The following is a 135,990-nucleotide window of genomic DNA, read 5'->3' as shown; positions in this document are numbered from 1 at the left end:
CCAAATACATTATTAAAACCTTCTAAATCCTAAATGTCTGTGTTTTCAAGAAGCAGCCATTATTTCAACCAGCAAAAAGCTGCTGATTCATAATAAAGTTTAAGGTCTGGCAGGGCAAATCCACCTCTTTCCTTTGCATCTGTTAATATTTTAAATTTTATTCTAGGCTTCTTGCCCTGCCAGATAAATCTAGAGATATCTCTCTGCCACTTCTTGAAACAGTCCATTTTGTCCAAAATTTGCAATATTTGAAACAGAAACAACATTCTAGGCAATACATTCATTTTTATAGCAGCAATACGGCCTAGCAGTGAAAGCTTCAAATTTGACCAGATTTCTAAGTCTTTTTTCACTTCAGTCCAACATTTTTCATAATTGTCTTTAAATAGATTCCCATTTTTAGCTGTCATGTTAATCCCCAGGTATTTCACTTTCTTAACCACTATTAAACCTGTCTCATTCTGAAACCTCTCTCTCTCCATTACAGTTAAATTTTTCTCTAAGACCTTTGTTTTTAACTTATTCAGTTTAAATCCTGCAACCTGACCAAATTCTTGAATCAGTTCCAAAACCCTTCTAGTACTAGATTCTGGCTCCTGTAACGTCAATACTAAGTCATCTGCAAATGCTCTCAACTTGTACTGTTTAGCTCCGACTTGTATACCTTTAACCAACTGGTCCCTTCTAATCATATTCAGCAGAACCTCCAGGACCGATATAAAAAGCAATGGGGAGATTGGGCAACCTTGTCGTGTCCCTTTTTCTATCTTAAATTCTTCCGTCACCACATTATTTACAATTAATTTAGCCTTTTGTTCTGAATAAATTGCACTTATACCGTTTTCAAAACCTTGCCCTACCCCCATCCCCTGTAGGTTCTTCTTCATAAAACTCCAAAAAATGTTGTCAAAAGCTTTCTCCGCGTCCACAAATATCAAAACTGCCTTAGTATTTATGTTCACTTGTAATTTTTCTAAAATATTGATTATATTTCTCACATTATCAGATAGATGTCTACCCGGGAGAAAGCCTGCCTGGTCTTTATGTATCTCTTCCACTAGCACTCTTTTTAGTCTTTTAGCCAAAATGTCTGCAAAAATTTTGTAATCCACATTGAGCAGTGATATGGGCCGGTAGTTCTTAAGCTGGGTCTTTTCAGTCTCTATTTTCGGTACAAGTGTAATATACGCTTCTTTCCACGACTCTGGTGTCCTTTTCCCACCCATTATTTCATTTCAGACTTCTTTTAAAGGTTGTACTAGCCATTCTTTTAAAGATCTGTAGTATCTAGAAGTCAGTCCATCCGGTCCTGGAGATTTACCTAGTTGCATATTCTGAATGGCACCTTCTACCTCCTGTTCAGTTTTTTTATAGTTCAACATTAATTTATTTTCTTGAGAGATTTTTAAAAATCCATTTGTTCTCAAAAATCGGTCTACGTCAATTTCTTTCTGTGGCCCTTGTGTATATAGTTTTTTAAAGTACCTCTGGAAACAGTTTCTAATCTCAGCTGGGTTCTGTATATTCCTTCCTTCCACTTCTAAATTTGTAACAGTATTTAATTTTTGTCTTTTTTTCATTTGCCAAACCAATAATTTCCCACATTTATTAGCCGACTCAAATGTCTTTTGTCTCATTTGTTTAATTTTCCATTCTATCTCCTGATTCATCATTTTCATATATTGTACTTGATATAACTTTATTTCTCTCAATATCTCTTGTGATTTTGGTTTTGCTCTCAATTTCTTTTCACTTTCCTTTATTTTCTCCAATATTTTATCCTTCTTTTCATTTTGGATTCTCTTCTTTAACGCATTCTGTTGTATCAAGAACCCTCTCATAACAGCTTTGCTTGCGTCCCAGATTACTCTTTTTTCAACATTGGTGTTCATATTTATCTCAAAATAGTCTCTCAAGGTTTTTTGGGCCTTCTTAGTCACTTCTTCATCTCTAAATTCATCCTCCATCTGAAGGAACTGGTTGGTGTTAGTTTCATTTCCATCTTAGCAGGATTGTGGTCGGAGCAGGTTTTTGGGCAGATTTCCACTTTTCTTATCTTTGGTGCCATTCCTCTAGTTACCCATATTTGGTCAATTCTTGTCCATGTCAGTTTGGCTTCAGAGAAGAAGGTTCCCTCACTAGCCAAGGGATTCTTTGTTCTCCAAATATCGACTAAGTCCAAGTTGTCTGTCATCTCAAAAAAGGTTTTCGGTAGTCCACCATCCTTAGTGACTACCTGTTTTTCTGCCTTGTCCATATGTGTAGATACCACTCCGTTCATATCTCCCATCAAAATCACATTATAATCCAAATAGTCCATCAAGGTCTCATGCAGCTTTTTAAAGAATTCAGATTTCCCCTCATTTGGTGCATAAACTCCTACTATTAGAAATTTCTCTCCTTGTATTTGAATTTCAATTGCCACAAATCTTCCTTGGTCATCTTTAAAGATAAATTTCGGTAATAGTCTCTCCTTTGCATAAATCACTACTCCTCTTTTTTTAACTTTATCCGAAGAGATAAATTCCTGGCCCAGTCTTTTATTAATCAATACTTTCCTGTGTAGCCTTGTTACATGTGTTTCCTGTAAACAAATCAAATCCAATAGTTCCTTTTTTAGTAAATGAAACACAGATTTCCTTTTCTGAGGGGAGTTCAAACCGTTACAATTCCAGCTTAGTAGTTGCAGAGCCATGATGTAGTTACTTTACTTCTGGAGTCTCCTTCTTTGGAGGTCTTTAAGCAGAGGCTTGACAACCATATGCCAGGAGTGCTCTGATGGTGTTTCCTGCTTGGCAGGGGGTTGGACTCGATGGCCCTTGTGGTCTCTTCCAACTCTATGATTCTATGACTCATCTTGATTATCAGAGATCTCTTCTGTTAGCAGTCTTTACTTCCCCTCCTTCCTTGAAATATGTGCATTCGCTTCCTCCTAATTGTTTCTTTTGAAGTTCTTGCAGCTAGTGGCGCGGATCAGAGACAGCGTCCAGGAGCGCCGAGATCCCACAGGAGGGCATTCTGCCTAGTGCCCCCATCCCCATGAATTCGGGGGTGGTATAGGGCACAGCAGGCAAGGGCAGCCCCCCCAATCCTGGGGGGGTAGGGAGGCTATTTACTCCCATCACAGCCTCCAAATTACCTTGTGTGGGTCAGAGAGATGTTATTGTCAGCCATCTTCTGATGCGCCCCTAGTGGCCCCTAATCTACTCCCTCATCTAAGGGGAAGGCAAGAGAGGAGGAATCATGGAAGGTCATGCCATCATCCTCTGAAGCCACCACACACTCACCCCAAATTCCGTATTGGCCCGAATATAAGCCACACCTTTAAAATTCAAGAGGGGGAAAAAAGGGAAAAAGACAATACCCAGATATAAGCCGCTCCCTTAAAATTCCGCAGGCACTCACACCCGTTCCGTTTTACCGTATGTCCGTTTCAGCAGCAATATCGTAAAAGCCAATTTTTGTAAGGTCAGGAATTTAAGGTGCACTTTAACTTTTCACAGTCAAATTTTTTGGGGGGAGAGTGAGGCTTATATTCAGGTAATTATGGTAATTATGATGTTTTTATCTTTTGCTCTGTATTCTTTTGTTTATTGATACTTTCCCCCCCCTTTCCTTCTTTTTTCACATTTTAAATGGTTAACTGCCTTGAGTGCACAGTTTCTGCACTAAGTATATATGATTCAACTGGTAGATGGTGTCTTGCCGCCCCTAAACTCAGGTCCCAATCCATATTCAGCTGTAGATTCTAGGGCCGTGGTTTCCAACGTGGGGCAATTTGATTTTTAAGAGGGGCAATTCAAAAATGAATTATTAATGGTGAATGGCCTTTTAGGCTTCCTCCACGTGAATAGGAGATCACTTTTTGAATACTGTAATAAGAATTACTTATATGTCAAAGGGGGTGGGGCATCAGGATTTTAGAGATGCTTAGGTGGGGCATGGCAAAAAGAAAAAGAAATTGTTGGGAACCACTAGGGTGAGCAGGTGTCATATATCAGAGTGGCCAACATTTTGACTCTTGGCAGCCATTTTTAGCTGCTCCTTGTGGAAGAAGCTCCTTGTGGAAGAGAGAACAAGCAAAGCTGCATTTGCCAAGATTCTCTCTCCTCTGCAGCTATTACAGGTATGTAGCAGGAGTCCTGCTCTCCTTTGTTCCTTGGGCAACTAGACATCTCAAACATAGGAATAAAAAGCATGTGGCTTTTGTATGTGGATTTCACACCTCCCTCAATACAACCGAAAGCACCCGTGGAGAGAAGCTCCAAGGTTTCAGCAATACCTGCAAAAAAAGAAAGAACTGGTTGAACTTGTTGCAGATCTTCATCATCCTGTAATTCAGAGGTGGGAAACCTCAAGCCAGAAAGACAAATGGAATCCTCCAAAGCTCCCTGTCTGACGATTGGGACCGTCGTCACAACACTGCCCCTTTTCAAATTATTTGTATTCATTTTCCAAATGATTACAAAGCAAACCAGATTAATTTAATTTAATGCAGTTTCTTAAAAACAGGTCTCCCGCTCCGGTTCCAAGCATGTGATCATCATCATTTCCTCACATAGCTGCATCATTTCGTATTTAGAGTCCTGTTGACATCCTTCACTGCCCCTTTCCAGGACACATCCTGGTTTCTACTCCAGCTGATCATTATACGAACTGATAATTGGCGCTTGAGTTTGCATTCTCCCTCTTCCCTCCTTGACCTTTTCCCTCATTTTTTTTAATTTTTTTTTAGTTTGTAAGCCTATGGGCAAGGACTGTCATGTTTTAATTGAACAGCAGGGTAAAGGTAAAGGGACCCCTGACCGTTAGGTCCAGTCATGGCTGACTCTGGGGTTGTGGCGCTCATCTTGCTTTACTGGCTGAGGGAGCCAGCGTACAGCTTCCGGGTCATGTGGCCAGCATGACTAAGCCTCTTCTGGGAAACAAGAGCACATGGAAACGCCGTTTACCTTCCCGCTGGAGTGGTTCCTATTTATCTACTTGCACTTTGACGTGCTTTCGAACTGCTAGGTTGGCAGAAGCAGGGACTGAGCAACGGGAGCTCACCTCGTCGCGGGGATTCGAACTGCCGACCTTCCGATCGGCAAGTCCTAGGCTCTATGGCTTAACCCACAGTGCCACCTGCGTCCAAATAAATAAAGCAAATAAAAACAACCCACCTCACAAGCTCTGCTTAATACCTTCCTGGAGTTTTTGCCTGGCTGGAACATGTCGAGGTCCGAAAATGCTTCTTGGTTCACAGAGAGGGGTACATGTGTGCAGAAACTAGAACAAAGAAAAAATGTGTGGTTCTTGCTCCTGACCCTGCAGACTACTGGCAGGTGGCCCCTTCCGGTTGCCCAGACGAGAATGCAGCCTTCGCTCTGGAAAAGGTTCCTCACTCCCTGCTCTAAGCCATATTTTCCCTCTAGCAAGTGAAGCAGAAACAGACATTCATAGAGACACTCCTGACATTCCTGAATACATGCGATGTTACCACTAGGGTATGGTTTTACTAAATAAACAGTCTACTTAGTACTTTTTGTTTAGAGCTTTTAAAATCTGCCCCACAGTTCCTTTTTTTGCCCCATCTGGCAGAAGCACGCCCACGGCATCAAGTCAGTGGACTAAAGGCCCACAGGGAAGGCAAGAAGCCATGGAAATGCTGCAGATTATTCCGTAAGGGGTACTCAACAGATGCAGTGCAACCGGGAAGCTGGGAGTGAATCCTGTGGCCTGTAACATCTGCTGTCTGCACAAAAAACACACCCCCTGCTCATCCAGAGAAATGTCGGATCAGCAGCTTCTCTATAGAGAGTCAGTGACACCCAGTGGCTGCTTTGGTTGAAGCTCTCTGTATTTATATCTGACACCCTCAATTATATTGGATAAGAACATGGCAGAGAGAATCTCTCCTGCTGGTGAGATCAGGCTCAGCCTCACCATTAGCTACAGCAACAACCCCCAATCTGACCCCCCTTCCATTATACAACTCCCACTAGCCATAGCCAGCATGGTCCACGGTCAGGGATGATGGGAACTGTAGTCCAACAAACACCTAGAACTCCGGGTTGGGTTAAGTCTGAGCTGGAGTGATAGCGGCTGCCTCAGCTTGCTGTTTTCAGGTGCCGTTAAAGGTTACTTCATATATTATGACGTTGTTGCTCTTTAATCACAGGGAGGCGGGAAAGTATCGGAATGATCTGCCCAATGGCTTTGGCTAGCCTTGGCTGGTGTTGCCCGTGGCAACCCATTTGACTTTGTAGGCCCAGGCTTAAGCATAATAAGCAAATAGTTCCCCCAGGAAAGGGCAGGCCCAATACATTTTGGCACCTGAGGCAAAGCACAAAATGGTTCTCTCCCCACCCCCTCCAAAATCAGGGAAGAAGGGGCGAGTGAAGATTTACTTTAGGAACAAGGAAGGAAAACAGGTCTCCCTTAGGAACAGGGGTGGGTGGGCGCATCAAATCAACCTTGTCCAATGGTTGAGATTTAAATCAAAAGCTGTTGCATTGGAGGGGAGGGGGTCCGCTTTGAATCATGCCTGATGGGTGCAGAGCCTAGGAAACCCCCAGAGGGCAGCCGCTACCTAAGGGTGGGAGAAGACCAGCTGCACCTCCTATCGGCCAAGGAGCTATGATAGAGGTGACTTGGGGGGCTGCCCCCCAAATCCAGCCTCTGTAGCCTCTCCAGCTTCAAATCCAGCCTCTGAGCATGCCACAGCTTTTGCTGCTGTCGTGCCACTGGCGGCAGAAGCAGGCGATGCATTCCTTGAAGACTGCTTCTGCTGCCCCTGTGGATCCTGCTGCCTGAGGCGGTCGGTCACCTCACCTTGTCTCACCGTAGGCTGGTCCTGCCTGGGCAGCTGCTGGCTCCCCAGCACCCAAGCAAGGGCCACAGGTATACTGATGCCTGCCCTACCCTGCAGTGCTGGGTAGCTGGGTGGGCTTAGGACCAACCCATCATTTTCATTTCCCACAACACTACAAAGAACATTCTTCTCCTTGATACTAGGAGACTAGGAGATGTTATGAGACAAGCACAGATTTACTGCAACACAAGCAGCTGTCAAAGATGAAGGCTAGCTGGATAGGAGACACAAAACAAACTTTATAGCACACACAACTCTGCTCTCTGGCATTTTCCAGTACCTATCACTGAGGTGACCGCCTCACACATGATGTAACTATATCCCTTCCACTGATTCTCTCCTGTCAAGGCCCTCTGCCCTGGCATTCATGCCATCTCCACAAATGCAGGTTTGGGAGCAGGCATTTACTGAGGTAACATCGAGTTCTGTCCATATTCTCATCCTTTCTATGCCAAGATAAAGCTAAAATAGTTAACTAATCTGCATTAAGTGGTTTTAAGAGTATGATCTTATGGAGTGCCTTCAAGTGCAGCGGCAATTCCAATCTGTACAAGTGATTGTGGGACCATAATCCATTAGTAATGCCAAGTACTGGTACCTCTTTTGAAAACTAGACGGATCCAGCCAGTTTCTGAACCTGAAAAAGCATAATCAAGTGAAGTTCTGAATGTGCAGACCATGTTTTGTCGTTCTATCTTATTGTTCTAGGGAAATATTAAGTTTCACAGGGGGTACACAAGTCAGGGAGCCGAGTGAAAACAAGTGAGCAGGCTGTGCTCATATTCAAACTTTAAATGAAAACCCCTATCTACAACATGCATGCCAACATTCATGGCTGCCTTGAAGGTCAAGGGGCATGTCTCATTGCCACTAACAAATAACTGAGCAATCAGCGCTCAGCCAACAGATGAGGTTTTGTGAACAACCACCTACCGGTAGTCATTTTAGTGAAACACAAAGGAACAATCACGGTGTTGTTCAAGAGAGTACAGTTAGTTGACTTATCCCACCTGCCCAATCTGTCTGATGTCGGCAGCATATATGTGTCTGCAGTAGTTTCAGCAACTCAATTTTATACCACTAATGGGAACATAGTTAAGGTTTGGAGGCTTAATTATCATCTGGAACCACAGTAACAGCTGAGAGCTCGACTGAAGTCATGAAACAGGCGAGTGCATTGGAATGAAGAAACTCAGGCACCACTAGGTGTGAGTCAGGATGCAGGGAAGCACAATCACATATCCCTGAAGGAAACTGCCCAAAGCTGCTTTTCACACTGGCCAGCTTACGCCTGACAGAAACCTCAAATCAGCCCTCAGTGCTTAACCAGAAGTAAATTCTCTCTCTACAGCTAAGAATAATCCTCGGATAGTGCCACATTCTCTCTGTGTTCTTTCCCGCATCCGATTGCTGGTGCCAGATTGTTTCTGTGGAAGAAAAAAATCTCTCCGAACTGCTGTTTCCGTTTCTGATTGCCTTCTCCGCCTGCTGTTGATGCCACACTGGCTGTTCACAAAGGGAATCCCTTGAGACCTAACTCTTGGTGACTGAATGTGCCCACGCTTAATCCTTTCACAAACCTGTCACTCACTGCTGGATTATCCGTGCCCAAGGGAAATCCTTTCAAAGGCCCTGCCTGTTGCTTGATTGCCTTCAAGGAAAACCCTATCAAACCTCCTGCCTGGTACCAGGTTGGGCCCCAAAGAAGCCCTCTCAAACCTGAAATTGGGCATCCTGCTGTCAAAAGAGAAAATCCACTGCTTATCTTGTTTAGCACTGACCTCTCACTGGAGGCTTAAGCCTGTACAAAAAGAAGTGTTGGGGTCAGCTCTTTGCTGCCACAGGGTGAGTTTTGGACTAACCTCTTTGGGATTCTGCAACCTGTATTAATTATGTAAACAATAGCAGATCAGTCTCTCAGAATGCTATGATTCTGCATACTGTAATACCAATTTATTTGCTTCTGCAGTGTGATACAGATACACACAGCCCTGTAGAATACTATGTAAACCAGGGACAAGCAGAAGGCAGATTTCTAGATTATTTGCAAGGGTTTTTGACTCCTGCATATTTAACAACGGCAAAAACAAAGTAACTTCCTTTGTCTCCAAATTGGCCCGCTTTGAATTCCTGGTTCATAGTAACCCAGATGTAAACATGTACTTAAACATGCTGTTAATTCTCCAGTGTATGGCATAGGGGGCAGACAAACTAGTTGGTTTCACTCCCTAAACCACCACTTTGCATCTAGCTCCAGCAGGACATCAGGTTCTAGTAAAAATCAACTGTAGATCCTGCACACCTCGAAGTTGCGTATGCCTGCAGCTTCTGCTTCTGTAAGATCCAATAAGACTTGAGATTGATGTCCTGGGGAACTCTGGAACTGTTAACCTAGTAAGGACACAGGGAGTTGTCTGTTTGGTAAAGCTTTTACTCGGCTGGTCAATGCATCAAAATAACTAGCAAATTGTGTTGACTTTACATCATTACCATAGCCTGCGAGCCAGGCATTTACATGTCTATAGGTGCATGTACGAGACCTTGCTTATCACTAAGAATTTGGGAAACTGAAGCAGCCATTAGTTGTACTAGATCCGTCTATTTTATTTATGCAAATGTGCTCACTCTACATGGCACTTCAGAGTACATGAAGAAGGAAGAATAGGGAAGAGGGAAGAGGAAGTGCTCCAAGTATCTTAAGCGTCTAATACTTTCTCCACATTTGAGCATTATTTAGCCGTTAATCTGCTGTTCCCCTATTCAAATTAATAGCTCACATCTGCATGTACCCGTATGTGAATTTGTATACGAGTACCTTTGATCTTTCCTGTTCATATTGGTGGTTTGTCCTTGCCTTCAAAATTGTTGCTTCTATCAAGGAAGTGCTGTCAGGGAATGTGCACAAGTAGCTGCACCAGCACCTTGCGTTTTTCCTGTCCAGGAAGTGTGCAAAAGCACATGGTCAGGCAATTGTAAATTCTCAGCAGTTTTCTTGTTTTGTGCAAATCTGAGGGACCACAATAAAAAAAAGGCTGCATATCTCTGGTTCAGAAGTGTGTTGGAAAAAGGAAATGAAAATGATTGTAAATTCTCCATGCACACTTTTCAGATTGCTGCTTAATATCTTGTGTACTGTAGAAGTTTTTTATGTGGTTTGCTAATGCAGTTTTCTGGTTTTGTGCAAATCTGAGGGATCAAAGGAAAAACCTATGCCGCTCACAGTATCTCCCAGGAAATAAAAAATGAATTCCAACTTGCCAGAAGTCATTTTGCAGAATTTTCCAAAAGACCCACAGAAACAGTTTAATTACAAAATAATGTTTGTGTTAGGGACGTGGGTGGCGCTGTGGGTAAAACCTCAGTGCCTAGGACTTGCCGATCATAAGGTCAGCGGTTCGAATCCCCGCGGCGGGGTGAGCTCCCGTCGTTCGGTCCCGGCTCCTGCCAACCTAGCAGTTCGAAAGCACCCCTAAGTGCAAGTAGATAAATAGGGACCGCTTTATAGCGGGAAGGTAATGGCGTTCCATGTGCGGCGCTGGTGCTGGCTCGCCAGAGCAGCTTCGTCACGCTGGCCACATGACCCGGAAGTGTTTTCGGACAGCGCCGGCTCCCGGCCTCTTGAGCGAGATGAGCACGCAACCCTAGTCGGTCACGACTGGCCTTCGGGCAGGGGTACCTTTAATGTTCGTGTATCAGAGACCTAATGTTTTAACTTTGCTACCTTATTTTTGCAACCCAAATATATCGCTTATGTCATTTTAGTTTTCTGTAATGGGGGAGTTTTGATACTGAAACGGCACTGTTTTATTTAGCTTTGTATTACATTGTTGGCATTCCTTTGATTTTCTTGTTTGTTTTTGCATTTAATTTTTGAGATGAAAGAAAAAAGCTGGATAGGGAGTTTAAGAAAATTAAAGGAACCCATGTAATAGTTTCACTCTGGAACAGAATTATATATTTGGACCACTGGCGCCTTCTAGTTAGTCTGCAACACGATCTGGCAGTGCTCACATCCTGTTAATAGCCATTCTATGCTTGTGCGTGCTCGTGCTGCTTTATACCAAGTCAAACCGTTGCTCTATCTAGCTCAGTATTGTCTACACTGACTGGCAGCAGTCCTCCCGGGTTTCAGATAATTAGTCTTTCCCAGCCCCGCCTGGAGATGACGGGGATCAAACCTGCGACCTTTTGCATGCTCTGCCAGTTAATGTCCCTTCCCTGCACCAGGGGCTAAGCGTACTATTGTACCCAGGGCTCCGTGCATTCCGCAACAGCAGAGTCCAGTCAAGGGAGACGGGAGTTGGGGCACCTTTTGCGGCTTTGTTGTTTGCATACGAAGCGAGTTTTCTGGCTGCAAAGCGTTCAGTAAGCAGCCGGTGAAATGTCACAAGCCAGTAACACAGGGACCCTGCATAGTGCGTTGGGGTTCCTTTGTGCTCCTCCTAGTGATTAGCAGGTTCAGAATGGAGAGAAACGCATTCCTTTAATTCGCCTAATTTACACTGCTTTCAGAATTCAGCCGGGGAAGAATTCCAATTCGCTCGGTGCAGAATCGGCGGAGATTAAGCGCGCTGTGTACGTTTGTGTGAATGAGGCTGGGAGTGCAAAGCTCCGTCTCTGCGCGAGAAAGGACCGCTAATGGATAGGGGAGCATCGGAGGGCATGCACGCGCGCACCATCCATGGCCGCCCTGCCCTGCCTTGTGTTCTGACTTGCTTTTGCAAGCGCGATCTGCAAAAAACAGCGCACGCGGCAGCACCCCACCTCCGGGGAGGTGGGGGGTGGCCCGTTAGTCTCCCCCCACTTTCCAGAACGGCCTCACAGCGAGGCAAGCCCTCGATTAGCACGGATTAATCACTCCCCCGCTCTTTCTCCTCCTCTCCCTCCCCCAGGCGGGAGTGGCCATTCAGCCAACCTGCCGCCTGACTAACTCACTTTAATTCACTGCCTGCTCTCGCTCGCCTCCAAATCGATACAGAGGCTCGCTTGATCCCAGCCGCGCTCGCAGCCTGAGCCGAGCACACTTGGCGCTTGCCAGACTGCAGCAGCGGCCGCGCGGCTCTCCCAGCTTTTGCCCGGGACTTTTTTCCTCACCTCCCCTTTCTATTTTAAAGGAAAGCATTCGCGATCCACCGAGGCGGAGAGAAGGCGAAAGCCGACCGGCAGCCCCAGCCTGCACAAGCCGAGCAAAGTCTCGCTTCCCTAGGAGAGGGGTGGGTCGGGGGTGCTTGCATTTTACGCACACACACACAATCACCCTCCAGGCAACTGGGTGGCAGGATCACTCTCCTCCTCTTCCTGGACTTGGAAACCTCGAGCTGCCTCCGGTCTGAGGGATCCGCTTTTTGACCTTCGCAGAGAGAGAGAGAGAGAGGCTGCCGGGGTTGCATCGCGGGGGATGCCGTTGCGGGGCTCGGGGCCTGCAGGGCTCCGGGCCGAGGGTTGCTCGTCCCTTATGCCGGCGAGGAAGCTGCTGTCGGGGGAAGGAGCGCGGCGGAGAGGCAGGGCGAGCCCAGCGGCGCAGCGCGCTCCGGGGATCGGGCTGCGCTAAAGCGGCCGGGCGGGCGGGCGCGGGACCCCGGGAGCTGGAGCTCGGAGGAGCAGCAGCAGGCGTAGGAGGGACAACTTGGGTCTCCGAGCCACGGCGATGGCCACGGCGGCGCCCTCTGGCAGGAGTCCGCCTGTGGAGTTGCCGTGATGTTTGGCGGGGCTGCCGGGAGAGGCGGGCGGCGGCGGCACAGCGGCGGCCGGGATCCGGTTCCCGGAGTGTGAGCGGCGGAGCTCGCTCGGAATCCACGCGCGGAACTTGCCGGGCGTTCATTGGCTCCGGGAGGTTGCTGTTCTCCCACGGATCTCGCGCTCCAACCCGGCGGATCGGCGGACCGGATCGGATCGGGCTTCTTCAGGGAACCATCCCCTCCTGTGTCCCAGGGCTTCCAAGAACGGCACTAGGTAAAATAATAATAATAATAGTAATAGTAACGATTCTTCAGACAAGGTCCTTAGTAAATGAGATTTATTTTTATTTTTCTAAAAAAGAAAAGCTCTCGGATTTATTTGGAAAGTGCCCAGAAGCTTTGCTCAGGCAGGCAGGCAGGCAGGCAGACTGACTGACAAATCAAATCCCCTATACTGTACTGCGGTGATGGGTTCATTGTGAACCGTATGGTGGAAGTCTGGATATTGGGCATATATGGCATTCACACGTGATTGCTAGTAACTCCAGGCGATTTTTGTGACTGTGTGAAACTCAAGATACTTCTGAGTGTTGGCAGGCACGGGAATGTGATTTTCAGCTTTCAGCTGTGAAAGGGGGAGGGAACTCTGTGTATGTCCTCCCCCTTTCACAAAATTAAATTAGGATTGTTCATAGCCACCAGATTTTGAAGATTAAATCTGCTATTTGGAATCAAATGATATGTGACTTGGGAATTCTGTGGTTTAACTTTTTTTTGAAGAAGAAGCAGACCGAGGATGGGTGGTGTGGATTGCCCCTGCTCCATAACTAAAAGAGCTTAGAGCCCCCATTAGGTCTGTTTCAGAGACCAGAGCAAGATTGGTTCTCCCACCTTATGTTGGCTTTTCAAAACATAAAGACCCAGGAGTTCCAGTGCACCGAATTCACACATAGTTTGACCCTAATATTACTATCTAGGCAGGCAGCTCCCTTTCTTTCTCTTCCTCTGTTTCTCTCACTCAAACACATGCGTAACACATGATAAGCTGTGCAGGGAAGGGTAGGCTGTGTCGGAATGTAGGAAACCACCTTGTACAGAGCAAGACCATTGGCCAGTATTGTCTACACTGACTGGCAGCAGCTGTCCAGGATTTCAGACCTGGGTCTCTTCCCTGGAAATGTTGGGGATTAAACCCAAAACCTTCTGGATGCAAAGCAGATGCTCTATCACTGAGCCTCCTTACGATGCTCAAGCTGCTTCCAAGTGGTTTTTGGCTGCTTATGGAGGAATTGAGAAGGCAAAGTTGCCTTGCCTCTCATTCACTTGACCGCTTGAGCTTGTGGCCAGCAGGGTTCTCCGTCTACGGTTATGAATTCCTCCTCGTCAAACTGGACAGGTGACCGTTTCCATGCCATGTGCTGGGCTGATCTCCCTTTCCACGCTTCCTTCACAGCTGCTCAAAACCCTGCAGTTGTGATCAAAGTCCCATGTTCAGCAAGGGACAAAGGGTGCAAAGAATTGAGTGAAAGCGTTCCAGCGAGAGAGGAGTGCATGGACAGACAGACAGACACTTCCAGCTTTTGAAAGCGGTTGTGGTTCGGCGAATGGAAGGGTGCAGAACCTCTTTTCCGGCTTTTAGGATGTAGCTGCTTTGTCTCCATTAGATGACCTTTGAACTTTGCCATTTGCCCCAGGTTAGATCAAATACCTCTGGCATGGAGAAAGAAGCCCTTTAACCAGGCCAACGTACAAGGCAGGAAGACCAGAGGCGTGTGAACGCACGAGAATTGGGGAAGGGGCTCTTAGATACAGACAGAGAGAAATGTAGTATGTTTGGCTTGAGACATTGCTGCTATGTTGAAACCTTCCTTCTCAAGGGCCATCTCCTTGAAATTGCTAAAGCTTCACCATCCATGACCCTGCTTGCAATTGTGAAAAGCTCTTCCCAAACAGGTGTGTCTCGTGTCGAACTCGCTCAGTTATTGGGGCTGTGTGTCTTGTCACTGGATAGACACATTCCACTCCGGGAACGGAGAGGTGTCTCTTCCAGGACTGCATGATAAGCTGCTAAGTGAGGACCCAGCCCATAATTTTCTGAGCACCTCCCTAAGGGAGAACACCTATCCTATCCCATGGGTAGGCAAACTAAGGCCTGGGGGCCGGATCTGGTCCAATCGCCTTCTAAATCCGGCCTGTGGACGGTCCAGGAATCAGCATGTTTTTACATGAGTAGACTGTGTCCTTTTATTTAAAACGCACTCTGGGTTATTTGTGGGGCCTGCCTGGTGTTTTTACATTAGTAGAATGTGTGCTCTTATTTAAAATGCATCTCTGGGTTATTTGTGGGGCATAGGAATTCGGTTATTTTATTTTATTTTTTCAAAATATAGTCCGGCTTCCCACAAGGTCTGAGGGACAGTGGACCGGCCTCCTGCTGAAAAAGTTTGCTGACCGCTGACCTATCCTAAGGGAAGGAGAGGAGAAGCTACAGTGTCTTCAAATAGGTCAATTTCAGGTGGGGGTTTAGCAGGAGGTATGTCTGAAGGACAGGTGCAGCAGTGCCTTAATGGTGAACTCTGATTTCCCAAGAGTTGCCCTAGCCTAGAGCCTTCTATTTGCCGTGGGAATCAGCCACCCAAGGGTGAGTTTCCTCTACCCATTCAGTTGTATTGCCAAGTGGGATTCATCTTGCAGTTAGGGCCATCGCTGAGCAAACGGTGGTTAATTAATTAATTCATTAATTTTGTAGCGTTCGTACCCCACTCGTCAGCCAAAAAAGGGCTCCCGGGGTGGCTTATATACAATAAATTAAAACAAGAGAGTCCCTTGCCCTGAGGGCTTGCAGTCTTAAAAAGAAAACATGACTCATAAGGGGAAAGGGAAGGGGAAGGAAGTTGGGGGAAATTGCCAGTCCTTAACAACAGTTCTTATAAAATCAGAGTTCAGGGGTAGGAGGTGATGGATGAAGCTGGTCTTGATGGAATGAGCCCTATTTCCTGTCTCTCCTGCTGAGACCGGCTGATGGAAAAGATAGGAAGCTCAGTTTGTGATGGAGTTGGTTGCGTGAGTCGGAGCCGACATAGTCGGGGTCTCTCGTTTCCCACATGGAGAGGCACCTGCCAGGTAAGAACAAGGTTATCAGGAGTGGGGGATTGCAATTAAAATACTCCTCTGAGCAGCATCTGTTGAAGGAAACCCATTTGGCCATCCCTGCAGGGATGGAGAAACAGTGGCTCTTACATTGTCAGACTGGATGATATCCATGGGTCCAGTGTTAGAAATTCAGATATATAAGCTAGGTGGCAAATGGCTCCTTGAAGCAGGGCTACAGTCGCTAAAATGGAATGTCTTGTTGCCATTTCAGGGCCAGGCGGCTCAAAAGTCGTATTTTTCAATATGGCTTTTTGGTTCCTGAATCCATTCTGACGGTTCAGATAAAATATCACAGATAAATTCTATAGGATGTGTTGTTGGTGTGTGAAAACAGGCAAGATCCAAGGATCCCCAGGCATGCGCCTCCAGATGATGGAGACTTCAGGTGTCATCCTGGCGCCCGGGGAATCTTCACCTGGTCACAGGTTGCCGATTGCCATGTGCAAAATGCGCCTGGCAAATTTCAAACACTGGTCCCTTTCAAACCTGTGATCCTGTGTATATGAGAATTGAATCTATAAGAGGAAACCAGCCAGACCAGTTCCTTTTGTTAGCCGGCCAGTTAAATCCTGCCATTTACATTAGAAAGAGGCTGCCCTGTTGCCATAGAGACAAATAGGGGTAACCCTCCTCACCTGGCTGGAAGGAACATCACCTCTTAATGTAGAAGAACAATTGCCAGAATGTTGTGCACTGAATTTGGCTGGTGCTGGAAGCTGGAGAGACACAGACACGTCTGCTCTGGGGTAGACCAAAAGCTGTGACTTCAGGCTTCTTTGAAAATCTAATGGGGGAACCGGATCTGTTCGGGTGCGAATGCTTCGAACCCCTCCATTCTCTGCTCAGGTTCTATATACAGTAGTAACTTGGTTCCCGAACGACTTAGTCGATGAACAAATCGGCTCCCAAACGCCGCAAACCCGGAAGTAAGTGTTCCAGTTTGTGAACGTTTTTCAGAAGCCAGTGTCTGTTTTGGCCGTTGGCATTGTTTCCGGGGCCAATCAGAAGCCGTGCCTTGGTTTGCGAACGTTTTGGAAGTCGAACGGACTTCCAGAATGGATTGAGTTCGAGAACCTAGGTACCACTGTATGTGTAAATAAAAGCATATATCCCAAAGACAACACAGTTTCCACTGACCTTCAGGCCAAGCAAGCTGAACCCTGGGTCAGCGTGGGCATCCTCAGAGTCTCTCGCCATTTAGAGACTTGGATACACACAACAATATGTTGTTGGATTGCATTTCCCACCGTTACTGACCATCGGCCATGGCTGATGGGTGTTGGGGTCCAATAACATTGGGGGGGCATAGGTTCCCCATCCCTGCTGCCCAGGAAGGATTGGATTTGCCTCCAGAATACTTAACCCGTGGTAGATGTACTCTTGAATTGCTTTCTAAAAGTCTCAACCTGATCTGCAGATGTGCACGTTAACCCAAATAACTTTGCCAATAAAAGTGGTTGATTCTAACTTGCCCTGAGCAAACCGCACATTAATAGGGATCAACTCTAAAGGTCGGGCTGTGGTTTCAAATGTGAAAAAAGACCCCAAAATAGAAGTCACGTTAAAAGTATCAATTGAGTTTCCCTCCCTGTTCGTTGCCCGTAATAAAATCTTCCCCTCACTTCCCACCCCCGTTCATTAAGTGTGAGTGATGCCTCTTTAATAAATTAGGACAGGCTACTTGATTCGCTGTCATATGGCAGTATGAAGGCATGAAGTGAGTGGCAGCAACTCAGATTCATCAGTGACAAGCAATACGTGATGGGTGTGTGTTTGAAATGGAGTGGCATATTCCCCCCCCCCCCCGCATTTCCAGCCCGTGAGAAGCAGTACACCTTGGGATGTAGTGGTGTCCCACACATTCTTAACCTAACAAGTATGAAAAATATACCTGCAACATACAACACAGAGATATATGTCAGAAGTGCTCTGATGGTGTTTCCTGCTTGGCAGGGGGTTGGACTCGATAGCCCTTGTGGTCTCTTCCAACTCTATGATTCTATGATAAAAAGGACATATAAAAACCTGTGTGGTGTGCATTGCGTTAGCCAAATGACGTCCATTTTGGGCGCAACTTCTCAATTTAACCTGCTTATCTTTCCTTAACCTAGACAGCATCTTAAAAAGCAGAGATATCACCTTGCCAACAAAGGTCCGTATAGTTAAAGCAATGGTTTTCCCAGTAGTGATGTATGGAAGTGAGAGCTGGACCATAAAGAAGGCTGATCGCCAAAGAATTGATGCTTTTGAATTATGGTGCTGGAGGAGACTCTGGAGAGTCCCATGGACTGCAAGAAGAACAAACCTATCCTTTCTGAAGGAAATTAGCCCTGAGTGCTCACTGGAAGGACAGATCTTGAAGCTGAGGCTCCAATACTTTGGCCACCTCATGAGAAGACTCTCTGGAAAAGACCCTGGTGTTGGGAAAGATGGAGGGCACAAGGAGAAGGGGACGGCAGAGGACGAGGTGGTTGAACAGTGTTCTCGAACCTACCAGCATGAGTTTGACCAAACTGCGGGAGGCAGTGGAAGACAAGAGTGCCTGGTGTGCTCTGGTCCATGGGGTCACGAAGAGTCGGACACGACTAAACAAACAACAATCTTTCCTTAGGGCTGGGCATAGGAGCCAACTCTTAGGGACTGTGGGGGCTTCGGCCCCCACAATAAAATATTTGAGGGGGCTGGGCTCCCACAAAGTTGATGGGCATTCAAATGGTGTGTGTGTTTGATTATGTGGGGCAGGGCTTACCTGGGACCCCACAATATTTTGGCACCCCTGGAACTGGGGAACGTGTGTGCCCCTTCCAGTGTTGCTGAGCTACAGCTCCCATCAGCCTTAGCAAGTGTAGCCAGTGGGCAGGGATAATGGGAGTTGTGGTTCTCCAATATGGTTGGGGAGGTTCATCACACCTGCCTTAGGTTGAGCAATGCAGACAATCCGATATTGGATTCAAAGAACTTAAAATACATGATGCTCTGTATCTTAGATCAAGCTGCTCCGTCCTGTCTGACAGCCGCCCAGATAAGTTCCTGGCATCTGAAGACTGATGGCTCCAATCAGATTTGTTTATCTCAGAAGCCAGGAGGAACCTTTTTTTATCTCGAGGGACACATTCCCTAGTGGTCAACCTTGCATGCCAGCAGTTGGCAGGGTGGGACAGAGCTAAAAGCAGGTGTGCAAATAGTTGTGACTCTCACCTCTCGTACAGTAGGCGACATTCCATCCGTGTAAAAATTCAGAGTTTCCCACACCTACTCTAATCTTTCCATCAAACATACAGGCAGGCGAGAGGGATTATCACATATTCCAGTCAGGCAGAAGCACGCGAGGAGGGCACTGAGCAAAGACCAGGGAGGTTGTGTGACCTAGTTAAAGCCTCAAGGGCCTAATAAAGAGGCTTGCAGCACCACATTTGACTCCCAGGCTTAAGATTCCTCACCCCTGGCAGAAAACACTTTTTGCAAAATTGTAAAGGTTAACCCAAAGGCTTCTTGGATTTCTAAATCGCATGATTTCATGACGCTGTTTCCATCTCTATCAGCAGAGGCTGTTTCTTTCTCTCTGTAAAGCAGCCTAATTCTTGCTAGCTGTAACTTTTTCCTCCTTGCCAAAGACCCTTTCCTTACGACGCACTTTAGACACCGCGTGTATTGGGTCAGTGGTGGGCAGACTTCATGCTCGCAGGGTCTACTTTGTTTACTGGACCCCCAAAATCCAAAGCAGACAATTAAAGAATTTGGATTCTGGGTATTTTGGTCCGAGTTGCAGAACTGAATGGAGCTTACCGTCTTCCCTACACTGTTGCTTACACCAAGGTCTCTTCATCTCAGCAATATAACTAGGATGTGGGGAAAGGAATCGTTTGTTGTTGTTGTTGCCATGGTTAAACCATTGGTGGTCAGAAACGGATCAGCGGCAAATCACCCAGAAATCAGCTAATAGACAGGTGCATCTTCTACCCCTTTCCCCATGTTACGTAAATTGGGTGCTTTGTAACTTCTAACTGCCCTGTCCTGCCTTTTAAAAAAAAATTCAGCATCTAAGTTATGACAAAATATTAAAAACAGTGAATGATATCCAATGTAGAATAGACACATGGGCATCAGTGACCAAAACTCTATTTATTTCAATGGGTCTGCTCCGAATAAGATAGCCTTGGTTATCACTCGACCTGCCCTGTTCCTGATGTTTTCTTACACGCCTTGAATATTTTTTTCTTCTTTTAGGAATATTCCTGGGTTTTTGGTTTGGGAATTCATAAATTCATACTTGATTGTGCACTGTCTTCTTAGGATATTCTTTAGGTGAGAAGAGGTTGGAAACTGGATTAAATAAGTAGGTGGTGCATCCGTGTTGCCTCTGTTTCACTCCTGTTTGTGTTGATCACCTGTCTTTACCTGCCTGCAGCATGTGAAGGCAGCTACCATTAGCCCAGTATTGATTAGTCTATACCTGTCCTCCTGTGTTGCGGTCCAACTAGGGCTAGGTCTGGGCACGAGAAGCATATTGGCTCAACTAGATGAGAGCCTAGAGCCTGTGACAGCTATTTTATTGCTTGCTACTTAATGTTGTGGCACTACTTAATACGTTGCTCTTAAAAACCAGTTAAACCTGGAAGAGGCATAAATTCTGCACAGAGCGATCTATACTAATACTGCTTTTCGTTAGGGCTCCTCGCAACTTTATCAATGGATATATATATACAAGCGGCAGGGAGGATCAAACACAGCGAAGAGGGGAGACTAAGCGAAGGGAACATGCACACAGGCTTGCATGTTTCTGCACACACACACACACGCACAAAAGTGCTGCGTGTGGAGGAAAAATATCTCATTTCAAGCAGCCTGAAAGTGTTCTGGTCTCTGCCTTCCATGCCTCATTTGGGATTTTTTTCTCCGCAGATCTGTTATCTGCATTGATTCCGACTCCTGATTGTTTGCCGTGTTATTTTCTGCTCTTGTCTCTAATCTGCGTAGTTTCTTTTGTTGCGTTTTGCTTGTCTTCGCTGGAACTTGCATCTCTCCACATCTGCAGTCGTGAATGCCATTAGCTGTCTTCTCAAGTGCATCTCTGAACGAATCCCTGATTCCCCTGTCAAAACCATCCTTGCCGTTGCTGCCCTTTGTAACTTAAGAGTCTTCAGAGCTTACACAGCGTAGCAACTAACAACCTGATCCTATTGTTTGCTCGGGATTGAATCTCAACCTCTTTCATAGAGCTTATTCCCAAATAACTGAGCATGGATTCATACTGCACAAGACTGTTCAAATCTCACCTCTGCTATGAGCTCAGAAGGTGGTCTTAAGCTACCCGTTATCTCTGGGCCACAGCGTTACTCCCCCACACTTTTAAAATGAGGATAATAATATTCACCTGAATTGCAGTATGGATTAATGAGATGCAAAGTGTTTTGATTGCTGTCCAAATGGTAAGTCCAATACCTATGTATCTTTTTGAAAGCTGCTATTATTGTTGTTTATTAAATTTATTGCCTCCCCTTCACCAGCAGGACCCAGAGCGGGTTACAACAATTGAAAATTCAGAATTAAAAACAATTAGAAACGCATGGCATGTACAAGAATACTAAAATCCGCCTCTCCGTTGAAGTGTTTGTTTATAATGTCTCAAAACTGTTTCCCCCGTGTTGCTCAAATGCAGTGCTAAGAAATTGACAGTGAAAACCACATCAAAATAATCTTATAAATACAGTTTATACCCTGGTAACCAGAAAGGAATGTCGCTATCCACTTCTATAACTATAGGCCTAAACAGGGACAGAAGACAAAGTGAATCACTTTTAAACCTCTCCCTCTAAAATAAATGGGACTTGTTAAAAATATTTCAATTTATCTGTATCACATTCCTAATTTGTACCTAGATCCAGAGGCTTGGGTAGATAAAATCTTTCACTGATTAATCTTCTTACACTGCTGAGGTTGTATCAGAGTACACCCGCTGCAATTAACAAAGCCAAGTCAGTCATGCCCAGTGTTCCAATCAAGAGAAGTAATAGTACCACTCTATTCATCCTTAAGGGACGCGGGTGGCGCTGTGGGTTAAACCACAGAGCCTAGGACTTGCCGGTCAGAAGGTCGGCGGTTTGAATCCCCGTGATGGGGTGAGCTCCCGTTGCTCGGTCCCTGCTCCTGCCAACCTAGCAGTTCAAAAGCACGTCAAAGTGCAAGTAGATAAATAGGTACTGCTCCTGCAGGAAGGTACCGTATTTTTCGCTCTATAACACGCACCCGACCATAACACGCACATAGTTTTTAGAGGAGGAAAAGAAGAAAAATATTCTAAACGAAACAGTGGATGTATGATTTTTGTGCTTCATGCTGTGGCCACAGACATGTGATCTGACAGTGAGTTTGGGGTAGCCCAATGCAAAAATCCTGAGGATCCATGTGGATCCATGCTTTGTAACCATGTTTTTGCACCACTGCGGCCCCAGACAACAGTGGGTGCGTGATTTTTTGGGTGCAATCTGTAGCCATGGACATGCTATGTGATCTGATGGTGAATTTGGGGTGACCCAGTGCAAAAATCCTGAGGATCTATGTGGATCCGTGCTTTGTAACCAGGCTCTCTGTCCCTCTCTTCTCCCCACTCAGTGGCTCTTCTCCCGCTTTGCTGTTTCAAAGCGAGCAAAGCGAGCCATGGAGGAGAGAAGGAAGGGGAACCATGGATCCTCTGCTCACGACTGCAGCAGATCTCCCCCTCCCCCACCACCCGTAGGCATTCTCTCCATAACACGCACAGACATTTCCCCTTACTTTCTAGGAGGGAAAAAATGAGTGTTATGGAGCAAAAAATACGGTAAATGGTGTTTCTGTGCGCTGCTCTGGTTCGCCAGAAACAGCTTAGTCATGCTGGCCACATGACCCGGAAGCTGTACGCCGGCTCCCTCTGCCAATAAAGCGAGATGAGTGCCGCAACCCCAGAGTTGGCCACGACTGGACCTAGTGGTCAGGGGTCCCTTTACCTTTATTCATCCTTGGTCAGACCACACCTGGAGTGTTGTGTCCAGTTCCAGGTGCCACAGATTCAGAACAATATTGACAAGCAGGAACATGTGCAGAGGAAGGCGACCAAGGTGATCAGAGGTCTGGCAACCATGCCTTATGAGGAATGGTTGAAGGAGCTGGCTATATTTAGCTGAGAGGAGATATGATAGCCATCTTCAAATATTAGAAGAGCTGTCACATGGAAGATGGAGCAAGCCTGCTTTTTCCTGCTCTGGAGGGTAGGACTCGAACCAGCGGCTTCAACTTACAAGAAAGGAGATTCTGACTAACCATCAGAAAGAACTTTCTGAAAGTAAGAGCTGTTCGGCAGTGCAACAGACTCCCTTGGGGTGGTTGTCGACGCTCCTTCTTTGAGGTTTTTAAGCAGAGCTTGGATGGCCATCTGTCACGCATGCTTTAGCTGGGATTCCTGCATTAGAGGGGGTTGCGCTAGATGATCCTTGGAGGTCCCTCCAAACTTTACTACCCTCGGGAAGTCTAGCATTAGATACATGGACGCGGGTGGCGCTGTGGTCTAAACCACTGAGCCTCTTGGGCTTGCCGATCAGAAGGTCGGCGGTTCAAATCTCCACAACGGGGGGAGCTCCCATTGCTCGGTCCCTGCTCCTGTCAACCTAGCAGTTCAACAGCACACCAGTGCAAATAGATAAATAGGTACCATTGTGGTGGGAAGGTAAACAGCGTTATCGTGCGCTCTAGTTTCTGTCAGAGTGTTCTGTTGTGCCAAAAGTGGTTTAGTCCTGCTGGCCACATGACCCGGAAAGCTGTCTGTGGTCAAACGCTGGCTCCCTCGGCCTAAAAGTGAGATGAGCGCCACAACCCCATAAAGTGGTACCTCGGGTTAAGAACTTAATTCGTTCCGGAGGTCCGTTCTTAATCTGAAACTGTTCTTAACCTGAGGTACCACTTTAGCTAATGGGGCCTCCCACTGCTGCCACGCCGCCGGAGCAGGATTTCTGTTCTCATCCTGAAGCAAAGTTCTTAACCCGAGGTACTATTTCTAGGTTAGCGGAATCTGTAACCTGAAGCGTTTGTAACCCGAGGTATCACTGTAGTCACTTTTGACTGGACTTAACCGTCCAGGGGTCCTTTACCTTACCTTAACCTTTTAGATACATGGGGCATTTAAGCCTTCATGAGGTTTCCTTAATCACAGTGACCCTTACTTTAGGTTGGACAAACCCGATTCTGTGCTATAGTGAGCCTCCCAGAACTGCTGGAATAGAGATGGTCAGTTTTCGACCAGATTGTTGGTGGTGTGGCTGCATCCCAGAACCCAGAGGCTGGGGTCAGTTCATAGGAACATAGGAAAGGAGGTTTGCTGTATACAAAGTCAGATTTTTCTTTTTTTAAAAAAAGGGGGGGCCTGGAAATTTTCTAAATAAATAAATTATGAGTTGGAAGGCACCCCAAGTATTGTCTAGTCACACAGGGGTCTGCAACCTTTAAGACAAAAAGAGCCACTTGGACCCGTTTCCGAAGAAAAAAAAACTGGGAGCCGCAAAACTCTTCATTATAAAAATAACTTTTTTTGGTCACTTTTTTATTATTTTTTTGTTTGACCCCTCAGAATTACTCCTCCTCATAGAAATAAACGTTAAATTAACAAGTTCCTTTTTTTTGTGTGTGTGTTCTTCACTCCCCTTCAAAACAGTGACCAGCGTACATGCCCCTTACAATGTAGCGGGCGGGCGGGCGGGAAGGTGACGTCGGGACGGTGTGTGCCTAACGCACACACCGCCCCCATGCGACCTCACAGCCAGTACAGCGCCCGCCACAGTGGGGAGTGTCGGGGCGCACAATGCGCCTCCTCCCCTCGCTAGTATCCGCCCCGGAGCCATGGCAAAGGTGTAAAAGAGCCACATGCGGCTCCGGAGCCGTGAGTTGCAGACCCCCGGTCTAGTACAACCCCCTACAATGCATACAAACCCTCCTCAATCACACCTCTCCATGGACCACACCCCTTACTGACACTGCCTGTGTTCCTATGGAAGACCCAGTATGGTCTACTCTGACTGGCAGCTGCTCTCAGGGTATTCAGAGAGGAGCTTTTCCCAGCTCTGCCTGGAGGCAGCACCTGGAATCGAATCTGGGGCCTTCTGCAGGCAAGGCAGTTGTTCTGCCACTGTTTTAAGCGATAGACTCTCCTTCCATCCCAGCTTGTTCTCCCACTTTGCCTCTCCTTCCCTCCCTTCTCAGATGCTCCCCAGCGCCAGGAAGCCTTCTTAGCCTTCGCCTCCTCCTGCTGATGCCTCTCTGGCCCAGGGGGTCTCTTGGCTCAGCGGGAGCACTGCAAGCCTTGGAATTTTAAAGGCAACCTTAGCAGCCGGCTTAATAAGCCTTGCTATTCCAAGCCCTACCCACACCGTGCCTGCAAGAGGCTGAGGCACAGAAAACACAATGAAAACATAATGCCTGTGGTGGTTGTGGGAACGCGGGCTTAACTTGCATCTGCATTTCAAAAGCCATTCCGCTCAATAAGGAGGCAGGCCCCACATTTCGGCGGCGCACAACTGGAATGATTTCGTGCGCAGAGCAAGCCATTATGTTGTTTTCTCTCCTCCCAAATGCTAACCAGCTTCGGTTTGCAGGAGCGTTTTTCAGACTTTACTTTCCTGGAGCCGTTTCTCATCTAGATATCTGCTAAGCAACCCCTGTAGAATACCAGTGCGTTGCAAAGGATTCTGGGATGTAGAATCTAGAGCAGGGCCTTTCATTCTGAGGGCTGCATTTCCTTCTGCGGGTGGGGAACCTCAGGCGCAGGAGCCAAGTGCGGCCCTCCAGGACCTTTTAACTGGCCCTCGGAACTCTCTGCAGGCCACACCCCTCCTGGGCACCCCAAGTGTATTTTCCTTGGCTGGAATGTGGCCTCAAACTCCCATAATGCCTCCTGCTTGTCTAGGTGGAGGATAAGGAAGGAGCTACAGAAACTTTCCTGTCCGCAGCACAAAGGAAAAATTCACATTCATTCTTTCACCTGCCACTGGCCTGTGGCCCTCAGAACATTGCTCAGAAGGTTATATGGCCCTTGGGTTGGAAAAAAGTTCCTTACTATTGAAATTTCCCAATAGTACTTAGTGCAGGCAACTCCTCACTCGCGTGTGACTGCACACATGCACAGCAATGGGAGGTAAATAATTCAGACCTGGGAATGGCGGGAGAGAGCTGGAAAGTCCGCATGGCTCACGAGGAGACCCTCCCAGAGGACGTCAGTGAGCCAAAATTCCAAAAATTTAAAAAGCTTCAAAAACCCAACAACTTATGGACTCTAAAACAGCATGTGGGATTTCTCGCTGTTGCTGCGCTGCTCCACTTGACAGCTGTTTGGCAGGAAGCTGCCTTGTAGAGGGCTCAGGCTCACTGTTCCCTGCCCTTTCTGGTGATCTGGAGGCAAAGGTATTGTATATAAGAAAAGAAAAGGAAGTGTTTAGAGGTTGTCCCCCACTTAAGTTCATTTTGCATATGCGCACGGGGGCCTGGAACGTAAGTTGCTTGTAATCCAAATTTTTTTCTTTGCCCTGTTGGGACCGTCAGCTCCTAGCAAACTAATATATATTTTTGGCACATTTTCTTCTTTTTTTAATAAGAAGAGAGAAGCTTAGTACTTACGTAACCTTTTCCCCGAAGTGCTCAAAGTACAGTACCAGTATCCCAAAATGTTATAGATTCTGGCTTGGAAAGCACTTTCATTCAGGTACATTCAGAACAGCTTGAATGAAACACCCCTGTTCCGTTTCCAGGGCTAGAGTACGATAGCCATACGATCCCGTGGGAACTAAGAGGAGATTGATTTGCTTTGTGCAGTTGAGGGGCTCTTTGGTGCAGAGATACAGAAGGCTTGACATCCTTATCGAAAGCTGCATAATGCACAGTACGTCAGGGATGGGCAGAGTGCATGGCCGTGATGGCTCAGGAGCCCTTAAAAGGTTTTGACTAACGTGTGCATCTTCTTTGCAGGATGGTGCCTCCCCCACCCATTAACAAGCCCCACGTCTGCCTCTCTACCACCCTCATCATGAGCAGCATGGTCCTGATGGACGCCTACCTGGTGGAGCAGAACCAGGGCTCCCGGAAACTGGGCATTTGCATCATGGTCTCCGTCGGGGACATCTGCTTCCTGGTTGTGCTCAGATATGTGGCCGTCTGGGTCGGGGCCGAGGTGAGGACCGCCAAGCGAGGCTACGCCATGATCCTCTGGTTCCTGTACGTCTTTGTGCTGGAGATCAAGGTCTACTTCATCTACCAGAACTACAAGGCGGACCGCAAAAGCCTGGACCTCATGGCGCGCAAAGCTCTGACCCTCCTGCTCTCCATCTGCATCCCGGCCCTGTACGTTCTACTGGTGGCCACAGAGCACATGGAATACGTCAGGACGTTCAAGAAGAAGGAGGACCTTCGCAACCGGCTCTTCTGGGTCATTGTGGACATGTTGGACGTGCTAGACATCCAGGCCAACCTTTGGGAGCCCCAGAAGAAAGGGCTTCCCATCTGGGCTGAAGGCCTGATGTTCTTCTACTGCTACATCCTCCTGCTGGTCCTGCCTTGCGTCTCGCTGTGCGAAATCAGCATGCAAGGGATCAGCATCGTGCCTCACCGCATGATGCTCTACCCGATGCTGAGCATGCTCACCATCAACATCGCCACCATCTTCATCAGGGGCAGCAACATGGTGTTTTTCAGGGACATCCGGGTCTCCGGCATCTTCATGGGCAAGAACGTGCTGGCCATCGCCCTCAAGGTCTGCATGTTTGCGCAGTACAGGAAGCACCTGCGCCACGCGCCGGCAGGATCTGGCGCCGCGGCGGCAGACCCCCAGCACAACACCATGGCCCAGGGGCAGCCTGCCATACACCTGCTGAAACCCCAAAACCAGACTCCCTGTCCCGAAGGGCTGGCCCAGGAGAACACATGACACGCCGGGCGTCTCCCCACACCAGGCGGCAAGTAACACCTGTCTGTGGTCACTAGGGTCACCTGCAAAGATGAACAATGCCGGCTGGGCCCTGCAGAGCCAGTGCTGGTCCCTCCAGAAAGTCCGCAAGAGACCTCTTCCCTCCCTTGCACAGGCCGTGTCCTGGAATTGCCCTGGGCTGAGGTGGGGTCACTTCTAGAGTGGCGCAGAACGGATCCCAACCCTGACGCCAAGGTGCAAGCTAGCAGGCTGCAGAGACTGGAGAGCGGCAGCCTTGGGGATGATAAGATCTGCTCAATGGATAGCAGGCAGCAGCAAGCAATTCGACTCCCTCATTTGCCTTTTGTGTACTCATTCATATCTGTCACCCAAGTTGCTTTGGAAGGTAGCCAGTTGGATTGCCTGGGGGCAGGCCTTGAGAAAACTGGTAAAATGCCTTTTCCGCATCTGTTTGACATATACAACGCTGGTGACCTACCTTTCTGCTATGGGCCAAAGGCACTTGCTCTACTACCTGCCTGCTCACATTCCTTGGGAGTGCCTGGGGTGGGGAGGACATTTTTGGGGCAGCGTTTCCCCAAACTGAATCCTTCCAGATGTTTTGGGCCACGACTCCCGTCAGCCTCAGTCACCACAGCTCATGGGAATTGTAGTACAAAACATCTGGAGAGGTGACAGGTTGAGGAAGTCTAGCATAGGGTTTCCATCGACAATTGTCCTCCCCCAGTGGGAACATGCTGGATCATGGCCATTTATTTTCTTTCTTTCCCCAAATGAAAACGTTTTCAATAAAACAAAAGGCCAAGCCCTGAGGTTTTGTAGTCTCTCTCTCTCTCTCTCTCTCTCTCTCTCTCTCTCTCTCTCTCTCTTTTGCCAGCCTTCTTTTTCCCCCAGCAGTTTGGAAAATATTTGGGTCTGGTGTTCTCCAGGAGGGCGAGAAAGACAAAAACAAGTTTTGACTGCAGGAATCAAACTAAGGACTAAGGGGCATGCAATAGCTTCCAAATTTGTTACCCCAGGGATTGTGTTACTGCTCTGTTCTGAATCCTTTTAAAACGAAACTAAACAAAACCCTCACCTAATGCGTGGTTTGAAATTATTGTTTGAAAATTCTATGTTCATCCATCCAGGGACTGGGGCAGAAAATTTATTCTTATTGAATCAAGGAGCAGGTGCAGGCTTTTCTTTTCAAACAATATTCTAAGCCTGACAATGTTCTTGTAACTTGATAGAGACAGCTGTGGATACGGCTGATCTCGTGAGAATGAAAAAAGACAGAACGAACGAGGCGGTTCCTTCTATTTTTTTTCAGCTGCGGGAGTGTTCAGGGTTTGGATATTTTCTTCTTAAAAATATATATCTATGCACCGTTTGATTATATTCCAAGTTTAATTTATTATTTTTCATCCATCTTCCAGTTCTGTGGCTTGCAGCCAGATGCTGTACATGTTTACTTGTGAGGCAATGCTGATCAAGTTCCAAGGGGTTTACTCGCAAGTAAGCATTGGCTATTGTGACAACAGGGTGCTGGACTAGATGGGTTATTAGCCAGAACCAGCAGACTCTGCTTACGTTGGACTTATGTTGGAATCCAGCTCCCATCAGTCCAAGCTCAACACATCTAATGGCTGGGGATGATGGGAGTTAGAATCCATCAACATCTAAATGGCAACAGTTTCCCCAACCCTAAGCATAGCTGTTTAATGATAATAATAATAATAATAATAATAATAATAATAATAATAATAATAATAATAATATTTATACCCTGCCCTCCCCAGCCAGAGCCCGGCCAGAGCCAGGCTCAGGGCGGCTAACACCAATAAAATAAAATCACAGTAAAAACATAATAGGGGGGAAAGAGAGGGAGGGGGGGACCAATTTAAAGTACAGCCTCATTTTAAAATAGCTGATAAATCAAGACCATGAGGGAAACATAAGGGTCAGAGCAAGTCCAAACCAAAGGCCAGGCGGAACAGCTCTGTCTTGCAGGCCCTCTGGAAAGATGTCAAGTCCCGCAGAGCGTTCCACCACGTCGGGGCCAGTGCTGAAAAGGCCCTGGCCCTAGTTGAAACCAAGCTAACCTCCTTGAGGCTTGGGACCACCAAAGTGCTGTTATTTGTGGACCTTAAGGTCCGCCGCAGGGCATACCAGGAGAGGCGGTCCCATAGGTATATGGGTCCTAGGCCGCATAGGGCTTTAAAGGTCAAAACCAGCACCTTTGCATCCTGCCCAATGAATACATCCATGTAAATCAAAACCATTAAACCAACAACTGGTTTTTGTTTCCATATGCTTGCAACACAAATCTGGCGATAGCAGCCAACAAACGCTCTCACCTTAGGCGGCCATAGGGACTGCCATTCCCCTTACATGCTCTGGCTGATGTTCCATCGTCTTGTCTCTGACTCAAGTGATTGAACCAATAACTTATATTCTTAATTTTGTCTGAACCTCCAAATTCGAAAGGCGTTGGAGATACAGGAAGCTGGGCAAGCCCCTCTAAAGGAGCAGGTTATCTTATCTTTGCTAATTGAAGTCAGCAGGGATTCCTAAACTTGGTTTATCTTCTAGCCACAGGTCTGGTCTTGAGCAAATGCTCCCTGTTCTCACATTCAGGCTATCAGCTTGGATTATGAGAGACTAAAACTCAAAAATAAAAATAAAATGAAATGAAAGAGTGGGTGAACCAAAAGATCACGCAGGACTATATCTTTCTCTTCTCTTTTTCTCATGATATTTCCTCTGCAGATTAGTGGCTTATCTTTAGAAGAGTAAGCGCAATAATTTTGAAATGGTAACAGTGTCTTGTTAGAATCATTTAAGTTGCCGTTAGAAATGTGGAGGTTTGCATTACGCATAGCTGTCAACATTTCCCCTTTTTTAAGGGAAATTCCCTTATTCCGAATAGGATTCCTCGCAAGAAAAGGGAAAAGTTGACAGCTATGGCATTACGGTTGGCAGGCGTGTGTGTGTTGCAGCCGGATCCTATGCATGGTTCTCCAAAAAGCAACTCCCACTGAATTCAATGGAGTTTCCTCCTATATAAAGTACGTAGAAGGTCGCAGTCAGGAAGGTTTGGAACCTAGGAAGTATAATCACTGGAATATAGCAGATTTCTGCCCTCCTTTTTAAAATTAGTTTTGTTTTATTTTTGCATAATTTTTTAATTAAAGCTTTTTTATTGCAATATATATATATATATATATATATATATATATATATATATATATATATATATATATATATTTGCTTTCGTAGATTTTCACGGGTACAGGAATGCAGGTTTTGGTGTCTTCGGGTGTCTTCCCGTGTAAGAGTCGGGGTGTCTGTGCGACGTTTCGACGAGGTCTCACTCGTCATCTTCAGGCTGGTGCTTTCGGCTTCTTGTTACTGGAACAGAGCAGAGTCTGGTGTTTGAGTTCCTATAAATACTGTTGAGGGGTGTGGTGTATAGCCTCCAACGTTCTAGGCAGAGAGGAAGTTCCTAGATTAGTGTGCCTTTTCTTCTTTTGTTCCTTAATTACTTGAGGGATATCTTGGGTAATTTCATGAGTGATATTCTGAATATCACTGGGTGGGTCATTAACTATAGTGGCACCTCCGGATGCTGCACCCCCCTGCAATCCCTACACAGATCTGGCTGGCACAAGGCACAAAACCACAGCTCGCCCCTATACACGAAGCCAAGCCAGAGCACAACTAAATGCAGCACAGCCATCTTCTCAGAAAAACTCTTCACAAGCTCAAGAGGTCAAGACACGAAAGCTTTAGCAACTAATCTACACTTAATGACCCACCCAGGGGTATTCAGAATATCACTCATGAAATCACTCAAGATATCCCTCAAGTAATTAAGGAACAAAAGAAGAAAAGGCACACTAATCTAGGAACTTCCTCTCTGCCCAGAACGTTGGAGGCTATACACCACACCCCTCAACAGTATTTATAGGAACTCAAACACCAGACTCTGCTCTGTTCCAGTAACAAGAAGCCGAAAGCACCAGCCTGAAGATGACGAGTGAGACCTCGTCGAAACGTCGCACAGACACCCCGACTCTTACACGGGAAGACACCCGAAGACACCAAAACCTGCATATATATATATATATATACACACACCCTAATCTTATATGAAAACAAGAAAACAAAAGCAGAAAAAAGAGAGAGGCGAGCATGGATGGGGAAGAAAAGGAATAAAGAAAAGAAAAAGGCCTTCCAATTGTCTCTCTGTCAGATAAAAAGGATTATTCAAAACATTTGCTCCACCATAATATCCCAGTTTTATTATTTTTAAAACAATTCTCATAAAGTAAATCGAGCGGCAAACCTTTTCCAGCATGAGGGCCGCAATCCCTTCCAGGCAGTCTTCTGAGGGCCACATGCCTGTGGTGGGTGGAGCCAGGGGCACAAGTGGGTGGGGCAACACATGCAAATGTCACCTCTGTGCAGTAGCCTATTTTCTGCACATGCTCATAACCCACCAAGAGGCCTTGTCAGAGATCAAGGCCACATTCCAGCCCAGGAAGAGTACTCAAGGAGGGGGGAAAGCAGGCCCAGCAGAGGGAATGACCTGGGGAGGGGGCCAAGGGCTAGACAGAGAAGCCTGGGGTGGAGCTAAATTTGGCCCTGGGTTCTCCAACAACACAATGATTGCTTTTCAATATGTCTTACAAGGAGTTAGGGGTAGGAAGTGCAGGATAAGATGCCTGCTTTGGCATCAAGTGGTATATTGATTATTAATCTTGAAAGACCTACACTGGCTCCCAGTACGTTTCCAAGCACAATTCAAAGTGTTGGTGCTGACGTTTAAAGCCCTAAACGTCCTTGGTCCTGCATACTTGAAGAAGCGTCTCCACCCCATCGTTCTACCCGGACACTGAGGTCCAGTGCCGAGGGCCTTCTCGGTAGTGGCGCCTGCCCTGTGGAACGCCCTCCCACCAGATGTCAAAGAGAAGAACAACTACCAGACTTTTAGATGACATCTAAGCAGCCCTGTTTAGGGAAGCTTTTAACATTTGATACATTACTGTATTTTAATATTTTGTTGGAAGCCGTCCAAAGTGGCTGGGGAAGTCAGATGGGTGGGGTATAAATAATACATTATTATTATTATTATTTATTAATAGTGTTGACAACTTAGAACCAATAGTCCTGCTGCAGTCCAACATCTTGACACCATTCCATGTGTATCCATAAGTCCATACAAGGGGACTTCTTGTTGGTTCCTGCCTGTGAAAGGTGGTATTCTTACGTGCTGCCTGTTCTTTCAGACTCTCGGTCCAATGTCAACTTTCCATCACCATCAGCCCTCGTTTGGGAGATAAACCTTGAAAGCGTGTGCCTAAAAGTGCATCCTAAACGCCTCCAAAAACAGAAAGCAATTAAACGAGAACATCAAACGTCTGCAGTGTTTGTGCAGTCAGATGTCATGGCTTCAGAACCAAATTAATGGTTTGGAGGGTATGACTCATGCCTTGGAATAATTAGCTGTATGCCAGGGCATTGAAATACCTGCTGCTGGACCCTGCCTGGGAATTCTGAAAGCCTCTGGAGAGATGGAAAAGCCCAGCGGAAAGAGAGGCGAGCCTTAAAAGGGGCGATGCAACCCTTCTGTGCGGAAAGCATTCCAGAAACCTTCCCTAAACCTGATGCATTTTGCATATAAAAATGCCACTTTTAAAAATCGGGGCAATCTTCCTTCCAGATTTGCTACACAAGATATTCTCTCCTTGAGAGAAGGCGTGTGCTTTTTTTTTTTTTTAATAAATCTGTCTTCTAAATTTGAAATGCACCGCGCGTAGCAAATGAAGACCTGATGCTGCCATATATAAAACCAAGCCGTTTGTCCATCTATCGCAACACTCTCTAGTCTGGGGATGGTGGAGATTTTTGCTCAGTCTGCATATTTTAAAGTTGAAGTGACCTAGTTCACGCCTCCCAGACTAATACGCAGATTTGGATCATAATTACCTTTCAGATTTTGCACTTCTCTGGATTTTTCAATACAGCTCTCAGCTCAAAAAGGTACCCGAATGCATTGAAAATCATATTTTAAGTCATTTAGCCAGCCCCTATCTGCCTATGTCTTTGCAACCGTTCTAGCAGGTGGCATTAGCAGTCTTTGGTTAAGTGTGTGGAACTTAACAGTGAGGAGGACAGGGACAAAACTAGACCCAAGCCACATTTACACCATTCATTTAAAGCAGTGTTTCCCAACCGGTGTTCCGCGGCACACTAGTGTGCCGCGAGACGTTGCCTGGTGTGCCATGGGAGGGAGGCGGGCGAATCGGGCAGCGAGAGGCGGGGCGGCGGCGGCGAGGAGAGGCTGCCCAGCGCGGGGCTCTCGCCGTCTGCCTGCCTGGCTGCCTGCGTGGCGCTGACATCACGGGGCTGTAACATGCCCCACATAGGCACACGCGGGGCGGCGAGCTCCCTCCCTCCCACATCCCATCGCCGCTCGCTTCGGCCGGCCTACTGGGCTGTCGCAGGCGGAAGGCCTGCGCATGCGCGAGGTTTTCGCGCCTTCGGGATTCCCTTCACGCCTTCCTCCTCCCGGGTCCTTGAGAGCGCGGGAAGCGGCAGCGCGAGACCGGCGTTGAGCCTGGTAGGTATTGCGTTTGCCAAGGCAGTCATTTGGGAAATGAAAACTTGCAAAGCAAGCAACCAGTTCAATCTGAAGTACGTGTATGCTTAATATCCTGTATCTGAAACCTGTTCTGTCCCCCCCCCCCACACTTGGTGCCATTTTCATCTACACATGCAGCAGAGTAAGTTGACCCAGAATAGTACCAATTCAGATGGCAGATGGGAGAATGACAGTGCTGAATGCTTTCCCATGTAGAACAGTCCCTGCAAATAAAAACCTAGCATATTTGGAAGAGGGATGCTAGCCTAACCATTACCTTCTATGCTGTTACTATTTTCAAAAATTTTTTTATATAAGTAAAAAGTGACCTTTCCCCATCTGGCATGGTGGTGTGCCTCGAGATTTTTTTCATGAAACAAGTGTGCCTTTGCCCAAAAAAGGTTGGGAAACACTGATTTAAAGCACAATGAATCTAAACAGGCATGGTTTCCCCTCAAGAATCCTGGGAGCTGTAGTTTGTTAGGGGCGCTGGGACTTGCGGTACGCTGGTTTGACATCAATTGACAGGAAGTGCCTACAGAGGGTGGTGAATACAGCACTAGATATTATGGGCTGTCCCATTAATCCACTGGATGACATTGCAGAAGAACGTTGCCTCAGGTGAGGAAAATTCTCAGGGATGATTCACACCCTGGCTGGCACTTTCTTGATCTCCTGTCCTCAGGCAAAAGATAAAGAAGCATGATTAGTCACACCAACAGGGTAAAGAACAGCTTCTATCCGTGGGCTGTTAGGCTGCTGAATGAAAATATAACAACAGGGCAACCGACTTTCGGGTTTGGTGGGTGTGCGTCAGTAAACGAGGGGAATTAAGACTAAGAGAGCTGAGTGAGGGGTGCTCGTGTAATCTGACTGTATACAAGTTGTACAAGTGACAATAAAGAATTTCAATTTCAAATTGGGAGTTATAGGGACAGAACTACCTAAATTGTATAGGAATTTATTTATGTATGCTACTACAGCAGCAAGAATGCTCTTCTCCCCAAAATGGAAAGAGCAGCAAAGGGAGAACGGGTACAAAAACTTATGGAATATGCAGAAACGGCCAAACTTACCGGAAGAAGTAAGAAATCAAGGTAACAAACTTTTTATAAAGGAATGGAAATGGTTTATTGAATATTTACAGATAAATTGCAAACAGATAAAAGCATTGGCAAGATTATTGTAATAACCTGCAGTTTCACAAAAGTATATATTTGAAGTAGATAATTAAACGAGTGAATTAAATGAATTTGGATATGCAGAAGATCTTAAGAAATGAATTTAAGGAACCACAGAAAGCAGGACATCAAACTTTGAAATGTTAAAATGATTGTAAAATTAATGAAATGTATAAACTTGAAAAGTATAAATAATTTATTTATTTTTTAAAGAGAATTGTTAGCAGACCCGTTACCTTCACAGAGCTACAATTTCCAGAGTTCCCTGTGAAGAGGAATTGCCTGTTAAACCACTCTGGAAATTGCTGCTCTGGGAGGGGAATAGGGGTCTCCTAACAACTCTCAGCCATGACTATTTGGAGTGGAACCATAGTGCTTTAAATGTATGTTGCGAATGTGGATTTAGTTTGGCTGGCTCTGGCTCCCCCTACTGTTGACCTCCCTACCTTCCACCCTATCAGGCCTCATGGACTCTACTCTCCATTTCATCTGTTATGTACAGTACTGAGCTTTCACGCAGGTATGTGGCAACAGCACTATTGTCAGGAGGTTCTGCACCACTGGGACCATCTGCTCCTGATGGGCAGGCCCTCAGGGAGAGGTCCTTTCCAGCTCTGCTATGTAGCGTTCTTTCTTAACTGAAGACCGGGCCTGTGGTCGTACAAAACACATGTTCTGCCACATAATCTATGGACCATGGGTTGGGTGGATTTTCATACATGGTGCTTTCCTGGTGGGCTTTCTGAAGGTGTCTCGTTGGTCACAGTGAGAACATCATGCTGGGCTTGATGCCAACCAGATGAGCGGTAGACCTTCCCTAGTTCAGCTCCTCCAGAGACTAGCATAGTGGTTGCTGCCAAACTGAACGCAGTATTTGGCACAAGAGTGTTAATAGCCACTCCTGCACTGTCAGGGATTCTGTCCTCCCGCCAGCCGGGCTGGGAGTGGGACCCCCGCCGCTCCATCTAATGAGCTTGCCTGCCTGAGCTAGCTGGTCTGGTAAACACAGAAACTTTAATCAATTCTCTTGTAAATGAACTTCCCTCCACAGTAATATTTACATTTGCAAGCAAACACTTTTCGCCGTTCAGATTCATTAAGTGTACCATCCCGGCCGGTTGGGGACTCGCATCTTTTCCAAACTTTTCCCACGTTATCACCGAAGACAAAACACTTTTTTAAAAAAGAAGAAGAAGAAGAAGAGAGGAAGCCATTTTATATACCGTATTTTTTGCTCTATAAGACTCACTTTTTCCCTCCTAAAAAGTAAGGGGAAATGTGTGTGCCTCTCATAGAGCAAATGCAGGCTGCACAGCTATCCCAGAAGCCAGAACAGCAAGAGGGATTGCTGCTTTCACTGCACAGTGATCCCTCTTGCTGTTCTGGCTTCTGAGATTCAGAATATTTTTTTCTTGTTTTCCTCCTCCAAAAACTAGGTGCGTCTTGTGGTCTGGTGCGTCTTATAGAGCAAAAAATACGATAATAACTTATTTGTCCCTGCAGCCCAATAGAGCCTACTCTGATCGGCAGCAGCTCTCCAGGGTCTCGCAGCTGGAGAATGCAATAACCTACCAGAAAGAGAGCAGGAGGGGGGTTGGCTGTCTTGGAAAGAAGAAGCTGAGCCATGTATCAATAGTTCCTTGAACACCTAGATAGACACAGGTACGGGTCGTAGTCAGCTTCACGTTAAGAGCAGTTTCAGGTTAAGTACAGACCTCCGGAACGAATTAAGTACTTAACCTGAGGTACCACTGTATACTGGAACCAAATCATTTGGGTCTTTGAAGAGGATAACTAGCACCTAGGATTGTGCCTGGGAGCCAGGAATAACAGCCGTCATGGGAGAGACACATATACATACAATCTGGCTCCAGCCATTGCCTTAATTGCTGTATGTTCTGAACTGTTCTCAACGGCAGCCCCACACAGAGAGCATTGTAGTAATCTAGCCTTGATGTACCCAGGACACATTTTACCATGTCCAGAGCTGACCACATTAGGAACAGAGATAGCTCATGTGCCAGTTTTAGCCAGACAAAGGTACTTGACCTCGTTATAATTTGATTCCCCTTAACTCGACTGCTGTCTACTTGATGGCTGGACCCCGATGAGGGGGTCCATTCCCACATCAAGCTATATATAAGATGTTGCAGCCATCAAGTGATGAGTGTGCATTCACAAACAATCCCTTGATGATGGGGCCACGGAATGTGCAAGTTGAGTCCACTGGAAAGTGTTGTGGTTGGCAAAAGGAAAATTCTGCCTGCTGCAGCTGATTCACACATGCAAATCACCAGCTGATATTCCATCTCTCAGAGGCTTGACATACCTGTGTGAATTAGCCCAAATAGGCAGCCAGAGGGAGATGCCCGTTCACTGAAGCTTTGATTAAATGTGTATGAGACTCACATCATCAAAAGCAACCTTAATGCCAGTATGGGAGCCCAACCTTCAATAAGGTCGAAATCCTTGGGTTTAAGCCAGCATCAGTGCAGCTGAGGACAATGGAACGAAAACAGCTTATATGCAAGCCCTGACGCAGCTCGAGAGAGCTGTGGATCAAGCTGTTCATAAAGTAATCAGCACGCTCAAGTTAAATCGATAGCCGATACATGCCAAACCCCATTGTGGGAGCTGCTCTCCATGAGTCAGGACCGACCCAAGACATTTTGGCACCTGTAAAGGTAAAGGGACCCCTGACCGTTAGGTCCAGTTGTGGCCGACTCTGGGGTTGCGGCACTCATCTCGCTTTACTGGCCGAGGGAGCCGGCGTACAGCTTCCGGGTCATGTGGCCAGCATGACTAAGCCGCTTCTGGCGAACCAGAGCAGCACACGGAAAGGCCGTTTACCTTCCCGCCAGAGCGGTACCTATTTATCTACTTGCACTTTGACATGCTTTCGAATTGCTAGGTTGGCAGGAGCAGGGACCGAGCAACAGGAGCTCACCCTGTCACGGGGTTTCGAACCACCAACCTTCTGATCGGCAAGCCCTAGGCTCTGTGGTTTAACCCACAGCACCACCCGCGTCCCTGTTTTGGTACCTGAAGCGAACTGCAAAATGGTGCTCCCTTCACCAGGGAAGAAGGGGTGAAGGAACAAGGAATGAAGGAGAAAATCAGATCAAACCTACTTGCTGGTTGAAGTGGGAATTCAAGGCCATCATACTGGAGGGTGGATCGACTCACTCTGAATCAAGTGCAGAGCCCAGGAAACTCCAGAGGGCAGCCCCTGCCATTTCCTCCCAGGGTGGGAGGAGACCAGCAGAGCCTCCTATTTGCCAAGAGGCTAGTGTAGAGGCAGCATTGGGTGGGGGGGGCTGCTGAGGAGGCGACAGATCCGGCCTCCGAGGAACACACTGCAACCATCGCTACCACTGCTGCTGCAGCAGTGGGTGAGGCATTCCTGGGAGGCTGGATTTGCTGCTCCCATGGATTCTTCTGCCCAAAGCAGTCGCCACACCTTGCCTCATGTGTGGGCCGGCACTGCCATAAGTACAAATGGACCAAACTGGCAGCTGAAAATTACTCAGAACACCAGCCACAGGATAGTATCCTCCACCACACCTGAGAGCAGCAGACTATCTTCACATCGCAAGCCATATGGCACTCTCTGACACCCCCCACTTCCAGCATCTGTCTAATGGTAGAGCCGGCCTTGAATATTCTTTCCCTAAGATGAGGCGAAGTGTCCCAGGAAGGGTTGCAAGCTTTAACTGATAGATTCCTTAAGTTAAGGCCTCATCTGAATAATTGGTGTGGGGAAAACCTTCCATAAATTTCTGCGCAAGTTAAGGGCTTCGCTTGTTTGTTTGCCTTGATTCTGGTGCCTTTCAGTGACAGGGAGGGGAAATATTAAAGGTGGCTGTTTCTCCTCACAGCAAGCGGTAGCTTTTGTTAATTAAATTGTATGTTGCCTGGCGCCTCATTCAGTACTGCGAAAAAGGCAGTATTTGGCAATGTGCACATTTTATTAAAATTTAATGGACAAATTAATCAAGCGATCAGTTCAAAGACAGATGATTAAAAATCTGTTAAATCGGCTGACAGCCCTGTTCCCCCGTCCTTTCCTAGGAGAGCTTTGGTCCCATCCATATGCGGAACAAAAACCAGTCATAATATTGGATTAGCTGTCATCGCTTCTCTCAAGGAACCTCCTGGGAGCTGTAGTTTTGTGAGAGTGCTGAGAATTTTCTGTTAGTGTTCCCCAGTCAACACACTGAATGGATTTGCAGGATGTCAGTGGTGGGAGAACTGGGCAAATCGTGCTTCCGTTTCTGTTATGGATGGATGCAAGTAGTCCATCTTATACTGACACCTGCTAATAATCTATTGCAGAACTGTGCCACCTACAACCATAAGAAGAGATCTTCTGAATCGGACCAAAGGCCTATGTGGTCCAGAATCCTCTTTCTACAATGCCCAACGGAAAGACCACAAGCGGGGGCTGATTGCAAGAGCACTCGCTCCATTTGTGATTCCCAACAACTGGTATTCAGAAGCACGACTGCTTCTGGCTGTAGAGACAGATCACAGCCATCATAACTAGCAGCCATTGGTAGCCCTACTACCCTCCATGCCATCCAAGTTGCTTACCAACTCTATATCCTGCAGGAGTGGACGTTGTTGTTTAATTATGTGCTGTGCGAAGAAGTACTTTCTCTGGTCTGCCACGAATTCTCCAATGCCAGGGGCAGGAGCCAGGAGCAGGTTAGTAGTAACTCCAATAGTGCCAGTGAAGTTAACGCTTTATTGAAAGAAACAAAACAGCTCAGCCCTAGTGAACACAGCAACTTCCCAGCAGGTCTTGCCCCAACGAGGCAGTAGTGAGAACTGAAGGTCCCTGCCTTCCTAAGTCTCCTTCCTAAGCAATCTGAGGCTCCTTTGTCTTGCTTGTCTTTGCTCCACCCTCTTCATACCTCTTTGGGTTCTGGGAGACCAGGGAGGAGGGGAGCTGGTTGCCACAGGAGGGGGAGACCCCCTGGCTTCTTCGTCAGCCTGACTCATTGCTGCCTCTTGACCCCCCTCTTCTCCAGCCTCTGCTTCTGCCTCCAATTGTGGACTTCTCTCTGCCACAGACTCTTCCTGCTCACTAAACCCTGTTGCCTCTCCAGCTTCCGACCTCTCCTCCTCCCAGTCTTCTCTCTCTGACCATTCATTGTCATCTCACTACTACTCTCTAGGCTCTGAGCCTTCTTCCCTGGGGTTCCCCAGCTGCTGCCTCCCACCACTCCTCTGCATCCAGCCAATCCATGACATCCACCACCTTTGGATGGCCCCGGGTTCTAGTATCACAACAGGGGGAGAAAAATTTATCCCGATCCACGATCTTCAAATCATGCATAATTGTATGCACCTCTATCATGACTCTTCTTGTGCTTGTGTTTTTCAGTACTAAAAAGCCCCAAAAGTTTACTTCCTGAGCCCCACAAATTGTTCCTCCTTATAGATCTAAATCTGTGATTCACCTGCCCCCACCCCCTTCTTCCACCATGCAGTCTCTGTTTCCCCAGTCGAGAGCCACATACTCCCAGGGCAGACTTCAACCTTCCCAGATCTACTCAGTGTGTTGTTTGCCTTTTACTAGGACCCTGAGTCCCACTAACCAGAGCCAAGTGCAAAAATAGTGGTGGGTACTGGTTTGGGACAAAAATATTCTTAGAAGGTGTGCCTCTGAGCACATGCTCAGCCCAGGAATTTGTTTCAGTACCAAAACTGAGCTTGCAGTCCCCTCACACAAAAAGCCATGCCTAGTTTCCCCCTCTAGCTTTCTTTACTAGAGACAGTTTGTATTTTCTGGTCTCTCCCTTTTAAATTGCTGCCTTTCCGGGTGCTTGGTTAAAAGTCTTATTGTGAATGTCATTCATTGGCATTTAGCTACCACCCCTCCCAGGGTGTCTAGGGCAGGGGTCGGCAAGGTTCACCTTGCCTGGGCTGGTTCACTCCAGCGGAGATCCCTCCATGGACCAGATCACACGCGTGGCTGAGATTTCCGGCACCTGCATCTGCACAGACACGATTTCTGGTGTCTGCATTGGCACGATTTTCAACGTCTGAGCAGAAGCAGATGCGATTTCCGGCACGGCAGAAGTGAGTCCCCATGCCGCGCTGCGCCAGTTTAGTGCAGCGGGCAGGGACTCGCCGAGTGGGTGGCTTGGTTTGGGGGTGGCTCATGGGTCGGTTAAATGACCCCCATGGGCTGCTTGTGGCCCATGGGCCTTAGGTTGCGTATCCCTGGTCTAGGGTCTCCATTTCTAAGTGAGGGACATATGCATCTTTTCTCATGTAAATGTAAACACAGGACTCAGATTTGCAGGGCTCACTGGCAGAGCATCTCCTCTGTATGCAGAAGCTCCCGGGTTCTTTGATCCCTAGCAGCGTCTTCAGGTCATGCTGGGAACGCCCCCTGTTCGAAAACCTGGCGACCCGCTGCCAGTCAGTGTAGGCAATACTAAGCTAGATGGGCCATTGGTCCAGCTCAGGATAAGGCAAGTTCCTATCGGCACACAGCACAGTACGATGCTCATCCTTCCATTTCACACTGCAGCTGCAGCTGCTGGGGTCTGTTTGCAATCTCTCGTAGGCATTTGCAGGCTTTTCAAAAGCATAACTTTAACCAAAAGAACAAACTCTCACCCACCTGGCTTTTAAATCTGTGGAGGGCAGCTGATGGCAGAGCAAATGAACAGAGAGCATTCAGCAAAGCACAGATAGCGAGACTCGGTTTGGGCGCTGGGCTGCTTATAAGTGTTTGTGTGTATCTATTTTTGTCTGCAAAACATTGGGAGGTGGAGAAGCTCTGCTCTCCATCTACTCAGTATCTTTTTCTGGATTATGTTTCCTCTCTTCTCTCTCTGCGTCTGCTGCCTCCCAGCCGCCTTTTTGCCACTGGAACTGCACCAGCTCTTTTGAAACCCCTCTGCGCCCACCGCCATAATTGGCTCTTTTCCAGGGAACAGGGCAAGAAGCTGCCTGCGCACACGAGTCAGCCGACAAGGGAAAGGATTTATGGAGTGCTCTCCCTCCTGCATGGCCTGGGTTAATGCATGGTGCTAAATTACTGCAGACACTCAGTGCTCCCGGTTCCCTTTAATGACTGTCTGCGCACAGGCGTGGCAGCGGTCGCGCCAAGTAGCATAAGCCCCTCCATCAATAGACGGTTCCCAGGCTCTGCAGAGCCCTGGCCTAGTCACCAGGCAGCTGCCTAACCCACTTCCCTATCCCTTGAGAACAGGCCTTCAATCAGCAGGCAGCACACACAGGGGAGCTGCAAATTTAACCATGCAAATTTAGCCAGCTAAGAAGTCTTGCCATTTTAATTCTGGAGCTAAGGAAGGCTGGGTCTGGTTAATACCCATATCCTAGGTTATGGCAGAAAGAGTTGGCTGCAAACTTAACAATATCCTGAAGGCAGCTGATTTTGGATAGCATGGCTGTCAGGAGCAGGTCAGCAGTAAGACATCCAGTGTCAGAGAAGTTAACTCTTTAAGAAACCAAAACAGTGCAGGCCTAGTGATCACAGCAAATCTTCCCAGTAGGTCTTCCCCAAAGAGGCAATTGCAAGGATGAAGGTCCCTGCTTTCCCACCGCTCTTTAAGACTCTTCCCTCCTGAGTCCTCCCCTAGCAACTTGAGACTCCTTCTCTTGTCTCTCTTTCCTTGGCCCTCTTCGTTCCTCTCTATGTTCTGGAAGACCAAGCTTGAGAGCTGATCTTGTTTGGATGGAGGCACCGTGCCACATTGAGCCTTCTGCTTGTCTGAATGTTGCACCTTCGGTCTGCTTATTGGTCTTAAAATGCATCCATGCCGATTCTTGTGATCTGAAGGCAATCTCAACACCTGTCTTTTCTTTGCCTGCCAAAGCCATTCCTGTCCCATGGGGCTGAGGGATGGGGAGCCAGTGTCCAGGTGTCGATGGACTCTTTTGTAAACATCCTATCACAACTGCAACTCACACCAGAACTCCAACCATCAGGACCAAGGGGCAAGGGCCATGGGAGCTGTAGTTTAACATCACCTGGACAGCCAATGCCTTCCCCAGCCCTGTTTTTAGCAGCTCAAGAGAAGGAATCAAAATTCCCTAGCAGCAGCCCCACCATTGATAGAGAGAAGGCAAGAGAGGGCGAAGATGCTGACGAAATTGGGCATTCCAGCAAGTGTCTAAGTGCATATCTCTTCAGACATTACAGCACAGAGGCATGAAAAGCTGAAATGCATGTCCAGGCAGAGGCAGACAATTGTTCTTTCAGAGGTCCAAAGGCCATGTGAAAGAGGCTTAATCCAGTAGATTCTTCTTATTTTATTATGAGACAACAGCTCCCAAATCAGCAAGTCCTCAGCCTCTGCCATCGAGAAGACTGAAAGGGTGGAGACACCGCAGGGAATGGTTGATGACTGGCAAGAAGAAGAAGAAGAGGAGGAGGAGGAGTTTGGATTTGATACCCCACTTTTTCACTACCTGAAAGAGTCTCAAAGCGGCTAACAATCCCCTTTCCCTTCCTCCCCCACAACAAACACTCTGTGAGGTGAGTGGGGCTGAGAGACTTCAGAGAAGTGTGACTGGCCCAAGGTCACCCAGCAGCTGCAGGTGGAGGAGCGGAGACGCGAACCCGGTTCATCAGATTACGAGTCCACCGCTCTTAACCACTACACCACGCTGAGATGACTTCCTCAGACACAGAGCTGCTTCTTGTGTCTGTGTCTAGACAGATAAGTCCGAGATACAACTGTGCCTTAGGGCAAACACAAAGCACTTGTCTCCTGCCTGGGAAACCCTTTTGGGGCCGTGTCCTCGGCAGCCACAGATGTTCTAATTCTCGAGCGCAGCCTTAACTGAGCCGCTTGCACTTAAAACATCACACACAATGACCCCAGGGTGGTTTGACTGCGGTTTGATGAACTTTGCTAGTAGTATACACTGGCCTGCCTTGATAGCAGGTGACCTTTTGGGCATTGCAGCTTCTTTGCAAGATTCTAGGATTAGCAGTGGTTGCTTCAAACATTCTTCTCTTTAATAAAAAGATCAGAGAGAGAGAGAGAGAGAGAGGCAGAAGAGAGAAAAAACACACCCACTCATTGCAAGGGCCATTGTCTGCAGTCTCAGATGCGTCTTGAGGCGCCATGCACGCCTCGGCTGCCTTGTCTCCCACCCCCAAGAGCTAATCAACACCACTTCTGGAGCTAAGGAAGCAAATTAAGCCTGCTAAATCAGGACTGCTAATTTGCAAGGTTTCTTGCCGGAGGCTGCAAAGGAAGGGTCAAGAGTAGCCAAGAAAGAGTGTCAGAACACCCACAAATTCTCACGCTGATTCTGCAGGAGCCGGTTTGCACGAAGGCAATTCCAGGAATGAAATACCATACATGGAGGGGGGGCGGCATCAGGCCCCCACAAATCCGAACCCCACCTGAACGTTCGGCATCACAAAGATGCTAACGGACTGAGCTGAGACCCGGCGAGTGGTCAGTTCAAAGCTCACCTTTGGGAGGAAGTCATAGTGCCCTTCCAGACTGGTGTGTTTTTTCTTATGCCGGTGTATTTTGCAACATGTTGTTGATGCAGTAGCAGCGCATCAGTGGCGGTTTTACAATGGGTTGCACATCGCTCTGCTTTATTAGGTGTTAAGGCAAGATTGCCACCTGGTGAGGCATTCTTGCTCTGTAGTGCAACAAAGAGGGTCAAAAGCCCCTCACCAGGTCATTTGCTGTATGAAACGTTTCAGAATTTCAACAGGCAGATGTGGGATATGAGCCAATCGGAACGAAGCAATAGGACTGCCCTAAAACAGTTGCAGGCACAAACAGCGTTGAAAACGGAATCGGGACTGTTCTTTCATATGTGATGGACCTGTAAAAGGGTAAAAGAGTATTGGGAAATAATTCATAATGAATTGAAAAAAATGTTTGAAAGTACTTTAAAAAAAGAAATACAGAGTCCTTTTTGTTGGGGATGATGCAGATGGAAATTCCCAGGTGTCAGAAAAGGTTATTTATGTATGCCACTACTGCGGCCCGTGTTTTATTAGCCCAAAAATGGAAAACGAGCAAGGTCCCAACTAAAGAAGAATGGCAACTTAAACTGGTGGAATATGTGCAGCTTGTGGACCTAACATAGAATAAGAGAACAGGAACAACATTTGTTTGAAGAAGATTGGAAAATGTTTCTTGAATATATGGGTGAGGGGAATTGTGTACACTTGAAAATGCTGGCAGCATTAAGATAAATTCAACAGTGTAAACGAGTTTTGATGGATGTAATAATGGAATACTGAATGGTTTAGTTTATGTAAAATATGCAGGGATTTATGATATGCAAAATGAACCATGGAAAGAGAAGAAGGGAAGTCATTGACATTTTAAGGTTGTTTAAATGAATATTTAAAAGTGTAAAGCAGAGAATCAAATAAAAATTATATATAAAAAACCATGAAAATAAAAAATGAAAATGGATTCAGGATCCCTTGATGCATTTAAAGCACACAGTCTGCCCCAAAGAATCCTGGAAACCAGATTTCACCCATCACAGCGCTACAATTCCCAGCACCCTGGAGGAGCCTGCAGGATCAGGCCAATGGCCCATTTAGGGCAGCATCCTGAAGTTAGCAAGATGCAGTTCCCAGGATTCTTTCAGAGTAAATCGTGCTTTACACGTATTCTGTGCAAGCAGCCCAAGACCCTGGAATTCAGATCACGGAGCCCTAGCCTTCAGTGACTCCTTGCCTATAATCTGCAGGCTGCTGGATTAGCTGCCCTGTGTGTCAGCATTAGGAACAGGGTAAGTCCAGCAAGGCTGGCATGGGGGTTAATATGGTAGCGGGACACAGCCGTAGGGAGCTCAGTTGCATCTGTCTCACACAGGATACTTTTCTAGCTATCGCAATGCAAACTTCTGTTTTGTTCCGGGAAAGCGAAGTGGTCCCCTAGGACCTCTGCAGTAATGCCATGCTAGAAGCCCCAGGTCTGCTGTAGGCTGTGCAGTGGCTCATCCAAGATGAGAGAACAGCGACTCACAATTGCCTTGAACAGAACCTTGATTAAATAGGAATGAGAATTCAAGTAGATCCACTTCTGCTGAAGTACACAGATAGGCGAAAGCCTCAAGGACTCTTTTGTTCCCTTGAAAAAACAAATAAATCTGTATGTATATCCACGCATCTACCTACTGCTCATTCAGTATGAATATTTGGACTTTCCCCCTCTTTGTAGAAAATCCAGGCTCACAGAACGGCACCCTCTGGGACCCGGCTGGTGTTATCTTGTATGGCTTCGCAAGCAAACATGCCTGCACAACAGTATTTCCTTTGAAGCTGAACTGCCTGGAATAGGATGCTCTGTAAGCCCGACTGCAGTTCAAAGCTCATGCTGAAGCCCAGGGGCTTATCCCACATGACCAAAAACTTGCCCTCTGCTGTGCCATGAGTACATGACATGCTGCAGCTGGCTGGGCAATGAAGCAGTTGGTTGACTGCTCTGTGGCACAGCCAGACTGATTGCAGGTGATGAAAATTAGCCTGCCCATGTGGACGAGATCAGACAAGTGCTTTGCCATGTGGCAGCGTAGTTTTCGACTATGCTAACTGAGCTGTGAAATGTCCCTTCGAACCGACACAGTTACATGCTCCTGCTATTGTATTGGCTGTCCCCAACCCTGATGTGAAACGATGCCTTCGGGTGCTGCGAGTCCCTTCCAGGGTAGTTGCTCTCTCTTCCTCAATGACCATGGCCTTCTTTCCATGCGCTGTGGGCCACAGCTAAACCATACACACATGCTAGCATCCAATGTATTTCCCCAGTGTTATGTACTGAAGTTCTCACCCTGGGCCAGTAGGGGGATACTGTAGATAGTTTTTACTCAGGTCCACATATGCAAATAAGGGATCGAAAGTGACGTTCAGTGATTGGATAGTTACAGAAAGTTGTTACAGTTACGTTGTACTGGAGCTCTATATAAGCAGGCTGACTGAACCCTTCAGTTCAGTTCTGTTCTGGCCTGTGAATAAATAAGAGCTGTTTGAAGAATCGCTGTGTCGTCTGATATGTTCACCCACAACTTAACACCCGGCATGTTTAATATGCTCTTATCCCGCGCATCAGCTCATACACAGGCGGCGCCAACAAATGCCAGCCTGTAAGGCTTTTCTGCCAGCATGCAACAAGGGGAGGGCATATGGCAAGGGCACGGAAATCACGCCCATGGGGGAATACTGTTTCTACTGCATGAGAACAACTAGGCTCAAAATTCCAGCCTCTCCCATCCCCAGCTCACAGCTCTGAAAAGTGCCCATCACTTGGTGGAACATCTGTCTAGCATGCAGAAGGCCTCAAGTTCAATCCCACCACCACCACCACCACCCAGCAATGGGTTGGTTGGACACAGAAGAAGAAGAAGAAGAGTTTGGATTTGATATCCCGCTTTATCACTACCCAAAGGAGTCTCAAAGCGGCTAACATTCTCCTTTCCCTTCCTCCCCCTCAACAAACACTCTGTGAGGTGGTGAGGCTGAGAGACTTCAGAGAAGCGTGACTGGCCCAAGGTCACCCAGCAGCTGCATGTGGAGGAGCGGAGACACGAACCCGGTTCCCCAGATTATGAGACTGCTGCTCTTAACCACTACACCACACTGGCTCTCTACACCACACTGTGGGAGTCACGAGCTGGGGGAACCCCAAAGGAAGGCGGCTCAGAGCCTGCGGATTGGCGGTGGGACGATGACGAGCGATCAGAGGAAGAAAATTGGGAGAAGGTGGTGTTGGAAGTTGCCTTGTGGATTTTCAAGGGGATATTGACTGAGACCTTTCATGGACATCATAGGTGGCATTGCCCATTGCTGCCATTTTGGTGATTCCCACCCTAGAGACTATGATTCGAGAAAGGCAGCAGAGCTCTTCTGCAAGCACCCTGCCTGCTGCAACCAAGAAAACGCCCTGTAATCTCTTTTGAGCAACTGTCCCTTAACCTCTGGCCTTAAGCCAAGTCTTCTGGATTTAGTGTTCTCTATAGAGACTAGAAAATATTTTCTATCACTCAACACATCCATAATTCAGATCACTGGCACCGTCGCTATGCCAGCCATTAACTCAAGTCTCCAGCAAGATTATTGTTCTTTTTTTTTTACAAACCCTGAAGGGGGGGGGAAAGGGCCAAAGCTTGGAAATACAGCTTGCAGTGCTCTTCCTGTGTGATTTCCTGGTGAAGAAGCTATGTTCATTTGCTCATCAATTTACTTAAATTTACTTTTCAGATTGTCTGTCTGTTAGCATTCGATGCCAAGGTGCAAAGGACAGTCTGCACCTTTATTAATTTCTGCATTTGCAAATTTAAAATGGTCCCTTTTGAACACAGGATAAGAGTCAGTCCACCTAGCCACTACTGCTTGCACTGACTGGCAGCAGCTCTCCAGGGTTTCAGGCAGGGGACATTCCAAGCTCTGCCCGGAAATGCCGGGAATTGAAGTTGGATTGTCTGCATGCAAAGCAGATGTTCTGTCACTGAGCTGCAGAACATCCCCCGTTGCCTGGTGTTTAAGGCCAAGCCGGGAAGAAAGTTCTTCCATCTCTAAAATCAGGCTGGCTGAAAACCAAACAAATGCCAGTCACATTCCTGGCTGCAGCCCAAACTCAAAAGGCAGGCAGAAAAGTGTAACTCATTTCTCCATCTTAGCCAGAAGACAGATGCAAACAACCTCTCCTTATTGCTCCTGCACTAGGACTGTTTTGAGTACTGAACCCAGAGTTCCTGTGCCTCTCTTCCCCAACATTAATTTCCCCTTCTTTGCTGGTTCATCATATTTATACACAAGGCTGCAGCATCTGAGCACAACTTCTGTGTGAGACTGAGCCCCCGCTCCAATGCCACAGAGACATCACCTTTCAAAATGTTTCTCCAAGGTTGTACAGATTCAGCTGTGTGTTGCAACATGACAAGATCAACTGGCAACACCCCTGCTTATTTTACTGATCACGTTCAGTCTTTTCAGGTGGATTCTAGCATTTTGATTCAGACTGTAGTTGTAGCTGTTTAATAGCTCTCTGTTTCCATGTAATGCTCGACCACGGTTTAAAATTAACTATGGTTTTATGTGAAGAGAATTCCAGCAGTGTAGCTCTCTTCCTTACTAGAGACTAGAACAGTAAAGAATGTGTGTGTTTCAAGTTTCTAGCCCTTTGGACAGGGCTATATGCAGCCACAATATCTTAAAGGCCAGTAGGTTTTTATTGGTTTGCTGTTTTTCCTTCCTTCCTTCCTTCCTTCCTTCCTTCCTTCCTTCCTTCCTTCCTTCCTTCCTTTGTGAGAATAAAGCATGGGTTCACACTTAACATGTAGCCAACCTCTGACTTGTTTCCGCCCCACTATCAGGTCGAAATCAGAAGTGCAGCAGAAGCGAAGTGGGGAATTTTGAGGCGCATGCTGCTCGTTAATGATAAACCATTTGTTGTTGTTTAGTCGTTTAGTCATGTCTGACTCTTCGTGACCCCATGGACCAGAGCACGCCAGGCACTCCTGTCTTCCACTGCCTCCTGCAGTTTGGTCAAACTCATGCTGGTAGCTTCGAGAACACTATCCAACCATCTCATCCTCTGTCGTCCCCTTCTCCTAGTGCCCTCAATCTTTCCCAACACCAGGGTCTTTTCCAGGGAGTCTTCTCTTCTCATGAGGTGGCCAAAGTATTGGAGCCTCAGCTTCAGGATCTGTCCTTCCAGTGAGCAGTTAACTTTAACTATGTATGATGAGGCAACTCATAACACACACAACCAACCAATAAAAATTGGGAATCTGCCCCTAGTTTCCCTTTCCTGCTGATATCCCAGGACTTCCTAGCCTCCCATAACTCCTGGACCACAACCTCTTTAGTTACGGGTTTCCATGGAGATGCAAGCTGGCCTGCGAGAGTGCCGGGTCTTTTTTATACAGCCATCTGTTCCGAGATGATGGAGATCTCTGCCTTCTCCTAACTGAATCTGACCTGCATCAGAAGCAGCAGTGTATTAGTACGGATGACACGGGGTCTTGGAGGAATCCCCCTCCATTAGCTGCCAACGCACAGGGAGGGCGTTCATCATCGCTCACAACGAGAGAGCCGGGAAGGAGGAGTGCCAGAAACGGCAGCAGCAGGTGCAAAGGGCCCAGCCACACGAGACTCATTCATCTTGCCAATTAGCTGCCCCCCCCAACACAAACACACACTAACACACTCTCGCACGCACACAAATTCCCGGTTCCTGAGCAGAATGCAAAGCATCGCCCTTGCCTTCCCAGGGCAGCTACTCATTAAACACTGACAAAGCAACGGGAAAGCTGATTAGCTAATGAGGAATCCCATCCCTGCTAATCACAGCCCTGTCAATCAACACTCCCAGGGACCAGCCTAGCCCTGCAATTGCTGCCAAGGTTGCGTTCTTTTCCAAGGGTGGGGGGAGAAAGCAACAGCAAACTGTTCCCTTCAGTTTACAGCGGGGAAGGCGACCCCCCCCCACTCCACCCCCTGTGCACTGTGTGTGTACACAATGTCTGTGTTTGGTTAATAATTAGTTAATGAAATTGCTGTTTATTAATCACCCCAGCTGGTGCATTTGCAAATGAAGGAGGACAAGTCTTTCGGGAAGGGAAACGCAAAAGGAGCTTTCCTGCAGGAAACGCAAACAGCCTGGGCCTGAGAAAGTTTTGGGGCATGGAGGAACCAGAGAAAGCCTGTAGCCTAGTCACAGGCTGCTGCCTGTTCTGCCTTTGGGGAAATGACCCCCAAACTTTGTCAGGCTCCTGTCCCCTTGGTTCTGTAAGCTCACACACACACCAGTGCCCCTTACCCTATTTGTTGTTGTTTAGTCGTTTAGTCGTGTCCGACTCTTCATGACCCCATGGACCAAAGCATGTCATGCACTCCTGTCTTCCACTGCCCCCCGCAGTTTGATCAGACTCATGCTGGTAGCTTCAAGAACACTGTCCAACCATCTCGTCCTCTGTCGTCCCCTTCTCCTTGTGCCCTCCATCTTTCCCAACATCAGGGTCTTTTCCAAGGAGTCTTCTCTTCTCATGAGGTGGCCAAAGTATTGGAGCCTCAGCTTCAGGATCTGTCCTTCCAGTGAGCAGTCAGGGCTGATTTCCTTCAGAATGGAAAGGTTTGATCTTCTTGCAGTCCATGGGACTCTCAAGAGTCTCCTCCAGCACCAGAATTCAAAAGCATCAATTCTTCGGCGATCGGCCTTCTTTAGAGAGTTACTGTGATGTTAACCTGCACTAGAAATTGAGACAGCAAGGACCCCTCCTAAACCAGTGGGAGGAGTGTGGCATAATGATTAAAGAATGTAGCACTAGGACCTGGGAGAGCAGGTCCCCAATCCACCATGAAGACTCACCTTGGGCCAGTCAGCATCTCTTAGCCTGACCCGCCTCACAGGGTTGTTGTGAGGATGCAATGGAGAGGAGAGGAGAACCACAGACACCACCTTGAGATCCTTGGAAGATAAAGGTGGCATATAAATGTCATAAATGAATAAACAAACTGAGGTTGAACACTTTTCAGTTTAGTTAATAATTCAAAATTATTAACTAATTAACATAATTCAAAAGCATCAATTCCCTTATCCTATAGAAAGCAGTATTCAGAACAGCGGTTTGCACGACCCGCTAAGGAAGATAACAGCACAGTAAAAACAGTAACAATGAATGGCACATAGATTCGGAATCCAATTTAAACGACTCAGTTTAATTAATTCAGCGAAAAGGATGAACTTGATCCAGCGATAGCAGCTTTCCAAACACTGATAGTCATTTACACTTCCAGCATCCTCCTGCAGCTCCCTTGCCTCTTAACACCCCCTAAGGCAGGGGTCTGCAACCTTTAAGACAAAAAGAGCCACTTGGACCCGTTTTCGAAGGAAAAAAACAACTGGGAGCCGCAAAACCATTGCGACATTTAAAACAAATATATCTCCGGAGCCGTGATCTGACAGCGGGCGGGAAAGTGACGTCGGGACGGTGCGTGACCGCCCCCATGCGACGTCACAGCCAGTACAGCGCCCGCCACAGTGGGGAGTGTCGGGGCGCACAATGCGCCTCTTCCCCTCACTAGTATCCGCCCCGGAGCCGCAGCAAAGGTGTAAAAGAGCCACATGCGGCTCCGGAGCCGCGGGTTGCAGACCCCTGCCCTAAGGAATCTCTCACACAGGGAAGGGTGTGTACAGCCTGCTTTGGAAACCACTGCTTGAGGCCAAAGCGAGAATAAGGTGGCTTCAATGGTTTCTGGTATGCATTGGGAGCTGGTGGCATGGAGGCCAACAGTAGGGGGAGCCAGAGCCAAAGGCAGGCAGAACCGGCGAATTCTATTTTTGTCCCCATTCTCTTCCCTGTCGAGTTCTAGGAGGGCAACAGTTGGCAGGCAGTGGCACCCCTGAACTGGGCAGAAGTCAGAAAGCAGGCAGGTGAGGGCAGGCTAAAGACCCAATGAGGTGCGTGGTCACAGAACTCAGGGCCAACGTAATTCTGGGCTACAAATAACCATGCCTCCAGCCTTCACAATGCACTACGTAGTGTGTGTTCAAATTCCAGTAACTTTCAAATTCCAGAAATGTGGGGTGATAAAAAGTTGTAACATGACTCTGGAATTCACAATGCATTTTGGTTAAATTGATGTAATTCAGTTGTGATTGTTAAGTAAAATGTGGGTAAAATTGTGAGAAATCATTACAAAGAATTGTCAAGTACTTGTAGCACTGTTATCAGTGCTTTTTTGGGGTACTCAAGAGTACGCACTACCAACACTTTTTTCTCTAGAAGGAAAGCACTGATGATGATGATGATGATTAATATAGCATTACCTGACATTTCCAGAGGGTAAAATTAAAATTCTTTGTTTTCCCAAAAGCAGCTTATGTGCTTCTTCATCAAATGTAGACTTGCCAAGCTAAACGTTGCCTGACCCCCCCCCCAAAAAAAATAGCAGATTTGAAATTCTCACACCCCAAAACATGCTTTCAAGGCCGTTCACTGAAGAGAAAATCAAGTTTCATCCTCTAAAATGGCACACTCTAAAAGGCCCCTCTTCCTTATGTCCAGACAGATGTTGCCACTGGATGTGGCTCTTTCGCGACATAAATAAATCAAGACCTGTGGCAAGGCCTCGAAACGGGTTGACGCAACCAAGCGGTGATGAAAGCCGGCCGTGGCTTGGCGGAATTTCAAACGGAATCTGTCATGAGCGGAAAACCGTGCCTCCTCGGCTCCACGTAGGAACTTGCAGGCTCGGCGCAGCAACGTGAACTGTCACGGAATAGTGTTGGAACACAGTTATGCCTTGGCAAGCAGATGAGCCACCTCAACGCTTTCGCTGTGCACTTGGAGCTCTCTGTCATCTCTCTGCAGGGTCTGTGGAAAGAACAGGTGGAAGAAAACTACCTCTTTGGGGAGTTCTTGCATCCCTAACTCTTACCAGCTGGGTTCTTAACAAACTGGTGGAGCAGAGCCAAAGCGGTGTTTTGCAATTGTGCTCTCAATCTCTCTCTCTCTCTCTCTCTCTCTCTCTCTCTCTCTCTCTCTCTCTCGGGGCGTTATCATGAATCTTACAGCAAGGGCAGCTTTTTTCTAAAAAATGCATTGTCTCTCAAGCCACGGTTATGAAAGAGCTTCCATTTAAATTAAGAACAACTACATCCAAGGCCTGCGTTTGCATCCTGAGAGAGCGAGAAATAACTTTAACGCTCAATAACTAAGCGGGAGGCAAGTCGGTAGAGGGCTCAGTTTACTTTTGAAATCAAAAGTTGTGATTTCATACACTACCTTCATCTCTTTCAGAAACATTGCAAAATCCCAGAATTTCTGGTACAGGATTATGTGAATGGAATTACAGGGTATGAGTGACAAAAGAACGAAACAGGCTTCCGAATTAGCTGACCATTTCTTTGGTATCAGCAAAAATGCCAATTTTCAAATACTGGAGGAAAAGAACTCCCATTTCTTTGCCTGAGTTTGGGATAGAGTAGTACTGAATAGGTTTGCATAGTATAACCTAAAATAGTGTAGTCTAACTTACAACAAGATGTATTGAGAACAAATTTGTTGAAAAATTGGGAAATTTCCTTTTCTTTTGGAATGAAAAATGTGGGGTTGTGAGACCATATTCATTAGCCATGACCGTTAATTAAATAGGACTAACACTGGGTGCAACCCATAGTTTCTTACGTAACCATACACATACCACCATCTGTTTATATCAGTTATTTTAAATATAGTCTACTTCGTTTTTACTTTACATTTAGAGCTCCACTGTGTTTTTTTCTAGGCTTGTCCATGGCTGCTGGTGGCTATAGTGAAGTAGACAATAGATAATATTGAGCTACGTTGTGGCAGGAGTACTAAAGGGAAAATAAAAATAAATAATAGATCAGAGCAAATCTATGGAAGAAACTGAAAAGACCCCCCCCACCTTAAAAATAGTGTATTTGATATGGTTTTTAATGCTTAATTCACCCACTGTGAAAATAAGACTACTTGCTGTACATTTTGGGGAAATGTCTGTTGAATCTGTTTGTAAGACCATTCTTTATGATGTTTTTCTTTTTTCTTTAATCAACTTTTAAGCACACAACTTATAAACGATATGCATTGCCCATAACTTTGCATAGCTACTCATACAAATTGGGGAATGTCTCCCATCTCATCATAGACTTAACACCCTTTCCACAATAGCATAATACTTTGGAATTTTAATGGACTTTGTAATTCAATTTTTATACCGATAAAAAGCCCACCCTTTCTCCTGATATTCCCAAATCCCTTTTTGGTCTAGTTGTTAAACTCCATTTACTGTATGTAACACTCCCACACGCTTACCCCTATCCCTGCAGCATAGTTGTTAACTGAATCACATTCAGCTGTTTCCATAATTCCCCGATTATACTTAATCTATTGAAGCCCGCACCTGCGCTGGATTTGAAATTTGGTTTTTACATGCACATGAAGTTGTATTGTTTTTACATATGGAATACGGCTAGAATTGCTGGGGTTTTTACTGTGAAAATCGCTTTGAGGTGTTTTGTAGGAAGCGAGCCATAAAATGCAATTAAGTAAGCCAACTCTGCTATTCTACAATTCTACAATTCTATGGGTAAGTGTAGGGAGACAGCTAAGCTCCCCCTGGGATTGCAGAGTTTCAGGAAAGCACACTGTGACTTCTGCCATTGCCCAGAGGACCGAGGGCCATTTGGAGTCTGTACTGTCTGGCTCCCAGGAGCAACACACTGTGGGAAGGGGAAGTCCAACATGGCCCCATGTGTCATGGACTGGTTGGAGGCCGAGGAGTGGAGGAACCCCCAAGACAAGATGGTTCAGAGCCCAGGGAGTGGTTGTGGGATGGAAATGAGTTGTCAGAGGGAGGAGAAGGGAGCAGAATGAGAGGAGGAGCCAGAAGCTGAGATTATAATACGTTATACGTAGGGCTGCCTCTGAAGACGGTTCGGAAACTTCAGCTAGTGCAGAATTCAGCCACCAGGTTGCTCACTGGAGCAAGACCTTTTGAGCATATTACACTGATCCTGGTCCGGCTGCACTGGCTACCAATTGGTTTCTGGGCCCAATTTAAAGGGCTGGTTTTAACCTATAAATCCTTAAACGGCTCACGACCGCAATACCTCAAGGACCGCCTCTTTCCATATGAACCTACCCGGACCCTGAGATCATCTTCTGAGGCCTTCTTTGTGTGCCTCCTCCTTGAGATCTGGAGGGTGGCAACATGAGAACGGGGCCTTCTCTACAGTGGCTCCCCGTCTGTGGAATGCTCTCCCCAGGGAAATTCGCCTGGCCCCTTCATTATACACCTATAGGCGCCAGGCAAAAATGTTCCTTTTTAACCAGGCCTTTGGTTGATCTGATTTTAAAATGTGGTTTCTTAAAATGTGTTTTTTTTGGGGGGAGGGCTTTTGGCTTGTTTTTATTTTGATTATGTATTTTGTGGTTTCATATATTTGCTTTTATTCTGTGAACCACCCCGAGACCTCCGGGTATATGGCGGTATATAATTTCAATAAATAAAATAAAAATAAAAAAGATGGCAGGGTTTGGAGAGCAGGAAGAGCTGTGACAGAGAGAGGTCCAGAAAAAGAGGGGAGCCAAGAGGCAAAGATCAGGAAGGCTGATGAAGAAGCCAGGGGGCTCCCCCTCCTGCTGTGTCCAGCTCCCCTCCCTCCTGGTCTCCCAGAACCCAAAAAGGCATGAACAAGGAGGAGCAAAGACAGACAAGGCGCATAAGTCTCAGGTTGCAAGGGAAGGACCTGAAGGAAGAGGAGACTGAGAGAACTGTAGGAAGGTGGGAATCTTCAGTCCTCACAACTGTCTAATTGGGGCAAGACCAACTGGGAAGAGTTGCTGCACTCACTAGACCTGAGCTAATTTGTTTCTTTGAATAGTTAACTTCGCTGACGCCTTGTGAGTTATTGCTGACTGCTCCTGACACAATCAGGGCCTTCTCAGTGATGGCTCCGACCTGGTGGAATGCTCTGTCCCATGACACCAGGGCCCTGCAGGATTTAACCTCCTTCCGCAGGGCCTGTAAGACAGAGCTATTCCGCCTGGCTTTCAATCTGAATTTAGCCTGATCTTTTATTCCCCTTCCTTCCCTCTCCCTCCCCTTTTTATGAAGATTACCCGCTCTGGGATCCCACAGCTAATTCTCCCCTGGCCTCCTTGCTGGCCCCAATAGGACTAATTTAGCCAGCTAGCTCTGGTGATCATCTAATGTTTATTGGATGGATTTCACCCTAAATTGATTTTAGAACTTTGAAATTATTGTTATTCACGCTTTTATTCTGTTTTTTGTTGTATCACAATTAAGTGTTTTAAATTTGTTATTAGCCACCCTGAGCCCAGTTTTCTGAACCGGGAAGGGCCGGGTATAAATAAAAAAATATTATTATTATTTATTATCCATAGGCCAGAGGAGGAGTTCCTGCTGCAAGGAGCTTGCTTCTCCTCTCTTGGAGGAACACACAAGCCCTGTTTGTGTCTGTGAGGTGGAGAAAAGACAGGACCAGCAACGGCGAGACGAGGTTTCTGAAAGAGCTGGAGGGTCCTGAAGATCTAAAGCCAACTTGCAGGGTGCCTTTTGCAAAGAAATGAGCAAACCTCGCTTCTCCTCTGGGACTGTTGCCTGTGGGAGATCCCGCTGAAGCCAAGAGTTCAACTCCCAATATATTGAGTTGGCATGAAGTACAAGAGGCACTGCCAGACTTGGAAAGAATGGCAAGACTATTATGGGGACTGTCAGAGCTCGGCCAGAAGAGTCAAGCTTGAGTCCCTGCATATAATTCACTATTACTGCCCTCTTCCATGCAAAACACAGCAGGTAGCGATGTAGCGCATCTCTCTCTTCCCAACCGCCCCATTTCCCCCCAGGCAGAGGGCTGGTTACTTCTCATTGCTTTTTACGATTCCCAATAGCTATTTTAATCTTTTATGATTTCCACTAATTTGAGAAAGTAGCTTTCTTCCCCGTATTTGGGTCATTCATTTCCACGAGTACGTACCGAGACAACTCGCATTACTTCAGTACACTCTGCCCACTATATAAAATTCCTCATTAACTTTGTAAATATATTCAGAAAGGGAATTTTACGGCGGGGGGTTGGAAATGGAAATGAACTGACCTTTCATCTCTGCTTTCCTTATAAGGGCACATTTACGACTGCTTTTGTGTGTGTGCAGATTGAGAATACCAGCGGCTTTAGGTAACTTGTTCCTGTAAGTCCATAGGAATGAGGGGTCTTCAACCTGTACTAATTCACAAGGTACCAGGGTATATGGCCGCCGGGACCATATAACACCAGTCCTGAAAGACCTACATTGGCTCCCAGTACGTTTCCGAGCACAATTCAAAGTGTTGGGTGTTGACCTTTAAAGCCCTAAATGACCTCGGCCCAGTAGACCTGAAGGAGCGTCTCCACCCCCAACATTCTGCCCGGACACTGAGATCCAGCTCTGAGGGCCTTCTGGCGGTTCTGTGGAACACCCTTCCATCAGATGTCAAGGAAATAAACAATTATCTGACTTTTAAAAGACATCTGAAGGCAGTCCTGTTTTGTTGCCGTTTAGTCGTGTCCGACTCTTTGTGACCCCATGGACCAGAGCACGCCAGGCACTCCTGTCTTCCACTGCCTCCCACAGTTTGGTCAGACTCGTGTTTGTAGCTTCGAGAACACTGTCCAACCATCTCGTCCTCTGTCGTCCCCTTCTCCTTGTGCCCTGTTTAGGGAAGTTTTTAATGTTTGATGTTTTATCGTGTTTTTAATATTCTGTTGGGAGTCGCCCAGAGTGGCTGGGGAAACCCAGCCAGATGGGTGGGGTATAATACATACATACATACATACATACATACATACATACCAGCCTGTGAAGTCCCCAAATGATTGGTATAGGGACCTGTGCTTTTTAACTTGTTCATAAACAGCGGCAACTGATAGCCCCCAGACCTGGTGGGGTGGCCCGTATCCAAGGAGGCAATGTAAGAAGGACCAAGGTTGTCACATGGGGGGCAAGTTGTCCTGGTTTTCTTCCCATCCTCCTCCCTTGCAAAGGTGCAGACACACAAAAGCACTGCCAGTTACACAGGTACTGTCGGATTTCAAGCCTTATCATAGAAACTGGCCACTCTCCAAGCACCCGGCTTGATCTCCTTGTTGACCTCCCTGTCTGCATTCTCCGGCAGGATACAGGCTAGGTCACGATCGGCGATCCTCCTCAAGCGTGAGAAGAACACACCACTCTTCCCTGCTCCCTGCTTCCCCTAGGGAGGGGAAAGAGATAGACATAAATGTATTTACATGCCTTTATTTCTGTCCTTGCAGCATTACAGAGAAACACGTCTGCTCTCTTCAAACACCAACAGCAGAGAGAACAAACTCCACCTCCTGTACTTCCTGTACAGGTCAAATGACACTCTGAGCTAACATCCGGTGCTCAGCACAGTGAGTAGACTGCCCCTTTGTTCTCACGGTACAGTCCCAAACATTCCCATAATGTTTTGCTTTCCAGCCAGCTGCTGCTCGCTGCCGCATTGCTCCTTTTCCGTAACAGGTACTTGGTGCCTAACTAAACTGAAAGGCTTTCAACCTCAGTTTGTTTATTCATTTATGACATTTATATGCCACCTTTATCTTCCAAGGATCTCAAGGTGGTGTCCGTCGTTCTCCTCTCCTCTCCATTGCATCCTCACAACACCCCTGTGAGGCGGGTCAGGCTAAGAGATGCTGACTGGCCCAAGGTGAGTCTTCATGGTGGAGCAGGGACCTGCTCTCCCAGGTCCTAGTGCTACATTCTTTAATCATTATGCCACACTCCTCCCACTGGTTTAGGAGGGGGTCCTTGCTGTCTCAATTTCTAGTGCGGGTTAACATCACACTAACTCTCTAAAGAAGGCTGATCGCCGAAGAATTGATGCTTTTGAATTCTGGTGTTGGAGGAGACTCTGGAGAGTCCCATGGACTGCAAGAAGATCAAACCTCTCCATTCTGAAGAAAATCAGCCCTGAGTGCTCACTGGAAGGACAGATCATGAAGCTGAGGCTCCAGTACTTTGGCCACCTCATGAGAAGAGAAGACTCCCTGGAAAAGACCCTGATGTTGGGAAAGATGGAGGGCACAAGGAGAAGGGGACGACAGAGGACGAGATGGCTGGACAGTGTTCTCGAAGCTGCCAGCATGAGTTTGACCAAACTGCAGGAGGCGGTGGAAGACAGGAGTGCCTGGCATGCTCCGGTCCATGGGGTCATGAAGAGTCGGACATGACTAAATGACTAAACAACAATTCCTCTCTGGCACACAACCGCAGGAAGAATGCATGGTTCCGATTTACTTAAGGCAGAATGATTGACAGGGAGGGCTACCAGGGTCCGACCCCCCCCCCATTATAAACCTTATCTTGCTTTCCCCTTTCTCTCCCGTGGCTTCTGACAGAGAAAAATGGGGAGAGAAATGAGTAGAAGAATCCACTGCCCTACTGAAGCCATTTCTGTGGGAAAGAGTTGCTGGAGACAGGGGTAGGACCTAAGGAGTGGAAATGAGCAAAAGTATCTAGGAAGCCTCTCAGCCAGTGGAAAATCTATTGATGACTGTGGATGACAAGAGAAAGACTAGGCCATGGCTTTGGAGGGCTCAGAATCTTGCCCCACTTTGCCTAATAGAGGAGACGCCACCGTCCATAAATCATCTTAAGAATTAGGGATGAGCTGCAGGGTGGCCAAGTTTGCTGAAGATACTAAATTGTTCAGTGTCATCAAAACAAAAAGACATGGCAAAGGGCTCCAAACCAGCAAATGTAAAATAATGAATGTGGGCACAAAAGAATCTTAATTTCACAGGGTCTCAAGTGGCAGTGACCGACCAGTAATGAGACCTTGGGGTTGTAGTGCTCAATGAAGATGTTTAGCCCAGTGGGCAGCTGCTGTGAAAAAAGCAAATTCCATGCCTGGGAACATTATTAAAGGAATTTTAAAAGAAACTTAAGTCTTAATACAAATCTATAATGCACCTGCATTCAGAGTACTGTGTAGAGTCATAATTATTTTTAAACATTTCTGGTAGCCTCATGAGGACATTGTAGAGTTGGAAAAGGTCCAGAGCTGGCAATCAGAATGATCAAGGGGAAGTTGCAAGTCTCCTAGGAGGAAAGGTTTGGGGCTTTTCAGTGAAAAGGCAAGGAAGAAAGGATGTGGTAGCTTATAAAATTATGCATAGCATGGAGAAAATAAGAGAAAATATTTTCTCCCTCTCTCCTAACACTAGAACTCGTGGACACCCAATGAAGTGAAATGATGGAAGATTAGGAAAGATAAAAGAATTTACTTCTTCATGCAGTGCATAAACTAGACCTGAAGGAGCATTTCCACCCCATTGCTCAGCCATGAGGTCCAGCTCCGAGGCCTTTCTAGCGGTTCCCTCACTGCGAGAAGTGAAGTTACAGGGAACCAGGCAGAGGGCCTTCTCAGCAGTGGCACCTGCCCTGTGGAACGCCCTTGCATCAGATGTCAAGGAAATAAACAAGTATCTGACTTTAGAACACATCTGAAGGCAGCCCTGTTTAGGGAAGTTTTTAATGTTTTATATTCTGTTGGGAGTCGCCCAGAGTGGCTGGGAAAACCCAGCCAGATGGGCAGAATAATAATAATAATCATCGTTATCAACTATGGAACTCACTCTTGCAGGAGGCAATAACGACCACCAAAGTTGGATGACTTTAAAAAAGGATTAGACAAATTCAAGGAAGACAAGGCTGTTGAGGGTGACTAGCCACAATAAAATATAGCAATCTCCACTGCCAGAGGCAGTTACTGGGAACTGAAGATGGGCAGAGTGCTGCAGTGCTCATGCAGACCTCTGAAAGAACTAAACCAGTCATCTCAACCTTCTGCCCTCCAGATGTTTTGGACTACAATTCCCATCATCCCTGACCACTGGTCCTGTATGCTAGGGATCATGGGAGTTGTAGGCCAAACCATCTGGAGGGCCGAAGGTTAGGGGTGACAGAACTAGACGGTTCAGCCAGCTCCCCTTACATTTTCTCAGTCAGTCGGAATGAGGGCTCTTCAACCTGTGCTAATTTGCAGGATGCTAGCCTAGAACGCGGTAAACATTACTACTGGAAAAGAACCAGGCGAAGCTGTTGCCCAAGCAAGCGAGATCCGCACTTAACATGCCTCAGGTGTTTCAGCTCAAGGAATGTAATTCACACTGGGAAGAGGGAAGGCACTGCGAGGAAAAGGTCAGGCGCTTGATCACGGCACCAAAACACTCCTGCAATATAGCGAAGCCTTTATTTTGCTGGAGAGGATTAATCCATCTCTTAAGAGGGCAGGTGTCTTACCTGACCCTTTGGAAGGGCGTTCCAATCCCGTCTCACTTCAGAGGGCAACTGGGTTCCACCTGAGAGCCACGCGGTTCTGCTCCCCACAGGCGAGAAAGAAGATGAGCAATCCTCTCCGCTTCCTCCAGAATCCCAAATGCCCATTTGCTTCCCAAGCGCAAGAGACCATGTCTCTTTTCCCTGGCACTACTTTCCAGGGCTCTGAGCCGTGAGTCCATTTCTCTTTCTCTCTGCGCATCCTCCGGGTTGTTTTCTGGGAATCTAGGACCCCTTCCCTTTTCAAGCTGCAGCCCTGCTCTGTTCATTTACAGTGTGTACAGCGCAGGTTTACAGCACCGTCAGCCAACACAACACTGTTTACGTCAATCCATCCACGCACATAAAGCGAGGAATTTAAACCTTAAGATGAACTGCACTGCATTCCTTCCTCTTCCCATCATCACTGCAAGCGATCAGAATCAATAACACCATGAAGAGGAGTTGCTGCACTTTGCCAGTGTTATTTGCCTATTAAAAGACTCGGCGGTAATCAGTATTGCATTGCTAATTATTTAAAACTGGTTCCATAAACAAGCTTCACAAGTGCAACTGTGCTTCTCGGCAACTTTGCCGTTGCCCTAAAAACCTGGGTAAAAAGCAGCAGAGTTGGTGCAATGCACGTGGTTTTAAGAGCATGTACAAGGATGCCATAAATGTAATGCTAAAGTTCTTTTCTTTGCTGTGACTGTATTGTATAATAGAAATTTATTTTAAAAAGCCTTTTTATTATTATTTGTTAAATTTCTGTACCACCTTTCATCCGAGGATCGCAGGGGGGTTTACAATTAAAAACACAAAAATGTGTAACATAGTAATAAGACAAACACACCCACACACAGTTTAAAAGGTCATAGATTGTTTAATTAGCCAAAGGCCTGCCGGCACCAGGTGAGTCTCCCCGGGGAAAGCATTCTAAAAATAGGCAGCCACCGCAGAAAAGACCAATGCTTGTTTTGCTGCCTTCCGGACCTCTCATGGAGGAGGCACACAAAAAAGGGCCTCAGATAATGATTGCAGGGTCTGGGTCGATTCATATGGAGAGAGGACGTCAGGCCAGGGCTGGTGTTATATGCTCAAACCGCCTTGCTCCGGTGAGCAACCTGGCTGCTGAATTCTGCACCAGCTGAAGTTTCTGAACCATCTTCAGAGGCAGTCCCATGTACAACACATTGCAGAAATCTTGGCTGATTGATGAGGCCAGAGATTAATTCCTTTCTGTTCTGCAGTGCCAGGGAAACTGGCAACCGGAACAGAATTTTCTTTCTGGTGGGGGAACAGGAGGATCCAATTCACTGAAGCTGCTCCTTCTCGGGCCAATGGATAGAGACAGGCTTGTTCTCTCCTTCCTATGTTGTTCTTTCTTGAAGTCTCTCAATTTCTTGGTTCCCGGGTTGGTGGCAGAGCCCAGTGTCCTCCTCAGTCCCAGGGCAAGAGATTTTACAGGTCTCTTTGGATTCTGTGACCGCACTGGGAAAGTATACCATTGGATATCAGCTATGGAATTCAACTTCTTGCTAGAAAAATCAATAAATCCCAGCTTTCATTATAATAATAATTTATTATTTATACCCCACCCATCTGGCTGGGTTTCCCCAGCCACTCTGGGCGGCTTCCAACGGAATATTAAAATACAATAACCTATTAAACATTAAAAGCTTCCCTAAACAGGGCTGCCTTCAGATGTCTTCTAAAAATCTGGTAGTTGTTTTTCTTTGACATCTGGTGGGAGGGTGTTCCACAGGGAGGGCGCCACTACCGAGAAGGCCCGCTGCCTGGTTCCCTGTAACTTGGCTTCTCACAGCGAGGGAACTGTCAGAAGGCCCTCAGAGCTGGACCTCAGTGTCCGGGCAGAACAATGGGGGTGGAGATGCTCCTTCAGGTATACTGGGCCGAGGCCGTTTAGGGCTTTCATTAACCCCCCCCCCCCAACTTCTAAGTCACAAAGGATGGAGCGAAGAGTATTGGGGCAAAGACTGATAAATTCACAGAAGACACATTCAGAGACAATATGCCACTGAACAACAATTGCTGGAGAGCAAGAGCAGGATGAGAATTGCATGCCCTGCTTGAGGGTTCCCTAGGAGCAGAATGCTGCACTGGATAGACCTTCTCATCTCACGCCAGCAGGACTGCTGCTCTCAGGTGCTAAACCAGAGGGCTATAAGATGGATTTTTAGTAGGAAGGTTTTGAGATGCCCAGCATACCTCTTTGGTCCTTGCACCTCTGGATGAGAAGATTAAAGTAAGTTTTTTTTTTTAAAAAAAGCAGTCTAATTTCATATAAAGGTAGCATCAAACAGCAGCTGCAAAATGCACAAAGACACAGATGCAAAGTGCTAAATTTGAGAAGCGTGCTCCTTATGTCATAGCACAGCCCCTGCAAAATTCTACTGTCCATCCATAAAAAGTGACTTTTCCTCCCCACTTCCAAGAATACAGAGCAGTTGTAGTTGGCTCAGAAGCAGAGAGAGAGAGAGAGAGAGAAAAAGGCAAGAACTAAAGGTCTGACAAGATCTGGAAGGCAAGATAAAAACCGGAAAGTGATCTGCTTATCTGGAATGAAGCCACGATGGCAATTATTACTAGCTGAAAATATCAGGCCATACTGAGAGAAACAGAGAAAAGAGGCGGGGGTGGGGGGCAAGAGCAAATTAGGCGGAAATGGTGAGAAAATGTCTTTGCCCTAGCAAAATAAGAAGTTCTGCAAATAAAATCTCACTTGATGCTCAAAGAGGAAGAAGTTTGATTTTATAAAATTAGTAACTTTACTTCAAAAATTTGTTCAGTGAAATGTTGCTATAAAACACCTTAGCAGTTAGTAATCCAAAGCAGATCTGTCAAAATGACATACACACTCATTGCCACCAGTAATGAGATGGCAATTAGTTTCTTTGTACAGAATCTCAAGAAACTGCCCAGATTTCAGTTCAATGTTAGAAGCATGCACATTCACAGCAAAACAAACAAACAAACAAACAAACAAACAAACAAACAAACAAACAAAAAACAACAACCCAATTCTGGTTGTTTTGGTAGAATTTGAGAGTAAACAATTAAATGACTGAAATTGCAGGTGGGCTAGTGCAGGTCGTACACAAATTGGTGATTTTGTTGGTGCCCAGACATCTTAACACACTTGGTATTCTGATTCCAATTATTAAAATGATTTAATTTTATCTGAGTAAGTTGATGAAAGAGGTTTCTAGTAATATGGAGAGGTGGCCATTACTTAAAATTTAGCGTTTGGGGGTAAGGTTAATAAATGAAAGATGAATATATTGCCACAGGTAATATATGTACTTTGTGGTATTTCATTATATATTCCCCAAGCATATCTTCGGAAATTTATTGGGCTAATTGGGAACTTGATTTGGGATAATTCTCCACCACATTTTTTACTTAAAGAGACTTCAACTGTCAGCATTTGAAGATGGTTTTAATTTTTCAGATATGGAAAATATTATGGAAAATTCTGGCCTGCGTAATACCAGCACATGAAGCTAAGGCACGCTGCTTTCTGGGAAACTCTCTTAAGCTTCCACAGCAATCTGCAAAGAAAACAGCTGGGAATACAACCAAGCAGCACTAATAAGTAGCAAGAGAAGCAGGTGGATGGAAAATGGGGAGCCTCCAAGTCTGCACAGGCTGCGTAGTGGAAGAAATGAGGAGTGGGGAGTCCTGGGAAATATGTTGGGGGGGGGGAGGTGCTCCTTGACTCTTTGCCAAGCTTGAGGCTTGCCCCTGGAAGGAGGGAGAGAATTTTTTGCAATAATTTGCAATCCATTTCCCATTGAAGGCGGTGAACGCTTCTCAGGCTGGGAATGTCACCAATTAATTTTGCTCAAATTCTTGCTTGTTCAGAGGACTGGAATGCCCCTAGCATTAGGGGCAGAGAAAACTTGGGATTGTTGACCTCGCTGGCCAGAGTCGATAGTTGATTTGCAGCAGGAGATTTGCACCTGTAAAATGGCGTGTCACAAATATAGCCAGATATTACACATCCTTCCTAAAAGGCAGTCTCCTTTTGTCCTTGGCGGCATTCCTTTTCCTCTTCTTGCTCAGGAAGCCCTCCAGCTTCCCACTCCTCTTCAGCTCTTTGTACTTCTCAGCCAGTTCCAATTTCCGCTTATCAGCTGCAAAGCACAAAAGGGAAAGTGGCCTTAATTCAAGCCAGCCATGTTCATAATGTCACTAGCAATTCCCATCAATATCTCAAGCCCCCTCTTCCACTCCCAGTCCTCTCCCATCTTTCAATAGAGTTCCGTGATTTTTTTAAAAAAAGAATCCACATTGATGACTGCACACCCTCTCAGTAAAAGTCACCATCCACTCCCTTTGCTTTGCATTATTCCCCAGTGCAACTGGTAACCAGATCCAATGAACATAGCAGGTGAGAACACCATTCAAAGTGGCAGTGCTGACCATCTCCAATATGCAAACCAAGCAGAGGAGAGGAACATGACAGACTGTCTTTATAGGGTAAACAGGGTCAGGGCAAGACTATCAGGTGCTCAAGGTCACACAGAGTTTGGGTTAAACCAGGATAAACCCAGTAGCGCAGCTACGACTCTGATCAGTTTGTTTAACTGACTCCCATCGAGCCCTGTCTTAAAAGGATTTCTTCCTTCTGTTCAAGAGTCACACCACTGCAGACACCGCTGTGAACCAAGTGGTGTAGCGTGGGTTGCCAGGGCCCAGGGCCGTGGAGGGAATGGGTGGGAGGCTGGGAGACATGCTCATTCAACTGCCTAGCAGTGCCCCTGTCACCCAGGAGATCGCAGCCACAGAGATAAGAAGAGTTGTTCCATTGCATGGAGAGGTCACTTCCTGGTTCGCAGGGAGAAACCGTTTCTGCCTAGCGACAGAAGCACGCAGCTGTATTGAGGCAGCACCAGGTGTTGACATTTTGCGCCCAAGCCAATCGCCCCTGTGCCCCCGCCAGCTACGCCACTGCGTCAGCAACAGGTCCCCTATTTGACAGCCTGATGGAAAGTCAAGGCTCGAAACGTGCATCTTCTGTCGACGGGCCAACACTTACACTTCTTTAGATAGAAGGGCTTCTTTCCTTGCTGGGCCAGCTCCCTCTGCTGCCTCTTCAAGGCCAGCTCCTTTTCTCTCTCCTTCTGTTGCTTCCTCTGTGTCTCCTCCTGCTGAGTCTAAGAAGCAAAGGTGGGCAAGTTGCAAACATGCCACGGCTGGCCAGGGTCAACGTTTCTCCTCTCCCCAATCTCATGGGCCTCACTGGAGCTTTCTGCTGAATGGCGGCTCCAGGCTTTGGGCCTGCCTGCGGCGTCTCCAAAGGAAACCAGAGCTGCTCCTAATTCCCCACGGCCCCAACTCACCATTTGCTTGAGGAGCTGCTGCAACTTGGTTTGCTGCTCCACATTTCGGCTTTTCTTCAGGTGCTTCTGAACTACCTGAGGGGGGAAGAGGGGAGTGCGCTGAAAGGGAAGTCGCCTTTCAACCCAGGACTCTGAGGTAAAAAGGGCTTCAGCACAGGCCTTTTCTCCTTCTAGGCAGGTTGCACTCGATGTGAGTAGCTGCAGCCATTACCTCTTTCTCCTTCTTCCTGATGTCGTTCAAAAAGCCGTACGTCTTTTCAAAGATTTCTGGCTTATATTCCCCAGAGAGGTCATCAAAGCGAGGATCTCGAGGTACCTGGGGAGGAGGAAAGAGGAGCGAGCACTAAAATTTGAACACTGCCAAAAAGTGGTGTCTTTCTTCTTGGGCACCCATCACTACTCTGTCTTTCAGGAGCAAGCCGGATCTGTATCACTCTTGTCACACTCGGTGGCCCTTGCCTCATGTAGGACTGCACTGAGCACTGCTTACTAAGTCAACAGTCTCCTCAGCCGTCATGCGAACTCCTTTATCTTCATCCTCTCCCAAGTAATTTTCATTCATCCCCTCCAAGTAATTTTCAGTAGTGTTACTCAAATATTTTCCATGGACACAAGGCTATTTTCTTCTCTTTTTATTAATTTGCAAATTTAACAAAGAAAATGAAAAAATGAAAACCAGAAAGGGGGAGGGGAAATGAAATAAAATTAAAGAGAAAAAAAGCAACTCACCTTCTTTTTAACAGGCACAACTCGTCTTAGATAGGGGACTGGCTTCTTGGCTGAAATTTCCAGAGGTCTGTGGGAGAGATAGAGAGTACATACTTAGGAAAGAGAAGCCTGGGGGTTATTTCCTATCCCTGGGTGGGTTGATTCTCAGAACCATCTCTCAAGATGCGAAACTCAAACGCTGCGCCAGTGTTTTGCTTGTTTTCCCTCCGCACTGTTGACCACTAGAAACTTTTGGAAACTAAGAGACTGCTATGTGCAAGGAACTGAAAGCCACTTGGAAAGCAAAGTGTGTTATGTAATATGACAAGAGAAGAGATTAAAGGGAAAAGTACATTAACGCAGGACTGGATTCAATCTTCTGAATTTTGGAACAAGATGTATTACTACTAGAAGACTTTATAATAGATATTAAGGCTAACTACATGATGTATGTGTTTCCTTATATTTATTGCTATGTATATATTACGGGCTGTCAACAGATTATAAAAGTTTAGTTGATAAATAGTCTGGCCTTTAACCAATTATTGATTAATCATTACATTTAAATACTAGAGTCTTAGTATAGAGGCCTTTTTGAGATATTGAAGGAAATGCAAGGTATCATCTGTTTACTGAATTGAAAGTTACCACTCACTGTTAGAAAGAAAAGGGCTCTTTAACATTACCTTCCCTCCATTCCACAGGGGAAAACATAACTTCAAAGAACAAGAGTGCCCTGAATTTTCATCCCCAATAATTTTAAAAGAGAGTACAGTGGATGCTCAGGTTGCGAACATGATCCATGCGGGAGGCACGTTTGCAACCCGCACCGCACGCGTCTGTGCACATGCAGGTTGCAATTGGGTGCTTCTGCGCATGCGCAAAGCACAATTTAGTGCTTCTGCATATGCACAAGTGCCAAAACCCGGAAGTAACCACCCCGGGACTTCCGGGTTCAGAGTGGTGCGCAACCTGAAATCACGCAAGCCGAAGCGTCTGTAACCTGAGGTATGACTGTACTCCTAAACACAACAGCATAATCCTATATCCTACTGCGTACAATGGACCTTATTTCCAAGTATATTTGCTAAGGATTGTAGTGTAGAGCTTTAGTTAACTACTCTACCAACGAAAGCATCACGTCCTGTTTACAGAAAATTGTGACATGCATATTATTAGTGAGCAGTGTTAGAAACTTACTAGGCACCAAATGGCACCTCTGAAGTACTTTACAGACATCACAACAGAATGTCTATTGGTCTAGATGACCCTCAGAGTCCCTTCCAACACTACAATTCCATGATTCTCTGATCTCAACTACATTGCTTGACCGTAGCTCGCTCTTACAACAATTCACTTGAAAGGAGAAACAAACAAAGGGGAAATGGAAACGGAGTCAACCAGGGTTCGAAATTAGCAGGGTGCCAGGCGCATTTTGAGCCTGAAGATTCTCCATTTGCGAGCACCTCAAAACGTCTGGGTGCCATTTTTTGCTCCTGGCTGTCAGTCAAGGATTACTGAACTGTATGTGATTTGAAGCCTTGAAGTATATGTTAAGGAAAGAGTAGACGGTTTGGAAATACCAATATTTTATTGTATCCACCAAATTAAGCATGTATTAACAATTTATGCTAAAAACGTGTCACTTATGTGAATTGCATATTACTTGATGCTTATCAAAATAATAAATAAAAAGTGTTGCCGACCTCCCCCCCCCCCCGGTAGGGACTAGACATTCTGTTTTGGCGCCCACAACCCAGGTCCCAGAAGTCATCTAATTTGGCTCCTAGCTTTCCTATTCTAGTTTCTAACACTGGAATTAACTATGGGCCAAGGCAGAGGTTTTCAAACTGTGGTCTGCGAGTTCCATTTGGGTGGCCTGTGGAGAGGCTGCAGCACAGTTAAATATCTCTGTACTCAGCCCTGAACTTCCTTTCCTTGATGCGATGATGGAGGACTAAGATGACCAGCAAGGAGTCCATGATTCGCACAGCGGCACAAGACGTGCAGCTTTTGTTGTGCATGAGTCAGCTGACTCAACGCAGCTCTCAGTCGCCAACCTAGCACTCAGTCTACGCAGTTGCAATTGGACCCTCACCGTCAGCAAAATGGCACCCAGGGAATTTTAAACACTGTCGGTGAGGTGCCTGTAGTTGTCATTTCAAAATAACTATCACACACAGAATTTCAAAGGGGAAAACAGGCTTCAGAGGAAAGCTAAGAGGCCAATTCCCCTTTCAAGCTAGAAGGAAGCCTCTTCAAATGCACATGCATTGAGCCAAATTCTATCCTCCACATAGGAATATAGAAGCTGTCTTATACACAGTCAGCACATTTCCCCATCTATCTCAGTGTTATGTACACAGACTGGCGGGACGCAGGTGGCGCTGTGGTCTAAACCACTGAGCCTCTTGGGCTTGCTGATCAGAAGGTCGGCGGTTTGAATCCCCACGACGGAGTGAGCTCCCGTTGCTCTGTCCCAGCTTCTGCCCACCTTGCGGAATGAAAGCATGCCAGTGAAAGTAGATAAATAGGTACCACTGTGGCGGGAAAGTAAACTGTGTTTCCGTGTGATCTGGCTTCCATCACGGTGTCCTGTTGCGCCAGAAGCGGTTTAGTCCTGCTGGCCACATGACCTGGAAAGCTGTCTGTGGACAAACGCTGGCTCCCTCAGCCTGAAAGCGAGATGAGCACCGCAACGCCATAGTTGCCTTGTAATGGACTTAACCATCCAGGGGTCCTTTGATTTTATTTTATTTTACCTTACACTGACTGGCAGCAGCTCTCCGGAGTTTCAGCAGCATTTCCCCCCCACCCTAGCCTGACCTGGGGATGCTAGGGACTGAAGCCAAGCATGCACTCTATCGCCAAGAGCTATGGTCGCAGCATCCAGTCCCTATCCAGCTGATGGACTTGCAGAGACTTGCTTCTCTTCAGCCCCACACCTGGCTGACTGGTTGAGGGATGGTACTTGAGCCTTGCTCTCTGCCACCAACATTCCCTGGCAGCAAAAAGGGAGGGCACCCAGACTGCTGCCAGCCACTTCTGTTTGGGGAGGGGAGCTTGAAACAAGGGATCATTTCAGCCCCCATCCCCCCCCCTGCAGGCACAGGCAGGCACCCTCTCACGCCTGCCATCTAATTTGACTCTCGGTGCATCCACACACCCGCTGGGTCCGCACTCCTATGCAGAATGGGAGGATGGAAAGACAGAAAGCGAAGAAAACATTTCGATTCTGCTGGCATGGGTGGATTCCGATGTGAATGATTGTATTACAGTGATTGCAATCTGTATGGCAAATTAATTATATAATCAGTGGGTAAAAGAGGGAAAAGTGCTAATTAAAAAAACAGGGGGGAAAACAGCTTCTCGGGCTTTGTGGATCTAATTAAGTGCTCTTATCATTCCCGTCCCCTTTTCACCTGCATTCATTGCCTTTTAAGAGGGTGTCTTTTTCTTCAGAATTGCAGGGCACAAACCGTAAGTCATTATGTGTACGCTACTCTGAATAAAGGTCAGGGAGCAAAGTTTTAGACAAAATAATATAATCTCTAATGAGATTTTGCTTTTCTGATGTTCAAAGTCAAGATTTTGGTTTGAAATGGTGGTCCCTAGCCTTTATCGGTATATCACAGGGTTCTGCTACCAGCTGCATAAACTGCAAGTTTTTATCCCAAGACCCAAAGTCAGATAAATTTGGATGGAAATATTTTTTGATTGATGGAATTACACTGACATCTCTCTGGAAGTGGACCCATCCTGAGCTACTTTTGGATGTTCAAAATCTCTCTAGCATCCAGAATCGCTTTTTATCATCAGCTTCGGCTGATTATTCCAGATCAATGGTTCTGCCTTAAAACCAGGGGTGGAAAGGCTTTGTGTCCCCCCACCCCCATATCACTGGATTCTAACTCCCATCAGCCCCATCCTGCGTGGACAATAGACTGGAATGATGGGAGTTGTGGTTCAGTAACACCTGGAATGGTGCTGGAGGAGACTCTTGAGAGTCCCATGGACTGCAAGAAGATCAAACCTCTCCATTCTGAAGGAAATCAGCCCTGAGCGCTCACTGGAAGGACAGATTGTGAAGCTGAGGCTCCAATACTTTGGCCACCTCATGAGAAGTGAAGACTCCCTGGAAAAGACCCTGATGTTGGGAAAGATGGGGGGCACAAGGAGAAGGGGACGACAGAGAATGAGATGGTTGGATGGTGTTCTTGAAGCTACCAGCATGAGTTTGATCAAACTGCGGGAGGCAGTGGAGGACAGAAGTGCCTGGCGTGCTCTGGTCCATGGGGTCACGAAGAGTCGGACACGACTAAACGACTAAACAACAACAACAACAACAACACCTGGAATGCCACAGATTCCTCATCCCTGGCTATGGAAACCATCGCTCAGTTTGTAATCTCTAGGCTGAGCTACTGCAATATGCTAAATCTGGGGCTTCTGCTAGAGTATTCAAAAGCTGTTCTTCGTGCAAAACCCAGCAGCCCATTAATTAACGTCAAGGAACACTCAGGATTATGCAATGCTGTATCTGCTTCAACCACCAATTGGCTTCCATGCCCTTTCTAAAAATGCTGACATTACCCTTTCAAGTCCTAAACAACTTGGGCTCAGGGAAAGCACGAGAGCTTGTCTCTCAGTAAAAATCAGCAAAGGAGACCCTCCTCTGACAACAGCCCCACCTAGAACAGGTCAAGGACCAGGGCTTTCTCAGTCGTTGCTTCTGTTTTATGGGATACAATGACCGAAAGGTGCCCAGATTTATTATAATTTGCAAAGATTTGGTTTTTAAATCCTTTTAAATGGCCCAACATTTCACCTGTAGCTTGATGTTAAATGAGTTTTAACATTGTTGTGTTCTTAAAACTTTGTATCCATGAATAACCCACAGTTATTGTTCAAGTGGTAAGAAGAACTAAGCACCACTCATGTCTTGTATTTACTAAGCCTACAACTTACATACATTTAACTTGTACACATTCAGCTTTATGCGTGAGACAAAAAGTAAAAAGGGGGGGTGGGATTCCAGGAAAAATGACGCCCCCCCCAACCTGCCGCTGAACTGAACGTGTTTTGATAACGTGCAATTTTGGCTTTGGGCAAGATCCCCAGAACGTCACCCCAGCGTCAGTTGCGGGCTTACTGTACGTTAGAACTGTTTTGGCTCCAGCTGCACCTGAACACTTCAGTGGAAAGGCAGGCTATAAAAAGCAGTAAATACTGGAATAAACTTATGCAAAGCAGGAGTTGGGAAAAGGTCTCCACTTTAGCAATAAACGGTTCCAGCATCCCGTTCCTTACCTCTCTTCAACCTGCTGGATTACCGCCTTCAAAGCATTTTCAACCCACAGCGCCCAATTATTCAGAAGACAAAAGCAGGTGATGAACCTGCAATATTCTCTCCAAAATGGATTGGTCCAGTAAAGTCAACATATCACTTATTTGGTGCCTTTTACTCCCTGGACTGACGTGGCGCCATCGCTATGCCAACATAAATTTTAATGAGCCGCCGTAGAAATCCTTTGACAATATGACACCCAGACCCTCTTCGGCAGTGACATTAACCAAGTCACACTCCTGTTGTGCTTCGCAACCGCCAGCCTTCAGACGCGGCAGAAAAAGCAGCGCATCACGGGAAACAGACAGCTCTCTATGAAACAGCCTTTTTTAGAGGGATACACCAAATTCCCTCAGGAGAAACTGATAAAATTATGGGGAGTGGAGAAAACAAGTAAGCTAATCTTCTGCACCAACAGCCCATGAACGGCTCGATGAAGTTAATTATATTTTTATTAGCTAGCTGGAAAGACAGCACCCTTACCAGAGTTGTGACAGTACTGTGGAGTTTCGCAGGCAGAGCTGCCAGTTCTTGATCTGGATGCGGCACCTATTGCTTTAACAGCCCCGGGGCAGCAAAACATTATTTGGCTGTGGTGTCCCAGCTGCCCTACTGCAATTTTCTCCTCCAGGTTTGAAGTAGCAATGGGATTCTGCTTTCTGCAGCAGGCAGATGAGCAACATTTAGGCTCATACCCAACAAAGTTGTCCTGTAAGCACAAGGAGTTCAACCTGTGCTTCTTCTCATCTCCCCATGTACACACCCCAAATCTGTTCTAGGGTTCCCACCAACCTTACAGAGCAGATTTGGGGGCGGGAAGAGGAATCCCATTGTGCAGACAGCAGTCTTTGCACTAATAGGACGACTTTGTCAGATACAAGCCAGAGAATGGACCGCAGCAGCAGCAGGGCAGGAGCTGTCATTCCAGACACCATGTGGGAATTCACAAACCAGCCAGGCTCCTTCAGACACCTCTCGCTTTTCACTTCCCTAACATACTGGTTTCCAATGAGCATGTGGAAGATTTTATAAAGCTTGCTCACTTTTTATAAAATATTGTGGTGTTATGTTGCTTGCTTCTGAATCCAATTTCATTCAAGAATGCACCACTGAACAGGATAGAATTTGGGGAGCATTCCCTTAAAGTCGAGAGGGTTCCTTTCAAAGACACGCACACAAACACCTAGCTGATTTGATTCCAGCTGCACTGGGGCTTTTGTAGAAAGGCTCTCTCTCAAAAGGCTTTGGAGAGATAAAAATAGAAATAAGCCATAACCCATAATAGAAGAGGCATTTTGAAAGGCTTATATAGCACTGTCTGGAAAGCCAGCGAGAGCTTCAGGTAAAAGGTGAAGTAGCAGCACAAGATATTAACAGAGGGTGGGGAGGGGAGAGAGAAGAGAAGCAGAGAAAGTTGGAAAGAGATGAGAGAACTGATGAAGGAAAGAGCAGGTGTCTCTTGGATGGGACACTTGCAGCGAGTGAAACCCGGCTTCAGGACGATGAACAAAGGGTAATGACACACAGCAAAATGGAGAGAACTGTGGGGAGGTGTCTGAGGAGGGAATACAGTGACCATTTGCATCCGTGTCTGCTTTAATGTTTAAATTACTCATCACATTGATGGCATTTTACAGAATATAGTGGTACCTCAGGTTAAGTACTTAATTCGTTCCGGAGGTCCATTCTTAACCTGAAACTGTTCTTAACCTGAAGCACCACTTTAGCTAATGGGGCTTCCCGCTGCTGCTGCGCCGCCAGAGCACGATTTCTGTTCTCATCCTGAAGCAAAGTTCTTAACCTGAAGCACTATTTCTGGGTTAGTGGAGTCTGTAACCTGAAGCGTATGTAACCTGAAGCGTATGTAACCCGAGGTACCACTGTACACTGAAGTGTGAGAGACTGGGAACACAAACGGGGCCAAAGAGTCACATAAATGGCTCCCAGAGAGGCTTAGGAAGAAGGAAGTAAATTAATCACAGAAAGGTTATAAAAATGCATCGAGAGCAAGGTAGCAGCTCCAGTGGTGCAGACCGTAAAGCAGACACTTAAGGCTGTTAGTTCTTCAGGTAAGTCCATGCTACCACCCAGCCTCCCAGAGGGAGCCCTCTGGTTAAACGCCAATTCCTTCTTTCCAGGATGAATGCATTCTGCTCCAATAGCTCTCCAGAGGCAGCTCAGAAATCTCTACGCCCTTCACCAAGCAGAAAAGGACTTACTGCATGAACCCATGCGCAAGTTTGATCATTGCTAACTTGAGAGCTCACTCTCAAGTAAGGAAGCGCAGGTTTGCGGACTTCACCTGAGCCCAGGGGAATGCAGTTCTCTTTGGGGGAATGCACAACAGGGAAACACATTTACCCGTGCTTGTTTGGACGCTGCCGCTTCTCTGCTTTTGGGACATTTACTGCCCTTTTCCCCGTAGTCATCTGCTGATAAGCCTTGGTCCCAACTCGATTTCTCAACTGCAGCAGCTCCTCAAAAGACATCGAAGACCATTCTGGGGGAAAGAAAAAAACGAGACACCCGCAAACAAATGTCAGTCTTTGGATTATTCAAACTCATCCCCACCTGCCCGCCCAACCTGCTTCATGTTGAATGCGACTGTCTTTTTTGCACTCATATTGCAAGGGCAGCTGCAGGTTCATGCGATTCATGCAAGTGCCACCACAAAAACCCTGCACACCCACCCAGTGCTCAATCTCACAGCCCCTTCAAAGGCACACTAAACTGCCCTGCCAATGGTGCTATCCCCATGTGGCTGGGTTAAGTATTCAGGGCCTATCATGGGGACCTTTTCAACCCAAACAGCATCCCACCAGGGACACAGATCAATGGGAAGAGGCCTCAACAGCAGTATGGAACAGCACTATTGGAAGCTTCTCCCTGGGAGTGTCTGAAGGAATCCCATGTGTACCGGAGTTGTGTGGAAGAACCACAAACTTGGCATCCTACGTTAAGTAACCACACACTGTGCTAGACCTGCAGAATTATGACACAGACTGGGTCACAGCTCTATCTGTGAAATTAGGATCCAAACAAACAAAAACAAAATGAAAAAATTCCTTCCAGTAGCACCTTAAAGACCAACTAAGTTAGTTCTTGGTATGAGCTTTCGTGTGCATGCACACTTCTTCAGATACACATGTGTGTATCTGAAGAAGTGTGCATGCACACGAAAGCTCATACCAAGAACTAACTTAGTTGGTCTTTAAGGTGCTACTGGAAGGATTTTTTTTTTATTTTGACTATGGCAGACCAACACGGCTACCTATCTGTAACTAAAAACAAAATGGTCACTCAACTAATGGTTTCAGAGTTTGGCGCACACAAGCCAAAACAGCCAACTAATATACAAATGCAAATTAGCTGATTTTTAACATCTTCCATTCACATGTTAAAGAGGGCAGAAGGTTGAAAGTTTGTCTGCATTCTAACTTCCTTTAGTATTTCTGAAAAATGACCAGAGTAGTAATTCTAGATTCACGACTTAGAATTAAGAGCACTTTCACATCAGAGGTGTAAATCAGTCTCGGCTTGTATCTTCGGCCTTTTAATGTAATTTTTTTTAAAGCAGCTGTTCTCGGAGCTCAAGTGCAGCTTCAAAATTGAACTCTTCCACCCTGCATTCACATGTAACACACAGAATGAGAGATGCTTAGCATTGATTAGGAAATAGAAATGCCCACTCTCTCCCCCACTGCCCAAAAATAAGGAATTCAGAATACATTCAGAGCTCCTTGCATGTCCGTTATACGACAAGTACTTGACTCTCCGCTTGTCTTAGAAAGGAAGACTTCTGAAGTCAAGCCATTCCTATAGCACAAATCTTTCCTTAGGCTTTCTCTCTCTCAAGGGGCTTCTCAGTCCTGGTTGCTGACACTGCTAAAGAGCTTTCTGCATTACAGACACTGCCCTAAGGATTAAGGGAAAGCCCTTCCAGCTCCCATCTCTTTTATGACCTGGGGACAGAACACAACTGTTTGCGCATGGCACATTTCATCAACATGTTGCAGCAGGCAGTCACATTTTACAAAGGTTCCAAAAGACATGATGTTGATTGATATATCATACACAGTGCAGATTAAATATAAATAAGTAAAACCCAATTTCTAGCACAAAGTGCTTGCAATTTAAATTTTGACGGCTGAGGTGACATCAGAGGAAGGGGGAAAAATAGGAGATGAAAGCATAGCAGGGAGTGATTTTATCTTCCTAAATACATAAAAATGTAAGGCTGTCATTGGGCAGCCCCCATTGGAGGAATTGTAGTGCCTCATAACAATTTGGATTTGCATGGAGTCCTCATGGGGGGTGGTAGGAAGGGGGCATTATTGGTTTGTTCTTGTTTTTACTATGTATTTTGTGTTTTTTATCTCGTATTTTTATGTTGTGAACCACCCTGAGGCCTATGGATGAAGGGCAGTATACAAATGTAATAATGATGAGAAGCAAAAGAGAAGGCAGGTTGTACAATAACATGGGGACAAGAAAGGAGAATCACTGAGAGGGGAGGAGTGGTTTTAAAACAACACCAGAAGCTGGAGTAAAGAAGAAATGGTGGGAACAGAGAAGAAAATGACTGCTTTTTAAAAATGGCGGAGGTTTGAGGAAACTTTTATGGTCATTTGAGTACATCAGGAAAGGAGGAATACTGAAAAGGAACATTTGGTTGATTTAAACTTCCATTCCTCAGCTAACTTATGTGAGATAAAGGATGTGCAACCTATGACTCCATAGTATTTCCCCACAAACCTGGTACCTCCACTCTTGGTACCATGCGTTGTCTTCTACATGAAGTTCCAGAGTCATTGTAGTAATTCGGAACAGAGTCTTTATTAAGAAGCAACATCCATCAACAGAACCCTACCGTGCTCTAACTGAAGAAGCTAACTGACAGCCTTGCTCTTTAAATTCTGTTTATTTTAAAGAGACAGCAGAATGGATCCACATTGGGGTTTGTGTGCAGGCAAGAGGGGGAGGCGTGGAAATGGGGTGGCGTGCAAGGGAGAGTTGAGGAAAGTAAGCAGACGGGTGGGGGGGGGAAGGATGAGAGAAAGGAGAGAGCAGAAGGCATGGGAACGAGGTTGAAACTGAAGGCAGGGGCATGAAAGGGTTTGATGAATAGGATGTGAGGTGATGCTGGCTTCATAATTCCGCATAAAGTGAAAAGGATGCTTAGTAGTTGCAATGTGTGGGAGGAAGAAGATGCAGGTGGTTACCATGGAGGAGTTTTGTGTGCAAAAGAGGTTGCACAAAAGAAGGAGGAGGAGGCATGGACATGGGGGGTGGGTGAAAACAGGGATGCAAAGCTGGACTAACAAACAGAAGAGAGAAACGGCATGAGAAATGGGGCTGGGAAGGTGAAAAGCAAGCTTAGTCCTTCCACGGGGTGTGACGGGGAAGCTCCAGGAGGTTAATGGGGAGGAATAGCAGGGGAGGTTGGCAAGTGGAGCAAACTAGTAGGAACATAAAAAGGTAAAGGTAAAGGACCCCCCCCCCTGACAGTTAAGTCCAGTCATGAACGACTCTGGAGTTGCGGCGCTCATCTTGCTTTACTGGCCAAGGGAGCCAGCGTTTGTCCACAGACAGTTTTTCCGGGTCATGTGGCCAGCTGGTGAAACCAGAGCAGTGCACGGAAATGCCGTTCACCTTCCCACCAGAGTGGTACCTATTTATCTAATTGCACTTTGACGTGCTATCGAACTGCTAGGTTGGCCGGAGCAGAGACCAAGCAACGGGAGCTCACCCCGTCGCGGGGATTCGAACCGCCGACCTTCCAATCGGCAAGCCCTAGGCTCTGTGGTTTAGACCACAGCGCCAACCCGCGTCCCTTGTAGGAACATAGTCTGCCTTAAAACCAGCTGTCTGTCTAGCTCAATATGATTTACTCTGGTTGACAGCAGCTCTCTAGGATCTCAGAAAGAAGTCTTCAACCTCTGCTATTAGGTGGAAGTGTCTGGGATTGAACCTGAGATCTTCTGAAAGAACAGGAGGTTCCTATCACTGAGATATGGTCCGCCTTTAAAGCTGGTTTGGCCACTTCCAGGCACAATTGCAGCATCTTGGACCCCTCATGCGTCCTGCCCAAGGGCAGAGTGGGATTCAAACCCACACCTCCAGGCAGAGACTGTATCCTTATTGCAGAGCTATAGACAACCCAACCGTCCTGACCATAGCGATCAACCTTCCCTTTTTTGCGGGAAATTCCCTTAGTCCAGCGCCGTTTCCTGCTGCTATCCTGGATTGTTAGATATCCCGTAGACTGTCCCCGGGACAGGTGAGGCTGCTGATCCCTTATTTTCAAATCCGAAAGTTGACAGTACCATTTTGCACAGGTAAAGTTGTGTGTACTTTGTGATTGCGTGGAAGGTTCAATGGAAATGGTAAAATTTGAGGAGGGATTTTAAGGAGAAAAGAATTTGACTGATGGCTACATCTTTAATCAGGGCCTACACCATCTTTTCTCGCTTTGTCTACATTCTAACATTCAGGCATTTCCCCGTCACAACGCTTTACTGACATCACCTCTCTCTCTTTCTCTGTTCTGGCATGCCAAACATGTAATCCCTCAATTAGTCATTCCTTATGGCAAAAGTCTACAACTGTAATAGTTTTTCCTCCCTGATGAGCTCTGGACAGACCCGCAAAGAGACTGCAACCTCAAAAGCCTATGCAAACGCAGGCCAAATGATGCGTTCCACCTCAGACATCAACACACGATTTGTCATATTGGATCAAACCACTGGCCCATCAAATCAGCTACCCTCCCCTGGGCAAGAACCAGCACCTTCTACACCAAAATACAAGGGGTCAGGGAGGGAGGGAAGGAAGGAAAGGAGAGGAGAGAGGGGAAACCTTTAACAATATGGGCCACTCACTGTATACATATCCCTTCTTGACACCCAGTTAACTGACGGAAAAGCAGGACTGAACCAACATGATCTAAGCTCCATTGCCAAACAAAATGTTAAATCTGTATTTTTTAAAGTGACTAGAACTACAATAAATTCCACAGGTCAGCTGCTTATTTCATCCCAAAAAACTCCACTTTTCATACCTTGTTCTAAATTTATCAGCCAATCTCAATGAAATGCTCCCTTAGTTTCTCTCCCCCCCCCACACTTTCCCAGTTATTCACCTGGAGTTTTCGCAAACGCCAATTACAGAAAGTACTGCGGAAGCCAGTGACAAAATAAAAGAGCCTGCTGTTTAAAACGCAATCACTTTAACAAGGTTGTTTCAGATACATAAAGGCCTACAAATTGGTTTGGGTCCTTTCATACCTAGACAGCCAAAGGCAAAGTATGACGACCGCAAAAGGAGCAACAATTATGAACTGTATGAAGCTCACTTTGTTTAGAAGTAAGAGTTAAAATGAATGAAAAGAGGTGTTCCAGGTGCTCTTCATTTTTAAAAATTCTTTTGCAGGAGAAAGACAGAAGAACCCTAGCTGTACAGCTCCTTGTGCATATAGCGAAACAGAGAAGTCAACATGAAAAAAGCCACTATCCTACATTATGTGTCGGACCTCACTGCAAAATCTTTCTAATTGCATTTACTTACTTATAGTTGCAGGGCAACTCACAACAAGGAATAAAAATGCATGCATTTTTTGTATTCTTATTTGTAGCTCATTTCCCCCCAAAAGAGATGAGGAAAGGGACGCGGGTGGCGCTGTGGGCTAAAGCCTCAGCGCCTAGGGCTTGCCGATCGAAAGGTCGGCGGTTCGAATCCCCGCGGCGGGGTGCGCTCCCGCTGCTCGGTCCCAGCGCCTGCCAACCTAGCAGTTCGAAAGCACCCCCGGGGGCAAGTAGATAAATAGGTACCGCTTACCAGCGGGAAGGTAAACGGCGTTCCGTGTGCGGCTCTGGCTCGCCAGAGCAGCGTTGTCACGCTGGCCACGTGACCCGGAAGTGTCTCCGGACAGCGCTGGCCCCCGGCCAATAGATGTGAGATGGGCGCACAAACCCCAGAGTCTGTCAAGACTGGCCCGTTCGGGCAGGGGTACCTTTACCTTTACCTTTACTTATAGTTGCAGGGCAACTCACAACAAGGAATAAAAATGCATGCATTTTTTGTATTCTTATTTGTAGCTCATTTCCCCCCAAAAGAGATGAGGAAAGGATACGTATTTTTATTCTCACGCCGACTCTAGATGAAATATAGCCAGGAACAGCTAGGGTGGTGGGTAAATTGAGGCTTGAACTGGAGTAGCATATAGTCGTACCTTGGTTGTCAAACTTAATCTGTTCTGGGAGTCTGTTCGACTCCTGGAACTGTTCAAAAACCAAGGTGCAGCTTCCGATTGGCTGCAGGGGCTTCCTGCACTCAATCGGAAGCCGCGGAGAACGTTCAGCTTCCCAAAAACATTTGCAAACCGCAACACTCAATTCTGGGTTTGCGGCGTTCGGGAGCTGATTTGTTTGGGAGCCAAGCCATTCGACAACCAAGGTACTACTGTAGTTCCAAACTTCTGCTCCGTCATGTAGGTATCTTTGATTGGAAGCTGGACCAGTCAATCTTCTTCATCCTACCTTAACCAACGAGATTATTTCAAGGCTAGACACTAGGCTGCTTACCCCACAGACTTGCCTCCTTTAAGGAAGAATGAGAGAGAAATGTAATAGATACACATGGAGGTTTGGCGGGGGGGATGACTTGATCCTTAGCAAGAAATTTTTTTTCAACAGAATGTTGTCCATGCTTTGTTAAGACATGTTTTGATAAAGTGAGTTGACGTGGTTTTCCATAGTACCATGCAGACTTTTGGCCACTGCGCAAAGATTGAGAAGTTGTACATGAAACAGGAAGTTTTAACATGAATGACGACAGTGGTAAAAATGAGAACTCTGCTCCAAAATGTTTGGATAAATGGGCATGCTTATGAAACGCTGAAAAAGGTACCCTGTTGTGCACTATGCCGCCATCATTTTCCATCTCCTTATCTGAAAATGCTTCAAATGGTAGAACGCTTATATGCATGCTTTGAAGTAGCTTCCTTTAATGTTTGTGCCTACCTTGATGTGGTAGCCATTCCTTGCCTCTTCCCTGAAAAGAGAGGAAATGGACTGACTTGATTTATTATAGAACATTTCTGAAGGGATTATGGATTTGCCGTTAACACTCCAGCTAATTCACTCAAAATATGTGTGGGGTGACTTAACAGCCATGTAACGACTGTGGTGTGAAATAAGCGTCAGCCTTGCTGTTGCTGGCACCTGTCTGTCTCAGGAGACTATGGAGGTGTGCATGTTTGGGGGTCAAACCATTGGAGAGTTACAGCGCCTGATAGTAGAGACTTGATATGGGACAGACATGTTTTGTTGCAGCTGGGGCAGATGAAGGCATCCGCTTCTGCTGCTGCAAATGTGCCAAGGCATCTTTTCTCTGCATTCCTCCCAGCAGTCCTTTCTCCTGGGCTCACTGCTGTGGACGCATGACCTGTCCGTCTGTCTCCAGGCACTACGGTTGCCCGCAAGGGATTTCCACACAGCAGGGTTGATACTGCTAGCCTTCGTTTCTCGTTTGCAGACATCTTTGCTCATAGCAACTAAGCAAACTAGGTGAGCAGTACAGTAAATGATAATGTTGGCAGATCCAGAACCACACACAATGGTAAGAAGAATCTAAAACGCTCGAAATTAACAGATGCTAAATTATCTGTGACAGTTCTTGGGGGGTGGGAATTAGAGGTCTACAGCGGTCTGGTCAATAAAACTCTCTTTGATAGAAGTCACAAAAAGACAAAGAATTGTACGAATGCACAAGACAGGGAATGAAAAATAAAAATGGAAAACCTATGCCATTATACAAATAAATGGCACATTCCTCAGGCTGATCTCCGGTTCAATTCTCTCTGTTTAAAACTAATTAAAGGGAGAAAGACAAATGACGACAGGCATGTGGGAAGAGATTAGAGGTGTTTAGCTTAGCTTTTCCTTCCCATAGATGGGAAGGAAAAGAGGGCAAGTCAAGCACTCTGATTTAACATCAAAATATTAAGAAATGTTCAGAGAAAACAAAATGGAAAATTAAAACTTGAAACCACCCCCCTACATGTTACACAACGTACCATAAAATATTCCCCAGAAAAGCTGTTCTTCTGCCCCTGCGGTAGCCCTGATCACAGTCACCCCCCCCCAAGTCAGCTACCCACAATATGAAGCAAGCACTACCAAATGAACAGCCCCTCTTCATCACCACCACCTGCTGCCTTATTTTTGAAGACAGGGGCACCCAGAGAGGCAGCTTTGATGCAGGTCTTTGCAAACAGGCAGATTGATATGGGAAACACCCAGGTCCCAAGACTTTTTAAAGGGATTAGTACTGGCACTCTTAACTGTACCTGAAATATTTCTGACTCAGCTGGTGCCATTGCAGAAGTCGTCCAACATGCACATCTTAGAAATACTTCTGAAGTCTAAAACCAATCACAAGGCTCGAGCCAGCCCTGCATTCAACAGAGGTCAGAATCTGATAGATATATTAAGAAATTGAGAGCCTGTGTGGTGCAACAGTTAAGAGTGTTGGGACTAGGACCTGGGAGACGAGGGTTCAAATCCCCACTAGGCCATGAAGCTCACTGAATGACCTTGGGCTAGTCACTGTCTCTCAGCCTAATGTACCTCACAGGGTTGCTGTGTGGATGAAATGGGAGAACCTCGAGGTCTTTGGAGGTTAAGTACTTAATTTGTTCCAGAGGTCCGTTCTTAACCTGAAACTGTTCTTAACCTGAAGCACCACTTTAGCTAATGGGGCCTCCTGCTGCTGCCACGCCGCCGGAGCACGATTTCTGTTCTCATCCTGAAGCAAAGTTCTTAACCTGAAGCACTATTTCTGGGTTAGCGGAGTCTGTAACCTGAAGCGTATGCAACCTGAGGTACCACTGTATAGAAATGTTAAGAAGTAAATAAAACCCATTTTAAATGTTGACAGGAATGCCACGTGTCATGCTTCCGGAAAGAAGACGTTCATCTGACTGGCAAGGTTCGGAAGGAACCTGGGAGAAACAACTGCACAACAATGTGCTGTTTTCTCCATGCAGTTTCCTGCTTTTAAAAAAAGCATGAAGTCCACTACATAAGATATGCAGCGCAAGCGTTTTCACTTACCCACAAATCAGGAAGTCTATAGGCACCACTTTTTCTCAGACAGAAGCCATGTTTGAAGCAGCCCTGGGGCTCAAAGGAAAGGGCACTAGTCTCCGTGTATTCTCAGGCTGACCTGCTCCAGCAATTTCTAATGCATAGCACAGTTTTGTGGAAGCTATTAGGTTGCAGTCAGCTGTGACTTATTTTCTATTTAATGCATTGTATATCAAAAGAATGTAAACCACCTCGTCTGCTTCATGCTTTTATTCTCCCTTTTTTCCATTTCCTCCTTATCAGAGGCTTTCTCCCATTCTATTTGCGGTACATCTTCGTCCTCCTCTGCTTCACCCGCTCCTCCTTCTTTCTGATCTTTACTTTGCTCTCTTGCTTCATGCGTCTGCCTTTGATCCCGCAAGTTGCCAATACCGGCTTTCCTCAGGTTGGTATCTTGCAGTGGGTTTGGACTGCTATAGCCTTGATCAGCCCCATCTGGCTAGGGCTGATGGGAGGTGTAATCCAAAACAGCTGGAGGATACCAGGTTAGGGTCAGCTGCCATACACCCTCAAAGCTCTTCTCTCTCATCAGTCACTGATCTGTTTCCTTTCATGGTTTGAGGTCTTCTCCTAGCATTGAACACAGCAGCCGGCTTTTGAGATGACACACACAGTGCCCATGTAGAAGAACTGAGTGAATCACAACTGTCCAGAGCCTTTGAAGGGCAAGACAAGATGCCTAAGAAGGAGCTGTCGGGAAGTGGCGGTTTTCTTGACACATGCTATTCCCCACCCCCACCCAATATGATCAGAACATTACAAGTTGAAGGCTCAGTTCAAGCTTGCTCACTGGTAAAAGGGAAAAGGACAAGATGACTATTTGAAGCAACAACAAAAAAGGAAGCAATTGGAGTGGAGTATCTTGCTTAATCACTTCAAATTCTGACCTTCGCTAAAGGTTGTTTGACGTGTAATACAGATTTGATAAATACAACCACCCATCAGTAAAATAAGAGGTTCATGCAGTGAATATAAGGCGGGTCTTCCTGAATCAAACCAAAGGTCTATCCAGACCATCATTCAGTTGAATGAGAAGCCCATAAGCAGGATGACGGGGAAACAGGAGTTTCCCATTGGTAGTCTCCAGCAACTGGCATTCAGTGGTGTACTGATTTGCTTCTATGTTATCATTTAATGTGTTATGTTATGTTATTAGAATCAGAGAATTGTAGAGTTGAAAGGGGACCAAAGGGTCATTGCAGCCCAACTCCTTGCAATGCAGGAATATCAACTAAAGCATCCATGACTGATGGCCATTTAACCTCTGCTCAAAAACCTCCATAAAGGAGAGTCTACCCTTTCCTGAGGAAATCTGTTCCACTGTCAAACCGCTCTTACTACTGCCAGAATGTTCTTCCTATTGTTTAGTCAGAATCTCATTTCTTGTCGTTTGAGTCCATTGGTTCAGGTCTTACCCTCTGGAGCAGCAGAAAATGAGCTTGTTCCATCTTCCATGTGATAGCCCTTTAGATCTTTGAAGACGGCTATCAAAGCAACCTTCAGTCTCCTTTCCTCCAGGCTAAACATACCAAGCTCTCTCCACCGTTCCTCATAAGGCTTGGTTTCCAGGCCCTTTTAGCATCTCAGTCACTCTGATCTGCTCACATTCCAGCTAGTCAATAGCCTTCTTAAACTGTGGCGCCCAGAACTGAACATAGTACTCCAGGTGGGATCTGACCAAGGCAGAATAGAGCAGTACTATTACGTCCCTTGATCTGGACACTATACTGCAGCCTAGAATAGCATTCACTTTTTTGCTGCTGCTGTATCACACACTGTTGACTCATGTCCTTTATTTAAAGGCTTGATATACCACTTAAATATCAAAACTTCCAAGCAGTTTACACAAAATATAAATTAAAAACACCAATAAAATCACGTGTTAAAAATAAGTTGACCGAATTTTAACCAAAATTTAGGTAAAGGTTTCTTCATTTTTAATCAAAAATTAAAAATGTATAACGCTGCAAGTTACCGTATTTTGCGCCCCATAGGACGCTCTGGCCCATAGGACGCACCTAGTTTTTTTGGGGGGAAATAAAGAAAAAAAATTATTTTCCCCCCAGGTGCGGGGCTGGAAGAACCAGGTCGGGGAACAGTGGGAAGGCACGCTCTGCCTCCCCGCTGTCCCCCGAGCTTGTGGGGCTGGCGATGGGGAGAAGTGCGCTGATCCTGGGACTGCAGGCAGCTCTGCACCGCCATCCGGAGCGGGGCGGGACTTAGCGCCCCGCTCGGGATGGCGGCGCAGATCTGCCTGCAGTCCCAGCACGGCAGGCAGCTCTGCACCGCCATCCCGAGCGGGGCGGGACTTAGCGGGAGCAGGTCTCCCGAGGGTTGCGCAGAGCTTCCTGAAGCCTGGAGAGCGAGAGGGGTCGGTGCGCACCGACCCCTCTCTCTCTCCAGGCTTCAGCGAAAGCCTGCATTCGCCCCATAGGACGCACCCAGATTTCCCCTTCATTTTTGGAGGAGAAAAAGTGCGTCCTATAGGGCGAAAAACACGGTATATAGCCTTCATGACTATTATTTATTATGTTTCTTACCTGCCCTTTACCACAAGGTCCAATGACCACTTACAATAAATAAAAGCACAATAAAATTAAAACTACTGTAGAAACAAAAGCGCATAATTTCAAAACAGAAATTTAATACAACTCCGGTAACCACGGGCAACAGTATCCTTCATGAAGTTCATCTAATTCCATTTTAAAGTGATCCAAGCTGGAGGCCATCACAGCATATTGTAAATTCCATAGTTTGGGGGTAGAAGGTCAGCCTGCTCTTTGATGCAAGAAAGGCCAAGACCACAAATATCAAAACCAGGTTCTACCCAAGGGTAATGGGAAAGCCCAGCACAGCACCGATTGGATGCCATACATGTTCAGCCAGAGTGAAAGTCAGGCTCACAGCTGGGTCTGCCTGAAATACAGGTACTGAAATCTAAAGTGCCAAACTGTCTAGCAATGTAATACAGTGGTACCTCGGGTTAAGAACTTAATTCGTTCTGGAGGTCCGTTCTTAACCTGAGGTACCACTTTAGCTAATGGGACCTCCTGCTGCTGCCACCATTCAATTTCTGTTCTCATCCTGAAGCAAAGTTCTGAACCCGAGGTACTATTTCTGGGTTAGCGGAGTCTGCAACCTGAAGCATCTGTAACCTGAAGCATCTGTAATCTGAGGTACCACTGTATTGCTTAACATATTAAGGCTGGAATCCCAAGGATATGTTATTATTAGTGACTAAGTCCTATTCAAGTCAATAGGCCTGCTTACACGCTCACACTGTACGACTGCATAGCTAATAAAACCCAAGGATATTAAGGTATTTAACTGCTTTAACTACATGGATAAACACGCAAGGCACTTTGCTAAATAGCAAAAAAGATGTACCAACTGTTGCGTAATTCGGAGGAAGTCAATTTGTCTAATGACAACATTCGCCAACGGAAATCTACTTTTCTCCAGAAAAGCCAATTAAAATTTGATTATTCAAACCAGGGCTTTTATCTCATTAGCATATATTTTTAAGTGTTAATTTAAACCATCCACCCCATTTACTGCCTGCAAAGTTCTGAGCAGAAAACACTAGATACTGTCTGCCGAGTTCGGAAGAATGCGCTGTGTCAATTCCATTTCATTCACATTTGCAAAAGTTTCCCCATAGAAGCTGGGATAAGGGCGGGGAACCACGTCCCATTCAGCTCAAACCATGGTTGAGTAGCTTTCCAAAGCTTGTCTCAGTTGGCAGCTCCGTCTATTCCTCCTCACTGAAGTCTCTTTTTTGCAAATCACTGAGCTGAGTTCACTCCCGATAATTCATTTTTATTTGTATTATTAAGTCTCATCCCACGCCTTTCCCTCTCTTCCTCTCATCACCGGCATTTGCCTAATATAGACTGAAATCTCTCGGAAGTACAAGGCAGTATTAAAGCACTACATAACCACCATAAAATAAAACTGTGATAAAAACCTCCAGATTCTCTTTATAGCCCTCATGATAACGGAGGCCTTTCCTTGGGCTTTGAATTCTGGGAGAGTGTGTGTGTGTGTTAAAAATGCAGGCAACCCAAATTCAAAACACTACTGCATATGTCATAATTCCGCAGTCTTTTCTGTCTCTTTGCAATGCTTTCAACATATTTATGACTCCTGGTTCTCTCCTTCTACAACTATCCTTCATCCAAATAGCAACCCGTTGTCATACAAGCCAACTGTGTGCGACTAAGATGCTACAAGAATGACAAGGAAACAGCGGGCTGGACAGCTCGGCTGCCAGTCCATGCTTTTTATGGACCACCAAACCAGTCAAAATGCCAAGGAGACTGCTCTCACAAAGAGAACCACAGCCAGATTCTCCCATCTCTGCCAATACAGGGCGATAGCCAACGTTACTCATGATCAAGACTTCTGGAACTACGTGAAATTTCATTGCTTCACTTCTTCAGCTCCATCGCCGTCAACGGTCCGAAGTTCTCCTCCCACCCCTGACATCACAACCGCACCATTTCTCCTTTCTGTGTGCCCTGAATGCCTCAGGGTGTCTTTCCTCAGGAAAACCACCTTAGCCCTCATTATTTAAATAAATAAATAAAGAGTCCCTCCTGAAACAAAGCCAAAACAATCAACCTAAATGTGCATTCTTTCATTTTGCCCGTGACCCATTATCTCCCCCCAACACACACATATGATGCCCCCAGTTTTAGAAACTCAAATACAAAGGCTAGGCCCCAAATGGCCCCTTAAACCTGGGCTGTGGTTGCCACAAGAGAATGTCTGTTCACCAAGGGATTGGACTAGTTGACCCTCAGGGTCCCTTCCAATGCTGCAATTCTTCAATTCTAGAATTCTATCATCTCAACTGCATTGTTTGAGTGCTGGTTGCAGTTACAAGAATTCACTTGTCCCAGTATGGAAGGAGAAACACACACACGAGAAATGGTATTAGTTATGGACTAAGGCTGGTTTTTTAGGGACATGGGTGGTGCTGTGGGTTAAACCACAGAGCCTAGGGCTTGCCGATCAGAAGGTCGGCGGTTTGAATCCCCGCAACGGGGTGAGCTCCTGTTGCTCGGTCCCTGCTCCTGCCAAGCTAGCAGTTTGAAAGCACATCAAAGTGCAAGTAGATCAATGGGTACCGCTCTGGCGGGAAGGTAAACGGCGTTTCTGTGTGCTGCTCTGGTTCGCCAGGAGCAGCTTAAATCATGCTGGCCACATGACCCGGAAGCAGTACGCCGGCTCCCTTGGCCAATAAAGCGAGATGAGCGCCGCAACCCCAGAGTCGTCTGCAACTGGACCTAATGCTCAGGAGTCCCTTTACCTTTAAGGCTGTTTTTAAACTGTGGTTACCAACCTGGCACCCAGAAATCTCCTCATAGTCACAACTGGACCCATGCCAGTAGCAAAACGTGCCTGGTGCCTAGCTAATTTCTAACACTGGCTGCCCCTCAACATAAAATCTAGATTTTAAGAGGACTTGTGTTTGTGCGCAAGCCACTACGCACCCACTGATGGTGCTATGTAAATAAACTAACCACACCAGAATGCCCAAGAAGTAGCCTCTTTCTCTGCTATATGGCCAACAAACTACATCTGTTTTTGGCTGCCTGTTCATAAAAGATTAGAGAAGCAGCACTGGCTTTGCACATAAACCCTTCTTCATCCATCTTCCCACGTTTTTCCTGACCTGCATTTGATATTAAATTATATGCATTTAAAATTAATTTGTTCCCAATGATTTATTCCCAGCAAAAGAATAGCTGTATGTGGCTGTGTTTTGTGCCACCACCTAGCTACCTATTATTGGTATGCCAATTGATTATGTTCTCACCACCTTCTGTTTTCATATTTGAATTTCATTAGTGCTCTTTGCTCCCTCTTCTAGATTCATTTATTATGCTAAATGAGACCTAATCCGCGTCCCTGGTGAACTCATTAGACACTTTCCCAATTAACCAAGCTGCTATTTATAATTGTGCTTTGTTTGTGGTACATCAGCCATTTTTTAATTCATGTAAAAGCATCACTCTCAGTGTTGCCAATTCTCCACATTTTTCAAATTAAGATTCTTGAGATAACTGCATTTTCTCCCAGGCAGCAACTCTGTACCCATTTACTTCTGAGTAGACGTGTACTGGACTGCACTGTTAGAGATATGGTTCTTGGAAGCACATCAGTATAAAAACAATCTGTTTTAATTTGAATAAATTTCTAGCCTTCAGAAGATTAATAGAACAATGGTTGTCTGACTTTAGAAGAGTAAGAAAGTAAGACAACACCTACCACTACCAAATATAATTTAAATATGTTTAAGGTGCACAATTCTCAGTCGGTTCCATGATTTAGGAAGCAAGGAAGACAAGATTCTGATAGCTTGGATTTCACAACTTTCTGTGGCTTTGGAAGATATAATCAGTCTCAATTCTTAAGAGCAAATCTTGTTTTTCTGCATTGAAACAAGAATTCCAAAGCTAACTTAAAAGGCTGCCTTAGGAAATCTCACTCAATGATTTTATAAATATCATATCACGTTGCTTATTGCATTTAGGAAGCATATTTTCAAAACAGAAAAACATGTTTTGAGTGGCTCATTTGTTCTTTATTAGTGCTTCCGGCTGCTTCTTGCTGACAGTTCCACAATGCCCTTATAAGCTCTTTCTGTGGAGTAGACCAAACCGTAATTTTGGCTGAAGGCTTGAGCATACATTTGGAACTCTAGAGTACAGTCAATTCTCAACAGATATGACAAAGAGAGGAAATCTACAGAATTACCACGAGGCAAACTTGGCTTTCAAGTAGTAACTAAACTGATTTATTACAAAGATCAGTTGCTTACTGCAGCAGTGAACATGACTCACAAAAAATGCTCATTTTCAGTACCAACGTTTGTTTCCTAATCCTCTATTACTCCTTGAGCTTCCTCTTTTTTGAATTTGCTACACTTGCACCAACTCTTGGGGAGGGCACCAATGCACATTACATATTTCAGGTTTGAAACTAGTGGCAAACAATTTTAGAACCATTGCAGAGATCAAACAAGGAACAAATTAGCACTGTCATAACGTAATATTTTGAACTTTCAAAAAATCCACAACGTTCTTTGAGCTTCTTTAATCTGCTGTCAGGACAGCGTAAGGAAAACAGATCACCCAAACCTGAACTCAGCTGGTGAGGCCAACAAAGTACCTTTTTAGGAGACTACTCCCCTTCCTCCATGAGAAAATGCAAAACATCTAACCAGAAGACTAACCTGCATTACAAAGTGTTCTCATTAGACAACCGAGGCAATGGCACCGTTGACTGGGTGCAAACAGTGAGCTGCTATAGGGCAGCAGACAAGTGTGTCGTTTCCAGCGAGCAATTCTTACCTTGGTGAACGTAGACAAGCCACTGTTTCTCCAGCCTGCGTTCCCCCATCCTCAGACTTCAACAGGGGGATAACACAGCTTTGTTTTAGGGCTGGGCGATATCTGGTTTTCAATATCGCGATATACCATCAGCTAAACATCTCAACTTATCGATATATCACGACATCTGATAGCAACTCCTGCCGCTGCCAAGCCTCGCAGGCCGCCAGTGATTCTGCCATCACCATTGGGCCTTAAAGGCTGTTGCCACTACTGCCTGTGAGGTCCCTGCTGTTTCTGCCACCACCGCTTCTGTCCCCTAGCAAGCCTGCTGGTAGTCCCAGATTATTTGTATTCCCATGACTCATCACTGTACTTTGGATTGTCCTGAATACCACAATTTGGAAGCCAAGCCCATAACCCAAAGTTTAGGTGCATTTTGGCTTGCCTGTTGATGAAACTAACTGTGTGGTGATTGATAATAATGACATCTATCCGTTTTAGAGCCCTAAGTAGTAGCATTTGCCAAGTAAGTAGCCTGTTTGTCTCTGCATAGTTCCATCTTTATCGTGATGTTTAGCTGGCGATATATCACGATGTTGAAAACCAGATATTGACGAGCCCTCACACACATTGTGATTCACAATATACTGCCAGGTCAAATATTATGAAACAGATATCATGACGTGACCTTCAAACCGGTTTTGGACAATATATTGATATATCACCCAGCCCTACTTTGCCTGATCGGCTGTTGTGAGGAGTAGCTATCATTGTTTTTAGTGGTTTGACTACCATGTGGCATTTATGCAGCCCTTAAAAACGACAGGCAATTCCATATTTCAACACAACTTTTTGGATTGCAATAACATGTTTCCACTAAATAGGATGCAAGAGATTATTCAACCGACAGCCCCAACTTCTTTGTTATCTGAGCAACAGAATATACATTCATGCAGAGTATGACACAGAAAGGCACACTCTCCGTTATTTTCCTGCTTTCAGAGGCAGCACGAAGCATGAGACACACCTGACGATAAGGCAATTATGTAGGATGGTTAGGTGATAAAGAGAGCAATGTCAAGGAGCGCATCTGAATGGTGGCTATAATGCATATTAATGGTTACACGCCCACATCTAAGGCGGTTAATTAGAAGCAGAAGCCACCAGGGAAAGAAAAGCTCAAAACGGCTGATAGGTGACACAAAGATGCACTATTTATTGAATTTTTCCAAGCATCAACGTTTACCTTTTGTTAAATCAGTCTTTGAAGAAGGCTGGCTTGTTGTTTCTTCAGGGCCTTTGTTACTGCTTTCTGAGGCATCGCTGCCAGTTTCGTCGTCATCGTCGTCTTCACTGTCTGTATAATCGCTGTCATCACTCTCACTCTCTGCTCTCTCATATTCACTGTCATCCGACTCCTCGTCTTCAGATTCCTGGCCAGGAGAATTCACTTCAGGCAAGAGCTTTGGTCTTTTGGCATCTTCGGGACTCCCCGCGGTGCTGCTTCCCATACTGCTCAAACCTTGCAGAGGTCGCTTCTGAGCCAACAGTTTTGGATTTAGGATGTTGATCGGCCTGCTGTCCTCGGACGTCTGTAATGCTGGATTCCTGCTGTCCTTACCAGAGGGGGAACTCTTCTTTCTGGCATTGCCCCCACCTTTATTCCCACGCAGCTGCTTCATAAGGCTTTTGGTTTTGGGATGCTTCCAAGTCACTAGACTCAAGCTGAAAGAGAAACTACTGTTAGCTCTCCACCTTATCACAGTTTAAGTTGCCACAGAAACTGTAACTAACCATTTGTTGGCAAGCAGGCCAACTTGCGCGCAGTTCAGGGCAAGAAACAGCTGCACCAAAAGCTAATTTACAAAGCTGGAGGCTTGTCTTATTCTCAGAGTTGGGGGACAGACTATGACACTGTGTGTATATGGGGCAGGCTTATGAGGTTGATATATATATTTTGCTACAACCCCAAAACAGAATTGTAGTGCTTAGATTCTTACAGAAAAGAAATACAGAGGTGCGTATTCCCATTTATATTGTGATGCTCTAATGAATTGGCAGTAAAAGCATCTAGCTACTCATTAGGCCTCAATGGATGCTGCCTTCTGTCTGGTGCTTTACAAAGTTGGGTGCCTATATCTGCTCTAAAGAGATGACCCACTAAAATGATTATATTCCTTGGCAAGAAAAGCAATGGAATAGAAACTACCATTAGAGGCTTTGAGGTAAATTCCTACTCCGTTTTGTCCAGGGCTCCTGATGTTCTCAAAATTCTGCACAGGAAAAGCCTTTGATAATGCAACATACTAGGTTTAAACCTAAAACATTCTGCTGGGGCTGACCAGGAGTTACAATGCAGTCCTATACATATTTATTTGGACATTATTCTGACTAACTTCAATGGGTGATCGGGTTTAGAATTTCAGTACAATATATGGCCATGGAAAAAGAGTATTCTAGTCGTTCTTTGGCATTTCATTGACAGTAAATAGCAAAAAGCAACAGAAGAACATCCGGCACCTTAAAGATTAACATTTTTGGCACAATCTTTTGAGACCTGGACCTCATAACTTTTTGCAGCAACTAGCAGAGTTACTCAGTTGGTCCCTTTGCAGCAGAGATGGAGAACCTTTGACCCTCCAGATGTTCTTGGACTACAACTCCCATCATCCCTGCTCACTGGTCATTCTGGTTGCAATCCAACATCATTTGGAGCGCCATAGGTTCCCCATCCCTGTTTTATATCTTTTATCTCAGCTCTACCTGACCCAAGTGGAGAGGGAAAACTCAGTCTATGTCAGGGGTCAGGAACCTTTTTCAGCCGTGGGTTGGTCCACTGTCCCTCAGACCATGTGGTGGGCCGGACTATATGGGGGGGTGAACGAATTCCAATGCCCCACAAATAACCCAGAGATGCATTTTTAATAAAAGGACACATTCTACTCATGTAAAAACATAGTGATTCCCGGACCGTCCGCGGGCCGAATTTAGAAGGCGATTGGTCTGCTTCTGGCCCATAGGCCTTAGGTTGCCTACCCCGGTCTATGTGCTTGCTTCCCAAATGGCTGGTGCTGGGGGAGGAAACAAATCCAGCCTAATCCCATGATCCATTTACACATTTAGTTAAGCAGTATTTTTTCCTCTGTTATCTCCTGCCACTCCTCTGTCCTGGAACCTACATATGATTTTAATATGGTCTCCCCTCTAGGCACTGACCAGGCCCAGAACTGCTTGGCTTTAGCAAGGTGATGGCCTCATGTGTCTTTACACCGTACTCCAAAACTTGACTCATAACTAACTGCATGCAGGACCAGTTAGCCTTTTTTCTGTTAAAGTCTATTTTCCAGAGGTCTTGGGTTTGGTAGAGATCTTAGGGAAGCTGAGGAAGAGCATTTGCTCTGCACCTGTTTCCCACCATGCCCATATTCAGAAGTCCTTAAAAGCGTATCACAGGGTGATCCCACAGCAATTAAATTCTAGTAGACAAATTCACAGTAGACAGTTACATGACTATGTATTCCATATTCGGAAATGGCATTTAGTACTAATGTTTATCAAAAGCCAGTAGCAAAGCAATGAAGCAAAGTTGTCATCTCCATCCTGCACCAGACCGTGGACCCGATGGATTTTGGTCTGATCCAAAAAGGCAACTCTCATATTCTTTGTTGTTCAATCATCGCATTCCACACAGCTAAGATGTGGGGTGTTTTATGAGACAGAAATGTGGCACACAGAAGCAAGAGACCCTTTTAAATTGCTTATGAAAGTGTTGGGTTGGAGTAGAACTCCGAGGAGGGCAATAAAGGATGCCCCTTCTTCAAGTCACAAAGACACTGGATTAAATATACAACGTTTTGAGGGTACAAGATAGAGAGATGCCCTAGGGTCGCCACTTTCAGAAAATGGGTTTTGTAACTTTACTACCAGACAGAAATCAAAAGGTAAGCTTTATAGCCAATAGCAATTAACAGTTAAACTGTATTGCTAACCTGTTATGAGGCTAATAAAGGAACAGAGCTAGTGCCTGTAAGAAAGCGCCAAATCTAATGTACATGGTGTTGTCTTTGGATTTTTAGCAAGCGTACCGTTCAGATCTTCCACTCAATCAAAATGCAGAGGTCAGGGCTAGAGGTGACATTTAGGGTGGTGTGAAAATGCAGCCCCCTTCCTCATGTGGTGCAAATGACTTAAGGGGACCAATAACTGAAATAAATCTAATGGGGAGACAGAGCTGGGTGCCATGAGCACATCAGTGACAGCAAACCTCAGAACTCTAGATGACCTCCCACTTAGTGGTTTAATGTAGCTTGAAAAACAGTTTAAGGGTGAAGTGAGATATATGCCATTAATGTTCCTTCTGCAATAAGTTATAGATCCATGTAAGGGAAGCTATTCTGTGAAGCGCATGGTAAGAAAACCACAGCTGGATTGGACGGTCTAATGCAAGGGTGTGGAGGGTGGTTATTGTTTTATTGCTCCTTTTTCAAACTATTATTTGTTCTTTTATCTTGGGTTTTTATATTGTGAACCGTCCTGAGATCAAACAAACGATGAATAAATAACTACTAGTAGATCTCTGGGTGACTTGCAGTAGATCACTTGTACTTGTACTTGATGCAGATCCTAACAATACCTTCCTTCCCCCACACCACCCCGGGTGAAACAAATTAAGTGCTGATAGGAGGGTGGGGGAAGAGAACGAAGGCTGGATTTTGCGTGGAAGGAATATCAGCTTATTTCTGGCACTAAAAACAAATTCCAGGACTGAGAAGCACCCAGAGTTATCCTGATCATTACTTCTAAGTGTACGAACACCACACTTTCTAGGCAACTGTTCTGCACATTGCTCTAGCAGACAGACCTCAGGGTTCTGGAAAACAGAAAGTTGATCCCAAGGCTAAAGCCCTCCCACTTGCAATCTAATTACATCAACTGCCCTCAGGTAGGCCAGGAGGAGCAAGCCTCCCGTTGTCCACTCCCCGGCCCCAACACCTAGTATTCCAGAGATACATTGCCCCTTCTCCTGGAGGTTCCATTTAGCTTTGATAGCCCTTCTCACATGCCTGCCACAAAAAAGCAGTTAAGTCAGGGCAAGGGCATTTTCTGGGGCAGCCCCACAGCTCTAGAACCCACTGCCAACTGGTGACCAGGTTAACTTGGGACCAACAGGCCCCTTGGGAAAACTTTGGAAACCCACCTGCCCCGTCGGCCTTTCCTATCACGGCGTTTCCATTCTGTTATTTCCACCGTGTTCTCTCACCGTTGGTGGGTTGCTGTTTATCGTTACTTTCCGTTGCTCGTTGTTTTCGGGCCGGGTGTTTATGTTTTATTACCGCTGGGGTGTGTGTGTTTAAAATTCGCAATAAACTGCTTGCAACTGGGGCACTGTATTTCATCGCGAGAGTTTTCAGCTCTGAAAAAGGCAACCTATTACAATCTCTAAATCGGTAGAACACGACCAGACTCTTAATCCCTAAGTCGTGGGTTCGAGCCCGACGCTGGGCAAAATAAATAAATAAATAAATAAATAAATAAATTCCTGCAATGGCAAGGGGCTGGACTAGATGACCCTCGTGCAGCCCCTTCCCAACTCTATGAAACCGGGGGAAATATATATGAATGAACCGACCTGCAGTCCTGTTGGGCACGTGGCAGGCAAGGGGCTTTCCTCCACCGCTTCCCCCCTCCTCCTTGAGCTTACAAGGCCCCAACTAAACCCCGCTCTCTGGTCACCGGTCCTTCCCGCCTCGCACACTGCCTCGGGGGTGCGGCGTTGCGGGGTCAGGACTCGAGGAGGCTGGAAGGGGAGGACGGGCCGCAAACCCGGAAGAGGAAGGTCGCACGAGCAGCAGCCGCCGGGCCGGAGCTCCACCTGCCGCTGACGCGCCGCCTCCGCTCCACGCCCCCCGCCCCCGCCAGGCCTCGCTCGGCTGCTCCCAGCCCCGCTTGCAGGCCGCGGCCTCGCAGCGCTTTCCCGTATCCTGGCAACGGGAGAGGACAGCGTCACAAAGGGCGAGACGCGCATGCGCGCGGGAAGGCTCGGGCCAGGGCCCGCCTCCCCTGTGGCGTCACGAATAAACCAACGAGAGAACAAAAGGCCCAGTGAGGTTTTTTTTCTTTTATTGTTGATGAGCGCGCTGCAGCGCCCCCTAGAGGGCAATCGCGTTCCTTGCGTCGCCATAGCTTGTCCTTCACTGTCCACATCAGAAGGTGGTTGAGCTCCACTGGCAGTGTGCCTGGTCACTTTCTTATGTGGTCTCATGCCTCAGGCCAATCCCATTCTCCACAGACCCGCCAATTTTTTTCCTGTTTTCCAGGATTTTCAGGAGCCGTCCTAGGTTTCTGATTTGATCCCAGAATGTCCAGCTTCTCCTTAGGAAATATTGCAGAAATATTGGAACAATATGGTTGGCCATCCCCATTTCACTGGAGAAATGTTGAAGGATAGGTCTCCACCGCCAGGTTATCTGCCAACACGGGCTCTCATTTCTAAAGTCAGTCTCGGGGGCAACCAGGGCACGTTCAGCAGAACATGGCCTCTTCTGGAAAGGCACCTGTGGGAAGGAAGGATGCAGGAGTTAAGAGAGAAGAAACGCTAGTGCACCCACAGCAGCACAACCGGACACCTTCATCTGCCCCAGCTGCAACCAAACATGTCTCTCCCGTATCGGTCTCTACAGCCACAGCAGGCGCTGTAACTCTCCAACGGTTTGACCCCCAAACATGCACTCCTTCATTGTCCCCTAAGATAGACGGGTGCCAAGAACATCAAGGCTGACGCTTTTTCGCATCATAGTCATTACAGCTTTCCAACATGTTGACTTCACCCCCAAAGGTGCATGTGCCCCTCTATTGTGTCCCGAGAGAGATGGCAACAACAAGAAGGAGGGACATTGTTCAAATTAGATGGGCTGGAAGCTCGGTTTGCCCTTTGTTTTCATATATGGGAACTCTGGCCTGCTGCAATTCCCACTTGTTCGCTGTGCTAGCTAGGACTGGTGGAGCCAACCCTGCTGCAGCTACTGTGTTTAGGAAGCTGTAGCAGGCATGATTTGGCTATAAATTGGAGGCACGGGAGTCAAGGGCTGTGGCTTGTAAATAAGTAAGAACAGAAGAGCCTTGTTGCTGGATCTGACCAAAGGCCCGGCATCTAGCCCAGAATCCTGTTTTCGGAGTGGCCTGCGTTGTGGTGTTCCCTCCCAGCAATTCATCACACTGACTACCTCTTGGTTATGGACTGATATATATATTATTTTGAAGTTGATGATTTGTAAATTTTGCATGACATTCTAACCACTGTAAGACCTATTGCAGTCGTTAAGAGTCGTCAACAGGCTCATCTCAGCTATCTGCCAATCTCCCATTCCCACCACCCTTCTGAGTAATACCCCTCCCCACCTTCTCACTATATAGAAGGGTCTGGCAACTTCTGTTTCAGTGTATCTGAAGAAGTGTGCATGCACACGAAAGCTCATACCAAGAACTAACTTAGTTGGTCTTTAAGGTGCTACTGGAAGGAATTTTTTTATTTTGACTATGGCAGACCAACACGGCTACCTATCTGTAATTCTAACCACTAATAATAATACATTTACTACATTTATTAGCTACGTGTTGCGGCTGTATTTGAGCAGATTATTCTGTATGGCAAAGTGGGGTTGTGAAAGCAAGGCCTGGCTGTAACAACACTCTTGTTAGCTGCCTCTTTCCAGCAACTGGTATTATCTATTTATTTCAATTTATTACTTATTCAAAGGCATGCTGTTCACTCGAGGTAGAACATAGCCATTGTGGCTAGTAGCCTTATCCTCCTTGAAAGTGGCAAATCCTCTTTTAAAGGCAGTCAGTCATGGGTTGCAGGTCATCATCCCAGGGTTGTATAAATATCTTTAGATATATACCCTGTTTTAAGGCCACTCCAGGCATTATGGAGGTCCTACTTCTAGCATGAAGACAGTACTGCCCATTTTTATTCCAGCCAGGAAAGCTCTCCATAAATCCTTCATCTCAGTATGGATTCATATGGGCAAAGCATGCAGTAGCTGCTATAAAGTTTATGGAGAGATGGTTGTAAACTTCAGGCAGGCAGTGCTTCTCAGTGGTTTGCGGCATTGTAATTTTGGTCTTGCCATATGACCGGACACTGAAAATTTCACATGTTGAATGCCACCACGACGAAAACTTTTAAAGCAGCAGCCATGTAGTTTATTATTCTGCCCTGCATCAAACCTGAGTTGAGGTGAATTCAGGATTGTACTGACTTCAGTTACTTTATTTCAGAGATGCAGAACATACAGTCCTTCAAACTGGTAAAGACAAATTCTTGGGGTGCATGATTTAACCCAATACCTGGTCTTTATCAAGATTTCCCTGGACTCTAGCTCCCACGAGCCCCAGCCAGCTTGGTGAATGGTCAGGGATGATGGGAGGTGTAGTCCAGGAACATCTGGAAGGGCATGGGTTCTGCACCCCTGCGTTATTGGTTCTTTATAAACTGTAACATTATATTGAAGAAGGGCAAGCAGTACCTTGCTGAAATACAGTATGGAATCTCCCATCCCACTGGGAGTCAGGCACGTGGGTACTGGGTGATGCAGAGGAAGAATGCAAGAAGAGGCACTGGTCAAGGCAAGGAGTTACGTCTGTTTGAGGAGCCTGGGTTAAGGAAGCCCGTGGCTCAGCGTTTAATGCATGAAAACTGCTTTCTGGTCCAAGCTCAGAAGTGAGCGGGTTTAAGTTGTTAGGGTCTAGGAAGCTGTTTAAGATGCTGGCGATGACATCTTCATCCACAGAGAGATCCTCAGGGAAATCTAGAGCTCCGTTAGTCCCCAAACCCTGCCTTGGTATCATGTGAGTGTCCTCAGCAGACTGTCTGGTCCACAAGGAAATGCTGGGAGACCTCTGAGGTGCTTGCTTTGCGTATTGAGAGAAGATTTCAGCCAGGGAGTGGATTTGTCCCGCCAGCATGCTGATGGCCCATCTGTCAGTGTCAGGGCTTGTACCTGTTGTTGGGAACATGCCTATGGATGGCCCTCCTTCAAATAACGGAGAAATGTCTACAGGACGGCTGCTGTCAGGGGAAAGTGCATTCCCAGGGGAGCAGAGGACATAAGGGTTCATGGAGGGCAGCCTGTTGGCATTGTCTAGGCTGGAGAGACTTTTGGGCCCACCTGCTGGAAAGAATGGAAGTCCCGTTTCTTGAGGCGGCTGCAGGGTGCCTGCCTCAGCCCTCATATTAGGGAGAGGGATGTTGGTTGGAAACAGAGACTGGAGGGCAGAAGGAAGCATCTTTTCTTCGCATGCCTCAAGCAGCTGAGAGGGGTTGTACTCATGTGCCCTATCCATGGCTGCCACTGGTTCTTGAGGGAAGAAACTGGCTTCGTTCAGCTCTGTCGTCTGCTGCTGTATTTCTCCAGAATTGCACTGAAGATTTGGGATAGCTGGGGAAACAGCTCCATGCTGTGGGTCTTGGTTCCGGAGATAGAGGGCTTCTTCCTCCCTATGCAAGGATACAAAAAGTGTGCATTGAAACAAGTGCCGGATGCCATCATACCAACAGGAAGGTTACTGACACAGGCACTCAAACCAGATTTGGTCCTCTCATGCCACTGTGTAGCATAATCAAAGTATTGTGAGAGCACAAGGGAATGACAAGCATGAGGGCATTTGCATAGAGGGTTCAGGAATGCCTTTGAGGATAGAATTTGCAAATACATTGGTACCTCGGGTTAAGAACTTAATTCGTTCTGGAGGTCCGTTCTTAACCTGAAACTGTTCTTAACCTGAGGTACCACTTTGGCTAATGGGGCCTCCCGCTTCTGTTCTCATCCTTGTCAGGAGTTCAGCCTACACTCGAGTAGGACCCTGGCAGAGACACATGCCTGACTGGCATGTTCCCTCCCTCCTGGTCGATTGTTCAGGAGCTTCATAAGCTTTCTTCTGCCCGAACATCACAGCAACCGGTGCCTACCGACACCAGCAAACTTAGGGATCCGCAGAGTTTGCGTATCATGCGTGTGACAGGCCTCAGCAACTCAGCATTTTGGCTAATCTACTTTATTTACACAGAAACACACACGGAGCACTGCAACATGGCTCCCTCTTTAGCATCAGACAGCAAAAGGGGGAAAAAACAAAGGACAATAGTCCCACGTCACGGAACACAGTAACACAAACATCCTGCCTCCGTCACTTCCCACTCTGTGGACTCAAAACATATACCGTCATGTGAAAGACAACAACACCATGACTGCAAGCATGGATCAGGAATTCTAACAATCCTGAAGCAAAGTTGTTAACCCGAGGTACTATTTCTGGGTTAGCGGAGTCTGTAACCTGAAGCGTCTGTAACCCGAGGTACCACTGTATTGCTAATGTAGTACAGAAAGCAGAAGACATCGTTTGCAACACCAATGTACATTGGAGCCGATTCAGATTTGCAGACATAGGAAATTGGGGAAGGGGGAGATGAAGAGTTAAACAAGATCCAGAGATGTTCCTCTTTCCTAGCTCTTTCTATCAAGGCTGCCTCCAAACCTGGGGGGGGGGGGGCGGTGATTTAAGTGCATACAGAAAATTTAGGTTTGTACAATTAAAATGCTCTGCTGCCCTAGCACAGCGAATCCACATTGAAAAAGGAAAAAAATAGAGGATTTTTGTAGTTAGGAAAGTGACACGGAAATGCACTGAAAAGTGGAAGATGAATGAATGATTCACAGGAAGATATATAAACACCCCACAAGCAAACCAGGATGAATGCTCAATAAAGCCTAGATCTAACAAAACCTCTCCATAAGCTTTGTGCAAGCAAATCAGGATAAATGCTCAATAAGCAGGTTGTCTGGAAGAGCCCTTTTTTCATCTTTTGTTGTATGCTACAAGTGGAAATGCAGTCGACTTTTCAAACTACTATCCTTGCTACTGCAACTGCTTTTCCTTTCTGTGTACATCCAGTTATATTCTGTCCATTGCATTCCGTAAGCGCAGGGAAGGGAAAGCACAAGTTGCCTTAACAGCAATTAAAAAAACACCCCAAAGACATTATTTCAGCAATCTTTTTAAAAGTCAAATGTTGTAAAATGTTCTAAAGCGCTATTGCCCAATTATTTTCAAGAAAACCTCCTTAAAACTAGGGCACGTATCCAACTACTAAGTAATATCAGAACGAATCCATTCAAATCCATGGATTTAACTTTAGTCACACCCATTAATTACAAGGGGTCCAACCTGTTGTGAGTCAGTTGAGTACAACCCTGTGTTATGGCAAAGAAGACATAAACTGTGCTACTGTTCTGAGTTCTTTTTTCATAGCTAGATTATGAGAAAAGTTGGAAGAGCCGTGGGGAGAAGAGGACGGCAATGACTGGGTCCCCATCTCATGGTCATGCAATGCATTTTACGTGGAGCTATGCTTGAGGATGCTCTGAAGGCTGCAACTGGTGTGCAGGACAGCAGCAAGGCTGCCTGTGTAGACAAACTACTGCCAGCATATATATCACCTTCCTTGTGGGATTTGCACAAGGCTTCCAAGCTGCTATTCAGTGAAATTCAAGGTGTTGGTGCTAACATATAAGGTCTATACAGGACCGGGTTACTAGAGAAACTTCCTAATCTCTTATATACCCAGTAGGTCACTACAATCTGTGGGAGAGTTTTTCCTGCAAGTTCCAAAGATCTCAGAGCCCTCTCCAAAGTAACTTGGAGCAGGGCTTTTAGTGTGACTGCCCCAGTTCTGTGGAATAGCATTCCTGTTGAAATCTGGCAGCCAGCCACCATCTGTGCTTTCTGGAAATGAAGGAAGACATTTTTGTTCCAAGCGGCTTTCCCAGCCGGATGAATGGGTGTTGGCCGGGTCTATTTTGTTTTAGTTTTAAATGTATCTGCTGTTTTAATTGTGTTTATTATATATCACATTGAGACAATGATGTAGAATGCAAATAATAATAATTCACAGAACCATAGAATTGCAGAGTTGGAAGGGACCCGAAGGGTCATCTAGTCTGTCCCCCTGCAATGCAGGAATCTCAGCTAAAGCATCCATGAAAGATGGCCACCCAACCTCTGCTTATAAACATCCAAAGAACCTCCCAAGGGAGTCAGTTCCACTGCCGGATAATTTAGAATGAAGGAAGCACCTTAGTTTGAAATTACTCTCGAATATTACCAGGACACAGGTGGCGCTGTGGTCTAAACCACAGAGCCTAGAGCTTGCCGATCAGAAGGTCGGTGGTTCAAATCCCCGTGACGGAGTGAGCTCCTGTTGCTCAGTCCCTGCTCCTGCCAACCTAGCAGTTCGAAAGCACGTCAAAGTGCAAGTAGATAAATAGGTACCACTCTGGTGGGAAGGTAAACGGCGTTTCCGTGCGCTGCTCTCGTTCACCAGAAGCGGCTTAGTCATGCTAACTGCATGACCCGGAAGCTGTACGCCGGCGCCCTCGGCCAATAAAGCGAGATGAGCGCCGCAACCCCAGAGTCGTCTGCAACTGGACCTAACGGTCAGGGGTCCCTTTACCTTTACTATTACCTATGCAGGGAATGTCTTTACCTGAGGATGTGGTTGGTGCAAGTGATCAGCTCTCCTCCCTTTCCATTCTCCCTTATCGCAAGAACTCGCACCCAAATCCAGCTCAGGTCCTTGCAGAGAAGACGGACTACCATGTGCCGAATGTGTCTCCCAGAATCATGCACTGAAACTGCAAAAATAGGAAAGGGTTATTCATTTAAACATAGGCACATAGAACACCTGATAACTGGAAGAACAGCAGTCAACCGAGCTGAAATTACATTGTGCCACTGTTCTATTTTGACAAGTTTGCAAAGCAGTTAAGCCAACACAATCCTGAGTCCCAAAGGCCAGCTGAAAAAAGTAAGCCAGCTGTGGCTTTGGTCCACGGACCCAATTAGATTATAAGAAGAGCTCTGCTGGATCGGGGCAATGGCCCATCAAGTCCAACATCCTGTTCTCACAGTGGTCAACCATATGACTAGGAAAACTGCAAGCAGGACAACAGCACCCTCCCCTGCATTTCCCAGTAATCAGTATTCAGAAGCATTCTGTGTCCAACAGTGGAGATAGAGTCATATAGCCATCAGGATTAGCAAACGATTGGTAGCCTTATTTTCTATGACTTTATCTAATCCTCTTTTAAAGCCATTCAAATCTGGCAGAGGCTGGACGGCTACCTATCACAGGTACAATGTCACATGAGATTTGCTGCCAGTATCGAAACTACCTGACCCTTGGTGGCTAGTTGCATAACAACCCTCTTCTACAAAAGTATTGAGCATGCAGGCACCCTATACTCTTTCCCCACCTCTTCTCTAACCACCCTACTCCAAATTCCATTAGTACAGTGGACGCTCGGGTTGCGAAAGTGATCTGTGCAGGATGCACGTTCGCAACCCGCAGCGGCACATCTGCGCACATGCAGGTTGCGATTTGGCATGTCTGTGCATGTGCAAAGCATGATTTAAGCACTTCTGTGCATGTGCAACTGCTCAAACCCGGAAGTAACCCGTTCTGGTACTTCTGGGTTTCGGCAGTCTGCAACCCGAAAAAACGCAACCTGAAGCGTCTGTAACCCGAGGTATGACTGTATATGTCTATAATCTATACAACACCCTGCAAGTTAGGCCAGCTGTTTCACCAAATCATAGATGAGAGCTGAGTCTAAAAAAACAGTGGCCAGCTTGCTTAATACTATGCGGTGAGAGCACTCCAATGGTGCAAGCCTATGGATGTTTACTTAGAAGTAGGCCCCACTGTTTTCAGTAGGGTTTACTTCCATAGGGATGTGCGTAGGAATGCTCCCATGATTCTCTGAGTGATGCCATGACTGTTAAAGAGGTGTGGATGTTGCTTCTATCTTCCTAGTCATTCCGTCTCAGGCACAACACTCACTCAGAGTCCTGTGAATCTCTACAGCTCTTCCAGTATCTTCAGGATGCAGGAGATGGTACCAAGACTGTCCAACCAGCTCTTCCTTTTGATAACCAAGATGGTAAATAACGCTTGAGGGGGAGAAAACAGGGAAGAGTTTAATCAATATGAAATATACTCGGAGTTCAGTGTGGATTTCATGCTCTTTATTCAGCTCATAGTAGCGAGGAATGAATGTTCTCCCCAAATATCTGCTTTATATACATTATTTACACAATGGGCCGCACGTGATTGGCTAATTCCAGGATTCTCCTATAGGCCAATCAGGTTGCGGATTCACTTCCACCTGGAGCTGGATTGGGTGGCTTCTGCAGACCAATCATACTGCTGCATTGTTCTAGGACCAATCAGACTGCTGCATTCTGAATCCTATTGTTCTAGGACCAATCAGACTGCTGCATTTTGGATCCTATTCAGCTCAGTACATAACACAATACTATGGTATCTCCATCATTAAGTGGGAAAGAAAGCACAACAGGCAACAACAGAACTTTTGTGGCAAGCAAACACCACTGCCTAGAATAGGATTGCCAACTTATTTGTTTACTGGCCTCTGCTCCTGTGCTTATAAGTGTATTCTGCCTACGCCCAGCCACCAAAAGCCCTAGCAGCAGTTGATTTCCATGAAAATCTTCACCTGCTAATGATTGCAGATCAAAACACAGGAACAGAGGGCAGGTTTTCTTTTCTGGTCATTTGGCAACTCAATCCGTTTGTAGAATGCTGTCGCTGTGTAATGCATCTCTCTCCATCACTACTGACTTTCAGGAACAATTGAAAAACATTTCTTTTACCCCGGTGTTTGATGCCTGGAAACTGCTGCTCCTGGCAACCCTGAAATCAATGGCTGATAGAATGTTTTAAACTGGTCTTATACTGCTTCAAAAAATGTTTTGTTTGTTTTTAAAATTGATGTGCTTGCCACCCTGCGTTCCTTTGGCTTCGGGAGGAAAGGCAAGATATAAATTGAATAAATTATATCATAAATAATATCCATACTGGCCCTACTAAGCTGCTCAAATAGTGGATTTTTCTTACTTGTCAGTCATCTCCACGATCTTCATATCCAGTGTGTGCTGGCTCTGGAATGAGGAGTCTTTGGAAGCCCCATCTACATCTTCTGACAGGTGTGTGACAGGAGTACAGAAGGCAACAAAGGTCAAGGCAGGAGAGGAGGAGGTCGACTGCGGATTGAGCATGAGGAATCTGCCACGCACAGCCATCAAACGGTTCCTTCCATACCTCACCCGAAAGGCTCTCAAAGTGCGCATTTCAGTGATGAACTCAATTTCTGCAGCAATTAAAATATAAATAAATCAGGATGCTTAAAGCTCAGAGGCAGATTGAGGTTTGTGAGGGCTGATACTAGGCAGGAACTTGGAGGCACTCCTCCGATTCCTTTTTGTAATAAGTACACCAACACAAAACACAAACTCTGTGTAACCCGATTTTAAATCCAGCTCTGTGGTCTAATACAGGGATGGGTGATCTGTGACTATAGATGCTCCTGGACTACAACTCCCATCATCCTTTGCTATTGGTCTTGCTAGTTAGGGGTGATGGGAACTCTAGTCCATCAACATCTGGAAGGTCCCACATTTACTCTCCCTAGTCTGACAAGATGAAAGAAAATGACTTGTCACCCAATTCCATGTGGTTTGAGAAGATGCATTTTACTCCCAGGTTGCAGTTAGAGTTAAGAACATCTAAAGCAAGAGAAACGCGGGTGGTGCTGTGGCCTAAACCACTGAGCCTAGGGCTTGCTGATCGGATGGTCAGTGGTTTGAATCCCCGTGATGGGGTGAGCTCCTGTTGATCGGTCCCTGCTCCTGCCCACCTAGCAGTTCGAAAGCACGTCGAAGTGCAAGTAGATAAATAGGTACCGCTCCGGCGGGAAGGTAAACAGCGTTTCTGTGCGCTGCTCTGGTTCGCCAGAAGCGGCTTAGTCATGCTGGCCACATGACCCGGAAAAACTGTCTGCGGACAAACGGCGGCTACCTCGGCCAGTAAAGTGAGATGAGCGCCGCAACCCCAGAGTCGTCCGCAAGTGGACTTAATGTTCAGAGGTCCCTTTACCTTTACCTTTAAAGCAAGAGTAGACAACCTGTGGCACAGCAGATATTGATGGACAACAACTCCCATCGTCTCTGACATACTGGCTGGGGCTGATGGGAACTGGAGTCCAGGAACATCTGAAGTGTTTCCCCAACCCCTGTCCTAAAGGAATAACTTTTCTTGTTTTAACTTTCCAAGTATGTAAGTAATTTGCTGATGCCTTTCTTTGAGTGCCCCAGAAGTGAGGTGGGTCGTGGAGACCAGCTGTGACTGACTGCTTATAGAACTTCCTCCTCAACAAGGCTTCACTGGAACCTTCTTTGTTATTTTTCAGATTCCAGGTTAAGCTTTGGTGTTGTTCACCCAGGTTTTTTAGATGTGCTGGCAGATTTGAATTGATCTCAGTATTCTGTTGTTCTATTGTGGCTTTAATGGATGTTTGTTTTTATTGTATTTGTGTGCGACTCTAAACGACCCTGAAATCAATTGATAAAAGGTGGAATATATTTCTTTTTCTAGACAAGAAACAAAGAACAAAAAAAGAAAGGAAACTTTGCTTTTCACATTAAAGGAATATATGAAATCGGACGCCGATGTTTATTTCTGCAGCATACCATGCTAACCAGCTGAGATGATGCAGTGTCACATAAATATTAATTACTGTATTTTTCGCTCTATAGGACGCACCGGACCATAGGACGCACCGGACCATAGGAGGGGGAGAACAGGAAAAAAAATTCTCCCCCTCTCTGCTCAGCGCCCCTTCAGTGAAGCGGCAGGAGAAACGGAGCCCCTTCCATTTCTCCTCCCACTTCGCTAAAGGGGCGCTGCGCAGAGAGGGAAAACTGTGCAGTGCCTCTCCAGCGAAGCGAAGCCTGGAGAGCAAGAGGGATCGGTGTACACCGACCCCTCTCACTCTCCAGGGTTCAGGCGGCTATCCGCAAGCCTTCGGAGTGCAGCGGGCACTCCTGCTGCGATCCGAAGGCTTGCAGATAGCTGCCTGAAGCCCCCGGAGCGCAGCAGGAGTTTCCCTTGTGCTCCGGGGGCTTCAGGCGGCTTCAGCGAAAGCAACACGAAGCCTCCAGAACTCGGGGGGAGCTATCCCTCTGCGCTTTGGAGGCTTCGCTTTGCTATCGCTGAAGCCAAGGAGCCTACATTCGCTCCATAGGATGCACAAACATTTCCCCTTCATTTTTGGAGGGGGGAAATGCGTCCTATAGCGCGAGAAATACGGTATCCCCCAGCTGCAAAGATCTGTCCTTACCAGTGCCTGGATGCTGCTGGGCAAAACTGAGCTTCTCCTGGACAATCCTGCTTGCTGGGCTGTTCAGGAGGTCAAAGATGGAATCAGTGTGGGCTAAGAGTTCTACCTGCAAGAAGAGTATGAGAAATCATAGCAGCCAATGAATGACGACAGGCAACTTGTTTAGCACGTAGCTGTGTGCCACGATATTTTAAAAGTGAAACCTTGAGGACTATCAACTTTTGAAGGAGAAGTGTGACCTTAAATATTCTAACAAAAGCTTTAGGAGTTGTAAGCGCAATTGCCTTTTTTTGACCTACTTGCACACCATAGCATTTCATGCTACAGACATTTCCCATTGCAAATGTTAGCATGTTGACAAATTTCAGCCCCAATCCTTCTTGCCTCCAGTTGAAAGGATCGTAGTGAAAAAGGTTTGAAAAAATACTCAAATTAGACCTTGGAGAGAGATAGCTAGCTGAATTCGACAACAGTACTGCATTAGATTAGACCAGGCATAGGAGGAGACTCTTGAGAGTCCCATGGACTGCAAGAAGATCAAACCTATCCATTCTTAAGGAAATCAGCCCTGAGTGCTCACTGGAAGGACAGATCCTGAAGCTGAGACTCCAATACTTTGGCCATCACATGAGAAGAGAAGACTCCCTGGAAAAGACCCTGATGTTGGGAAAGATGGAGGGCACAAGAAGAAGGGGACGACAGAGGATGAGATGGTTGGACAGTGTTCTCAAAGCTACCAGCATGAGTTTGACCAAACTGCGGGAGGCAGTGGAAGACAGGAGTGCCTGGCGTGCTCTGGTCCATGGGGTCACGAAGAGTTGGACATGGCTAAACGACTAAACAACAACAAGGCAAACTCGGCCCTCAAGATGTTTTAGGACTACAACTCCCATCATCCCTAGCTAACAAGACCAGTGGTCAGGGATGATGGGAGGTGTAGTCCCAAAACATCAGGAGGGTTGAGTTTGCCTATGCCTGGATTACACCAAGCAAGACAAACTTGGCTTCCTCCCACCTGCAATAGCCTGGACTTACCACAGAAAATCCAAGGAAGTGGGACACATTCTCAGAGACGTGAGCCAGTTTGCCATTTGTATTGAAAGCCAGGATGAACCCTGGGAGGGAAAGCAGCAGTTCTGGGTCTTTCAGTGCAGCAGAAGTTGCGAGATTAAAGGATAGTCCCATCACTTCATGTAAATCTGAGAAAATAAAGAGACAGATTAATTGGTACTCTGGATCCACAGAACGAGGCTTCCCATTCATTGGCTAAAGGCTTGCTGCACATCACCTTCCAGCTCCACGGTCCTATGATTCCAACTTTTCAGCCCCTGCGTCAGACGAGAGAGCGAGAGAGCCCTGATTTGTGCATAAAGAGGTCACAATCTGTTTGCAGTATGTTATGCACAGGCTCTCTAACCTCTGCCTCCCTTGTGAGGCAGAACGACCCAGAGACTCCCTTCATGTTTTGACGCATGGGTAGTGGTGCCACCACCCACAATTAAAGCACATTACTTCCCCCAAAGAACCCTGGGACTCGTAGTTTGTTAAGGGTGCTGGGAATTGTAGCTCCAATGAGGGATGAATTACGCTTCCCATAATTCTTTGAGGGCACCCCACTTCTGAATACAGTGGTACCTTTGGTTATGAACTTAATTCGTTCTGGAGGTCCGTTCTTAACCTGAAACCGTTCTTAACCTGAGGTACCACTTTAGCTAATGGGGCCTCCTGCTGTCGCCACACCGCTGGTGCACAATTTCTGTTCTCATCCTGAAGTAAAGTTCTTAACCTGAGGTACTACTTCCGGGTTAGCAGAGTCTGTAACCTGAAGTGTTTGTAAACCAAGGTGTTTGTAACCCGAGGTACCACTGCGGAGTCTGTAACCTGAAGTGTTTGTAACCCGAGGTGTTTGTAACCCAAGGTACCACTGTACATGGAAGATTCAAATTTGTGGTGCCGCAAAGAGGAAAGGGCAGACTCAGTCCTATCACTAGGCAGTATGAGGTGACTGCCTCAGGCAGCAGCAGCCCCCTAGTTGTTCGTCTTACAGCCCCCTGGCCATTTTGCTCTGTTGGAGGACAGAGCTATATATGCTAGCTCATGGGTAGGCAAACTAAGGCCCGGGGGCTGGATCTGGCCCAATCACCTTTTAAATCCGGCCCATGGACAGTCCAGGAATCAGTGTGTTTTTACATGAGTAGAATGTGTCCTTTTATTTAAAATGCATCTCTGGATTATTGGGGGGCATAGGAATTTGTTCATATTTTTTTTCAAAATATAGTCTGACCCCCCACAAGGTCTGAGGGACAGTGGACGGCCCCTGCTGAAAAAGTTTGCTGACCCCTGTGCTAGACAACAAAAGCCAGCCTGTTGCCTCAGGAGTTGTGGAGGACTATATCCTACCACCAGCGTCAAAATTATTCAACTGCCTGACCAAATTGGTTTTTGTATGTGGGGTGCCCCCAGAAGCGGTTTAGTCATGCTGGCCACATGACCCAGAAAGCTGTCTGTGGAGACTTCCGGGGTGGCGCCTCCGATGATGGCGGATTCCCTCTGAACAGGAGGGACAAGCTCCGCATGAAACGGGTCTTACCGCTGCGGCGTAGCGGGGACCCTTTTGGAAATCACAGGCGGATGAAGCCTGTGACCGTGGGACTCGGCAGGCACCTTTAGCGCCCCAACCCACTAAGGAACCCACTAACGGGCTCCGAAGTGAAGAGGGGGAAGTGGCACTGTGCTGTGAGTCGATTGCTTTTTCTGCGGAGCGAAGCCACATAGCTGTCACCGGAGAGCGCTGCCTTCTTCCTGGGACAATTTGGCACTAAAATAACCAACCGTGAGTACTGGAGCGTTAAATATCTGGATTTTAAACAAGCATTGGCGAAGTTAAAGGAATTTGGACTTTAAAATTTACCCCAATTTGGTACTGAAACGGAAAGAGCTAAACAGGAAGTCGCCTTTCCGTTCCCTTGTGTTATAACAAAGCAAAGACAATGCAAACTAGAGCCTTAAAAATCTCTCTTAAAAGATCGTCTTTCACCATTTAAGACAGTGGAACCCCCCTTCGGAAGCAGGAGAAGAAGGGGGTCTTTTTATTGACTTGTTAAAACCTGCGGAAATAAAGTGAAAGTAAAGTAAATTTCCACCGCCCTGCCCCTGGAGCGGGGGGTCAGATTTGACGTTTGAAGCTCATTGACCAGAAATAAATACTTTGACAGATAGTTAAAAGGAGGGAAACATTGTGACTCCATTGTTTCTTTTCGCTTTCAAAAAAAAAAAAGAAAAAAGAAAATGGACAGAATATTTTGAGGAAGATACTTTGTTCCTTAGGTACTCGAGGTAAAGAACAATCAGAAGCTTCTCCCCCTAGAGGGGAGCCATGAAATTGTAACCTGGGAACTGCAATTGCTTACTGATTTCGATCGTGGGAAGAGTTCTGTGACCTTGTAAGACAATGACTTCAGAAGCACTGTTGGGTGCTCTCTGCAACATAAGCGCCCTATTGGATCAATTAAGTCAGAAGATGGACTTTATGATAAAAGCTGCCAGTGCTCTTGATCAGGCAGTGGAAAATCATAAGGAGCCCATTCAGGAATTAAAACAGGAGTGTGCCAAGACAGAACAACGAAAAGAAGAGGACTTTGTTGAATCTTGGGAGCCAGAGATGGAGGGACTTTTGGCCCAGCAGGAAAATGAGCCTTTGGATTTGAAAGATAAAGTCTTGATTGGACTAGAAATGGGGGGTTGGACTGAACCCCCTATGCTGGGATGTTTGGACTTTCAGAGCTTGGAAATGGGCCGTCAGAGATTTGGAGCGGTTGGGCTTTTTAAGTTTGGAGGGAATCTGAAACATGCTGTAAAACAATACATGGAGCTTTGTCTGGACTATGTGAAAGGGGCTGATTTGTCGAAAAGGGTCAAAAATACTACAAGGCTGGAGTTCCTGCGACTGAAAGGAACAAATGAAGAAGAGCTGTGAAAGGGACATGGAAGAGATTTGAGGGCCTTGGATATAAGGGCACCAGGTTAATGCGCTAGACTAATGAGGAAAAAAAGACTGACAACCCCGGGACCAGGGGGAGGGGACACTGGAAGAAGATTGAATTGAACTTTCTTATAATATTATAACTATTATTAGAAAAGTTTTATGAATGTTGGGAAATGCTGAAATGAAATTAATTGGCTCTGGCTAAAATATTTAAAGAATCTGGTAAAAGGGTTGATTTTGAGAAATTCTTTAAAAAAAAAGATTTGAGTTTTAAACTTTAAGTTTGTTGTTAAAAGATAAAATGAGATTAGAGTAAGAAAACATAATGATAAAATATTATCAACTATGGAAAGGATTTGCTGGGACAATTACTAATCAAGAAACAAGAGATGGGAGGGGGAGGAGGTCAGGGAAAGAAGGTAATGAAATTTGGAGAATTTGGAAAAAAATGGTTTTATTGTTTCTTTTTCCTTTTGTGTTTTTATTTTTTTTCTTTTCTTTTTTTGTAACTTTGTCTTTTTTGTGTTGTTGTTGTTTTTAAATCCTATGTTTCAATAAATATCATTTAAAAAAACAACAACAGAAAGCTGTCTGTGGACAAATGCCAGCTCCCTCGGCCTGAAAGCGAGATGAGCATCGCAACCCCATAGTCGCCTTGGACAGGACTTAACCATCCAGGGGTCCTTTACCTTTCTACCTCATGTCATTTACATCAGGCAGCAAAATATTTTGAGTTAGCCTTGTGGAAGAGACAGACTTACAGCCCTGTTAACGCGTTCAAAAGAACATGCAATGGCCTACCCTATACGATGCATCTTTGTATGTTATTTTCAATATTGTGAAATATCATCTCACCCCTTATATACCCAACTGAGCAATAGACTCTGCAGGTGAGGACTTCCTGCCAATGCCATCTTATCGGGAGGTCCATTTTGCACAATGTAGGAACGCGCTTACAAGCCCCCCGTCAGACGTTCCTGTTGAATGTGGGGAGTTTGAGGACAGGCATAACCCAGGCAGACAGAGATGCTGGGGAGGGGATTGCATGTGTCTGCCTGTTCCCCCTCCCCAGTTTAAGCCCTCATGTGTGCGTTCTGTTGAACATACGGATAGGGATTTAGTCCGTTCTTCTTCCATCAGTTCAGTAGCATTAGGCAGGACCGTCGTGTGGGTAAGATTCCCCTAAAGTAAAGCATTGTGGTTCAACTCCAGATTTTTAATTAAAGTACTATTAAAGATTCAGGAGTAAAGTGACGGATGTAATGGGGCATTGCATTAAAATTAAAAGAACAGGGTATCTTCTAACTAAACCTAGACTGGTTTAATATTTAAGTTGCATAGAAGAGCATCAGTATATAGCTCCATCGGTAAGAGCATGACACTCGCAGAGTCATGGATTTGAGCCTGACATTGGGCAAAAGATTTCTGCATTGCAGGGGGTTGGACTAGAACAGGCTTCCTCAACCTCAGCCCTCCAGATGTTTTTGGCCTACAACTCCCATGATCCCTAGCTAGCAGGACCAGTAGTCAGGGATGCTGGGAACTGTAGTCTCAAAACATCTGGAGGGCTGAGGTTGAGGAAGTCTGGACTAGAATATCCTTCTAGTCCCTTCCAACTCTACAGTTCTATGATTATGAGCTAAACCTAGGTTCCATTTGTAGGCCAGGACAGAGCCCCAGCCCCATTTTTCTTTCAGGTATATTCTAGACGTGCCATTGATGCAATAACAGTCATTGGTAGCAGATTTATAATGAACTGTCTACACACCATTCCGTTTTGTTAGTTGTTCTGTGATGCTTCCCCAGTGTGTATTTATTTATTTAAAGTACTTATATCCTGCTTTCCCCCAAGTTGGGGTTCAAGGCAGTTTACAAACTTTAAAAAAACTATAAAATACAAAGGAATAAAAACAAACTCAAAACAGTAATTAAAATACATCAAAACACATTCAAAGCTGACAATTTTTAAAACAATTTTGCCAGTGTTATCACTCTATAGTAATCCAAAGCAGCACTTTTGCACTATAGTGGAACAAAGGCAGGACACCTCCCCCTTCCCCGCACCACAAACATCTAGTATAAAAAAATACAGGGTTTCAGCAGGAAGAAGAGTTTGGATTTGATATCCCGCTTTATCACTACCCGAAGGAGTCTCAAAGCAGCTAACATTCTCCTTTCCCTTCCTCCCCCACAACAAACACTCTGTGAGGTGAGTGAGGCTGAGAGACTTCAGAGAAGTGTGACTGGCCCAAGGTCACCCAGCAGCTGCATGTGGAGGAGCGGGGAATAGAACCCGGTTCACCAGATTACGAGACTACCGCTCTTAACCACTACACCACACTGGCTCTCACACAGGAAGTAGTGGGACATACACCAGTTTGAAACAAAGAAGTATGTCCACCCCAAAAAAAGTTTGCAGGCATGAACAGTACTTAAGATGGGATTGCATATAACCAGCCCAATGCCATCTTGAGCACAGATAATAACAAATGCACAATAAAAAGGATGTCTGGAGTCACAGAGTTTGTCTGGGTCATTGTAGACCCAGAGCTACTTCCAAAACCATGCTATTTTTTAATGTTGCATCTCCAGGAGGTGGCTGGCGGGGGCGTTGGAGGAAGAGGCATCTAATCAAACAAGGTTCTGACTGTATCAAATTTCTCAAGTACCTACTGATTGCAATACTTAGCACACAGCCGGTCCTGGAAATTACTTTAAAATGTTTAAGCTGAAGAGGAGGAGTATAGAGCTTACTGTGTGCGTATGTCTCCCCCTGTGTTTAATCCACACTTATGGGCAGAAAGGGGGCAATTCACCTGAGCATCTATCTCTCTTTTTTGCATTTTAAAATGTGTGCTCCCACACTTTAAAAAAAAAATTTCAGACCATTATGCAATTTCTCGAATAAGGCTAAAAAGTAGAAGGAAAATAAGTACATGTGAAAAGTGGAGGAAGGAGGGAAAAACCCCTACGGTGATAAAATGGCACCAAGTGGAAAGGCAGCAGTTTTCAAAATCAATGTTGAAATTTACGCTAAAAGGCTTTTTAATGTAAGTGCTACGGCATGACTACTTTAATAATTAAAAAGGTGGGAATGTGCAAATTAGGTAAAAGGCACAAATGGCGCAAGAGTGGAAAAGTACAAGCGAAGGTATGCTGAAGCATCAAGGCATCGCAATGAGCTCACTTGCTCACTCCATACAGTATGCCATTGCCCATGTCAAAACCACACCTCTTAGATGAGCTACACCTGTGGAGGTTGTGCCACTGTTGCTAAATGGCGCTGAATGCAGACTGCCTTGACTTAGATGCATAGGCCAAATGTTGTTGTTTTGTTGTTGCAGTTGATTCCCCCTTTTCGTGAACCCAGAGTCCATCAGCAGCCAAGTTTCCACGTCAGAGGCTGCAGGCTTTGTAGCCAAGAAGCCAACCCAAGTGTAGGGCACTCTGATTGTGCAGCTGATTGAGAGCATGAAATGACAGGCTGAGGAACAAAAGCACCCCCAGAAGAACCTCCTGTATCTGTAGGGCCAGAGTGCAGAACCTCACAGGCACCTACCCCAGGGCTTTAGGCATCAAATGCCTCCTCTGAGATCTCAGCAGTCCAGCAGCACAGGGAGTGCACCAGGTGTGAGGCTAGGGAATGGAGGAGAAGTGCATGTCTCCAGGGCAGAGTGTTGGCCCTTTAAGAATGTCAGGTTAGTTAGTCACAATAGGGAGGAGCCCTGAGAGCAAAAGCACTAAAAGGTTCCATGTGCTCTCAACTATTTTTGGAGCAAGCTGTTCACTTGGAGCTCTCCGTGGTCCTGAGATTTCTGACCAGTCTTGCCTCCTTCTCCATGGATTCTGGTACAGTATCAGGCCAGGCCAGGATGAGAATCGTCCCGGACCCTCCAAAGTTGCTATCCAGCACAGCAAAGATGCTCACTTTTGCACTGATGGAAATTTCTCTCCTGTGCCAAATAGCAATTTTGAGGAAGAGGATTTTCACTTAGATCATGGTGTGAGAGCAAAGAGTTAAATCTGGTCCCCATCTGTTATGGTCCCAATCCTAATCAGGATGCACAGCAACTGAGTTTTCCAGTGTGTGTGGGGGGGGATACACATACCTTTAACTGTGCATTTTACAGAGAGATGCGTGAGGAATTCAGTTTCTGTGAATCCTGAAGGAAAAGAACCTGCCCTCAGATATGAGAACAATTATCCTTTCGATTTCACAACGCTCTGAAATTTGTGATAGGTCTCAGCACAAACAAACTTACTAAAATGTGTTTTAAATGCATATTTTATGACCAAGCCATCTTTAGGCATGTGTGCACTGAGATAAAATACACATATGTATTTAAATAGGATTTTTTGTATGGATTATTAAAAAGAAATTTTGTAGAGTAATGCAGATATGAGGTGGAAGTGACTCATGCAGAAGACATTAAGTGTGAATGCATGCAAAGCTGCCATGGACCTGAAACAGACTGATCCATCCATCCCTCGTTAGTGTCACATGCAGTTTGATGAGCAATATTGACACAGGAGCTTACTGCTTTGGGAGGGAGAGTGGCTTGGGCCAATGCAGAGGAAGAAATCTGGCTCAAAGCATTCCTTTGTGTTAGGCTTCAGGCTGTCAGTATTTTGCAGGAGAGATGCATGTGCATGCTGCAAAATTTACTTTTGTGTAATTAATTTAGATTAAAGTGCTCTGTCACCTTTTCAGAAAATTAATAGTTTTTTGTGATTAGGAAAGTGATGGGAAAATGCACTGAAAAATAGGGAATGAACGTAAGATTAATGGGAAAACATAAAAACACCTAGTAAGCACACTAGAATTAATGCAGGATGAATGTCCAGTGCCATATAACCCCCCTGCATACAAATCAGAATGAACACTCAGAAAACACTGGATATAGTCTAACCTCCGCATAAGCTTTGTGCAAGCGAATCAGAATGAAGGCTGAGAAAAGAAGTCACCGGGAGCAGCCCTTAGAAACAAAAGAGGCAACAGAAGGGGATTTGGCTGCAGATTTTTTTTATCGATGGTTTAATAAGATGGGGGTGGGGTGGGGTTAGAAAGGAGGGGATCTTTGGTGGGGAAGTGTTAAGAAAGGTTCAGTGTTTAAATATCTGCAGCCTGGCTCTTAGATTTCCCTGGAGCAAGAAATAAGGTTCTGGGGTATGTTTAGGGTGTGAGAATTATAGCTCTGTGATGGTTAAACCACAGCTCTGAGGGTTCTGGGGTGAGAAACACACTTCAAATGTTTGGTGTGTACACACCAACATATAACAACGGAATTTTCTACTTGCCTACGCAGAAGTAAGCCCCAGCAAGTTCTCAGAGACTTACTCCCAAGTAGTTAAGTGTAGGATTTCAGTCAGAATAACTCAGATTACATTCCCTCAGCACTTGCTTTCCAGCTCGCTACTTAGTCAGTTTCACTAATCAAGGCTATCACAGCAAATTCCTCTCTCCGCAGAAATCCGTCTCAGTGAGGTTGATTTAGGTCTTTGCTGTTTTCTGCCAAGTGAGCTCCTCCTTCTATGTTATAGATTAGAAGAGAACAACATCTTTCAGGCAATACATTGTGCAGAACAGAACATGCCCGTCTTGGAACATAATTACGGAAGAACAATATCAAGGTCATTGCAGCTTCTTTCACTTTATCGTGTGATCTAATGGCACTGCAAAAAATAAACCAAAAAAAGTTTTTTGGTGTGTGTGTTTTTGTAAAAAATGCAGCTTAAAGGGCATGTTAGCTCTTGCACTGATCCTCTCAGGGACAATTCAAAAAGAAAAAGGTAAGACAGGGAAATGTCTTCAGGTAAAATACACCTTAGAGGAGACCATGATGGATAAAGTGTTCCCATTCGTAAAGCCAGCTGCTTGCTCACTTTATGCTTACTCTTTGCTACCTCTCCTATATCTCATTTAAATAGAAATAAGGGTGCAATTAGACATGACAAGGAAGATCCACAACCAGAATTTCCTAGAGTTCATCCACCAACCCACTGGTAGTGGTGGAGGGTCAGGTTGGGGCTATGGCGTTTGCAGGGGTGGCTACTTAACCCTTTCCCCTTATACCATTTTCCTGATGAAAACTGCAGTTTCCCCTGTGAAGGGAAAACAAGAGAAAATGTACCACTGCAGAATGCATGTACGGACATTTCCAGTCTGAATTCACGGTGGTGGTGTTTATTGTTAACTGATAATAGGGGAAACCAGCTTTTCTGTGCTTTAAGATGATTGTTGCCATTTATTGCTTTATACCCTTTAGTTTTATTAATACAGGAGCAGCTGGTATGGAGAGGTCTGGTGTCCTGTGACAGTCCTTGCCGCTTCCATGAATGGTGCAGGGGTAAAGGTAGGTGGCGCTCCATAGATGCACTGACAGAGCCAATCAGGTGCATCCACCAATGAGCTTAGGGAGTCCTGACCTCACCACCACCCTGTCCTGCCCCATCTTGGTAAGTGTGAGCAATTCCCATGCCCACTCCAGACCCTCCTGTATTAACGGAGCGACTGTTTCAAATGTCTTCTTGTTCTCTGCTCAGATCCCAATCTGACAGAGCATTCTTCAACATCAACTTCATTGGACTGGTCATGTTGTTCGGATGCCTGATTATCATCTTCCAAAGCAACTACCCTATTCCCAGCTTAAGAATGGAAAGCAAAATACCGGTGGACAACAAAAGAGGTTTAAAGACGCTCTCAAAGCAAATCTTAAAAAATGTAGTATAAGCACTGATCGCTGGGAAACACTGGCCTGTGAGCGCTCCAGTTGGAGAACAGCCTTTACCCAAGGTGTCATGGAAGCACGAACTCAGGGCAAAAAGGAGAAACGAGCTAAGAGGAAGGCACGTTTGGGAAACCTTCACCGTGATCTACTTCCACCTGGAAATCTATGTCCCCACTGTGGAAGGATGTGTGGATCCAGAATTGGCCTCCACAGTCACTTACGGACTCACTGTTAAGACCGTGTTCATGGAAGACAATCTTGTTCGGCTATGAGTGATCGCCAAAGAAGAAAGAAGGAGAGAGTTGTAAATATTTTCATAAAAGGAAGTTATAAGCCACCCCTGTGAGCAGATGCAAGCAAACAGATGTGAAAACGCCACAGGGAGTTATCTTTGGCATGGTGAACATTGGATAAGACACACGAGGAAGATCGGCACCATCCATTCAAAGCACGTTCAACACACATTTAATGCACGTGGCTTCCCTCAAATAAACCTGGGAACTGTAGTTTGTAACGGGTTCTGGGAATTGTAGCTCCGTGAGGGGAAAGTGACAGTTCTAGGCCACTAGGGAGGATTCATGTGTTTGAAATAGGTGCTGAATGTGCTTTAAATTGTGTCATATATAACTCAGTCTACTCATCTTCTGGAATAGGTTTTGAATGGGACCAAGCCTGGAGGCTGGTTGCCAACTCATTACTTACAGACTTGAGATTTCCTAAAATTATTCAATCCAATAGTCACTTCTCCTCACCCCACCCTAAATCAAGGTATCATGTCCTCACCACCTTCGTTGCTGTTTTTCTGAATGCATCTTGATAAAGTAAGGTTGGTGAGAGGGAGGTCAGCACTGCGACTGCTCTACACATGTGCAAACATTTTACAGCAGGAATGTGCTACCAACTTGCTGTGCTCCAGAAGTCACTGAACCACATCTCCCACCATCCTTTACCACTGGCGGTGCTGGCTGGGGCTGATGGGAGTCCCAACAACATCTGGGCAGCTACAATTCCCCACCCTTGCTGCAGAAAGAGAATGTGTGTCCCTCTCCAGCAACTGTCCAAGCTTTCTTAGGGAGGCCTACATCACACTGGAGAAACTTCTCCACATTAGGCTTCCTGTTTGCTGCGGCCATTGGAAAAGAAGTGCAGAATAGCCCTTAGGGGAATTCCGAGCGGGGTTTTTTAGAGGTCTCGCAAGGTGGACATGTGAGAAAATGAAACAGTTTTGGGAACAGATTTATAATGAATTGAAAAAGATATTTAAATACACTTTCCTGAAAAAGCCGGAAGCTTTCTTGCTAGGCTTGATGGGAGAGGAAATAGAAAAAGCTGATCAAAGGTTATTTATGTATGCTACGACTGCTGCCAGAACTTTGTTAGCCCAAAAATGGAAAGTACCAGAATTACCAGCAATAGAGGAGTGGCAGACAAAGATGGTTGATTATGCGGAACTAGCAAAACTGACCTGTAGAATCCGAAATCAGGAGGAAGCAAAATTCCAAAAAGATTGGAGTAAATTTACGGAGTACATAAATAATAACTGTAAAAATCTGAAGACTCTGGCAGCACTGAAATAAATCTTACGATGTGGGTAGGATCGGATACAACAAGAAACTGTGGAAAAGTAACTGATATAAGAAAACCTGTTGAAGTGAGGGAAGGAAGTCCATGCTGAGCAGAGCATGGGGAAAGAATGTGGGTAAATGATTGTTGAATTTTACTGTATTTTGTTTGTTTGTATTAAATGAAACACCAATAAAAAGCATTTTTTAAAAAAGAGAAACTTCACCACATTCTGAGGACATATAAAGTCAGTGTTAATCAAAACAGTCATTGCAAGAGAGGCTTAATATTCACCTGAGGGGAAAAGCTGCGTCTCTCGTATGTAGAAGCAGACAAGAGCCATGGTATGAAGGTATGAGAGGCGCTCCTTCTCTTCCTCCAAGATGGGCAGAAGGGAGCGCAGATTCTGCAGCTCAGCGTTGATCTGATCCCGGCGAGCCTTGGAAGCACCTTTAGTTGACCTGATGACCAAGAGTTGCAAAAGATGAGACAACTTGGCAGTTTACTCAGCACGGCCCCACAAAGTTCCTACAACGCTCCCAACATATGAGACAGTTTGGTTCACATGACTGCCCCCAATTTTCATACAATAAAGAGGTCTTGTGAAACTGTAGCTCCAACATAAGACTGCAAGTTGATTCCGCCCCCCCCCCCCGAAACATACAGAGGCCATGAATTCGCCACAGTTCATGAGGAAGAGAGGTTGACTGTTGAAGCACTCTGAGAATTGTAGCTCTGTGAGGGGAATAGAAGAAGAAGAAGAAGAGTTTGGATTTGATATCCCACTTTATCACTACCCGAAGGAGTCTCAAAGCGGCTAACCTTCTCCTTTCCCCTCTTCCCCCACAACAAACACTCTGTGAGGTGAGTGGGGCTGAGAGACTTCAAAGAAGTGTGACTGGCCCAAGGTCACCCAGCAGCTGCATGTGGAGGAGCGGAGACCCCAACCCGGTTCCCCAGATTACGAGTCCATCACTCTTAACCACTATACCACACTGGCTCATAGGGGTCTCCTAGCACGCTTAACCAAACTACAGTTCCCAGGCTGCTTTAAATGTATAGTGCAGGTGGGATCCTAATCTCCACTGCCATTTTGATTTAGTTAAATAAAAAAAATCACCTCAGTTTTACATGGGTGATATACTTTATGCATAGGGATAGACATCTGACAACTTGGGTTCTCCTCACTTTCCCATTTTTCCAATCTCAAATTCAGTTCTTCACATTTCTGCAGCAATGTATGATTTTTTCCCCTCATAAGAATTCACCAGCATTTTTGTATATTTGGCAGTTTGCCTCAGTGCAATGCATTATTTTCCCCAAGGCAATGCATTTTTACACATACACACAGTCTGCATTTTCATACACGTTAGTTGAAGAGCTGCCCTGCCGCTTTTAGAGAAGTGTGAAATTTGAAGAAGAGCTGTGTTTCCATCTGAGCACTGGTTTGAGAACAAATTAGGTAGCTTCTCGTTCGTTTAAAAGCTAATGGAATCGAATTCATCGTAGATCTCTCCTTGTAAGTGCATCCCATGTGGTGCAAGCAGGAATAATCCATTTTAGGAGAAAAGCTTCAGAACTAAGCAAGTTCCCTTTCATACAACCAGTGTTTCACTATATGATGCCCCGAATCGTTCCCCACTGGAAACAACAAATGAGGTAAAATATTATTATGACAACTTTGCCTTTTAAAATTTAGAAGGCAAAGTTGTCAAAAGAATGTTTTACCTCACTTAAGGGGACAAAGAGAATAATTCCTCGCACAGGACCATTTCACAGTGGTGCGAACAGCAACTATTCCAGATGGGTTTATAACTTAAGGCTCAGTGAACGGCACAGTAGGAGACTTTTTCTGAAAATGAAAACTCTCCCCAATGTATATGATTTCTCACTGAAGAGACAATTTCACCAGCATTCAGACACATAATGGGCCCAAAGTGACTGTGCTAAACTGTTCAAGAGAGACCATTTCAGGCCTGTGTGATTCAGGCTTAATTTTCCCTGACATGGTAAATCTCAGTCTTGGATGTTCCACTTCATACTTCAGGTGGACTGAATACTCCTCTATAAAAAAAACCCCAACAACCCAAAATCCATCCATAAAGGAAGCCAGATGCCAGAGAGAAGGATTCTATCCCAGCTTCCTTTTTGACATGCTACTTTTCTACATGCAGGGCATTTCTCTGAATGGAGATGTGTTCAGCTGTGTGAGATTTCACTGAGATCCAGCTCCAAAGGCCTTCTGGCAGTCCCCTCAGTACAAAAAGTGAGGTTACAGGGAACCAGGCAGAGGGCCTTCTCTGTAGTGGCACCTTCCCTGTGGAACACCCTCCCATCAGATGTCAAGGAAATAAACAACTATCTGACTTTTAGAAGAGATCTAAGGGAAGTTTTTAATGTTTTTTTAATGTCTTACTGTGTTTCAAGTTGTCAGAAGCCACCCAGAGGGGCAGGTGCAACCAAGTCAGATGGGTGGCAGTTATTATTATTATTATTATTATTATTATTATTATTATTATTATTACAATCTGAAGTGATACAGCTCCAGCCTTTTGACTAAGGTCAAGTGTGAAGAGATACAGGTTACCCCAGGTTTAACAGTTTGGTAGCAACCTCAGAGGCAACTGTTGGACTGAGGGAAAATCACTCGTAGTTTGGCAAGCAGTTGGTTTGCATAGGGTTACATAGGACTTTCCAAAAGACAGGGACAGCCTGAGACCTTTTGCTTCCTGAGGCGAAGAACAAGATGGCAGCCCCTCACATTCCATGTACGGAAACTCACTAGACTGGCTGTTGAATCTTATTTCAACAATGGCGATGGGACAGCATCTTCCTACACAGCCTGAGGGCAACAAGCTAGCTTAGGGGGAGCAGGGCAGGTATGAGGCAAACACCACTCTGCTGTATTTCACTGCCATTTCTCCCCCCTCAGTATCTGCCACCTGAGGTAATGGCCTCACTCTGACTAAAAGCAGGGCCGGCCCTAGCAAAAGACAAAGGTGCATACTGGATAAAAAATATCGGAGGGTGTCAAGTGTCCACATCACTGGCAACTAGTATGATACCTTATCACATGGCTGGGCCTTATCCATCCATGTGGGGAATCACTTTCAAATGTTAAGCCCCTCTGTGGAGCTACCGCCACACAAAGGGGTTTTTTGTCACCCATTTCACATCAGGAAGGTGAGGAGGGTGCTAACTTAGTTCATTCCTTAGGTTGGGCATCTAGAATTCTGCTCATCGACGATGAATTCTTTGGATGGCCTTGAGCAAGCCATTCTCTGTCAGCTTCAGTGCCTTCTGAGTATAAAACAGGAATATTAATGATCATTCTGTGCTGTAAGGTATGAATTATAGGGTGTTTTTCTTAATGCTCTGCACACTTAACAGTGGCAGAGAAAAATTGCATTAGTCACAGTTCTGACTTAACAGCACAACCCACTGCAGGTTTACTCAAAGGTAAGTCCCAGTGCCTTCAGCGGTGTCGATCCCATGTTGTTGCGGCTGCCATCCCAAATGCTATGACAGAGGTTTTTACGTGCAGGAAAGAGAGAAAGCTTTGTTCAAGGCTTACAGCAATACAGGTCAGGCTACAGGTACAGATTGCTACAAACAGAGTCCGAGAACAGCATCAGGAGTCTGAGGCCAGATAATATCTGTGGAGATGTCTCAACAAATGGTCATGCTTCTCCTGCCAGCGATACTCCCTCTGTGAGCCTGGTGTGCTTGAAGGAATATGCTTCTCCAAGGGGCACAGTCTGTTCCCAACAGCAGAGGTGGTACTGAGTTCCTGATGGCAGGATGGAGGCTGAGTTCCCTTGACTCCTCCTCCATCAGTTGACTTAGGTGGAGCAATGGATTAGTTTCTGCAGAGACCTGCACACCTTTCTGTGTCCTTCAACTAGGCAAAGGAATGGTAGAAGGCACCATCTGGGGAACCCTCAAGGGAAGGAGGCTCAGAGCCCAGAGATTGGTGGTGGGACAACGTTGAGAGGTCAGAGGGAGAAGACTGGGAAGAGGAGGAGTTGGAAGCTGAAGAGGTAACAGGGCTCGGTGAGCTGGGAGAGTCTGTGGCAGAGAGCAGTTCAGAATCAAGGGCAGAAGCTGAAGAACTGGATGTGGGAGGCCAAGAGTGTCATGGCTAAAAATTGGCCGCTGTTTCTTTAATGCTAAAAGAACTAAGTCAGCCTGAGTCAGCAGCCTACAATGAGTCATGCAACCTTTCACCAAATGGTACCTGTATATATAGAGTGGTCAGTGTTAGTGTGTGGTGTGGGTTGGTTGGATGGTAGAAAGCTGGTTGCGTTTGGTGTGTGTAAAAGCTGTCGGTCGTGGTTGGAGAAGAAGACTTTTTAAGAATAAAAGCAGCAATACCCTGCAAGAATACTCTTTCTCAAAGACTCTTTTGTGCCAACTAAGGTCTGAAGACTAGGCAAAGGAGTAAAAAGGAGGTCAGAACCTTTTCCTTTTCAAAACACTGACAAAGAGGCAGAGATGAGTCAGAATAGTGAAGAAGCATGGGTGTCTCCCCCTTCTGCTGCAATGAGATCCCCTCCCCTCGATCTCCCAGAACCAGAAGAGGCATGAAACAGGCAGATCAGGGAAAGGCTGCAAGCAGGCGTAGTCTCTGATTGCTTGGAAAAAAACGTTGGAGAGGAGGAAACGTAGATGGCTGTGGGAAGGCAAGGACCTTCAGTCTCAGCAACTGCTTCATGGAGGGCAAGACGGAGATGAGTTGCTGTGCTCATTAGGCCTGACACCCCACCATGTTTGTTACACTTGTTTTTTTTTTGCTAGCAAAGAGTTAACTCCAACCTGCTGGATGTGATTTACTGCTGGCTTGCTTCTGACAGCAAGCAAGAGGCATTATCAGAGTTCAAGGACACATTCCAGCCAGGCAAAAACACCCCAGGAGGGTGCAAAGCAGGGCTGGTGTGGGGTTTGGCCTGTGGAGAGGGTGTGTGGCTGAAGATGGAAAGACCCAAGTGCCAGAAAGAGAGCTTTGCAGGGCCGCATTTGGCCCCTGGGCCTGCAGTTCCCCATGCCTGGCTAAGGAATGGAATGTAGCAGCCTGGATTTCTGCTCAACCTGAAGTTGGTGTAGAGCAGCAACCATATTAAGCAGGGGAACAGATGCAGATGGGGGCAGAAGGACTCCTGTTTTTTCATAGTTGTGCAAAAGAAGGGATTTGAGCACCATATTTTTCGCTCTATAAGACGCACCGGACCACAAGACGCACCTAGTTTTTGGAGGAGGAAAACAAGAAAAAAAATATTCTGAATCCCAGAAGCCAGAACAGCAAGAGGGATTGCTGCGCAGCGATCCCTCTTGCTGTTCTGGCTTCTGGGATAGCTGCGTAGCCTGCATTCACTCCATAAGACGCACACACATTTCCCCTTACTTTATAGGAGGGGGAAAGTGAGTCTTATAGAGCAAAAAATACAGTATGTGCAGTTTTCATGGAGGGAGGAGTAAAGGAGTAGTCTGTGACTATGAAATCAGGGATCTGTGGTCCTCCAGATGCTGACCACTGATTCCCACAGGCAGGTTGGCCAATGGGCACATCTGGAGGGTCACAGGTGCTTCCCCATCTCAGAAACAAAGATTCTGCCCTCCTTTGTATCTGACCATCCACAATTCATCCAGAGACAGAAAGCATCTTTTGACTAGGACCATGCTTCAGTTTTGCTTTTGCTTTTTTAAAGAAAGCCATTACTTTTTAGCTGGCTAAACCCTGTTTTCTTTTGTTTGTTTTGCATTACTTCTCTCTCTCTCTCTCTCTCTCTCTCTCTCTCTCTCTTCTTTTTTCTTTTTGCAAAGGAGCCCCAGGGAGAGCTTAGAAAAAGGGTAATCAATAAGGAAACAGCAGCATTAGAGATCAGGAGGGAGAAAAGAGCAGATGGATTCGGGGGGAATTCTGTGCTGCTGAAAGTGGACCATTCAGCATAGAAATTCAATATGCACTTCAGTTATTGTATGTGATGGTTCCCATGACAACCGCCGCGCAGCCATGCGAGGCATTCAGCTGTGCAAAGGGGCTGGCAGCTGGCAGACAGGCGTCAGCACTCCCATCTCTTGGAGCTGGGAACTTTAAAGAACTGGTGGTGCAGAGTAGACTCATCTCCCCAGAGGCCAGTGCTAAAAAAAAGAGATAAGCTGCCTTATCTCAAGTTGGACTATAGGCCCACCTAGCTCAGTACTGTCTTTCCCCCAACCAGGTGCCCCTTAGATGCTGCTGGACTACAACTCCCATCAGCCCCAGCCAGCAGGACCAATGGTCAAGAAGGATGGTAGCTGTGGTCCAAAACACCTGGAGGCTAGTCTATGCAGACAGACAGTGGCTCTCCAGAGCTTCAGAAAGGTGTCTTACCTGCAGATGCCAGGGATTGGACCTGGACAGGTACAGTGAGCTATAGAGCCACTGAGCTATGGCCCTTCCCTCACCACTGTGTTTAAACCAAAGTACAGTGGTACCTCTGGTTACAAACTTAATTTGTTCCGGAGGTCCGTTCTTAAGCTGAAACCATTCCTACCCTGAGGCACGCTTTCACTAACCGGGCCTCCCGCTGCACGAGGCGTGCAATTTCTGTTCGCATCCTGGGGCAAAGTTCGCAACCAGGAGCAGCTACTTCCGGGTTAGCGGAGCTCATAACCTGAGGTGTTCGTAACCAGAGGTACTACTGTACTGGTTTTGCTCCACCAAAGTTAATGCAAGCACTTTCCTGCTTTTAACAGTTTGTTTTGATTGTAAGCTTGAGGGCAGGGACGTGTGCACTTTGGTGTAGATGTAGCCCCAGCACACTTGACTTTTTTGTTGTTGTTTTGTTTTAGAAATGATCAGTAGAAGAATAACCATGAACTCCCCTTATTCTGCCCAGCCAATCAACTTCCTTCTCCTAAGGGTATTTGTCCTGGTGGTCACTAGGGGACTACGCAGCCTCGTCTATCTGATGTAGAAATGTGTCCTATGGGGCAACACTTATAGCACAATCCTAAGCGTGCTGATTCAGAAGTAAATCCCACTGAATTCAGTGGTCCTTACTCCCCAGTTGCTACATTTAGGATTGCAGATTTCAATTAATATTGAGCACTGAGGAAAGGAGAGAGGATCTTTTGCTGGTAACGCCCAAAATTTGTTCTTAGATCTTCAGGTTTTGTGGAAGAAAAAGCTCTCAGCGGCTAATAATGATTGTATTACATATGCTGTATAGAACAATAATATAACATACACTCACACACAACTTAAATAGCCTTGGGAAAATGTGTATATAACATGCATGCATTTGATCGTGCATCTGTATCTGTGAATTATTGTTCACACACATACAGACACATTTTTACTTGAATGTTGGTGGGGAAGGAACTTTAAAGATTTGAGAACTGAATAACAGGTAAATAAGCAGGTTATAAGGGGCTCAAGTGTGACATGGATCTCTCTAGGCTACATTCACACTCTACATTAAAACACTACGATACTGCTTTAAACATTCATGGCATCCCCCAAAGAATTCTGGGAGCTGTAGTTTGTTTAAGGCTGCTGAGGGTAATAGGAGACTCCTTATTGCCCTCACAGAGCTACAATTTCTAGAGTTCTCTGTGAAAAGAAATAGATTGTTAACGCACTCTGAGAACTGTAGCTCTGTGAAGGGAATAGGGTTCTCTTAACCAGTGCTTTTTTCTTAGGGGACGCATACCCTTGAACATTTTGTGATTCTAAGTTTGGCCTCATTGAGGGACAGTATTTCAATATGAGTAGGAAAATGAGAGTACCCCAAAACATTATTTTTTTGGGGGAAAGCACTGCTCTTAACAACACTTAGCACCCTAAACAAACTGCAGCTCCCAGAATCCTTTGAGGGAAGCCATAGCTGTTTAAAGCAGGGACCATAGTGCTTTAAATGTATGGCATGAATATAGCAGAACGAGGTCCACATCATACTTGAGCTTCTCCCCTAGAAGACTCTCCAGCAGATGTTCTTCCAGCCAGTCCTTCAGGGAAGAGGATTTCATGCCTCCCACTTTACAATTCTGCTGGAAATGCTTTCATGTGCAACCTGGAGATAGATAGGACCCGCAGCTTCCGTCTGGAGTCTGGCCATGTAAACATTTGCAGCCTCAATGATTCATTGGTTAGTGGGACCAGGACAGCCTCTGCCAGTTGACGGTGCTGCCACAGGTGACAGGTCCGGTTTGGCATTGGCTGAACCATTCCGGTTTGCTCTCTGCTCTGCTGCTGGCATCTAGCATTGAGCACATCTCCTGTCCCAGCAGAGGAAGCAAGTGCTTTGCAGATGCTTCGGAACAGCTGTGCTGCTAACCCTAAAATGTTGTCAGGAACTAATGGTGTTTACTCACTGAGCGTCAGCTGCTGGCTACAGAAAGAATACCAGCAATGCTCCAGCCACAGAAAGCCTTAGCGCAGGGATGGGGAACCTGTGGCTCTCCAGGTCTTGTTGGACTCCAACTCCCATCAACCAGCATGGCCAATTGTCAGTGGGAGTTGGAGTCCGGCAACAACTGGAAGGTTGCAGAGGTTCCATATCCCTGCCATAACAGATGCATACCTTCCAGCATCCGAGTGGTCCCAACTGGGACGCTTGTTTTTGGTGCTCCTGCAGGAGCCAGCAGACTTGTGCAAGACCAAAAAAACAAGCAGCTTTTGGTCCAGTGCTTGGCACAAGGCAGCTGACTAGTGGCAGAGCTCCAGACCCAAAAATGGGACATTCCGGGATCCAATCAGAAGCCGGGAATGGTTTCTGTAATCCCCACTTAAATCGGGAACAGTTGAGCAGCAGGCAGATTGGATGCTGGTTTGGAACGAAGAGACTCTTACAGTGCAATCCTATGTATACAGTGGTACCTCTGGTTGCGAACAGGATCCGTTCTGGAGGCCCGTTCGCAACATGAAAAGCCGGCAACCTGAAGCGCCGTACGATCTGGTGGTTGTGTGCATGCGCGAAGCGCGATTTAGCGCTTCTGCGCATGCGCAAGCAGCGAAACCCAGAAGTAACCCTTTCCGGTACTTCTGGGTCGCCGTGGGATGCAACCTGAAAAAAACGTATCATGAAGCAAACGTAACATGAGGTATGACTGTATTTACTTGGAAGTTGCTCCACGTCCTCCTGACTCCCTCCTTTGGCAATCTGCACAGAATTTTTGCTTAATGGTTGCCATTAATTTGATTTTAATTAATTTTTATAATGAAATGTTTTTAGAATGTTGTGTTATTTTATTGTTGTTAGCTGCCCTGAACCCGGCTTTGGCTGGGGAGGGCGGGATATAAATAAAATTTGTTGTTGTTGTTATTATTATTATTATTATTATTATTATTATTATTATTATTATTTCTGCAGAGCTGTGTGCCTCAGCTGATTAGTTTAAGTAGTTAAATTTATTAAATTTGGACACAAAGCAGGAAAACCGGTAGTTCTAAAGGGGGACAGCAGCATTATTTTTAGATGGTGTACGCGTGTATAGGAGGATTTTTGCACCAAGAAGGTTGACTGGAGGCAGTTGGTTCTTCGCCCGCCCTGCCCGCAATGTAGACTCAGGTAGGGAAAGAGAGAAGGATCGTCTCTAACCTGAATGGCTTTGTGGTCCTGATCTCCCGCCTGGAGACTGATGCAGTTGGGCATCTCGAGATGCAGCTCTCTGTCCTGATTGGCTTGCGGCAGTTTTCACACAAGATGGTCATGGTTCTGGAAAAGCGATGGAAACACTGAAAGGAGGGAGGGAGTCCTGGGGTTGTGTCCAAGGCCATGCTAAGTCATAGTTCTGTCAGGTAAAGGATTATCACTAGTGCGGTACTTTCACCTGGCCACAGCCCAGTCCCAGTCTGGTCACATCCTAGCTCCTTTTTTTTTTTAAGTGGGAAGTGCAATACAGTGGTACCTTGGGTTAAGTACTTAATTCGTTCCGGAGGTCTGTTCTTAACCTGAAACTGTTCTTAACCTGAAGCACCACTTTAGCAAATGGGGCCTCCTGCTGCCGCCGTGCCGCCAGAGCACAATTTCTGTTCTCATCCTGAAGCAATGTTCTTAACCTGAAGCACTATTTCTGGGTTAGCGGAGTCTGTAACCTGAAGCGTATGTAAGCTGAAGCATATGTAACCCGAGGTACCACTGTAATAGGGTTCTCGTATAACATCTAGTTTGGTGCTGAGCTCATGTGAACACTAAAACGAAACTGACTACTATGGATATTGTTAGATTTTGATATTGGTAAAGCCTGTGTAAACAAAAGTGAAGCTTTCGTTATGCCATTGAGAATTGTCATTGGGGGCTGTGAAGGGGAGGAAAGCATTGAGCTATGTGCAGCAGCCCTGATAAAAATCCACCGCTGTTTTGGTAATAACAACAACCTGATCAATGCCAGAGCATCAAATGGTTTACAAAATATTTAAAAACCAGTTTAAAATATGCAATAAAACGACCCCATCAAAATATATGGACATACAGACAGCAAATTTAAATGGGTGCCCGTAAAAGCGCAGACGCCTTCTGAAGATTGTTCCTCATGTTGCCTAAAGGGCGCTGTTTGGGCACAAGAGAGAAAGGTTTCAAGGCTTTGCAGAAGTACAAAGAGAACCTTAAAGGGAGGGGAAAGACTTTTAAGCAAACAGCAGGAGGCAGAGAACCTCCAACAGCCCAATGAGGACTGAGCATGCTTGGTGCCAATGGAACACTGTTTGTTGCGGGACAGGAATGGAAAATTGTGGCGGGAGGAGTAATGGAGTATCCTGGGAAAGGGCATGGCTGACTGGCTGGAGCCCAGGACAGTTCACACTGCAAAGTTTGGCACCAGGCCAAGTTTATTTTTTTATTTTTTGAATTTATATACTGCCCTATACCTGGAGGTCTCAGGGCGGTTCACAGAAAAGACCAACATAAAAACCACAATATATATATACTAAAAATAAAAACAGCAACCCAATAACACACACCCCTCAAAAAAAGAGCCACATTTTAAAAAGGGCATAGGATGTCAATCAGATCAACCAAAGGCCTGGTTAAAAAGGAACTATTTGTTTTATTTATTGGATTTATATATGTTGCTAACTATAAAAAGCAAAACACAAACCAGAGATGTATCTTCAGATTATGTGTTTAGCATTGTGTTCTACTTTGGCTCTTAGTTATTTATTATATCGGGATTTAATATATTTACCATTAATATGTTATGAGAACGATGGCTTACTAAGACTACATCTGTACCTTACTTAATTCTTCAGTGACGACTGAGCAGTGACTTTGGTCACATCCCCACAAATCATTTAAATTACATTTAAAGCACCCGGCTTTCCCCAAAGAATTATGGGAACAGAAGTTTACTCTTAAGGGATACAGTTCCCAGCACTCCTAATAAACTACAGTTCCCAGAATCCTTGGAGGGAAGCCATGTTCTTTAAATGTATGTTGTGGTTTTTCTGCCTCTTTTATGAATTGGAAACGAACTTTCTACCCTGACCTCTATCTGTGTTGGAGCATGACACCAGCATTAAATTTTCACTACCCAGCATCAAATTTTCAGTAGCCAGCATCAATCTTTTAGAGGCCGGCACTGTATAGGGATGGGAATAGGACTGCCAAAACTCTATAGGAACCAGCTTCAAAAGTTTTTGATGCATATAATTTTCCCACCCCGATCATGCTTGCTGCCCAAAGTCTTGCATCAGGAGAAAAACTGCCCTACTTCAAAGACAAAGGGACACTTTGGAGACCGAAACAATGGAAGTTGAGCAGTACATTCAGGAGGTCAGGGGAAGAGGGTTTTTAAAAATGAGGAATACATCCGGAAATCTATTCCTAGAATGCTCCGACACATCCAAGAAGCTAATTTGTAAAAAGGGCTCAGCTGCAGAATTCAGTGCCAGAGGTCAACATGTAAACAGAATATAAAGAGACCCTTGAGCATGCACCGAGTGCCTTTCCTACGCTGCCGAACAACCACAGCCAGCCCTTTAAGTATCTGGGATTAGAGGCAAGGGCTTCTGAGGGCAAAGAGATTAACATGCAGACAGACTTCAGTCTCTGCATTTTTGAATTAAAAAATGAAGGCTGTGTACACACCATGCATTTAAAGCATCTTTAAAACATATAGCTCCTCCAAGCCCCAGGAGCTATAGTTGACCTACCACAGACCTATGATGACAAGCACCCTTAACAAACTACAAATCGCATAATTATTATTTGGGTGGGGGTGTCATGTGCTTTGAATGTACAGCATGTACGCAGCCTGGGGCTGTGTACTATAACTTTGAAGCACATTTGAATTCCTGTTTCCTCCTCAAATGATTCTGGACACTTGTTTAGACCTCACAACTCCTCGCAACCCTTAACAAACTACAGCTTGCAGAGTTCCTTGGAGGGGCGGGCGGGAATGTGCTTCAAATGTGCTTCAAAGGTACAGGAAGGCACGCAGCTTACATGTGAGCAAATCGCACGGAACCAGAGCAAGGATGAGGAACCAGAGGCCTTCTAGATGTTGCGGGCGGACTACAACTCCCATCAGCTCCAGCCAGCATGGCCCCAATGGTCAAGCCTGATGGGAGTCAGAGTCCAACCACATCTGGAGAGCCAAAACTGATCTTGCAATGGTCCCAGCCTCTTTCCTGGTGCAGATGTAAAAAAACTAAGCCAGCGCAACCTGACCCTTCCGTGCATCTGGATCACAAGAGCCAGGGGGCAACTGGATCCAAAATTAGCTGCATCAATGCGCCCTGCGCTTCAATGTCTCTGCTGTCCACTGGGTGGTACTCCTGGTAATGAATTGATAGGGAGCTGTTCAGGGTCACAAGCCAGTCTTATTGCTTGGCAGTGACTGGGCTAGAATTAGGGCGACTCAGCTGAATCCAAGTGCTAAGCCCCAGGCGGCTGCAAGACAGCTAGATTCGCTACCTCCTTAGGGTAGCAAACTAATAATAATAATAATAATAATAATAATAATAATAATAATGACATACAAGATCTGGTCAGATCTGGCCCAACCATCCCCTAAAAGGACTTCTTACCTCTTTCCTCTCTCTGTCTGGGTCTGAACTTGCTGACCCCTTGTTCTCAAGAGCGCCTTCCTTTTGTAGTCACCCCCTCCTGGGGAGGTGGGGGGGGAGAGAGGGGCCGTCAGGCCAAACGGGGGATAAAATTACCTCTTGTGACGCAATTCTAAACATCTCTGCGCTATTTTTAGAAAGCAGGCTTCTAAAAATAGCCTGACCACCACTCCACAGCCTGCTTGTTGTAATCTGATAGGGGAAGCAATAAAGGGAGGCTCTGGCTCTTTAAAGCCGGCTTGTCATCTCAGCAGGGAATTGGGGTTACGGGTGGGGGTGGGGGTGGGGGGGGTCACTCCCAGTGGAGGAGGATTATCCTCACTTTGAGTCACAGTGATGTCGCTGATGAAGGGGATGCGGTGATGCCCTTAAGAGCTGCTAGCTATATGGGATTCTCCAAGCAGAAAACGAAACGATTCAGGAGCAAGCGCAATAACAAAACTTAGCAATTGCAACATGTTATAAAAAGCGTTTTACGTATGTTATCTCTGTCCTCCTTACAAGCAATCCTGCAAGGTAGGCGAATATTACTGTCCTCATAGATTGCAGGGAACTGAAGCTGAACACATATAAACGAATGTACTGCGATGGACCCACGGCTTCTCCTAGCTAGACTACCAGGCTCAGAAAATCCTGCTAGTGGCCCTGAGGGCAAGAGAGATCAATGAGTTGCCCAAGGCCTCTGAGTGAGTTTGTGGCAGAGGCAAGATCTTCATCCGAAGACCACAGCGAAATGCTGTGACTTCCATGGTCAGCTAGTGGTGCAGGTTTGTTAAATCCAAAGGCGAATTTATTTGTTGAAGTTGCACATGCAGCCCCAGTGCAACTTACTTTTTTTATATAAATTTTTTTTATTGGTTTTACAGAATTTTTTATAACAAACAAACACATAAAAAGACATACAAACACGTATAGTTTCATAATATTTTTTCCATAAACCTCTTTTCTCGGACTCCCCCATACCTCCCCTTTCTGCATCCCAATGTCCATAGTTTTTTTAGCAACTTGTAAATATTTCTTTCGAACCTCTGTCATCTTAATCTTCTCCTTAATCTGATCTTATATCACTGTAACCCTTTCTTTCTGAAAACCTTGACATTCTAGCATTCATCAAGTTTATAATAGTCCTTTAAATAAATTTTAAATTTCTTCCATTCTTCTTCCGCCGTCTCTCTTTCCTGATCGCGGATTCTGCCAGTCATCTCAGCCAATGTCA

General features: G+C 46.0%; 2 protein-coding genes, 1 long non-coding RNA gene and 1 pseudogene across 13 annotated transcripts; 2 read left to right on the top strand and 2 right to left on the bottom strand.

The window, feature by feature from the left end:
• Nucleotides 1–10,115: 10,115 nt before the first annotated feature.
• On the top strand, nucleotides 10,116–10,695 carry LOC309529739. The gene is made up of 2 exons (XR_014218396.1): nucleotides 10,116–10,187; nucleotides 10,552–10,695. It is a non-coding gene; the product is annotated as an uncharacterized lncRNA (long non-coding RNA).
• A 946-nt stretch (nucleotides 10,696–11,641) lies between these two features.
• LOC309529550 (transmembrane protein 121 pseudogene) lies at nucleotides 11,642–33,824 on the top strand (annotated as a pseudogene). 4 transcript variants are annotated; one of them, XR_014224684.1, is made up of 3 exons: nucleotides 11,642–12,805; nucleotides 26,668–29,119; nucleotides 32,896–33,824. The product of XR_014224684.1 is annotated as a transmembrane protein 121 pseudogene (transcript). The 4 variants fall into 4 exon arrangements; XR_014224685.1 differs by lacking the exon at nucleotides 32,896–33,824 and having other exon boundaries at nucleotides 26,668–29,176; XR_014224686.1 differs by lacking the exons at nucleotides 11,642–12,805; nucleotides 32,896–33,824 and adding an exon at nucleotides 18,411–21,113 and having other exon boundaries at nucleotides 26,668–29,176.
• Nucleotides 33,825–65,031: 31,207 nt separating this feature from the next.
• On the bottom strand, nucleotides 65,032–98,124 carry RRP36 (ribosomal RNA processing 36). Its single transcript, XM_082217847.1, has 8 exons — nucleotides 97,822–98,124; nucleotides 93,439–93,917; nucleotides 76,064–76,202; nucleotides 68,377–68,443; nucleotides 67,859–67,963; nucleotides 67,648–67,722; nucleotides 67,344–67,461; nucleotides 65,032–66,438 (listed from the first exon to the last, which is right to left on the bottom strand). Exons 2-8 carry the CDS (start codon nucleotides 93,872–93,874, stop codon nucleotides 66,299–66,301), a joined length of 1,080 nt encoding a protein of 359 aa, XP_082073973.1. The 5' UTR covers nucleotides 93,875–93,917; nucleotides 97,822–98,124; the 3' UTR covers nucleotides 65,032–66,298.
• A 213-nt stretch (nucleotides 98,125–98,337) lies between these two features.
• On the bottom strand, nucleotides 98,338–134,822 carry LOC309529423 (hypoxia-inducible factor 1-alpha-like). 7 transcript variants are annotated; one of them, XM_082217565.1, is made up of 10 exons: nucleotides 134,736–134,822; nucleotides 131,308–131,424; nucleotides 122,021–122,187; nucleotides 110,486–110,649; nucleotides 109,451–109,556; nucleotides 107,170–107,422; nucleotides 106,093–106,202; nucleotides 104,737–104,884; nucleotides 100,721–101,691; nucleotides 98,338–98,746 (listed from the first exon to the last, which is right to left on the bottom strand). In XM_082217565.1, the coding sequence occupies exons 2-10, from the start codon at nucleotides 131,418–131,420 to the stop codon at nucleotides 98,715–98,717; spliced, it is 2,064 nt and encodes a 687-aa protein (XP_082073691.1). In that variant the 5' UTR covers nucleotides 131,421–131,424; nucleotides 134,736–134,822; the 3' UTR covers nucleotides 98,338–98,714. The 7 variants fall into 7 exon arrangements, with proteins under 7 accessions (XP_082073691.1, XP_082073692.1, XP_082073695.1 ...); XM_082217566.1 differs by lacking the exon at nucleotides 134,736–134,822 and adding an exon at nucleotides 132,182–132,198; XM_082217569.1 differs by lacking the exons at nucleotides 131,308–131,424; nucleotides 134,736–134,822 and adding an exon at nucleotides 130,082–130,390.
• Between the last annotated feature and the right edge of the window lie 1,168 nt (nucleotides 134,823–135,990).

The sequence above is a fragment of the Podarcis vaucheri genome (assembly GCF_965113315.1).
Source record: "Podarcis vaucheri genome assembly, chromosome: 3".
NCBI lineage: Eukaryota > Metazoa > Chordata > Lepidosauria > Squamata > Lacertidae > Podarcis > Podarcis vaucheri.
This window is presented reverse-complemented; position numbering and strand designations above follow the sequence as displayed.

Bases quoted from the DNA above. Each gene is read 5' to 3' on its own strand.
- RRP36 (XM_082217847.1), bottom strand. From the start codon at position 93,874: ATGAAGCAGCTGCGTGGGAATAAAGGTGGGGGCAATGCCAGAAAGAAG. The intron at 76,203-93,438 runs GTAAACGTTGAT...TCTTTCCCCCAG, and splicing joins AAAGACTGATTTAACAAAAG to AATGGTCTTCGATGTCTTTT. The intron at 67,462-67,647 runs GTGAGTTGGGGC...TTTGCTTCTTAG, and splicing joins AGCAGCTCCTCAAGCAAATG to ACTCAGCAGGAGGAGACACA.
- LOC309529423 (XM_082217565.1), bottom strand. From the start codon at position 131,420: ATGACCATCTTGTGTGAAAACTGCCGCAAGCCAATCAGGACAGAGAGC. The intron at 122,188-131,307 runs GTTAGAGACGAT...CTTGGTCATCAG, and splicing joins AGGACCACAAAGCCATTCAG to GTCAACTAAAGGTGCTTCCA. The intron at 110,650-122,020 runs GTGAATATTAAG...TTATTTTCTCAG, and splicing joins GACGCAGCTTTTCCCCTCAG to ATTTACATGAAGTGATGGGA.